The sequence below is a fragment of the Rhamphochromis longiceps genome, linkage group LG3, assembly GCF_057381845.1.
Source record: "Rhamphochromis longiceps isolate RC_006_pf linkage group LG3, R_longiceps_female_GT1.1, whole genome shotgun sequence".
NCBI classification, from domain to species: Eukaryota; Metazoa; Chordata; class Actinopteri; order Cichliformes; family Cichlidae; genus Rhamphochromis; species Rhamphochromis longiceps.
This window is the reverse complement of record NC_140559.1, coordinates 27,198,926-27,330,757: the sequence shown is the minus strand read 5'-3', so window position 1 is coordinate 27,330,757 and position 131,832 is coordinate 27,198,926. Positions and strand designations below refer to the sequence as shown.

Below are 131,832 nucleotides of genomic sequence, written 5' to 3'. Positions count from 1 at the left end.
TGTTCCCTCATACCTCTGAACACACTCCCACCATCCTGTGATAGCTCATTCTTGTGAACCTAGAAGAATAGCCCAGATCCTATAGTAATGTTGTTACACTAGACAAAAAAAAACAAAACAGCTGACCCTACTGTTATCTGATACACATACAGTATGTATTCGCTCTCTTACACATATAATTCATCAGCCTTTCAGGGCTTGGTGGGTCCCTGCTGCATGCAGCCATAAGGAGGGCTGGGGGTGAGATTCCCCAGCTTAAACCAACATCTCTGCTGCCAGCATAGCAAGAGCCACTAGTGCGTTCTTCTCTGGCCACAGCAGGCACCTGGTCGGCTTCTCAAGATCATAAGTCACATGTTTAGCGCTCACCCAGAGTCACTGCGTCCAGCTGTGGTACCTCTGGTGTTTTGTCTGCGGGTCGCGGGTTTACATGCTAAGTTGAACCTCACTGTGGTCTGACGCTGTCAGGCCACTGAGAGATTCTCCTGGTATTTGAAATGTGCCGCCTCCCACAGAAATGTGGCACACCTTCCTCTTCACCCACTACACCACAGATTTCAACCACTGCACAGAGACCTGCCATCTTCAGAAGTTTTCTGATGACACTGCAGTGGTTGGATGCATCGGTGAGGGTGATGAGACTGGGCCATGGTGGACTCTTGTTTCATGTGGAGCAGCAGAATAATCTGCACCTCAGTGTGACAAAGACAGAAGAATTGACTGCTACCAGGAAAGCTGTGACCCCTGTTTAAATCCAGGGGGTTGACGTGGACGTAGTGGAGGACTAAACCTTGGAGTACACTCAGAGAATAAACTGGACTGGGTTAAAACACCACTCTAGAGTAGTGTTTAACTGAAACAATCTTGGGTGGAGGAGTAAACATGATCATGTAAACAATGCTGATAGGGTAAGGGCAAACAATGTAAAAATACTGGTCACAAGTGGACACCAGTCATTTCTTAATATTTTCATAACACAAATAATGGTATAGTAATAATAAATAGTTTGAATCCCACTTTTAATTACTTTACAAAACAAACATTGATTTCCTGTCATTTAGAGGATTTGGAAAATTGGAAAACCTGTAAATGTATTTAGACTATTTATACTTTTATAAAGTTAAATTTGTCACACAAGAACCACACAACCTTTAGCCTATTTCTGTAAAATATGTGGATTATTGTATTTACATGTGTTTTCCCTTATTCACAGCTTCTTCTGTGACTACCAACTCCTGGCCTCTTATTCCTTCTTTCTTTCTGGTCAGACTCTAATGCCATCTAGCGGTCATATCTGCATACTGCATTGCCACTGATCTTGTGGTTTCCATTTACTGCTGCAGGAAGATAGATTTGTAATTCTTGTTTTAAGCATAACTATAAATACATAAATTCCCTGCTGCCCCCTTTTCCTTATATATACTAGTTTTGATAATTAATGAGTTACCCATCGTTGTTTGCAGCCAAGTCATTTGTGGAAAATGTCCACAAATTTACACAATAACACAATTATTTTAACAGCAATTCACTGGTCTGATAACTTTCAGAGCTGGGAACCATCAAAAAATTGTACGTACCATATATGTTTGAAATCAATGTATATAAACTAATATAAACTACTATTAAGATGAATGAAGGTGAATTATACAATATGTGTTATATGCAGGGCAACTGACTACTCAAATCCAGTAAAAAACAATACACCATTCCTTTTTAAGTTACAAACTATGTTACAGTTTCCTAATTCCACTGCAGTAAGACCAGCAGCTGTCACCATGGAGATGGTGCAACACGCTGAAGATGAGTGGGTTTCAAATGACTGTTTGAATTTTTGTAAAAAAGTTAATTGTATGCATTTTTTTATCAGTTTTAACCAATAGCAGATGTTATACTTTTTAATCACATTGCGGTATGTGTAATAGACTGGACTGGACAGATTTGTATAAAACACAGACATGACAGAACCAGATTGTTAAGATATTTTGTCACTGTCTGCTGTATCACATCGGCAGTGTTTTATAACCCTGGTTTCAGTTCTTGTTTGTTGGTGCTTGAGTGTGTTATCATTGTGTCACCATCATTGACTCTGTACTTCTGCTTGTGCTCAAGTTCTCTCTGTATGTATCCAGGTGACTTGAGTGAACTTGTTAAATGCAGGTATCTCAAAATATCTGCATATTGTAAATGTATGAACAATGTATGAGTATTTTCAAAGGAATACAAGGGAAAGAACAAACGTACATCAGATACAGTGCTGTGAAAAAGGATTATCCCCTTCCTGATTTATTAGGTTTTGCACATTTTACACACTTAGATGTCAGATTATCAATCAAATTGTAATTATAGACAAAGACAACATGAGTATGTAGAATATAGTTTTCTTAAGTTCTAATTTAATTTATTAATTAAAAAAAACAACTAAAAAAACTAACCAAACCTTCCTGTGTAACAAATTAAATCAATGGGCGTTGCCCCCTTTGTTCTCTCTTTTTTGCTGAATTATTTGAATGTAGCCACAATGGAAGGTTTTTGAGCATGAACAGAAACACAATGAACCAAAAATACAGTAGAAAAAGAGAGACGGGGCAGGGTTAAAGAAAGATAAAATGGGAGAAGATATCATTAGTGGAAAAAAAAACCCACTAAAGGTTAATGTTCATTCCAGACTTTGCAACAGCTGTTTTTCCCAAATAGTCCACAACCCTTCTCTTTGAAGCCAAAGTTCAAATTATATTCTTTTTTATGTTTGAAATTCAGTTACTTTCTGTTAATTTCCGGATTTAATCTACAGGAAAGACACCAGCTGTAACCATGGAGATGGCACAACATGTTGAAAGTTTTGAGAGTGCTGGTGTCGTCACAGTGCATAACTTCTAACAGCAAAGTTGCACAGAAAGGTACAACACATCGCATTATTTACAATATATTATCTGTAATGGCATATAATGGATTAAAAATGTTGCAAAATAAATGCATGACTGGATCGCATCTTCACACAACACCGGTACTGTTGTGTCCTGAGTCACTTCACAGCGTTGTTTTCTAGAAATCACAAAATACAATGTAATGCACAGAGGATAAAAAGAGAGAAAGACTAATTTACTTTTACAGAAGAACAATACCATTTGTATAACAATGTATACTTTATTGAGCCCCATGGGGAATTTCCTTCTCTGCATTTGTGGGCAGCCACCAATCTAGCGCCCGGGAGAAAGCGTGTCGGCTAGCTATTCAGGGCATTGAACCCCTGACCTTCCGAACATGAGAACACCAACCTAACTACTGAAAAATCCCTTCATCTGGGATGTCTTCTTGATCAGTCTGTTCTGTTTCTTTTGTCCCAGAGATACTGATGCCCCAGCACACCACAGCAGATTCATAGAAGGGCTTCAAAAGATCCTCATGCACTCCAAAATTTGCAAGTGTCCATTGCAGATGCAGCCTGCCCAGTTCTTTCCTGTAGATGGTATTTTTGTTGTTAATCCAGTCCAGTTAATTGGTCAAGTTAACAACCAGGTTCTTTTATTGTATGAGTCTACTGTCCCTTTTCACATTTCTTTATCTCAGCTCATAGAGTTTATGTGAATTGTGAAAAACTCCCCAGTAACTGATGTTAAAAACATCTATGCAAATTTTTGGCTTTGGCTAAATGTTTAAATCATCATCATCCTCATCATAGTTTATTTATATAGCACTTTAAAAACACACAAGGCTGACCAAAGTGCTGAACAATAAAATATAATAGATATCATAAAAATAATAAATACGATAAAATAATAAACATAGCAAAAACAACAAAATATAGGTAAATACAAGTCAGTTAACCACTGAGTCAAAAGCCAGCGAATAAAAATGTGTTTTCAATCTGGATTTAAAAATCAGCACTGATGTCGATTGCCTAATGTGAAGAGGAAGATTATTCCAAAGCTGAGGAGCCACGATAGAGAACGCCCGGTCTCCTCTCAGTTTCTTTTTCTTTTTTCTTTTTTTTTGCCTGTCCCATTTGGTTCTTTAGCCGTCAGAATTGTTGTCTGAAGACCAACAAGGATACCCAATGGATTTACTTTACCAAGTGGACCATCACGGCCTTGCCGTATTGGTCCATTTGATCGACCTTTGTTGTTATTATTTATTTTATTTTATTTTATTTTCAGTTGTTACAGACGGGACAGACATGACTGGGGGATAGGAAAGGGAGAAAGAAAGAGGAAGGAAAAGAAAAACAGAAGGGAAGAGGGACAGTGAGAAAGGGCACTTAAAAAGAGTAAGAAGAAAAAAAAATCTCCTGGATCACCTGTTGAGGTGAGAAGAAGAGAAAGCAAGGAAAAAAACAGAGCAACATACTAAACACAGCACCATCACGTTTATCTAGCTAAGTGTAAACAGCAGTAAATACTAAATATTGAATGTTTTTGTGCAGCACGCTGGACCGACAGCGCACAATGTGCTTTGAAGTAGCAGCCAATAAAGGTGTAGTTTATGTCTATGAACAGTGAACACCAATGTGCACACCTGTGTGGATCAGCGCACTTGTATTCAAAAGGTTTCCCCATGTAACGGTCTGCTAGAGGGTGTAGGGAGCCATAGCCCCGTCCCCCAGGGCATGAAGCAGGCATGGATAGCCCAAGGAAGACCACCGGAGGGGCATCCGTGCCACCCTCCTGGGAAGAGCTGAGAAGAGCCCCAGATGAGGGGTCACCCAGCAGCCACGGAGCATAAGCCAGACGGGGCTGCACTGGCGTGCCCGCTGGCTCTGCCGGCAGCCAGCTGTGCCGGCAGCCAGCTGTGCCAGAGTGAACCGAGCCGCAGGCCCAGAGGTCGGAGGCCCAAGGGCCCCCCCACACCCTGGAAGAGGCCTGACCGAGCAACAGGCGCCAGGCCCCGCCAAGTAGCCACCGGGAGTGAGCTTGTACATACCTGAGCGCCCAGCCCCGGACACCAAGAACCACCAACGCACCGACCCCCGAGGGCATCAGCCACTGGCAGGGAGTGTGGTGAGGGGAGATAGGTCTCCATACTTTGGAGAGCCTGAGATGTTCCCAGAGAGGTGGAGTCTAAGACCCGACCTGACATATAGGCACAGACAAACAGGCACACACAGACACAAACATGCATTCCCACCCTCATGCACACATATACAAATACTCAGCACTCACCCAACGTAAGGATAGACACAAATGGACATGTACACACAATCACACTCCCCAAACATACTCTGTACCCCGGTTCCAGTTACCCTCGCCCCAAAGGGGGAAACAGCACCTAGACCCAGGAAATGTTACCCTTTCCCCCCTGGGTGGAGGCAAGCACACCACCTGCAGCAGCAGGGAGGCCCCGCATCCCAGATCCCAATCAGATGGCCAACACCTCCTCCCAGACCCCCACCCCCCCACCCCCACCCCAATGGCCAGCAGAGAACGGTCTCCTCTCAGTTTCAGCCGTGATTTGGGGACTGAGAGCAACAGCTGCTCAGCTGACCGGAGCGAACGAGTGAGGACATAGGGCTTCAGCAAATCAGACAAATATGCAGGTGCCAGACCATTTAAGGATTTAAAAACCAATAAAAGAATTTTAAAATGAATCCTAAATACAATTGGAAGCCAGTGCAGGGAGGCCAGAACCGGAGTAATGTGCTCAAATTTCCTTCTACCAGATAAAAACCGTGCTGCAGCAGTAAATGCAGCTAACTGTAAAAGTGCAGACTAACAATAGAAAGACAACGTATTAATGTCAGCCCATTCGATAACTTTCTTAGCTTAAGCATATATAGGACATTCTTGCAACATGACAACAAGAAAAGGGAAAGATTTATCCTTTAAAGATTTTTTTGAACAGAAATTGTATGGAATTAGTTGCATATATGTAGCTAAAGAAACTGCTGGCAAAAAAATAACCTACAGCTGTATATATCACCTTATGCTCTAAATTAAAAACTGCTCACCATCTGGTGATGTGCGTCAGTCAAAGCACACCAGAGTCAGAGTCCTCTATGCTTCCTTGGCTCTAACCACAGGTCCAAATGCAAAACCTTTGAAACTTGGGTCAAGCAGTGTGCCCAAGTCAAACACCCGCAATGATTCATATGTCGCACATCTGATGTGCAGGAAATCCTTCAAGTGTGACCCTAATGTACAAAACAAGAACAAACAGTGAAATATTAATAAAATTAACAGACGCGGTCTGATTTTTATGGCCAATTATGCAGTAACTACACATAGTTATACTCTCACAGCAACTTATGTAACTGTATAGTGGGCTCTAGTCCTACAGGTTTCATTTTTGCAGACAGTTTGTTTGCATTCTCTCCTCCTCTGACAGCTCTGTTGTTGCAAGCTCAAATGATTGAAGGAGTGTCATACATCCATGAATAATGCCATAAAGCTTGTCAGTGGAATGATCACACAAGTTGGGACGTGCAGCTCCCACTGGCTCACATTGCTCATACAACTATTGCAACATGTCAAATGTGCTCTTCCATCTTGTCGTCATTTCTTGAATCAGTTTCAGTGGCGGTCTGCCCATTAAGCCCTGTATCTCCACTAGCTAACCCTTTTCTTTATTTTTATTACTTTCTACATTGTAGATACATATTGAAGAGATCAAATCTATGGAATTATGTAGCAAAGAAAACATTGGTAAATTACTCAAAATGCTTAATATTTTAGATTCCTCTGAGTAGCCACCCTTTGCTTTGTTGACTGCGCTACAAACCCTCGGCCTTTTTTCAGTGAGCTTCATGATGTAGTCACCTGAAATGTTTTTTTTTTTTATTTCACAGGTGTACCTTGTCAGGGTTCATTGTGGAATTTCTTCAAAGTTGAAGGCACACTGAACCAGCATAGCTACTACAGCACCCTGCAGGAACATGCCATCCCATTCGGTTTGCGTTTAGTTATTTAATTGTTGTGTTTAGTTTATTTTTCAACAGGAAATTGACCCCAAACACCTCCAGGCTGTGTAAGGGCTATTTGACCAAAAAGACAGTGATGGGGGGTTGTGCCACATGACCTGGCCTCCAAAGCCACCTGACCTAAACTCAATAGAAATGGTTTGCAGACGGAACGCAGAGAAGGCAAAAGAGTCAGCAGTGCTCAGCATCTCTGGGAACTCCTTCAAAACCATTTCAGATGACTACCTCATTGAGAGGATGCCAAGAGTGTACAAAGCACTAATCAAAGCAGAAAGTGGCTCTTATGAAGAATCTAAAATATAAAACAAGATTTGAGTTATTTTACAGTTTTTCGTTTACTATATAATTCTATATGTGTTCAAGTCATAGCTTTGATACCTTGAGTGAAAATCTACAATGTAAAAATTCATGAAAACAAACACAAACCAATGAATGAGAAAGTGTGCCCATTTTTTTACTGGTAGTGTATATGCCACTAACTTAAGTAGTCTATCACTCCAAAAATTACACTGTGATTCGTTATATATTGCACTGTTGACATCCGCATTAAAAACTAATACGCAGTCACACTAAACACACTTTTCTGCTGTCTTTTTTGCTTTAATTCAAGTTTTAAATGTATTTTTGTGAAGCACTTGCAGCAGTATTTATAAATGTTTCTCTAAAGTCTGCTCAACACCAGATATGACCCTGCACAGGAAGCGGAAAACCTCAGCTGCATATTAAACATTAATGTTGCTTCAGTGTCACAGTGAGCAAGACAGCATGGAGGTCATAGTGTTCTACAGTAAACTCTGTGACTACAGTATGTCTCTTGTCTCATGTACTTTACTTAAATATGCACTTATTTTTGTTTTCTTTATTGTGTAGCAAGGGCTTACTTCTTATTCTACCACAACGTGTTTTATTTAAAAAAAAAAAAAAAAAAAATTATATATATATATATATATATATATATATATATATATATATATATATATATATATATATATATATATATATATATAGTCAATATTATTATATTGTGTCTATAATACATATTAGTATGAAAATCATCTTTATAAAGAAAAATCTGTTTATTTCTACAGGGTTGATGGTGATGACGGCACATGTGCATACAAGTTATTCTACGATGTCTTGTAAGTAGCATGAATTGAAGTCATGTTTTTAGCCCTTCTGCCTAAATCCTTACTTTGTACTAAACTTGGATTTTGTGTTGGGATTGGTAAACCTCAATTTTTGGATCTTTGGGAACTCAGCAGATTACTGCATTTTCCTTCTTTCTCAGATTCGCCTTTTCATATCACTCCATCCAGACTGCAGCTCTTTGAATATGAGTCAGTCTATTTTACCTGTGAAGGGGTTAATATTTCAGCCGAATTGAAAGTGAGGAACATTCGGCAAGTCCTTTCGAAATGTTCAAATAGCACTGTGATGAAAAGGTGCGGGATCAAATATGCCCTTGCTTCAGATAGTGGAGAATACTGGTGTGAGAGTGGGGCAGAGAGGAGCAATGCTGTCAGTATAACTGTTTCAGGTATGTTATTATCAGAATTAACATGTAAAATTGAAAGTTCTGTGATTATCCATTGCAGATTTATGAATTTCTACATTTCTTCACATTTTCAGCTGGTGGTGTGATACTGGAGAGTCCTGTCCATCCTGTGGGGGAGGGAGATGCTGTTACTCTGCACTGTAGAAACAGGAAGACTTCCTCAAATTTCACAGCAGATTTCTACAAAGATAACTTCTTCATGGGCACCAGATATGAAGGAAAACTAGAAATCCAAAAGGTTTTGATGTCTCATGAAGGACTCTATAAATGCAAAATACATGGAGTTGGAGAATCACCAGAGAGCTGGGTGGCTATCAGAAGGAAATCGAATGCAGGGGAAGGTATGGTTTTTCTGTTTATTTACTTATTTGATAGCATATGAAAATTTATAATCACAGAACATCCGTGCTTTCAGTAAGCAGTTATAAGTGTCCTGCAGTACTTCAGAAATGTTATTCAAATGTACTTAATCCCAGCAATCCTGGCTACCTGTCATGATTCAGCTGCGTAACGGAGGCAGGTTAAAACTCACAAACTCACAGAGACACGAGGAATAACGTCAAAAGCACTACTTTATTGTAGGAATAAAGAGAAAACAGAGAACTAAACTAAACTGGGAAATGATTAACTGAAATGCGAGGAAACACAGGGAAACACAGCAAAGAGCGAGGACGTGACATGGAATGGAGGGAGACGCGGACATAAATACACAGAAGGATAACAAGGGACATGGGAACATGCAGAACACAGCTGACACAGATAATCATAACGAGACAGGGCAGGAGCAAACATTACGCATACTGACGGGAGACTGTCAAAGTAAAACAGGAAGTACACAGAGGCGCAGACAGGAGGGGAGGAGAGAACACGGGGAGAGCACAGACATAACGGGCTGGGGAAAACATGGAAAAAAACACAAGGAGGAGAAACGAGGCAAGGGGACTCATAGATACTGACTAAATCCTTATTTCCTACCGACCCTGAATTAGTCTTGGTTTTCTGTTGGGAATGCTAAACCTTACTTTTTGGATCTCTGGCAATTCAGTTGATATTTTTTTTACATTGTTCTTCTTTCTCAGATTCGTCTTTTCATATAACTGCATCCAGACTGCACCTTTTTGAAACTGAGTCAGTCTATTTTACCTGTAAAGGGTTTAATATTTCAACCGATTGGAAAGTGAGGAACGCCAGGGAAATCATTTCTCAATGTTCAAATGGCACTGCGACAAAGACCTGCAGGATTGATCATGCCTCTGCTTCAGATAGTGGAGAATACTGGTGTGAGAGTGGGGCAGAGAGGAGCAATGCTGTCAACATCACTGTCTCATGTATGTTATTATCAAAAATAAAATCTGAAATTTAAAAGTTGTAAGATTGAACACTGGCACATCGATGACATTTTAAAATTACTTCCCTTCAGCTGGTGGTGTGATATATACATTCAATGTATTTTTTTATTAGTAGCATGGATGAATTTGTAATCACAGAACATCCACGCTTTCAGTGAGCTTTAATCTGAGCCCTGTGGCGCTTCAAACATATAATTCACATTTACTGAATCCCAGCAATCCTGGCTACTATGATGGGTTTGCATTTAAAATAGTAAGTTGATCAAAATTTAAAATGAAGGAAGCAAAATGTACACTAAACATTCAAAGTTTAATGATATTGCTGTTCTGAAACAGAAGCTTTTACACTTACAGGATGACTTATCAACCCTAAAGGAGCTTTTTTTTTTCTTTTTGTGTTTTTATTCTTCCAGTATCTCATGAAGAAATTGCTTTTTCACACAATGTCTACATCTTCCGGTGCACAGCTGTGACGGTTGGGTTGGCTCTGCAGCTGCTGGTGTTGGGACTACTTCAGTGGAAGCAGCAACTGGGTATATAATGCTGTGCTTGACAGTAAACGTTACAGTCTGTAACATATTCCCTAATTGGTTTCTTTTACCCTCAAGTATTTTAATGACTAAAACTAATTTATTTATTTATTTTTAATTGTAATTTATCCACTTTTGTTTATAATATTACACTGTTCTAAGCAATATATAGCCAACATTTCTCCAACCATCTACAGCATGTAAACATATAATGCCCACTTTCTTTCTTCCTCCAGTGCTCAGTGTGCTCTTGCTTCTGACCTCACATTTTCAGTGAAATTGTGCCTTGAGAAGTGGTAAGTACTCATTGCTGCACTTACAATATATATATATAAATATATAAATATATATATATATATATATATATATATATATATATATATATATATATATATATATATATATATATATATATATATATATATGCAGTTTACAAATTACATTGTTCTCGACTTGGTAAATGTTAAGAGGTAAATTAATTTTCATCAACATCTATTGATATTGGTGAATTTTATCTCTTTCAGTTGATGCTGTGATCCAAGAGTCCTGCTCATAATGTGATAGAGGAATAAGCTGCAATAATAACACATTGTCCACCAGCCTCCTGCCAGTGTTCCATAAGAAGTGGTATAATATTCACGTGACCCTACAAGTGCATATGATAATTGGGCCAGACAATTCAGAGAAAGCTGGCTATCAGAGTTGAGACATAGACTTGCTTCCTTATGATTTATACTTATACAGACACAGTTAAAAATAAGATATGGGTTTAACCCTGTTGAATTACTTGCTGCACTTCTATTTAACTTTAAAATAACTTTAAAATGCTGACTTAGAAGACTGGCTTTTTCCTCCAAAGGGAAATAAGTGCACTGTGGGAAATTCATGTTGTCAATACGTGGCTACATGTACTTTCTGGTGCCTTTGCTTCACAGAGAGGCTCGTCTCCTTTTAAAGGTTGTTCTAACTATTGTAATGATGGCTCTGCTCTTGCAGCTGCTGGTGAAGGATGCCTTTACTGTCAGCCAGCAAGACAAGGATTAAATGTGTCTTTAAACATAGGTGTACTGAAAACTTTCACAAACAAGTAACCTGTGAGGTATTTGTCATCTATCATTATATTATTAAATGTATATTTATCTTTTTGCAGTCAGGTGAAAGTAGAATCATTCTAACTGTCAAACATCTAAAATATATTTTTCAATATGCTTTTTTCTCTTTTTATTTGAAACATGTAGTTGAGGTTTGGGGCTGTGGTTGTAGTTTCTCATGATGTCTTGACCCTTGAGGTTAAAACAAAACATAGGTGTGATAATGTATCGACATGCTGTGTCTCCACATTTATTTTTGCAAAGGCTGTTGCCAAAAATTAAAAACCACCATTTCTAGACACATGTATATTTTTAAGGGCCTGGACGGGGTTTTGTCAGCAGTCTTTTTACAGGTTCTACTACATGCAGTTCAGTAAGGCCCAAGTATCTGAAAGAAGGACACAGTTTAAGTGAATAAGAACATGCTTTCACAAAAAAGCTTTTTAAAATGTTTTTCTTTCTTTTTTTTTTGCACAAAAAGCTGGATTTAAACCTAAAAAAATAATTTTATGACTATACTATACTCTCCACAAAGGGAATGATCAACAGTAGGTGAAACCAATGAGACTCAGACAAATGAATTTGTAAAATCAATAGCAAAATAATCTCCAAAAAGTTGATTCTGTTCATCTAGACGTAGCGTTTTGTGGGAGAAACGTTTTGTCACTCATCCAAGTGACTTCTTCAGTCTCAGCTGACTGCAGGTTTCCCCAAATCTTATAAACAGTACATTTGCATAATGACTGAAACCAGCCCACTGAAGGAACAATGGGCTGGGAGGTCATGGTCATGAGAATTTGCATAATTAAGATTAAGGAACTGACCTCCCTTCAGTAAACGTAAACTCTCGACCGTCTCACACTTCTGTTTAATCAGTTTTCTGTTTGACGTTTATTCAGCTGTGTGAAAACCCCGGAGGAACCCTCCCGAGGGATTAATAAAGTTAAATTTAATTTAATCTAATCTAATAACTTTAATCTCAGCCAAACCGATTTACTCACGAACAAACAAAACACTGAAAAAGCCAAACAATAACATTTTTAAGTTATCAAAGTGACTTGTACATCATGTTTAACCTGAGTGGTGAAAGACCGCGGGGGTTTGAAGACGATGTGTCGGTCGGCTCAGATATTTGAAGTTTACACAGCTATTCTCACCTGAAAATATGTTAAAAGTTTTTTTGCGACCCAGAAAGAGAAAAAAGAGTAATATTAAAACTAAGTCGCTGCCGCCATTGTTGGAGACTGGAATTGGCTGGGCTGCTCTATGAATTCTGTGATATGGTTTTTCAACTTTGTTGTCCGGGTGGAAAATCTGGAGTAAGGTGGGATTCTCCCGGAAAAATCGGGAGGGTTGGCATGTTTGGTTGTGGCAACATCACTAACCTCGTCAAACACCTCAGAGTAAATCATATCACAGAATATGAGGCGTATGTTGAGGCGAACTGAAGAGGAGGCGAGGGACAGGTGCAGCTAGGGCGAGACAGACGTCTCTCACAGTCCTTTAGTGCTGCAGGCAGGCAAGGTGTTCAAATAGCACAACTTTAGTTTTTTTATTTCTATATAATGAACCCTGCATTATTAAGTGATAAGAACAAGTAATCTGATGTCCTGTAATTATTATGACGCTATAATTTGAGATACATTAAATAAAATCCGTTTTTGTACAAAGTATCGGTATCGGATCAGTATCGTCGATACCACCCTGAATATTACTTGGTATCGGATCGGAAAGGAAATCAGTGGTATCGCACATCACTACTGTGAAACGCTTGAGCCGCTCTGCCCGCCACAGTTTCAAACTGGTCATGTGACTGCATGGCCACATCTGATTGGTAAAAAAGTTACCGGAAACTCCACTGGTGGCATGTTATCTAATGTGTTAAACTAATTATTTTTTTAAAAAGTAACGAGTCGAATTTTGCGAATGTAGCAGAGTAAAAGTACCGTTTCTTCTTCACAAATGTACTCAAGTAAAAGTAAAAAGTATCGTGCAAAAAAGATACTTTAAAAGTAATTTTTTTTCAAAAACTTACTCAAGTAAATGTAATGGAGTAAATGTAACTCCTTACTACCCACCTCTGAGTCTCTGTGCCCTTAGGAGGCTATTCACGCTGGCATGAGCTAATAACAGGACTCAGCCAAAGTCAGAGACAGCATCCACCTCAAAAATCAGTCTAGAGTGTGCAGATGAGTCTTGTGGCTCACACTGCAACACCAATCATCTATTCAAGTGACAGCAGACACACTTAGTAAAGGCAAAAGACAAACTGGTCTGAGACAAGCTGCATCCAGAAATAGACGTTCCCTCACCTGAATGCCTCACTTTTCCCAATGGACCCAAGGCATGAACCGGATATTCTAACTTGGACCAACCCACTAAAAAACGACAAAACGGCCAGGGGGGTACAAACCACACCTGCTCAAGGAGGGACCTAACCAGAAACCAGCTAACCCCAGCCACCAAGGTCCCACATCTTAACCTGCCCAGAAGAGGCCATCCAGCCCACCAGGGAAAAGCATCTCATCCAAAAGATATGGATTTTCACTAAATTCATATGTTAGACAATTTAAAAGAATAGCAATGAAGTTATGCATTGTGTTTAGCAACTAATTTGTCATTTGCCATTTTAGTAGGAGCCCTGTACACAAATGAATCTAGTATGATTGTGTGTGCCGAACATGCCCTGTAGAGGTCACTGGCTCACTTTGTATATCTAAATATTTGTAACAGTGGCGGTCATTAGACTGCTTTGTTCTCATTGCTCCCCGTGTGTGTTGTTATTAAAATAAAATTCCTGATTTAACCTTTTTTTTTTCTTAGATTAAATGTTAGTCATTGTTCCTGACCAACAACCAAGTGACATGAGATAATATGCAACAACAGGTTTAATTTTGCACTGGGGAGCTCCAGAATCATCATGCTTTAGTTGGTTTTTAGTACTTAATCTAGGAGGTTCCCATGAGGTATCTTGTAAAGGTCTTTTTTGGGCAGATCAGTTGTCTGTATGGGGTCATAATACCAGACAAGACCTCATGCTACAGTAGAAAGTTGACACCTCTATACTTCAGCAGTGAGCCAAACAGGAAGAGGTTGTTAGTTATATTAAACTGCATATCGGTTTGGTGATCTGTCAGCAAGACAACATGGAGGTTACATGTTTCTGCATTAGACTGTGTGAGTACTGAGTTTGTTACACATCTGAGGTGTTGCTGCTGCTTTTTATCTAGCAGTTGTAATAATTTGTAGCTCAATGCATTAGTATTAAACTTTCGCCAGAAGAGTATCAGCACTATTGATTCTACAAATATCAGAATCTCCAACTGTGAGCGTAACTTCCATTTTTCTTTAAAACATATTCAGTATTTTGATGATTTTGGTGATGAGCCTTGTGCAATGCTGTTTTCTGGCCAAACACAAAGCATAGCAGGATTACATGCAAAGTCTAATAAGAAGAAATACAAATTCATTCAATGACCACATTAGGCTGTGAAGTTTTACAGACATGAATGCTGCTCAAACCCTTTGCAGAGTTTCCAAACCACACAGCGTCTCTATATTCATATTTATGTAACTCGCTTATTCTTTTTTAAATCTTAGTGTTTCAGCCTGACAAACTATCTGCAGTACAACCACAACACTTCTCGAACTGTGTGAAAAGAGGCTGTGAATTTGTTTTTGTGAGGTTTATTTAATGACTACTAAGGTCATGATTTTTTTTATCCAAGGGAGCATTGAACATATACTAATTTACATGAAAGAACAGGATTAAAAAAAGATTCAGTACAGGTTAGCAATCTAAGCAGAGATGACTACACCACTTTCTCTTCGACCATCTCCAGTTTCTAAGCCAGCTGAGAAACATGATCTCGCCGGCAAATTCTGGGTCTGCTTCTGTCTTCAGGACATGCCTGAAACACTTAATTTAGGAGGTTCCCATGAGGTGTCCTTTCAGATGTCCTGATATGTTCAGCTTAATATATATTGTTCTCTCTTAAATACCGTATACTTAAAGCAGAAATATATTTATTAAGTTGGAAGCTGATGGACAAGTCACAGTGATCCAGTCAAATCTGATATATTATTATAATATTATTTATTTTTTGGACATTTTGGGAAGGGTAGGTTTATAAACAAGTTCACTGACAACATATTACCATCAAGACTATGGTATATAATTCACATTATTTTGTCATAGCCTTTAATTTTGCATTCAGCAACATTCCCTCCAAAGTCTAACAAAGCCATAAGATCACCTGTGGGTCAAGTTGAGTTATATTTTATTTAAATGTGTCTTTTATTCACTTATCTTTTAAATTTTCACATGTTATTTGTTTCTTCGGTGATAAATACCTGGCTGCTGCTGGTGATACAAATTTGGGATAGTTGTGATGCTCAAACAAGTACGTGAAAGTTAATTTGATTCCTTTGCACAATTTAGTAACTTTCTGATTAATGTCAGTCAGGGTTCTATGTTTGATTTGTTAATTGTCACTTGACATATTTTAATGGTCCTGTCTTTCTCTTTGTCAATAGATTCAGCTTTTCCTCATGTTGTTCCAAACACTTCTCAGCACTATGAATACAGCACAGTGTCTTTTGACTGTAAGGAGTTTGATGTGTCTCTTGGATGGAAACTAATGAGGAAAGCAACAGATGTTGATACAGCGTGTGGGACTAGCTGGGGAGTTTTCAGTGGGTCCATTTGCATCTTCAGAAATGTTTATATCGAAGACAGCGGACAGTACTGGTGTGAGAGCGGAGATGGAAAGAAAAGCAACCCTGTAAACATCACCATTTCACGTAAGTTTATTGTATCTGTGTTCACTGACATTTATGTTTATGTTGGTAAAGAAATCTGTGGTGAATTGCATATTAAAATGTGTTTTATGAGCTAAAGTACACCACCATACTGAGGGCTTGTTGAGAAATCAGCTAAATATTCTGATAATTATATATCTGCTAAGTGTTGGCCTGTGCAAGTGAAAAAAAGAAAGAAAATTAGAGTTCAACAGGAGTGTCACAGAAAAAAAATGATAACATACTGGACATCAAAGTGCTCAAATCCTATGAGAAACAGGTTTCAAACACATGATTTTCATTTGTGCTGAGCTATAAACGTCTAATTATACCATATATTATAATTATAACAGCTGGTCCTGTGATCCTGGAAAGCCCTTTAATTCCTGCGGTGGAGGGAAACACTGTGAGTCTGCGCTGTAAAAACAGCACAGATTTCACCAAAACCTCCACTTCCATATCCTTCTATAAAAATGGTATCTTCATCAAGAGCATCTCCACCAGCACTTTGATCATCCGCAATATCAACAAGTCTCATGAAGGACTCTACAAGTGCAGCATCTCAGGAGCTGGAGAATCACCTGAGAGCTGGCTGGCTGTCAGAAGCAGAGACAGCACAGGTGAGAGCCCACATTACTGGTATACATAAGTGTGTGTGTGTGTGTGTGTGTGTGTGTGTGTGTGTGTGTGTGTGTGTGTGTGTGTGTGTGTGTGTGTGTGTGTGTGTGTGTGTGTGTGTGTGTGTGGTGGTGTAATGTATTTTGAGGCTGTCAGAGGCCTACACTTCATATAAAATATGGACATATATTAATCCCCCACTAAACGTTGGAACTCAGTTTGGTAGACAAAGAGACAAATAATTACTTCTTCAAAATGAGAGACAAAAGCTTCCAGCCAACATTGGAGGGTTTGTTTCTGTAAAGACACTGCAAAACTGCAAAAAACCAAGAACAGGCATTTTGGGAAAAAAATCTTAGTGCCTTATATTACATGACATACTCTAATGCTTTAGTAAATCAAACTGTACCTAATATATCCACTAGAAAAGACTAGACAATAGCTAGCATTTATTCAGAATAAATGCATTAATAATAAATATTATTAGAAATTCACTAAGAACTCATTGCATGTGCTAATGTAATTAGAATTGGCAGTGTGATCATATGATAGCATCGTATCATACCCAGTATAAACTGAAATGTTTTCACTCGCCTGGAATATTTGACCCTTTTATTGCTTTAACCCCTGGAGGGTCTTAGAAAAATGCATACACTATCGGTCTTAGAGCCACAAATCGACCCAAGACTCTCCAGGGGTTAATAAAGAAACTCATTGTCAGTATAACTGGGCTTGTATCACCTGCCTGTACAGTGGATGCATGTATTTGAAAGTATGACAGAGCATCATTTGTCCTCTGGACAGAGAGTTTTATATTGTCAAATCAAATCAAATCAAATCTTTTTGACAAGAACAAATAATAATTGGTTATTTAAACCCAAATTTTACTTTTTGTATATATTAAGTAAGGATGTTTTTTGTTGTGTTTTGTTTTTTTTACAGACAATGAGATGGTGACTCTCCTTTGTTATGATCAACTTCCTGTTTTTCTCTACTTCCTGCTAAGAACTGTTGGCACCATTTTATGGGTCACTCTGCTGCTGGTGGTGTTAAGAAAACGTCAGCCTTGGAATGACCATGCTATATAGAAAATGTGCACAATTGTAAGCAACAAAATTGTAAAAATGAATATATATATATGAATATATATGAATACATATATATTATAATATATATATATATATATTATCTCATTCACTGCCAGCCATTTTCAAATCAGGTAACTCCCCACTGCCAGGGTTTTTGAGCATTTTTACTCATTTTTGAAGAGCCACAGAAAACTGTGTGTTATGATCATATAAACGCTGAACCTACCAAAATGAAGAACAGACTCTCTTCTTTCATCCAAAAAAAAAGTTTGTTTCTACCATTTTCCATTCTTTAGTAATCAGCTGTAGAAGAGAGGTGGGTTCCACCAAAAATGCCTGTTTTGACCAAAAAAAGGGAGAAAACGAGCTTTTTGTGAAAAATACATTTCAAGCAGAAAAGTGCCTTTGACACTAATATTTCTTGCTTTGTGACACCTCTAACATATAAAATAGTTTTTCACTTCTATAAAACAGAAATAACACTGAGAAAGGTTATGTTTTATCAAAACAATTTATTTACAAATATATGAAAAAATAAAATGTACATAGTGAAACATTTATTCACAATGAATAATTCACTTTTGTGTGGTAATCATTATAACACTTTCCGGGATGCAAGGGCACACAACAAGACTTGCACCACATTTTTGTCTCACTGCGCAATCCCTTACGTGCGCAAACCCTGCACCTCCTTGCAGGTCTACTTTTACTGCTGGTGGGCTTCAGTTTTTCAAGTTGGTGCCTGCCTAGGTCACCGTCTAGCCTGCTATCAGGGTCGGTGTTGTAAGGTGCCCTTGGGGTTTTTCTGCCTTTCCAGTCACCTTCCCCTTCAAATCCCACACCTGCCCCCTCCCTCTCCTCCTCCTCAGCCGTAATTGACGTCTATAGACGTCAATGGCAGTGAATGAGTTTTAATAGAAGCCTTTGAAAATTATATCTATGGATAAGTGACAAATAAAAGCCAATCTCTAGTTTTGCAACAGAGACATGAGGCATTGTTATTACTACATGTTACTTTAATTCAAATTCAAATGCAATTTAGACAGACTGCTCTGTTTACCACAGAGCAGTCACCCGAGACTGCAAGACCATACTGACCAGCCTGTGCACCGCCTGGATTGACTGCAAGAAAGCCTATGACTCGATGCCCCACACTTGGATCCTAGATCAACAGGACTAAGAGCCATCAGGAACTCTGTGGGGATGTGGGGAACAACACTAGAGGCCATCTTCAAGCGAATAGCATGTTGCCATCAAGTGCAGGATCTACCAAGGAGATGCTCTGTCCTCACGCAAGGAGCAAGAGGAGGAGCATTCATGGAAGGGTAAAGACCGTCTGCAGGGGCGAGAGGGGCGAGAGGATAATTTTTTGAATAGATATGTAGATATAGACAGATATTTTTTTATCACCAGCTAACCTGTTTAGATATTTTGATATTTTGTCATGGACCTGTTTGAAACAAAACAAAACAAAGAAAACAAAAAACACACATTATCTGTCTAGTATAACTATGTATTTTGGGCATAGAAGTAGATCAGTCGTGTATATTAATTATTTTACGTGGCACAATCTCATGAGTTTAAATGTCTTTTAATCTTCTCAGTGTTTAAGTCTGTGATACAACCACAGTGTCTCCAAAGTTCTGCAAAGAGCTCAGTGTACCGGTACACTGAGCTCTTTGCAAGTTTGCAGAGAGCTCAGTGAAAGACTACTGTGGTCATGAAAGGAAGAACAAATAAATTATTCATTTACTTCTTTCTGACTTTTTTATTAAAATTTTTTTATCATGTATATTAAAGGCCATGTGTGATGTCATTTGGACTAGAAGCGGATGTAAGATGGACTCTGCTAAATCTATGTTTCTTAATTGTATTATTATATATTATATTATTAAAAACCCCATAAAAATTCTAGATCCAGTTTATGCGTCATATACCTTGAGCTGAATTTAATTTGAATGTCGTGTGTAGGTTTCAGAAATGCCCAATGGTTGATGGAATGTGTTAATGGGATTGCAGTGTATAAAAACAGTGTGTTATCATTTTGATAGTGACAGTAACACACATTATGAATCTGCACAGAAACAATATCCCCTGATTTATTGACTGATCTTTTTTTTAGATAGCTCTAAAAATGTAATTTACATTTTTTGAATGTAGTGTATTTTGTTAGATTATTGGTGTTTATCATTGGTATTTAACTAACGTTCCTCTCTAACACTGAAATTCTATTTAAGACTTCTTTAGACACAATATATTATTGTTTGAGCATGAGGAACTGAAAGTAAAGATTTGTAGGGTTTTTTTGTTTGTTTTTGTTTGATCCTGTTTGGTTTTAAGAACTGAAATTTCTTTGGCTCTCTAAGTGGTTTCTGTATTTAACGTACTTCCTGAAATCCTGGTTTTTGAGGCTTCATGTGCTGTGATACTCATCACTAAACAATAGCGGACATAAAGCCAGTATATATTTATTTTTATTGTTAATGAATCATTTTAATTTTATACCACTAACAAGAATTGCCAAATAAACAAATATTACAACTTGTATCTGGTGGGTCTTAGACATCTGGCACAAGACTCTTCTCGGCTCTTGTTAGCTAGCCTCTAGCAGGATTGGCTGTCCATTTCCTCTAGTTCTTTGGGGCTCTTGTCCATTGGCTTTGAGAGCTCTGTCTTCCTCCTTCCTCTTAGGTGGACACAGGTTTGTCATTGAGATGTGTGGCCTTGTGTCCTGGAGAGCAATGGAAGATCCTGGGTCTTCATCATTGCTGCATCTTCTTACCCTCAAATGTGTTTCGTGGAAAAGACATTTGTAACTTTATTCTACAGTGTATCTCTCTGTGTCTTTTTTTCTCTTTTCTCTCCCTTCAGGCCCCACTCAGTCACAGCAGATGTTTTTTCCTCCCTATTGCTGCCAAGTTCTTGAACATAATGAGTTTTCTGATTGTTGGGGTTTTCTGTGTATTAAAATACAGTCTTTTGCTTAAAATATAAAGCACCTCGAGGGGGCTATATATTTTCAAATTGACCTCACGTATGGCTGCAACAAAACAAGAAACACATATTAATAAGTTGATTAAAAGAATAAAAGCAAATGCTTATTATCTGCAAATGCTCACTGGAGCAGATATTTTTGGTGGTTTAGTATACAAGTATGTGTTTTTTATTTTCATTTCACACACCTCAGAGGAGATGAGAGATGAGATAGTGTGGTTTCAAATGAACTTTAATTACCGGTACTTTAAACATGCAATTGAGTTAAAAATGACCCAGTTTCTGTTTCTAGTAATGAAATGTGCCCCTTCTAAACATAGTGTCCTGCATAGACACACCAAAGATGATAGGCAGAGGTTTCACTGTTAGACTTAAATAAACTGCTTACTCTTAAATCAACAGTCATTACGTGACTTACCAGACAGACCACATCTGCTTTTATTAAGCTACACACACCTCTTGTACTTTTGTTTTGTTCCACTCAGCTGTTTTTTTAAGGTGTCATGATGACTTCTCACTAATAAGGTGCATAATCAGAACTTTAGAGATGCCAGTGGGTGACTGAAGATATCCAGTTACAAGGATATCATTTTTACAAAGTATGACTTTGTAAAAACAAAAACCAAAACAAAAAAAACTGTTTATCTTCCCTACCAATAGTAAGGACAACATTCTACAATATTCAATCAGACATCTACTGGATTGGAAGGAAGATTCCTTTTCACATTTTTTGTACTAAAACATTGAGTCATCTTTTCTTCAGTAATCTATAGAACACACAGGAAATAAACCTTCTTCACAGGGAGCAGGAAGTGAAATATAACAAGCACCTGAAAAAAGATCACACCGACCACTGCAGGGTTTGAATTAAATCGTGCAATTCACTGCAGCTTTTCTTTGAGTGTTGTTTTCACAAACCATATATGTTTTCAATTTGTACTGGGAGGCCGAGCCTTCAGCTTTCAGGTCCCTCTTATAGGGAACCAGCTCCTAGTTTGGATTTGGGTGACTCTCTACATTTAAGATTAGGCTAAAACCTTTTTATAAAGCTTACAGTTATGTCTGGATCACATGACCCTGGATTTTCTCTTAGTTATCCTGCCATGGTGCATCATGGGAAGCCCCCAGCACCCTAGAAATAGGAGTATTTCTACACGCTGCTCTTTTCATTGTTTATACACAATTCTGCATTTGTAGCAAGACTTCACACCTTTAAATGGTCATTTGAGATATGACCTATTGCAAGTTCCTGTTTTTATAAGTTTAGCAGGACTGCTACTTCTGCTTTTGTACGTCTTCGTTTGTTAACCACCTTGAAGCCACTTTAGTTGTGATTTGGTGCTATATACATAAAATTGAAATGAATCTTCCACTGTGATCTGACAACTATAGTAGGAGGTGATGCTATATTGGGCTGCATATATATTTGCACACTAACTTACATGCTTGTAGGTTTGATGTCTTGTGTCTTCAGAGCCGCTGTTTTGCATACTTTTGTTGCAACAAGTTGTTGACTTACTTTTGAGTTCCTATTATTTTGAAGCAATCTGGCTTCTCTCTTCTAACCTCTGACATAAACAAGGCATTCTCACCCACAGAACTGCCTCTTACTGGAATTTCCTCTTTTGGAATATTCTCTGTAATCTATATAGATGATTGTGTGGTAAAATCCCAGTAGATTTCAGTTTTTGATTGAGAAACATAATTATATTATTCGCAAGAACTTGTATGGATAAAGTCATTAATTTGACCACAAGACGGATTTGGACAAGTACATACAGGCATCCACATATGTTGCATGAGCAAACTTTACTTATGTAATGTATGTGATGCACTATTGACAAGCTGCCACTAATAGTCTGTATTTGTGTACTAGTCAGATGATACCTATCAACCCATTGACAAGACATGCAGCATGTGAGGAATTTATATTGGTTTGTTGAAATGTGAAAGTGCAGATAATCTGGTCTTAACCAACATTAAATGTGGAGACTTTGTTTCTAAGAAAATTATCAGCCAGCTTCCCTTATGAACATAAGACACACAATAAGTCCCTGTAGTGGCTGTAGGACTTATGACAAGTTTTTCCAGAACAATGGAAAAAGTCAGCTGATAGTATACTTGTGTGTGCGTGTGTAGAATAAAATGATAGTTTGCAGAAAGAGGAGAGTGGGTTGAATGGATTTATAAATTAAGTGTAATCAATGAAAAGTCACAGCATAACTTATATTCTTGGCACATGTTGGCAGGGACTTAATTTAATGCTATATCTTGTGATACTGATTTATGTGAAACCCCTCTTTTATATTCTGGGGTACCCCTGTGACATGATATTATCAAATGTACTCCTATTCTGCCCTTTGTTTTCATAAGTTACACACTGTCATCTGCACGTTAGGAGAGAAGGAAATCTACTGATGCCACTGAGAAGATGTTTGATATTTTTCCATATAGCAGAGTTAACTGTTTATCTGTTTTTAACTGTTTACAACAGAGTTATTAACTGATTTCATGACAAGCCATTAGATGCCATTAATGCTATTACAAATCTACAGAGTACCTTTTGAAAGAAACAGTGAATGTGTAAAACAGCTGCGACATGACTGTTCTGTTATCACTAAAAGTTGTAAAATGTTGTATCACTAAAATATCATTCTCAGTCAGTTGTTATTTATTATGTGTTTACAGCGCCCTCTGTGGTTGCTCCAAGTAATGTACTTTAGATACGGCTTTATTTTTGAAAAAACTTTATTGAACAGGAAGTCCGCTCAGTCAAGCAAATACCTGATCAAATAATTGATTGGTTGCTTAACTAGCTTAAAATAAGTTCGAGAAAATCTTTCAAAAAAGAAAATTAACTTAATAAATCAGACACAGCAGTGAATCATCAACATATTCCTAGTTGATAAGATTTATGCATTTTCTACTTCATTAAACAAAGACTAAACCAATTTTAGTATTTGGGAAATTTAGATGGATGAGAAGAGCTTTTGCTTCACTTAACTGAGTCTTGATTGAATAAAGTGTTACAAGTTGAACAACTGATTATTTAAACATGTTACATGTTGAGCAACTTCTGGGTTGGTTTTGGTCAGATCATCTCATAAGAAATGACAGAAATCCACGGCTGCTGTGGGAAACCTGTTGGCAGAGATCAGTTAGTGTTCTTCTTTTGTGCTAATAGAATTCATCAGAGCTATAAAATCTACAGTCAAAAAACCTGGAAGACAGATTTAAAGTTTTGGTCTCAACACCCTCAACAGCCATGTTATATTCGTTTGGTTTCTATAGAGCAAAATATATAGTTCAGTGATTATAAGATTAAATGTTTATCACAACTTCATCAGAATATGTTCAAGTGCATAGTGTGGAGGATGTCATAAGGCCTTGAGGCAATCAGATGTAAAACACAATATTTATAAGTGTTCATCCATCCATTCCGCTTATCCTTTTCAGGGTCGCGGGGGGCGCTGGAGCCTATCCCAGCTGTCCTAGGGCGAGAGGCGGGGTACACCCTGGACAGGTCGCCGGTCTGTCGCAGGGCTAACACACAGGGACAGACAACTGTTCGCACTCACATTCACACCTAGTGGCAATTTGGATTATCCAATTAACCTATCCCCACAAGCTGCATGTCTTTGGACATGCAAACTCCACACAGAAAGACCCCGGCCTGATGGTGGAATTGAACTCGGGACCTTCTTGCTGTGCGGCAACAGTGCTAACCACCGTGCCACCGTGCTATTTATACGTATTTTAAGTTGTAAATCAGTTAGATGAGACCCGAACACGACAGGAAGGTTATGTTCACTGTTAGTTTTACTGGTATATGCAAGATCACACGGGTAACTTATCATATGGCTGTATGGGGTGGCTGTAGCTCAGGTGGCAGAGCAGGTCATCCACTAATCAGAAGGTCGGTGGTTCGATCCCAGGCTGCATCCTGGCTGCATGGCAAATATCCTTGGGCAAGATACTAACCCCGTGTTTGCCTACTGGTGGTGGTCAGAGGGCCCGGTGGCGCCAGTGTCTGGCAGCCTCGCCTCTGTCAGTGCGCCCCAGGGCAGCTGTGGCTACAATGTAGCTTGCCATCGCCAGTGTGTGAATGTGTGTGTGAATGGGTGAATGACTGAATGTAGTGTGAAGCGCTTTGGGGTCCTTACGGACTAGAAAAGCGCTATACAAATGCAGGCCATTTACCATATGTATAACATGGGTAGATGCACAAGTAATCAGACTTCTAATCTGAAACATTTTTCCAGTTTGCTGATGAGAAAAGTGTGTAGTTTTACTTGTATTTTGACAGCTAGTGTAGTTGCCACACTGGTAATTTCCATTTGCATGAGGGTCTGATGTGGCTGACTCTCTTGTTTTCCTGGACGCGAAATCTGCATAAACCAAGTAGCAGTTGGTGAAGTGAAGGGTAAAATGGTAGGTCAAGGGCTGGAGACTGAGGGAGGCTGCAGGTCTGGTGATTGAAGGCAGTTGTGAAGTTTGTGATGGACTTTGTCATACTTTTACAGTAATTAATTTACTACAATGCATTTCTTACTTTGCTGGAGCCAACTGTGAGGTTAGTTTTAAAATGTAGACAATTAGCTGTTCAGTCTAGTTTTCATGTCAAAAATGTGATAAAATCAGACTAATCAAACACCTCAAAATTCATCTTGAATACTTTTAAAATTGTAACTGGTAATTTTAATTAGAAGTATGAGGTGACAATTAACCCCTCCTTTAAGAAAGGCCTGCTAATACTGCTGATGTTGCAGGGTGGGATAAAAAGGGCGCCCCTTGGTGGTTTGGAGGTTTGGTAATCTGGTGGTTCTACACTACACATTTCAATAAATTGCTCTGCTTATTTCCAATTTCCTTAGTAAAATATAAAGGAATGTGTGGTGGCTTAAGCACACCAGCTGTTGATGTAAACATAAATGTAAAATAATTCTTTAAAAATAAAAATCAAATCAGAAAGGACAGCACTGATTTTGGGGCTGTTCCTTGACTTCTTTCTAAGGCTCCTTCAGTCTCTTTTTCTTCTGCTTGTGAAAATGTGACTACAGGGATTTTCTTAAAACCCTGTGACAAATCACTTTTCTGTACTACAAATATGGAGTAAGCCTAATCGTTGATTCACTTCCGGTATTTCAGACAATCCCTTTCCGCCAAGAGCCACTTGTTAATTTGTTGCAGACTTGTTAAAGTGTTTTCTGAAATGTCATTTTGTAATTCTTCTATTGCCTGTGTAACTACCTATCCAGGTACAGGTATTGAAACTCTACAGGTAGCACAGATATGATCAGATAAATCTTGTGATCAACTATAAATGGATTTCACTGAACTAATACCATATGGAGGTAAAAGTATTGCTCCAGGTTATTGACATGTTCTCAGAGTGGGTAAAAGTTGTCCCTTGTAGCTTGGCTGCTTCTGGTGTTACCACAAACCTGGAAAGGTACTTAAAGGCAGTTAATGTAACAAACCAGGATTTATTCACAGGTTAAACCACAGGCACTATCCCCTCATGATAGGTTTAAATGTTCCAAGACATCTTTGAAGCTGACTCCAAAGTGTATATACATACCATGGGTCTTTCTCAAGGGGTCACTGATAAGTATAAAGCACACAATTGAATTGCCTCAGAATTGACATCATGGCTGTTCTTTGGGGATGTGATAGACAAGCAACAAATTACAGATTTTATAAGCAGAAAATTTCACTAGACATGCACTTAAAGCTGTATGAGAGCAAATTCTAGCAGCCGGTCTGATGATCAAACAGCTCCAAAGTCTGTGCGTGATGTGTGGTGATAGATATAGAAACTTTATTCCTAACAATGCTTCTGCTGATGATTGTTTTCCACATTAGAAACATTAGCTGATGGATTTACAGATGTCTGACACCGAATGTTTTCCTTACTTGAACAACAATCACTCATTTAAATCAAGTTTTAAGTCTTTCTTTACAGTTAAACCACTAATGGTCATTTATAATTCCAGTTTATGATGTGTTCACCTTAACTGCAGATCTGTAATCTGTCATTGTTAGGTTTTGTATTGTTGATTGTCATTTATGCTTAGAAATATTTAACCATTAACCATAACCATGCTTAGAGGTGTATAATCGATTGTGTAGTGATAGGATGTGTGATCTTTAACAGGCTGCAAAGGCTTGGTGTGTATTCCACACTGGAATGCACACCTACATCCTGGGAGCATGGGAAGAGGTCGTACCTTGTTTTATTGTTTTATGGTAGGATAAACGTGACTATATCTGTTTTAGGCTAAGTGCCCTTTGTTTAGATGAACTGTTGGACTTCCAGACCAGCAGGTTTAGGCAAGTCATTTATGGAGTCAAACTCTTTGTTTGTATGTAAGACGTCATATGTTAATGACCCTATGCATATTCATGTAACCACAATAAAAGGAGTGCTATGGGGAACCTGGCTGAGAGTCTGACAGAGGTCAAGTGGTGGAACGACACTTGGCTCCAGGCAGGTCTCCCTCATGCATGAGTAACACGAAGAACTTTGCCTACTTCGTGTCTTGCTTGCTGTGTAATTATATTGTCTTCAACGTTCCAGCGAATGGGTTCAAGCTACAAACCTATCATTAATGTTTTTGGAACTTTCTTTTTTTTAATATTTTAAAATATTATAATATTATTTTGCATACACATTTTATACTACACTGTAAACCCGAATCAGTTGACTGAACTTAAAACATTTGTGGAAACTGATTACCTCAAAAGTTTTAAGCACACAAACTCATCTTTTCTAAGTATGGGGGTACTCAAAATTTGTATTTATTGTTAACTTAAAAATTTTAAATTATATTTTTATTTTATTAATTGAGCTTTATATACTTTAATTTTAATATTTTTGTGTTTTTTGTAGTTTACTATTTTGATCCAACACAATGCAATTATATTACAAACTAAACGCAAATTATATGATTATTAATTAAAAGATATTTATTTTTAAATGTCTGAGTGTAGACTAGTAAAAAAAAAAATAGAGAAATTCATTTACTTTACATTTTGTTTATTTAATTTTTTTTATGGAAATGTAAAAACATCTCAAATGTTTTTATAAAACCACTAACATGGACACTGGCACCATAAAGTGAGCATTATAAATTCAATGTAGAACATCTATCTTTTTATAAAATCACAAAGGACAACATCAGTCCTAATTGCATCTTTCTCAAAATACATAAATTCAAAATAAAAAGTCAAATACTAATCACTTTCGTTTGAAAAAGAAATGAAAAGCCAATGCTTCCAAATGTTCATCATTAACATCCTCAAGGGCAAGCTCACCAGTGCTTTCCACAGGGCTGCTGTTTTCTGTTGACACAAGGTCATCACAAATGTCCAGACTACCTGTGTGTGCTCTACTTTTGTGTGTATTAAATCAAATCAAATCAAATCAAATCACTTTTATTGTCACATCACATGTGCAGGTACATTGGTACAGCACATGTGAGTGAAATTCTTGTGTGCGAGCTTCACAAGCAACAGAGTTGTGCAAAATACAATAATGTACACAAGCAAAATACAAGAATGGCTACATCTGAAACTAATAAATATATGTACAATATATAATAGTATATGCATTTCTGGATGCGCATACTAAATATTTTCCTACGTGTGTGTGTGTGTGTACACATTTTTTACAAATTAAATAGAGTAAACAATAATAAATATATAAAAATATACAGAGTTGAGACATGTGCAAAACTGGCATTACTGTACAGTATGTAGTGCATAATGTTGAAGTTCCAGTAGTGAAGCTGAGGTGTCTATGACGTGTTCAGCAGTCTGATGGCCTGATGGAAAAAGCTGTCTCTCAGTCTGCTGGTACGGGACCGGATGCTGCAGAACCTCCTTCCTGATGGAAGCAGTCTGAACAGTTTATGGCTGGGGTGACTGGAGTCCTTGATGATCCTCCCCGCTTTCCTCAGGCACCGCTTCCTGTAGATGTCTTGGAGGGAGGGAAGCTCACCTCCAATTATCCGTTCAGAGCACCGCACTACTCGCTGGAGAGCTTTGCAGTTGTGGGTGGTGCTGTTGCCATACCAGGTGGTGATGCATCCAGTGAGGATGCTCTCAATGGCACAGTGATAGAAGGTCCTGAGGATGCGGGGGCTCATGCCGAATCTTTTCAGTCTCCTGAGAAAGAAGAGGCGCTGCTGCGCCTTCTTCACTGTTTTGTTTATGTGTACTGACCACGTAAGATCCTCAGCCAGATGTACACCAAGGAACCGGAAGCTGCTCACTCTCTCCACAGCAGCGCCGTTGATGGTGATGGGGGTGTGTACTTCTCTGCTATTAAAGGATGAATACACATTTGTGAGGTAACTACAGTTTTTATAAGGGCAAGCAACATTCTCATGTTTTTTTAGGTGTTTTCGTAAATGACTGAATAATGCGGTCTCTGAGAAAGGCTGCTTTAATTTGCACAAGGGACATGTAAAAAACACAAGAGCTTCTTGTGCACCTTGACTTGCACCAGTTTTCAATGGCTCATTGTGAATCCGTGACAAATGGATTTTCCATGCATTAAATGATTTGAATGTACAAATGCAAGACTCATAGAGACAAGGCGAGGGACTAACCTTAGAATAAATGCTGTGGTTCAAATGGTAATGCTTAACTGTGCCCGGGTGTCTGAGGTGACTGCACACAATTTGCACTTCCAATCCATTGGCTTATTTGAAAAACTTCAGTGAACATCAGTATTCCAGTTCTTAAAGGAAAAAACAGATTACACAATTTCAAAGTAATTACAATTAATGCTCAAACTTCCAATCACTGCATGGTGACTGTAAAAGGTGAAATGTTGTCCAACATTCTCAATTGGATCCTAAAGATAAATGTAGAAAAAAAAATGAGCTCAGTTTTTAGTTTCAAATACTTGTAACTAGAGGGCACATCCTTAGTGTTTCCCCTTTCACGAACAATTTTAAAGTGCAAATCACACCTGCTTAGATGATCTATTACTTTACCATGCAAATAATTCTAGTTCTATATTTATATAATTGCCAGTTTCTTGACAAACATTCAAGGAGATCTACCGTTTTTTGCAACGTGAGCCTTATGGAATGCAAAATGTTCATTTACTCACTCACACAACTTAGGTGCTATTTTGAGTCCTTTGAGAAATATTTAGATCAATTCCTGACCAGCCTATATCCATATAATGAAAGTTGTTGGGGCACTAAACACTGCAGCTTTTACATAAAGCATAACCTGCCACAAAACGCCATTATTTTCCCACTGTTTTGCTATGAATTCCAAGCACTTGGTAGCATCTTGGTTGTGCTTTGTTGTCATCATCCGCGGACTTTTACAAACGTTTAGTCACACTAGTTGGAGCTCAACTAGATAGTTTGGAAACCAACACGTAATGACTGCACGCCATTGGTGCAGTCATTATGCCATCGGTCTTCAGCCTTGGAATAAAAAATAAAAATACTGAAAACCTTATCAGCACACTAAATATACAACACCTTGCTATATTTCAATCTGGGTATTACTTTTAATTGTTTAAGATAGAAGTTGCCACTGCTAGCTAAGTCACTTTTGAACGATGCTAATGAGAAGAGAAAAAAACCTGGCCGAACAATGAGGCTGCTGTTGTAAAAATGCCAACATTCTTGCGTTGGCAATGGGTCGTTAAAATATCACTAAGACACTTTCTTTATGTGCAATTCTTATTAAAACTGTGTTTTAATCGGTTAAAACTGTAAAACTGACGACATCATCGGTTTGAAAAAGAGCGCGAACAACAGCGAACAACAATTCACTACCTGGGTCTGTGCTGTTTAACACAGCGGCGCATTCGAAAACAAGTTAATGGCTGCAACATATTAATATACTTGCTTTTTTACGGAAAAAATACACATAACGAAGGTTCAGTTTTACTTACAAGGCAAGGCAAATTTATTTGTATAGCACAATTCAACAACAAGGTGATTCAAAGTGCTTTACAGAGACATTAGAAGCAAAAACAAATAAAAAGCATGATTTAAAAGTTTCTCCAAATGTGCTCTCCAGTCGCTCGAGAAGGGCAGCCATATTGAACAGAATTTTCTGTCAACTTCGTTCAGGTTAGAGAGAAAACGTCATGACGTACTTGACGTACAAATGCGGAGCTCGAAAAAAAAAACATTTACTCAAAAATCATAATTAAAAAAGCAGTATTTACTCTTAACTTCTAAGCCATGTACAATTATAACTGTTTGAATCATTAAGAGAACAGAAAAGTTTTAAGTTGTTTCAACTTTGTGACGCATTTCAATTGTATCCACAAACTTTATAAGTCTGGTAGACTGTTGGGGTTTGCAGTGTATTAAACATTCTTAATAATACTCAAAAGTGTAGAAATGTAATAGAAAATTTATGTTTTTGTATGTGGCTGTAACTTTCTTGAACTAATGATCAGTGACGATTTGAAAACACACTAATTGTAAACTGTGTTCAAGGTTATTACTCTGTGTAAATAAATGTCAGAAAATCATTTTGATTTATTTTTCCACAACACAATGTCAGTGTGGAGGACGATAAGACCCAAAGATCCAGCACAGTTTTTCCTCATAGTTTCCTAATAGTTATAATAATATATACTAATTATATAATTATATAGTTATAATAATTTTTATATTCTTAAATGAATATATCCTAGATTTTTTTTCTACACATCACAGTCTGGTATCATGCAGCCACTAAACAGGACAGGAGCAGACTGCAGCGGACTGTACGAGCAGCCGAAAGGATCATCGGCGACCCCCTGCCCTCCATCCATGACCTGTACCTCTCAAGAACCAGGGAACGGGCAGGGAAAATCATCACAGACCCCTCACACCGTGGACACAGACTTTTTGACCTGCTGCCCTCTGGCAGACGGTACAGAAGCCTGCAGACCAGGACCACCTGACATAGGAACAGTTTCTTTCGCCTCGCCATCTCCCTTCTAAACAGTTGACCTGTCTGTAGTATTCATTCCACCTCATTTCATTTCTGTCATCCTGTATTCTATGTATATAAGTTTAGATTGGTTATTTATACTTGGTTTACACAGCATTGTGTATGTTTGTGTATGTATATGTATGCATGTGTAATGTATATATAGACACATATGTGTGTGTGTGTGTGTGTGTGTGTGTGTGTGTGTGTGTGTGTGTGTGTGTGTGTGTGTGAGATTTACATTGCTGTGTTTGAGAGTCACCATCTACCAGAGCCAAATTCCTTGTATGTGTCTGCACATATACATGGCCAATGAAAACGATTCTGATTCTGATGTCCGACAATATTGTCATGGACCGGCCTTTAAGGTGTCGTGGATGAATACAACAAATAATAATAATAATAACTTTATTTATAAAGCGCTTTCAAACAAAGTGCTGTACAACTGTTTAAAACAAAAGAGATAAAAAAAAATAATAATAATAAAAAGCGATACATAGCAATACACGTAAAAGACACAATACAAGTTAAAAACAGTAAGAATTTAAAAACTAAAAGCCATAGAATTAAGACTTGTAAGATAAGGTGAACAAATGTGTCTTCAGCTTAGTTTTAAAAACCTCCACGGAGCATGCCTGCCTAACATCTTCTTCCACAGAAACGGGGCACGAAAAGGAAAAGCACGCTCTCCAATAGTCTTTTTTCTGGCTCTAGGAACCTTTAGAAGGCCAGAGTCCTGAGATCGGAGAGCACGGGATGGAACGTAAAGATGTAAAAGGTCGGAGAGGTATGAAGGTGCCAGTCCGTTTAAAGCCTTGTAGGTGAGCAGCAGGACCTTAAAATCTGCTCGAACCTGACAAGGTAGCCAATGCAGAGATCTCAGAACAGGGCTAATGTGCTCAAATTTCCCAGTTCTTGTTAAAATGCGAGCAGCTGCATTTTGCACCATCTGTAGACCTCTAAAACTTTTCTTTGGTAGCCCAGAAAGAAGAGCATTACAAGAATCAATACGTGAGGACACAAATGCATGGACAAGAACCTCTGCAGTGTCGCTTGACAAAACTTGTCTGATTCTGGCTATGTTCCTCAAATGATAAAAGGCGGTCTTTGTTATCTCTTTTACATGAGACTCGAAAGAGAGCACCACGTCAAACCACACGCCCAAGTTTTTTACCTTGTCCCTACAATTTATGACACTGTCATCAATTCTCAAGATTAAATAAACAAAATAAAACCAGATAATAAAAATGATAAAAGCCTCAACTCTCGCGGCCTGATACCAAACAGCCCGGGGGTTGGGGACTGCTGCTTTAGCATACAAGTGAAATCAGATATTTACATACACTTCAGAAAAAAAACAAATACATTTTTTTTTATTTACTGTCAAACATTAAATCATAGTGAACATTTTTGTTTTGTTTTAGATCAATAAATATTAAAATATTTTTTGTATTTGTGTAATGTCAGAATAAAGACAGAGTTATGTTTTTTTTTATTACTTTATAATAATACTAGTTTATTGTGTCTTTATCAAACAAGACATCAGGAAAAGAACTGTGGACTTCCATGTGTGCGGCTCATCTATTGGTGCAATTTCCAGATAACTGAAGGTCTCACATTCATCAGTTCAGACAATAATACACAAGTATAAAAAACATGGGAACGTACAACCATCAAACCGCTTGGGAAGGAGACAGATTCTGAGTGCCAAAGAGGAACATTTTTTGTTTGAAATATGTGAAACAACCCAGGACATGATGAAAAGTCCTTGTGAAGATGCTGGCTGACACTAGAAAGACAGCGTCACCACCCACAGTAAAACGAGTCCTGTACCACCAGGAGCTGAAAGGTTACTCTGGGAGGAGAAAGCCATTACTTCAAAACCACCATAAAAAAGTTAGACTACTGCTGCTGCTGCACATGGGGACAAAAAATTTCTGGAGACATGTCCTGAGATCTGACCAAACAAAACTGTTTGACTGTAACGATAAACAGTATCTTTAAGGAAAAAGGGACTGCAGAAGGGACTGGTGCATTTCACAAAATAGATGGCATGATGAGAAAAAACAATCATGTGTACATGTTTAAGCAACATCTGAAGACATCAGCCACAACGTTGGATCTTGGGTGTAAATTGTATATATTCTAGATTCTTTTTTTTATATTTCAGACCTTCAGATTTGGTGAGTCAATATTGATGTGCATTCCATTCATGAAGAGATTTGAGTCAGCAAATTCTGAATGTTTAGAACTGAAAGACAAACCTCATGCTTTTTTTTTCTCTACCTGATTCTTCAGTTTCTCTGTTGTTTGTTTCACCTGCTGGAGCTGATTGATGATTTCAGTTTTCTTCTCTGACTGCAGCTGAAATGTTACATGAAGAAAGAGCAGAAGGAAGAAATTCTCATGTTTAAGACACAATAATGAATCAAATACTGCAAGCAAGTGAAACTGTACAGCACTGTACAGTACCTTTCCAAGCTTGTGTCTTAAAAATATATTTATGTCCAAACTGTTTTTTAATTACTGCATGAATTGAAATGTTTTGCTACACAACACACAACCATATAACTTTGCTGCTGTCATAATTTAAATTTGTGCTGTCAATTTTTAATCTGATCAACAGGAGGAAAGATCATGGGGACAACAGAACTCCTCAGTCTGTGTGCAGACAGGAATAGGACCCAAGGTGCAGACTCCGGAGACAGAACTTAAACCAAAACAGCTTTAATGCTGAATGCAAACATAACATAACTGGAAAAAAACTCAAAATAAACTAACACCGGTGGATTGGCAAAACACACAGCAAAATAAACTGTAGATCACGACACGGACACAGAGAAACACAGGGCTTAAATACACAGAGGGAGCAATCAGGGAATGGGTAACAGGAGGGAAACACAGCTGGGACAAATCAGGCCTAACAAGACAAGGGGAAGCAAAACCAGACACATTAACATCAGACATGGACTTTCAAAGTAAAACAGGAAACATAACACAGACTCACGGGCAGGCACTATAACAAAGGAAACAGAGACGTGGGACCGGGGCAGACACAGACACTGACTGGATGTGGGGATACAGCAGAAAGGGAAGACAGCAACTATGGAACACAGACAGAAAACCAGAACACTAAAACTCTAACCAAACCCCACCCAGAGAACCTAAACTAAGAATGATCCTAAAACCCATAAGACAAAGCTAGAATATAATGAAATAACAAAATCAAAGAACCAAAAAACACAAAACACTGGGTCAACGACCCAGGGACCCTAACACCATCCCATGTACATAATCACACCTCGCCCTAGTTACACAAATGCGCAAGTCAATCAATTTTTCCAAAATTGTATTTATATCATTCACACAAACATTTATTATACTCAGCCCATGATTTTTAAGACACTGTTGTATTTGTGCCTTTGAAATTTAACTTAGAGCACATCACTGCAAAGACTGGACATGGCTCTAACTCAAAAATAACTACAATACTACTTCTAGGTGAAGACCTATCAATTAAGTACAAAGGGATTCATAATAGACAGGTCAAGTTTAGCATCTATCAGGTAAAATCATGTTATCTATGTAAGATTTGTCAAACCACTTTAGCTCCTCTCTTTTATGTTGTATCTGGGTTAATATCTGTTGTTTATGATGTTTTCTCTTTTGTCTTCTCAGTCAGTCAGCAACAACTCAACATGGAGGTTAGAGCTCTCTGCAGTACACTAGTATTAGTGTTTGCTGCACAAGTTCCTTTATTTATTTCTTCTTTTCATGTTTTAATTATTTCAAGTTAAAACTACACTTTTAGTCTAATATACTGTTATTATTTTTTCTGTTTTTTCTACCATTGTCTGTGCAGCCATGCTCATATTCATTCTGCTGAGTGCACATGTCCAGGACAGCAGTAAATAGTCCACAAATTTTTATACTATACAATTATTTTTATTGCTTTTGTCAATTGTATTGTATTGTTCTTGAGGTTTACAATAGAAATTAATGTTTTTGTTTGTATTTTCATTATATCACATTTTTTGCTTTCTTTGTGTTTCTGTTTAGATGCAGGTTTTCACATCACTCCAGACAGACAGCAGCTGTTTCAGTTTCTTTTTTTCACTGTGAAGGTCTTGATGGCTCCACTCATTTGCGAAGGATCAGGAATACTGACGGATTTCTCTAAGCCTGTGACATGAAACAGAAATCTGCAAAGTACTGGGGAGACACAATGCAGTAGTGACTCGAGACTTTAATGGGAATCTCGGCAGTATTGAGCATGGCGGGGTGCTACTGGTTACATTTTGCTCATTAGTTTTCTCAACCAGTTTATTTTTAGAGAGCCTATAAGGCAATAAAATATATTCTAGCTAAATTTTCCACTACCTTCAGCACTCTGCTGGGCAGTGGCGAAGATCTGGACAGTCTGCAACTTTATATTGAGGAGTGCTTCAAGCAACGTGTTATCAAGAAACCCAACAAAACATTAACTGAATTGGTACAACAGTATATTGCAGTATTCAAGTAACCTATCAAACAAACAGTGGAAAATGTTTACATGTGACAAAATTAGGAGAGACAGAAAAATCTCTGTCAACTTTACTGCCACTGGAAAGTTTCTGTAAAAAGTAATTTTATTCAATCTTTGAGAACATGACTGGAAATGAAAACATTTGTCTGTCAGTTGGCTCTGTGATCCTGCAGAGGCCTGTTTTTCCTGGGCTGGAGGGTAACTGCGTGAGTCTGAGCTGCAAAAACAAGAACACATCCTCCCACCTCCTCTCTGATTTTTATAAGGATGGACTTCTCATAGACAACAGAATAACAGGAGATATGGTGAGCCACAGTGTTTCCATATCTGATGAAGGATGGCACAAGTGCAGCATATCTGATGTTGGTGAACCACATCTTAAGACAGTGCTGCCTTCAAAGAGTGCTTTACTGAAATGCAATTATCCTGAGCACTGTTTTAACTGTTACTTTAGGATATTAGCTGTATGATGTTATGATGTTGGATGATGATATCAGGACTTGAAGTGCTCAGCCAGTCATCAGTCCAAAGTACAACAACCTGTTGTTTGTTCTACTTTGGATTCAGTGCTCTTGTCTTGATGATGTTAACGATGCTAATTACAAAACACCTCCTGTTCTATAATCTGTGCTAAAGAATGGAAAACAAAAAAATTAATGCAAATAGTCAACTAGGGAGTGGTTGCTGTGACTTATGTTTAAAAAAAAAATAATAATAATCACTTTTCAAAGTAAAACAGAAAAAAAGATCTTGAGATCTTGTAAGATTTTCTCTTTGTGAAGTTCTCACTCATGTACCTTCAGCTTTAAAACACACAGCGAAGTCTCACCATTGCCCACATCATTGCAGTTAAACTATATTTGTGATGCACCTCTAAATAATAAAGACTCCTTTTTAAAGATATTTTTATTTACATATTTTTAATTCAATAAAAACACAAAATTTTTAACTGACTTAAAATGATATGAAATATATAAAATGTAATAATGCTCTTATTTAATTTATCCCTCAGAAAAGTAACTCTGATTATTTTACATGATCTTGTTTTTAAACAGCATCTGCTCTTCTCCAGTGTTGCTGATGAGGTCGATCTTCACGTCGTCTCCGATGCTCCACTTGACCATGTTCATCCACAGCTGGTCAGCATCAGTTTTAATTGGCTTGGAGACAGCATCTTCCCGTAACTGTAAATGTAACCAATAAAAAGGTCACAGATGTCCAAGTTAAAAGTAACAAAAGAGAGACTGAAAGAGAAAATCTAGTAACACAGAGACTCACAAGGAGTGTCTTTCCAGCTTTCAGTATAAAGTTTTCTTTAAATTCGTATGTGGCACTTTCTCTGTTGTTGATCTGTAGTTTTAACTTCCAACCTGACAAAAGTTTATTCTGTAAAAGGAAAACAAGAGAATAAAAAAGGGGGAAAATGAATGAGGCAATAATAAAGTTCAGTGTGTGTTAAATCCAAAGTGTTTATAAATGAGTGTGTTACGTCCACATAAGTGAAAAGGACCTTTTTAAAATATTTCTGAATACATGGAACACGTTGTTTGTGTTTAGGTAGTACTCATTGTTCATCAGCATGCAAGCAGCAGTACCTCACTGGAAGTGTTTTTCAGACAGATATAGCTGCCATTTGTCTCGACCTCGACCAACGTGATGTCACCTGTCTTTGAGCTGTGATTGGCTGAGCCGCTCTTATTCTGTTCCTCAAAACTGGTCTGAGATCTCTCAAGAGGTGGTTTGCTTGTGTCTGGCTGAGAGAGAGACGACATAAGCAGATTAGTGTGTGCGAGAGGGAGAGATGGACAAGATATTTGAGCCTATGAGAAACAGTGTTTGATTCGATCTCCAGTTTTTATTGCAGTTTTTATTTCCAGTCCAGAGGCCTCGTCTGCACTTTGTGAGAACTTTTTGAATTACTTTGTTGAACATGTCTCTGCTTTAAGGTCTCCACATTCACAGCCAGTTTAAGATGTAGATCCACCTTCCTAATGCAGTGAATATGAGAGCATGCTGAACACTTCTATTTCTGTGAATATCTTTATGGTAAAAGAAATATGCATGTGTTCTTGTACAGTGTATATAGAATATACAAATAATATCATTTAAAATCTGGTGTCAATGTTTTTGTAAACTTTATCAAAATTTGAGTTGATCTCAAAAGTACCTGGTAGCTGCTTGGTCGGGTTTGGCCCCCCTGGCTCTGATGGGCCACTGTTGGGGTGTGGGGGGCCCTTGGATCCTGGGTCTCTGGGCTCAGAGGTCGGTCTGCTGTGGTGCAGTCGGCTGCTGGCTGAGCCTGTGAGCTCGTAACCGCAGACTCCTGGGGCTTCTGCTCTGTGCCTGCTGGGTGTCTCCATCCAGCGCTCTCTTTTGCTCTTGTCTGATTTGTGGCCACAAATGTGTTTGTCCTTTTGGGGGTCTCATGCTCTGGGGTTTTCAAGGGCCTCTCCACTTCTGTGACTTCTGGTTGTTTTGCCTCCTGCTGCTGAAAATCCTGTTTTTTATCATCCTTCAACATCTTGTCAGCTTCCTGGTTTTCCTCCTGATCACAGACAGCAGAGACTGAAGTCAGAGGAAACTAGTCTGACCAAAACACTTTGTACAAAATCATCAAAGTATTTTTGTTTCCTTTCAGGAATTTGCACTTTGGTTTAAAAAGTATATATTTTTTTTCAGTGTGAACTGTAAGACGTAGAAATAAGAGTCCTGAAAGTCTCTGTAATGTTCGGTTGTTTGGCTTTAACTTCTGTTCTGTGTTTGCTGAATGATTTCAGAGGTTTTTGCAGGAAACCTTGAATTTCCGTCTCCGCTGTCTCTTATTGTGTGGATGTGAGTCTTTGTCTGAATTTGTAATACAAATCTGTTTTTACACACTCAGTTTGGGTCCTTGTTTCCTTTCCTCCCATTAAAAAGCCAATAGAATAAATAATAAATGTAAATGTGCTGCATGTTTGTTTGTTTATGGTTGAGGACAGAGCGAGGTCCCAATAAATGAATGTGTGTTTGTGCTGAAGTGTTCAAAACAACAGTCTGTGTGTGTTTACTTCTTTCTTCATGTTGCTGATCTCTGCATCTTTCTTCTCCAGTTGCCGATGAGCCTCTCTCAGTTTTACATCTGCCTCCTTCAGCTTCACTTTAGCTGCATGTTGGTTTTTCTCACACTAACAGACAAACAGATCATCACAACGATTTAGCCTTAACTTGACTATGGGTGTGGTCGAACAGTGAGTGCTGCTGTCATTAGGAACATGAATGTTTCCAGCTGTAGCACATTGTGTCTGTTGTTTGGCAGTGTGTTTGTTCATCACTCATTTCAATGGATAATAAATCTGCTTTTGCCCGACTGGAGTTTGGATTACTTTCTTTTGAGGACAAAATGGAAACTAATGCATACATGTAAATCTGTGCATTTGTTTGTTAGTGTTAGGATAAGGTTTCTGTTAATGAATATGAGTCAACATAATGGAAATGTGGATGTTTATCTGTGTGTTTACTTCTTTCTTCATGTTGCTGATCTCTGCATCTTTCTTCTCCAGTTCCTGATGAGCCTCTTTCAGCTTCTCCTCAGCTGCATGATGGTTTTTCTCACACTAACAGACAAACAGATCAACACAAATGTTCAGCCTGAAAAGCACACCAACATTTTTTGCATTTTTTAAATGTTTTACTCATGCTCATATTTTTTTTATAACATCTTTAAGGACTGTTAAACCATAGCAGTCTGAAAACCATTGAGGCACTTGTGTTTTGTTTTAAATCTCTCTTCCTGAAAAGAGCTCGCACAGAGAATCTGACCTCTAACTGACCCTAAACTAAGGTAACTGTATATGAGAGCAAGAATAAAATATTAAAAACAAACTGAAGACTGACTGAATTAATGTTATTATCTCTCATCTATAAAGTGTCAGTGCTTTTATCAAATGTTCTCTTTAGCTTATGACAATATATGCAAACTTTAACAGTTTTCATTTAAGAAATTAACAATATGAACCCAGGACTGTGTTGTTGCAACTATGCTAACCACCATCCTGCCTCTATAGCTTAAACATGTTAACATTATGTAAGGTTTTTAATTTAAAAGTGAATACATGTGATTTTAGTTGTATCTTTTGTGGATTTGTGGAAATATGGCTTTTTAGTTACAGAAGAACTCTGGACTCTTCTTCATGAGAAACTGTGGAGATTAAGAGTGATCAGTTGCTGAGTTTTGGGAAGTGCTCCAGACTTAAGAGAAAATAGAAAAAGTTCTGTTGTGAGATCCTGCATAACAAACTGCACAATGACACATGACAAAACAAAAGATGTGAATATCAGGACGGCAGAAAAATATCATCTATTCTTATAACAGAAGATGGTAACTATTTCTCTGTCATGTATAATTGCTCTAAAAGATTTATTTCACTGTTAGCTAACCCTGGACATGCTATTCATATATTCTTTTTATTTGTGCCATTTTCATTTTCTCTCTTTTCTTTCCACTCACACTCTTTCTTCCCCATATACATGTAATATCCTGCTTATTTTTCAAAATTTTCTGTCTGTTCATTTTCTTGTGTTTCGTTCATATCACTCACTGCAACGATGTCCTGTGACATGAGCTTATCTTGCTCTTGGTCTCTTTCAGTTTTGTCACTTTCAGGGCGGTTTGCTGTTTCTTGTTCTTTACATGCATCACAGTGAGCTCTCCTGACATCTGTTAAAAGCATAGACAAGATTACAATATGATGTTCTCTTGAGCTAAAATGATAACGCAGCATATAATCATCTCATTTTAAACTAAATGATGAAGTGCATATATCGTGCCTTATCTCATAACACACAATGATGTTTAGCTGCTTATAAAAAATAAGTGTAATTTACACTTTGCTTCAAAACCTGTTAGAATAACTTGAGATATTAATTTAGACAGCATGGTGAATCAATTTGTGTCTTACTTGTTTTGTTTTGTCTCCAGATGAAAAAGACTCCAATCAAAATCAAGATGATGCTTACAGCCAAACTAACAGCCAAACCAATAACAATGGGAGCAGCAGAACAGGATGTGAGCTCAAAGAATTCATCTGAAACAATAAACACAGAATTACATGTTATTTCAACAGATTTTGATTTAGGCTGAAATTAAGCATATCATACATTTTATAAACGATATTTACCTGGAACATGTTTGTGTGTCTCTCTGCTCTTGCTGATTTGCTTCTGTTGGACTCTGCAGGTGATGTTGTTGCTGTGTCTCTTCTCCACAGTCACTCTGCTGCTGACAGTATAGAGGTCATCAGGACCTCTGAGGGTCTCTGTAGGTCCAGCAGAGAGGAGGTTTCCCTCACCGTCCAACCACAGCAGCTCAGGCTCTGGGTGCCAACCTTCAGATTTACACTCTAACATCACTCCTGTCTTGTCTCTGTCAATCCCTTCTAAGCTGATGACAGGTGAGGAAACAGCACTCGATGCTGGTTGAAATGTACAATTTAAAATACTGATCAGTAATACAAATCAATAAAAATATATTTGCCCAAATGTAAAGATAATATTTGAATAATGGATATCTGATACAAACTTCATTCGCGCTGCCTCATTTTTTAATGATAATTCAGATTTTTTTTTATTTGGTCAATAATCATATTGTAAATATTTTCATATAATAATTATAATTCATTTCCCAGCTTTAGTAACAATCAATAACTCAAAACTGTGTTGATTCAACCTAATTTAACTGCACTTTGTACTCACAATGTATATAATTCGTTCACTTACCGACCACAAGATCAATAAAAGCTTCTTCATTCTTGTCTGGGATGTGACATCTGTATCTGCCCTCATCTGCAGGTTTTACTTTGGATAGTTTCAGTGAAATGTTTCCATGTTTCAGCTCATCAGTGAACAATGATGATCGACCTTTGTAGGAGGGGTTTTTCATATTTATGAGGTCCTGACCTGCACGCCACAGAAACACAAATCTGGGGTCCAGGTCAGGTCTTGTCCACTCCAAAGTCATCGCAGCAACATTTTCTCCAGGTACCAGGTGACATGGCAAAGTGATGTCTTCTCCAGCTGTTGCAGTAATTGGCTGATTTGGACCAATCAACCGAGACTGACCTGAGAAGAAAAGATCAGATAATTAATTTATTTATGCTGACATTTTAATTTTCAAAATACTTTAATACTTTACAACAAATATGTTAATTCTTTGGAAAAATTAACCTCTGCATATTTTTCATCATCATCAGTAATTTAATGATGTCACATTTAGTTACAATGTAGATACATTATTTAAATATAGTTACCAAAATTACACCTCTTAAGAAAAAAAAAGTAATGAAAAATGTATATGTGCCATTTAAACAAGACAATTTGAGCCACTAATTAAAGACGCACACACAAATAATAATTGTGATCTTATATTAGAGGTTACCTACAATAATGTACAAGAAGGACATGCAGAATGCAGTTACTGAGAGAATAAAAGGAGAGTCCAGCCATCTGATGAATTATTCAGCTCTGAAATGAAAAAAAAAAAAGAATAATTCAAAGAAATAGTCACTAATAAAACAATAACATATGGCCAAGTCAGTTTCATAATTTCACATTCAATTCGAATGCCTGGTACTCAGTACTAGAAGATGTATTAGATGTATTTTGTATTAGATGGTACTTTAGACAAGATATTTGGTAAGATATAAATTAGACATGAAATTTTTTTAAATAAAAATACAACATACCTGCTGCAGTGGCACTCATTTTAAAAGAACACACAATCTGACTTAGTAAATCATTGCTAAGTCACCCTGAAACATCCAGGGTATATATGTGTCTGTAAAATCTTACTCAAGAACCTAGAGCCTGTTGCGAGGTAACTGATTACTGTTATAAAACAAATAGAACTACATCAAGAATTCACATGAACAACAAGACAGTTTCTTTGCTGTCTTTCCACCTTATGAGCTCTCATGGAGTTGTTGTTAAGTCTGCTATAATAGTGCAGGGGTAAAACGGCAGGTGAATTAACTTGAGGGGCTGAAATTGAAAATTTGAAATAAGAGAACTCTCTGTTGTACAGTTGCTGTTCATTTCTTGTCTTTATTGTAGTGGTGGAAGGTAACATCAACATGATGTAGGTGGAGTACATAGTTTAATTTTATTTGAATTCAGAGCTAAATAAGTGACCTTTAGTTGACTGGTGTGCCAGTGAAAGCTACTTTTAGCAAAAAGCTGTCGGCTGGCCTTTACCTTAATTTGTTTTGCCTACAGTGTTTTTGATCTTGGTTAACTTTTCATTAAATTATTTGCAATAATAATATATTGCTGATAATGCTGCATTAAAGTTACAGTACAATCACAAAGTCTGTGCATCAGTTTTATAGTTCAGTGTTAGTATGTTTTTTCTTTTTGGCATAGTATGGTAACAATTCACGGATATGAATTTCTAAACACGGTTTGTTAGCATTAGATGACAGAATCCTGGCATTAGAAAGTGTGGCATTAGAGAGAAGTCACCATTTTGAACTTTCCATTTAAGCTTCTTATCCACAGCTCAAAAGCTAAACATGGGGGGCCCAAAATGAAAGAAACTAATTGGTCATGTCACAGTAGCTTACATTTGTCTTTTTGTCGGTACATCAATTATTGGAATAAAACTTTAACCTCATCATTTTCAAATCTTGACTCAAAGCCAGTTCTTGAGACGAATATATGGCACCTATGTTTGACCTGGTTCTGTCTCTTGCTCTGTCTATGTGATTGTTTATTTGAAAATGTTTAATCAGTATTGCTTTTACATTTATGTCCGGTGTCACATCGTTGCAGACATATAATTGCCATCCACTACGGGCGATCAAATTTGACATGGATCGTTTCCCGACTCAGCAAAAGGGTTTGTTTTTCCCCCGCCACCAGAGAACAGGATGGACCTCAGCATATCTCAGTTGCTGCCATTCAGGTACGTCTCTGAAATCTTGCCAGAGAAAGCGGAGCACGAATGCAAGTGCCACTCATCATACATTGTCAGATTGGCATACCATATATGTATCACAAGGTGACAGCTATATTTTTAGGATAACTATACATTGGAGACGAGCAGTATTCCTATCTTCTTATGTTAAAAACAACCTAATTCACTTAGCATTCCTATTGGGCTTGGTTAGCTTGTGCACTTCGGAGCCAGCTGATAGGCAGGCTGAAGCAAAAACTCGGGTGTGGGAGGAGTTCATAGAGGCCATTGAAAAAGACTTTTGAAAAAGAGATTCTGGCATACCCTCAGACCACTAGGGAGGCCATGAATTGGCCATGAAGATCAGTGTGTGGGGGGGGGGGGGGGGGGCACTGTGTGTCCACTGACAATGTTGAAAAGGAAAGTTTAGCGGTGCAGCAGAAGAGGACGTAAGCCAAAACTCACAGGTGGCTTGGCAGGTGGCCGGCATGCAGGACCACACAACGTGCTCACCCCTGGCAGAAACGAAGCAGTTCTCCCTTCTGGTGAGCACGCCGTTGGATGGGGTGGAATGGTGACTCCAACATGGGCTAGGCAAGCCCCTCTGGCATGCTGCCCTCCAGCTCGGGCAAATCAGGTCCCTCTGCATGCTGTCTACGGGCTTGAGCAGAGACGGTTCCTCCCGTGCACAACAGCAATAGTAATAAAGTAACTAATTACTTTTGAAAATAATTAATCAGTAAAGTAACCAGATTACTTTCTTTAAGAAGTAATTGATAATTAGTAACTAATTACTATTTTCAAATAACTTGAACAACACTGCTCATGGGTGCCTTTGATACAGTCAATTATAATACTTTACTTAATAGGCTTAAGGTTTTGACTGGTGTTTCTGGTTCAGCCCTTGAATGGCGTTTCTCCTATTTATCTGGAAGGACATTCTCTATTAGGGTGAACAGCTTCTCCTCCTACCCTGCTTGTTTGACCTGTGAGGTCCCTCAGAGTTCAATCCTAGGTCCATTATTATTCTCATTTGACATGCTTCATGAAACCGGCATCATTTAATCCTTCTCTTTTCTCTGTTTGACCATTTTATGGTAATGACATTTAATTGTACATGTCTTTTAAACCTCACCAGTGGGGTTGTCCAGCTAGGACAGGCTAGGATAGGCAGTTCAACCTACTTCATTGTTTGGATTAGGGTTAGGGTTGTTGCTGGATTAGTGACCAGCTACCAAAAAATTCCCTTGTTTTAAACTCTGACAACACCGAAACCATGATTATAGCTCTACCCGATATACACTCAAGGATCAGTCAAGTGATTGCTTCTTTTTGCTTATCTGCAAAGACAAGTGGTAATAATCTTGGTATAGCATCTGATTACTCCTTGACCTAGGACTCACATATAAAATCGATCTTCCTGTCTCTTTCATTTAAGGAACATTTCTAAATTTCTTTAGTCTTCTCCTCTGAAGTAGAAGACATTATTCATGCATTTACACTTAAGACATTATAGCATTATTTTAGTGCCTCTATTCTGAGCGCACGTAAAAAAAACAAAAGATTTAAAAGCACAAATGTTGCATGTTGAGCAAAAAATTATTTTGAGCAAAAAGTTTAATTTGAGAGAACAAAATTCAATTCTGCATGCCAGAAATGTATTTGAGTATTTGTGATTATCCATATTCACACACAATAACAGCCCCTCTCGCTCAGTTGTTGGCATTTGCAAATGTCTGCTCAATTTATCAAGACATCACATACTTGCAGAAGGGCTCTAATGTTTTTGGAGATGCCTGTTAACCAACAGCTGACTGCACAGCTGATGGCTGTGCAAGACAGTGTATATCAGCAAATGATAAGCTATTTTCTCTTGTTTGTTTATTGTCCACTTTGTGCTAGAAAGAGGAACCCAGTGGATGTTGCGCTAAACAACAGCAGCACGTTTAAGCTGGTGGGTAACAGGCATCTCCCGAAACATTAGAGCACTTTTGCAAATATGTGATGTCTTGAAAAATCGAGCAGATATTTGAAGTTTGCACAGCAACGTTCTCACCTGAAAATATCTTAAAAGTATTTTGTGATCAAGAAATAGTAATATTTCAAACTCTGCCACTCTGCGTTCTTCCGCCACTGCCCCGTTTGAGTTTTGGACAAAATGCAACCTCACATGTCTGAATTTATGTTTTCATTTTGACATACTGTATTAACACAATTGATCTAAAATCAGACAAAAACCATAAAATCCGAGTAGAAAAAGTTATATTTTTTACTGTAACAACCACAAACATGTTTAATGAATAATATTTCATAACTTTAAATGCAAATATAAATTATCAATTTTAAAATCCTATGCACAAGTTTTGCAAACAACAAAGTTATTTGCATCCATTTACCTTTTTTAAATAACCATTTCAAACTATTTACAGAACAATCAGGTGTACACACAAATTATTTGTGCCACTCCAAAAACACAATTTCTGTCCACTATAAAGGAGAACATCTCAGCCTGATACCTGCAGGCCTGACAGCAGCAGGTGTATCACTCCTTTTTCTACCTGGAGACAGCAGTTGCCTCATTGTTCTGACACACAACACAAAACTATCCACAACACCACACATTAACTACACACCCCAAACATGCTAAACCTCACAAATCTCTCACATCTCAAAACTCTCTCACGCTGTCACTCCTAAAACTTCCCTTGTTTTTGTTTTGTTTTGGGTCATAAGCAGAGAGTGCTTGCTAGCTCTGTCCTTAGACAGTAAACGTGACAAAACTATTGAGGAAAAAACGCCGTTTATATTATATTGTTTATCATGACTCTGGTTTTACGTGGCCTATCAACACAATTTATAAACTGGTATATATCACCTTGTTGCTTTGTCTTTAAGTGGTCATGTGATTGGCTTATCACGGCTACTTCATTCTTCCTCAGTCAAACAGCAGCAATCATGCGATTGTTTTTCCCCCTCAGCTCCAGGTGGTGTGCTAGACAGTGATCGGGATTACCGTCCGCGGGAGTGTGCGCAGCTGCTTAAAGCTGTAGCGTCCAGACCACTTACATAATCAGCTACTTCCGTGCAACTGATATAAGATGCGATAAACTGATCACAGCTTCAACCGTCTGTTTGTTGAGAAATAGTAACGGACCACATTTTCTTGTTAGTAACTGTAACAGCGTTGTAACGATAGGAAATTAGTTAGATTACTCGTTACTGAAAAAAATAACGCCGTTACTTGTAATGCCGTTATTCCCATCACTGTTTACAATAATATAAAATTATGCACTAGGTAAAAAAAAGCTCAACACTGCGCCTAGCATCCGGGAGCACTTCTGTTGTGTTTTGTAGGTGTTTTGGAGTTTTTACGTGCTTCAGGGTTTGTACATGTTTTGGAGTTTGTACGTGTTTTGTCTCTAGGGGCCACCGTAAATATGCTTTTATTTATTCACTCCACATAAAATGTAATAAATAAATCATATACAGTGGAACCCCGACTTACAAATACCGTACTTGCGCTTTGCTGTTCCACTTGAACGACGTAATGTTGTTCTAGTTAGCAATTAGCTTATAGCCTATTGTTCAGCATCCCCTCACTCAAAACCCGCAATGGGTGCTTCGACTTATGAAAATTTTCGACTTACAAAAGACCCTCGGTAACGGATTAATTTCGTAAGTCGGGGTTCCACTGTAATACAAAAACCAACTATTCACAGTTCAACTTTTAATTTAAAGTGAAACAACACAAAACCACAACACAATTAAATATAAATTAAAATATGAAAACATAAAGAAGATGCACATTCTCTATCATATGGACCTGCGCAAAGCACAAGGCTCGCGTGTGGAGTGAACCGTAAAAAGTGCGAGAGAGAGGGTGAGAGAAAGAAGAAAAAAAAAAACACAGCTCATGATAATTAGCCAGGTCGCGTCATTCACGTCAAAGATCCGGCTCTAAGAGCCATTTCGTTTGTGACACATCACTACATTACAATAATCTGTCACGCCTCTAAGCAATACAGAATGCTTCAACCAGATTCCTGACATACTTTGGGAAGCAAGCTCACATTGCCTGTATTTTATTTTCTTTAAATTGGCTCCCAATTGATTTTAGAAATAGTTATAAAATTTTCACACTTCCATACAGAGCACTAAAGGAACAATTCCATATTATTTATCTCAACTTCTTGTCCAACACACTGCTGCTTGCAGTCTTCCCTTACAAGCTCATAATCTATTAGCCTCGTACAAGACTGAAGACTAAGGGGGACATAGCTTTTCAATCTGTGGCACCAAGGCTCTGGAACAGTTTACCGCTCCAACTCCGATTAGCTGACACTGCTAAAACAATAAACAGTTACAAACTTTTTTGTTTAATCAGGCCTTCTGCTAACATTCTTTTGTTATTTGTATTCACCTTAAATTTTGTTTTTAATATGTTTCTTTGTTTATATTGTGTTGTGATTGTTGTTCAGCACATTGTGATTGTTATGTCTGTGATATGCACTATGAATAAACTCTTACTACTACTTAAGTAGAGTAAGTATTTAAAGGGAAAGGACGGCATAAACCCCAGCAGTGGTTGTTTATAGACTGAGGCCACAATGAGTGTGTCTCTAACTCTGCACAGGAAGAGGAAGGCCTCAAATACTTCAAATGTATTTCAGTCTAACACTGAGTCAAGTAGGCAACATGGCAGTCACAAGTCTGTGCTTCAGGATAAGTAAGTACTAAGTCTCATTTTTTTGTATGAGTTTATATATTAGTTATAGATTATTTGTAAGGAAAAACATTAAGGACTTATTTTTTCTTTGTTTTTCAAGTGATGGTTGAATTTATTCTGCTGGGAACACAAGTTCAGAAAAGCTGCACTTGGGATGAGGGTGAGTTTATTTTTTGTGTAATAATTTATTTAGAACTCATTCATTCTTGTTTTATAAACAACAAACTAGCTAAAACGTGTTCTGTATGTGCCTAAAATATCAGGCTCTTCCATTTTGCATTTCTTATTGATAAATTTAACTGTTGACTTTAAGGTGAAGTGATTTCTTAATGTTGAATTACTAAATTATCTTAGAAGGCATTTTAGTTTTAAAAAAAGAAAGAAAAAAGCATTTACACAGTTTCTGTTTTAACAAGTCAATAGGTAACAAATAAATTCTTAATTTCAGATGCAGCTATCCCTCGTGTTACACCAAACAGACTGCAGCACTTTGAGTATGAATCTGTGTCTTTGCATTGTGATGGCTCCACTCAGCTGAGAGGGTTTAGAAATAATGAAACATTTAATCCAGCATGTATAACAAAGAAGACATCATCAGGGTCCTCCTGTGTGTTTGATAAAGTCTATCAAGGAGACAGTGGAGAGTACTGGTGTGGGGCCAAAGGAGGAAAGAGAAGTAATACTATCAACATCACAGTCACCGGTATGTGTATTAAATCTGATTTATACTGCAAATCAATTTGCTTTTTACTTATTCATGTATTTATATATTTATATATGTGTGTTTATTTATGAAAAGAGCACGCAGTTACTTGCATCATGTGTGCCTTCTGCCAGTTAAGAGTATTATCTGGATGTTTTTGAACCCTGTATTGTGCATATTAGTAAAGTGTATTTTTCTCTTTATCAAACTAGAATTTTACATAATCTTTCCAGAGCCGTAATCGGCTCTTGACGGAGGCGGTCGCACTTTTCTCCTTCTCTCCCCCTTATCTTTCCTGCTTGGCTTCTCATGTCTTTTGTATAGTCTCGCTTATTCACTAACCCTCAAAGAGTTTCTCAGTCTTGTTCTCTAAAAGCTAAAGAATTATGGATTTGATCAACTGGTCGCGTAATGGAATTGACACCTTCCTGGGCTTGAGAGAGCCCAACTGTCCCGTGGAGACGTTTGCTGCCAGATACTCGATGGTCAGTTGCGTTGTGTGTCTGGCGACACTGTCAATGGAGGACATTGAACGACATCTACAATAACAGGGTTCTGGCTTATCGAAGTACAGCTTCAGCTGTTCAAAATCCCACAAGGCTGGCCGACATGATAGACGATTGGCAGGGCTGTGAGTATTCATATTACTCAGCAATATGGATAAGATCTTGGAGAAGAACAATGGGAATTGAGAGAATTGGTGACCAGTGATGGACATTAGCCCAATTGCACTAAACCCAAACATTCACCATCTTCACTCTATCCCACTGGCACCAGCTGAAGGCCTACCAAGGTCGAAGCTGACTGGAACAACAAATATTCTTCCATGATAACAGGATTGTTGTCATACGCATGCACACTGACACAGACCTGCACTCACACCCCCCCCCCCCCCCCCCCCCCCATGCCCTCTAAATGCCTTCGAAGCTTATGTCTTCTATGTTGTGAGATGTGATGATTCATGTGCTGAGGTGTTTTTTCTGTTCTCAAACTGATCTCCCTGTTGGAGCTCAGTCTGGGGGGGAGTTTTTTTTCTCCTCATCTTTCGTCATGTTGTGCATTTTCCATTGTTATAACTCTCTGACCTGTCAACGCCATGTGATGTTTGTGTAATGTATGTCTGGTCGGAAGGGTAAGATGGCACTGGCACGGTTGGCAGCCTTAACCCAATTTCCCGTGGGATGAATAAAGTATTATCTATCAATCAATCAATCAATCAATCAATCAATCAATCAATATATTAACACCAGGAATCCACATAACAAACATGTTTCTGTAATTTTTTAAACAAGTGATTCTTTGTTTTAAACATGTTGCTCAGGTGGTTCTGTGATCCTGGACAGTCTGACTCTTGCTATACCTGAAGGCAGCAGTGTTACTCTTCTCTGCAGAAATAAGACATCTTCTACTAACTTTGCATTTTTCTACAAAGATGACATCAAGTTAGAACAAGTAGCTGTAGAAAACATAAAAATTAACAATTTTTCCAAGCTCAATGAAGGCCTTTACAAGTGCAGCATCCCTCATGTTGGATATTCACTGGGAAGTTGGCTGGCCATGAAAGGTGAGTCATAATATCAACACATCCTTCAATCAAAATACCTCATTATTAAGGTTTAAGCAAAGTAATATAAATGTATAGGCACATGATCAGATCCAGTAATTTGAAACTTGGAAGAAAAGTTCAGCTTTCTTTTTTTCACTACAGAAGGAAAAAAAAAAGAAGGCGTGTGAAAACTGAGAGAATGCTTTATATTAATTGGCACAAATTTAATTTAAAAGTGCTCATTAAACAATAACTGTTGCATATTTTTTTATTCATTTATTATGATATGCATAATTTTCAACTACAAAAACATTCTATTTGTAGCGTTGCCTCATGAAGAGACTCACCGTCCTGGTTCTGACGACAAATATGTCATCGCCCTGCTTTGGACTGCCATCATCATTTTTATCATGATACTGGTGACTGCGCTGGGTCGATTTCTTCATACAGGGAAAGGCAGAGGTAAAAATGACTGCCACTTTTATCAACTGTAGGCAAAAGACTCTCAAAGAAACACAACGTATGAAACGTGTAGCAGTCTAGTACTGGATTTGAGTCTAAAATTCTGGAATAGATTACTTATTTGTAATTCACTGCTTTATTGACTTAACACTTAAAAAGGTTTTTTAACTTTTGTAGTTTTTCTGATAAACCGTGTTCTTTATGATTATGTTAATGATCGACCAAAACATTAACCAGGAAATGGCTTTCAGTTTTCTTTTTTATCTAATTTTGTATTAAAGAAGAAAGCTAAATTTGAATTCATCTTCTTTCCCTTTGTCTTTTATTCATGTCAGGATTTCTGCTTTTCTGTTCATGGCCTTTCCAAAGGATACTAACAAGGACATCACACTCTGCTGAAGCCAATCAAGCAGGTGAGTGATTTGCAGCATAATAGTGTCATTGTGTCAACTGATATATTTTTTTTTTCAATTGCTAGAAAGACATGGTTCTTTTTATTCTGTTATATATGTTGCCACAAAGCAGAGTATTTGATAGTTGATAGATCGAAGTTTACTTGATATTTTATTTAAATTGCTCTTTAGCTCAGTGTGATAATCACAAAATGTCTGAATTAACACTTTTTTTTAACAAGCGCCACTTCATTTGAGAGACTAAAATATTTTAAATATTTATAACAGGTTAACCTTCTAGAATCATTTGAGTCAAATTTGGAAGCTGAAGTGTCATCATGTAATGTTTGAGATGTGCTGCATACATATTTTTACCTCCTCTCGATGTGTTATATTCATGGTTTTGTTTTCCACCCATCTGGTGTTTGTGCTAATCTGAACATGTCTTATGTCAAACCACAGCATAAATCCACAGACAGAAAAAGCACAAGTTAAGTCGGTAATATCAGTATTTATAACTGGTTATGTTATATACAGCTGTTTTTTTTTTCTTCTTCAGATGATTCAGATGAACTTGTGTACTCCACTTTAACCATACGTGGGGCCCAACACAGTTGCCAGCTGGGTTAGTATTTTGAATGCATATAGAATTTTTTTCCAGTAATTACAATATTGTCATACCAGCCCACTGACTGCTCTTTAGAGCCACTGTAAGATAATAACTTTAACTTTATCCTGTCACTAAAGATGTTAAACTGAAATGCCAGTGAAATCAAAAGTTCCTAATGCAGTCCTAATCATTTTATGTTATTGAAATATTTTTATAGGAATGTTTTCAGATTGCTGTATCATTTCTCCACTAAAGTAAACCATGTAATCTTCTTGTTTTTTAGCAGAATCAGACTTTGCAGTAAATTCTAGAGGAGGTGAAGGCCCAGACTTCACAGTCAAGGAAGATATTTATTCCGCCATCCATTGTAAGACTACTGGTCTTTGGCCTTTCCTACTAACTGTAAACAATTGTTATAGTATAACATCCCTGTATATCAATCCCAGGGGTTAGTTGTCATCACTAATGAAACACCTAAAAATTCATCTTGAATACCTTTAACTTTATAATTACTCATTTGAATTAGAAGTACAAAGTGAAAATTAACCACTCCTTCAAGAAAGGACTGCTAATACTGCTGATGTGGCTCCCCCAGGTGCTTGTCAGTGGTTTGGAATTCTTGTGGTTCTACACTACATATTTCAAGAAATTGCTGCACTTATTTCTAATGTCCCAAGTAAAATATAAAGAAATTAGTTGTGGCTTAAGACTTTTAAACATTATGTATCCTCCTTATATTGAAAGTTAGCCTCTTTCATTCTGAGAAATGCATTTAATTTACAGTGGCTGCCATGCATAGTACATTCAGGCCTAAAACAGATATTGTATTAGTCTGTAGTGGATAAAAACTAGTACTGTTGTAAGGGTGCGAGTGAAGTTATGTACATGTCTATTAACTCTTGAGTAAATCTTGCTTACTAACGAAAGCCTGGGTTTTAAGCTATGTGAAAAATATGTGCCTGTTTATTTTAGAATATTTTATTCTGTCTTACAGGCCACAGAGGGCAGTGACACCTGACTGCAAAAGTGAGGCATTCTCAATATAAAGCTGTTCTGAAAATCTGAAAAAGAACAAGAAAAATGTTTGTTTTAAAACGTGTAAATATAATTTTGTCAGTATTTTTTTTTTTTGGTTACCTTTTTGGCACCTGCAGCCTCCACCTGATATTCTCCCCTTTTCAATAATTATTGTAAATTATTATTCAAAATGTGTTTTTAGACTTTTTGAAGTCAGCCCTGAAATCAGTTTTACAATGCAAGCAAATAGTTGTTTAATCTCTTTCATAATGAGAGCTGTTTCTATATCACCATTTTTTGGATGCTATAATTTGTGTAATATGTAATTTGTGCAGTACTTTATGATTTGTTGAAACAATGTGAGAAAATATTTGTCACAATATTATTTTTGTCAAATAAGAGGGGTCACGTTCATAAATTAAAAGTCCACTTGTGTTTTAAGCATTCTTAAGGATATAACTCACTGATTATTATGTATACATCACAATGGTTATCATCAGGATAATCGTTTTTGTAGTTGTTGCTGGGTTTTTTTTCAGGGTGAACCATGAGTCTTTGGGCTAGTGCACCCTCTCTTCCAGCTGTGATAGTATTTTCCTTTAAAAGTAGAAAAGTGAGCTCTCTAGGTTTGATTGACAGAGTGCAGAACAAACCTGATGACTCTAAAGCTTAAAATCAACCAAACGCCCACTTTTTTTTTCTGAGGAGGAAACGGACTCTGCCCCAAACAGCTGCAAAGTTGTGTTAACTGATGATTGTCACAGTTCAACAAAGACAGGTACATACGTTTATTTTACGTAACCTTAGTAAAAGTGCTTCATTTTCAGTCATTTCAGACAGCTGGCTCCTGAGTTTGTATCAAGCAGTCATTTTCAAAGAAGAAACTGAAACAATTCATGTGAGTTGACTCCACCCACTCTGTAAACAGCAGATGAATAACCAGCAGCCTGTGGTTATGTAGCTATCTTAAGACAATCTGAGAAACCTGCTGCTGAGGTCAGCTCTGTGTTTTATCTCTATTTGGCAAATACATTAAAGAAAAGCACAAAGGCTCAGCCAAGACTGGAGGTGACCCATCAAACACTCACCAGGAACACAGATCAGCTTAGACTATGACCTGCTCCATAGCAGTGTAACTTATAGGCACATAAGTACCTACAACTGAAAGCTCAGAGTTTCTTTTAAGTCACCTCGATGGGACAAAGTCTTGTTCTTGGAGCCTCCAAGAACAGTTCTTTATAAACATAAATACAGCTTTTCACACACTTTGCTGCTACATTTGGAGCTTTGTGTAAGGTTTTAACAACTGACAGACATTTGTTATCTTGTATGTGCTCACAGTTTGACAGAGAAAAACAGTGACTTTATTCAGAGTTTGTTCAGTAGCATCTAGAAATAAAATCCTTTTGTTTTTCACAACAAATTTTTGTGTTTTGTTATAACATTCATGTTTGTTTGTTCTCTGACTCAAAAACCAAACAAACAAATAAACACAAAGACTTACCACAGATAAAGACCCCAGACTTCGACACAGTGATCCAAACTGCCGCTGTTAAAGTGAAGTGGCTTACTGGAGCTGAGCAGGAAACAAAAACTGAGACAATGATTAACGAGTCACTGCGAACCTGTCTGATCAGTTTCTAACGTTCATTGCTGCACATTCCTTGGTGTATTTATCAGATAAACACGGAGCACAACGAACACAGGGTCGGTTGACCTTGATTGCATATTGCATCAGGTCCGAGTGTCAGGTGAACTGAACTTCATGTAAGAAGTTATGACCTGCAGTCTATCTGGGTCAGATATAAACCAAGTTTAGGTGTAGTTTATTTTCGTTATGCTGACTTTTTCTAGAGAATACCATTGCTGAGCCTGTTATAAAACACTCAAACTGAAACTATATCTCTCTTTCCAGTGTTCAAAAAGCGTTCACATGGTAGGTGTTACCTAAAATATCAGTGGCAGTTCAGGACTGAATGCACACTGATAAGAGACTCAGGGTTATCAGTGACCAAATTAATCTTTCTGAAAGTTGTTTTGAAAAACAATTCATACTCAAAGCTTGTTGGTGATATCTGGTGGCCACAAATATGAAGAGCATCTTGCATCTACAGCTTGAAATGAACTGCTTCATTATGATTACTATTAGATTATTCTGTTATTATATGTTACCTTATATATGTAATCAAAGTAGTTGAATTAGAATACTGCTGTAGATCACATTATACCCTTTAATATAGAGTGTGTGAGCTGTATGTAGTTTAGTTCTCATTATACTTTTGAGTTAACAGAACATATTCACATATTAGTTCATTAGATAAATGTGCATCACTCTGTATCCTTGATCTGCTGGGAATGTGTTACACTGTTTTCTTGACATGCTTAATTGTTGAATCATGAAGAGAAGGTTGTAAGCAGGAGACTCTGTGTCTAAAGACAGGGGAGATAGATAGACCACATTCCACACCCCCACCTTACAGAAAGCAGAGAAACAACTGCCGAGGTCATAACTTAGGCGCTGTAACAGAGAAAAAATGTGATGTTTTGGCTTTTACGACTAGCTGGGGGCCACTAGAGACTATAAAAAGCTGAGCAACCCGTCACCATTTTGAGACATGTGCCTGACCCTCTGGTAGCATCTCTCCCGTCCGGACGTTGTAATGCTCTGACTGTTGAATTGTATGGAAATAAATGATTGTTGATTGAGCATTTATACACCGAGTATTGTCCCTCCTTCAGCCCAAAGATTCAAAGAATTGGGAGAATTCAACAACTTGGTGCCGTGTGACCCGGATCTTTGGTGTGCTGAGGAGGTGTAGATTTGACCTTTGGTGAGATCGTGAGGCGAGGTGAACAGAGGACCGGTCCAAAAATAAAAAGGTAAGCACAGCCTGTTGTATTATAAATACCAAATGTGCATATTGGGTTTTCCAAATTAATCTGTTCACTGAGTCACATGTATTTTCACAGTAAATTTGTCGGTGTCTGGTTTTTGGCGCAAGATACTAACAACATAAGTTGAGGCTGAATTCCAGTGTGTTAAATAAACTGCTTCTACCGAGAAACTAATAAGACACTACGTTGAGCTAGTTGCAGTAAACTGCTTCTACCGAGAAACTAATAAGATACTACGTTGAGCTAGTTGCAGCCACTTTACCTTCCACATTTAATTTTGTCTAATACTGGCTTCTGTAGCAATAATACATTAGAATTTATTCTGAAGACGCGGCCATTAGTCCAGTACATTGAAGTCGAGGTTTGTTTATTTTGTTTATGGTGTCAGTGACGTCCTGGCTTTTGCCGGCTATGAAATAGAAGTTGATTTAAGGACAAGCAGATGCTGGCTTCACGGTGCAGTTGAACGCTGGCAACGCGAGAGCGAAACACGTCCGTAGGTTTGGTTTATGATACGGCGTGTTCCGGTGGTGCGGCCGTGAAGTGCAGTAGTGGTTGGTGCTAGTTTTAGTACATTGGATAGAGGTTTTGACGGTGGTTTGTGGCGTCAGTCGAGTATAAAGGGCTGCGGTCATAATACAAAGTAAAAATTTAGTACATAGCAACACCTGGTTTATGATGTCAGGTATAACTTCGGGGATGCAAGCATCACTTTTATGATGCGACTTTGCCCCGTGGTGGCGGTCATAAGCGCAGAGAAAGGGGTATTTTGGTCTATGGTGCAGTGTGCTTTAAGAAGATCTAATAGTTGAGCTCAGAGGTTTCTGTGTAAAATTCCCGCTGAGGAAAAGTGTTGTGTGTGAGTGTGAAGGCGCGCTCTGGGTGAGAGTGTGTGTGAAGCTGCGAGGCGCGCTCTGGGTGCTGTCTTGTGGGTAAAGCGCGCACTGAGTGAGAGTGTGAGTGAGGCGCGCTCTGAGTGTGTTTTTTGTGTGAAGTGTGAAGCGTGAACACAGTGACAGTGACGGTTGATGTGTTTGATTAGGAGGACATTAGAGCAAATACACATTTTAGAATCAAAGGTTGATGCCTAGTGTACCTGTGGAACTTTGCCCTAGGAGTGGCGACCCTCCTGTCCGTGGACGCGTGGCCAGGACCGGCGTCGTCCGGGTGCCGAGGTGGTGACTTGGGGAGGTGAGGGCCCCCGCATAGCTACGGAAATAACACTGGAACGGCCGTGTAATCACGGGTTCACATTTATTCCGGACTAGAACAAGACACATTTTGCGAACAAACGTTGAGTCTAGATTAGTAAAGAAATATAAAAAGGTTGAATTCCTCGTTTCAGTGGTTGAAATTGTTGTGTGCCTGTCCCCTGACGAGTGTGAAATTAGAATAAAGAGGGAATTTGGAGCCACATAGAGATAGACGGGCATAATTGGGTGTATTACTCTGTGGTGTAATAAAAATAAAAAGGAGAGATAGTAAGAGGTGTGCAGTGGAGAATTATGGAGGAGTACAGAGAGGAATGTGTTGGGAGACTGGCGTACAGTTTACGCTGTCAAGGTAGGCGTGTTGCCTGCTTATCTGTTTAACATGTGATGAAAATGAAATTAAATAAATCTCTTAGTGTGTTAATACAGGAAGCTGCGGACCTGGACCAACTGCCCCCACAAGCACAGCGGCCGAAGCAAAATTATAGGTAATGGGAACCACACCCAGCACGAATCAGCAGCTGTGAAAAAGACAGCAGCGAGGAGAGAATTAGAGGAGAAATTAAGAGAAGTTTTAACACATAAAATTGGGGCCAACGGACTTGTGGAGGTTGGGAAGGCGTCCGGAGCATCACAACAAAAAGGTGAAACAAAAACACACACAAGCAGAGAAATCTGAGAGAAAGGCTCCTTTTAAGGTAACGCCTAGTTTGAGAAAAGATAAAATTAACCTGCTTTTATACAAATGCACATACACGCAATGAAGAAACAGCTTACACTCATGAACACGTGAAGATTTTCCAGCAAGGTTAAAGAAAAATTAACATACTTAAATGATGAAGTCTATACATTACTGACAAAGAAACCCTCTGGGTTGCAGGACAACAATTTAACTAAAAAAAAAAAAAAGGAACACTGGTCTAACCAACCAGGCAAGACACAACAAATTTAGTGGTTAAAAGATTCAAATTGTGACATGTTTTCTGTTGATTGATTAATAAAAGTGATTACTGAATGAAAGAAAGTTCCTTTTTTGGGCTTTTAAACATGATCTTAAGAATTTTAACATATACCGGTGTTGTCCTGTCAACTTGGTGGGTTAGGAGTTGATTATATCGGGAGACAAAAAACAAAAAAGGGGGAGAGAAGGCTGACACAGGGCCTGGCCCCATTGCCTCCCCTCTGAATAACACAGCCAACACAACAACATTTTCCTGTTCGTTTGTTTTTGTTTTGTTTTGTTTTTGTTTTTTCTATACATATTTAATTACAGGCTGCTTTGCCGGCCCTGAAAGCCGAGGCTGACTGGACTCCTGCTCTCCCCCATACGTGACACTGACCAAATGCTGCAACAGCTGGACCCACAACAACGACCTGAGAATGTCAACAGACCTGCAGGAATGTGATCTCATGCAGCCGAGACGGAGAGCACTAAACCTAAGGCCCGTTTCACTACACGGGGGAAAATTCCCAGACTGCGTCAGCTGACAGAGCTGTGACGAGACGCCCGCCAAGCCCGAATGAAAAGTAAGGCCGAGCGAAAGAATGCTGACCTTGATAACTTTGCATTCACACTGTGCAGGACAGTGATGGACCAACACGGATGATCGGGTGGCGAAAAAGGGCGTGACCGAGACAAGAGGAGTAACTGAGGACAGAAGGCACCTCAGAATGGACAAAAACACAGAAGAAGATGCAGGTTTCACCTGCGGTGAACATCGACACTGGAGAAAGGACTGCCCCAATTGGGGTCAGAACCAGGACGGACTGAATTTTGAGCAGCAGCAGCAGCAATGGTCGCAAACAAACTGAAAAAGGAGGGGGGCAGGACCCCAGGGCATGCTTCAGGCCGTGGTTTACCCAGAACACCAGAACAGGAAAGTGATGAACACAAACACCCACACAAACACACACATCTACATGCACTGACTCAGAATGAAGAGAAACAAACACACACACACACACACACACACACACACACACACACACACACACACACACACACACACACACGTCTCCAAACACACAGATTCAGAATGAAGTGAAATACACACATGAACACGTGCACTCGTTGAGTGAGTGAGAAATGACACACACACACACATATACACACACACACACACACACATACACACACACACATTGGAATGCTGATTCACTGAGAAGTGATCCACATACACACACACACACACACACACGCTGATGCAATGAAGAATGCTTTGCTTATGCTGATATGCAAAATGCTGCACACAAACATCCCAATGCATAATTTTTATGAGGAGCCATTGATTACTTAGAATGTGTTATATGTCACCTAGAAGGCATTTATGTAGATTTTAGGAATAAGCTCTAAAACGGTTTGGTTATGAAAACAATGTCTGTGCGTGATGTCTGTTTATGGCTCAAGGCCTTGACTGAATTCTTTGCTGTGCTTCACACAGCCCTGATGAGGAACAGTGGCACAGAGTGAAAATGATGAATTAATAGTGTAAGTTTAGGTTGGAGTAAGGCATTTTCTGTGATTGAGTTTTAATTCAAGGAGGAACAAAAGGTGTTACGGCACCTGAGGTTCTCATTCCCACACAATATTGTCCCGGCAGGAAGCAAAATGTTCCTGTGAATTTCTGGTTGATTGTTTGGTTTTGTTTAGCGCTAGCTTGATTTTATCAGTGAGCTTTGGCTTGTGTTCTTTCTCGTAAGCGAGAGAGGGATAGTTTTATGCTTGGACATGTCTGCAACGGGCCCTAGTTTGTGTTATTGTTGTTAGTGTTTTGTTGGTTATGTCTGTTTTCGTTTTGTTACAGTGCACTGAGATAAGAAAATCTGAGAGGTGTGATCCACCGGTGGTGATATGTTGATATTTTGTGAGTTTATGATTTAACAATCAGCTCTTTAAACCAGGCCTGAAAGATTGAAATTTAAAGCGCTATGAAATATTCTTACAAAAACAGTTGCAAAGTGTGCTTCTCCATGATTGTAATTGGCTTGGGAGAAATTCACTTATAGGGAACACTGAGAAGTTCTGAGTCTAAAAGGATTGCACCGAGTCAATCCGGCCCAAAAAACAACAAGGAATTGTTTTCCTTTAAAATGATGACGTCATCTTGCTGGTGATGGAGGCTCGAATAGGTTGCGCGTGAGACTCCATTATCAGCAACATCTGGTATGAATGTGTATGGAGGTATGCATGTGAATGGACTGTGATGGACTGACGACTAAAAGTTTTGACTGACTTGATACTGAGACAATGACTGCACCCACTTTAGGATTAGTAAATGCCAATAAACAATTCACCCAGCGGACAAGAGAAGGGTGGATGCTTCGTTTTGTTTGTTTTGTTTTTGCAGGAGCAGGAGGATAAGAGAGACTGGAGGAGGAGACTGTAGCTTCAGATGAGTATGAACTGCAGACTTAACACTTTGGTTGCTGATTTTGAGTTACTGATGTTTGCATTAAGAAAACTGTGCTATATTAGCTGTGTTTTGATTAAGGTATCATGTTATATTATTGGGAATGCCAAATGCTACAGTGGAGAAGACTTTTGATATCACTCATGACTGGAATATGTTATTATTAACCATAGCAGGCCACTGTAAAAAGTCAATTAAATTTTATAGAGGAAAATCGCCAAAATTTAACAATACCTATGAATGACTGGCCACATTCAGAATAGAGATATGCAATAATAAACATTGGTCCACATGTGTTAGGTTCTCACTTGAAATAGTAAGTTATTAAATGTAGAATATAATCGACAGGGACATTTGATAGGATGTGGTACTGAAAAAGAACAAGAGCAAAGTAAATAAAGAAAATATTGTGTTTAGTTTGGATAAATTAAAATTAAAATGTACCATTACACTCAGAGGATCAATATGAAATAAAACATATGCAAAATTTGTAGGAAGTACATGACTGATAACTGTTCTGTCCTGAGCGTTTGTTTCTAGAGCACCCACTTGACCACACCAACAGTTTCTCGCCACCGAGGAGGGGTACTTGCAAAAAGAATAAAATAAAAATCTGAGTTTAACAAAACATTTTAAATGTAAATATCAAGCTTACCTTTCTTTTTCCATGAAATGTGCTTGTGGGCACGCCAGCCATTTTGAAAAGGTGGGCAAAACAATTGGCAAGGCCACACCCCCACACATGTGATATAATTTTAAAGGTACTGTTGCCCTCTCTAAGAAACATCAGGAATTAGAGGAGTGGCAAGTAGAGTATGCGAGCTACAAGCAAAAACTAAAATGTGTACTACAGTGTGCAAAAATGAAATACTGGGTCATCAGGGGGACATGAGGGACATTTATAAAACTAAAAGTCCCACTAACCTTAAAGTGCACTTGAAAAGCTCACACAAGAAGGCTAACCTAGCTTACCTAGAAGACCTCATCAGGGGGAGCACACTCCCCCTCCTTGAAGAGCTCACCCACTCAACCCGCATCCCCAGAAAACAGCTAACCCCAGATAAGGCAGCGTGATGTATCCCGAGACAACAGGACTGGGACATCTAAATAAAGGTGTGAAACAATCGCCTTCAAAAGGTTATCAATTCACTTGAACCAAAATTAGGACCACTCGGTGCGGCAAGAGTTAATAGTTATTAGTCTCAACACCCAAGGATAACCAGAAGAGCTTGACTGATATGATGGAACTGAGATTTTGTTACACTTAATTTTTGCAAAACACAAATAAAACTAAATTGAAACTAAGGATTTTCAGAAAATAAAAACTACACTAAACTAGCAAAGAATTGGTAAAAACTAATTACAACTGGTAAAAATTGAAAATCTGGAGTCGAAACTAAATAAAAATAACAACTAATGGAAATGGCGAAAAGTTTAAAACCCTGGTGCAGAGATTGGCAAATCTGACCAGGAAACGTTATAAAATGGATTGTCAGGATAGTCAGCGTTAAAGCCACTTTTGACAGTCCATACTAGGATGGCATTGGACATCTTCGGGGCGGAAGAGGGTTGGTGTGACCAAGGTGTGGTTTGGCTTGTTGTATGTACATTTCAAAATGTTACAGCTCTGGATGGACCAGTTACCAGGGCATGGAAGGATGACAGACTTTATTACATGAGGAGAAGGGACATTTTCGGGATCGAAGATCCTCAGGGATGACAAGGCTGGAGCAACGGTACTCGAGAGAAGAATTTCTGATACTTTCTGAGATATGATGTCACCAACCTTCTCTTTTAATTGTCTAGCTCCAATGAATTGACACATGGGAGTGTGTCAAAAAAGGGGGAAGTTGAGTCCGAACATCAAACAATGGTTTTATGAACATTTTATGACTTTATTTGTGTGTTTAATAAATTAGCTATGGTAAAACTTAAGCTTATAATGTGGTAGACTTAGAAAGGGTTCACTAATTTTTGATTTCTTTTACACACACATAGATTATGATTAGAATAAGTCCTGAACATAATATTTTAAACCAAATTTGAATCATTAGAAGAACAATGGATAACAATATTAGATTATCAAGCCTAGGGAGAGAGGTGTTTTGGTTTTCTGTCTCTTGCAGAGAAAGGAACAGACACCAGACGGGGACACGGAGATGTGAGGACCCTTCACAGCAGAGACAGATGTAGGGACTGCCGAGACAGCAACTGGGGTCAAGTGTCATGACGTTTGGGCTCCTGGAGAAGATGGATCCCACAAACACAGCAATAACCATGAAGGGGTTGGCGAAAACCAGGAACACCAGACCAACGAGGTTCAAGAGGCTCTTGGCAAAAAGGGGGACACGCCGGTGACCCCAAAATACACAGATCTTTGTTTGAAATCGGGGCAGAATAATCCCCAGAACTGTGCAATGACTAAAGGGTGGTCTAACCCCGGAGGTCGAAGAAAGAAGCTGAGAATCACCCAACTGGAAGACACTGGTAGCTGCAGCAATAAAAATAAAGGTTAAAAGCTCCTTAGACAGAGGTTCTAGTCTAAGTACATTTGAAAGGTATAAGGTGGCATTAAAATGGGAGTGGAAAACTGGAGCACCAAAATAAAGCTGTGGGAGAATTGGGGAGTGATGGGAGAGTCATCTGTAACTGCTGTTATGGTTGTAAATCTAACTTTGCTTGCATCTGAACTGCGTGAACACAGAGGTCATCCCACATATGGTCCACCCGTTAAAGGGGGACAGAGGGCCTCAGGATCAAGAAAACTTGGACCTTGCGACCCTGGAGTGCATGTTGTAAGTGATCTCTTTCAGAGATCAAAAGGGGGAATTATTAGATTATTCTGTTATTATATGTTACCTTATATATGTAATCAAAGTAGTTGAATTAGAATACTGCTGTAGATCACATTATACCCTTTAATATAGAGTGTGTGAGCTGTATGTAGTTTAGTTCTCATTATACTTTTGAGTTAACAGAACATATTCACATATTAGTTCATTAGATAAATGTGCATCACTCTGTATCCTTGATCTGCTGGGAATGTGTTACACTGTTTTCTTGACATGCTTAATTGTTGAATCATGAAGAGAAGGTTGTAAGCAGGAGACTCTGTGTCTAAAGACAGGGGAGATAGATAGACCACATTCCACACCCCCACCTTACAGAAAGCAGAGAAACAACTGCCGAGGTCATAACTTAGGCGCTGTAACAGAGAAAAAATGTGATGTTTTGGCTTTTACGACTAGCTGGGGGCCACTAGAGACTATAAAAAGCTGAGCAACCCGTCACCATTTTGAGACATGTGCCTGACCCTCTGGTAGCATCTCTCCCGTCCGGACGTTGTAATGCTCTTATGTTGAATTGTATGGAAATAAATGATTGTTGATTGAGCATTTATACACCGAGTATTGTTCCTCCTTCAGCCCAAAGATTCAAAGAATTGGGAGAATTCAACATTACCCACTCTACAGAGCCGAGTTATCAACTTCTGTTTGATACCATGTGACATGTCTGTGAACTATCAGGGTGCTGTTGTGGTGCTTTGAACATGTATTTTTGGGGGGTGAAAAAATACATGTTGTGTTTATTTAATTAATAATATTATTTTGATGAATAAATATCGCCACATGTGCCTCGCTGTGATCTTATTTTGTTTCTTTTTTTGTCATTAGATATTAAAACAACATACATTATATATAATAATATACAAAACAATCTTATAATAGGTTAGGAGTATGCTTGTGCTGTGAGTTCCCTGCCTCCACATCATTATGTAATTAATCAGGCTTAACAGGTTTGTTTATACATAGCATAACTTATATGTTCCCTCCAATGATATTAAACAAATATGCTACTTGTAGTGAACTCTTTTCCTACTTGTAAACCTCATTTCAGTTGGGTATGTACTATGTAACCTTCAAAAGCAACTTAAATATTTGAATGAGCTATTGCAGTGTCTAAGTGTAATTCAGAATCACAGATTTTAATATAATACATCAGGGTCTAGGTGCCGTTTCCCCCTCTGGGGGCGAGGGTACCTGGACCCGGGGTATAGAGTATATTTGGGGAGTGTGATTGTGTGTACATGTCCATTTATGTCTATCCTTACGTTGGGTGAGTGCTGAGTGTTTGTATATGTGTGCATGAGGGTGGGAATGCATGTTTGTGTCTGTATGTGCCTGTTTTCTGTGTTTATATGTCAGGTCGGGTCTTAGACTCCACCTCTCTGGGAACTCCCAGGCCCTCCAAAGCCTATCTCCCCTCACCACACTCCCTGCTGGTGACTGATGCCCTCAGGGGTCGGTGCATTGGTGGTTCTTGGTGTCCGGGGCTGGGCACTCAGGTATGTATCGGCTCATTCCCGGTGGCTACTTGGCGGGGTCTGGCGCCTATTGCTCTGTCAGGCCTCTTCCGGGGTGCGGGGGACCCTCGGGCCTCTGGGCCTGCGGCTTGGTTCACTCTGGCACAGCTGGCTGCCGGCAGAGCTGGCGGGCACGCTGATGCAGCCCCCTCTGGCTTCTGCTCCGTGGCTACTGGGTGACCTCTCGTCTGGGGATCCTCAGCCCTTCCCAGGAGGGTGGCACGGATGCCCCTCCAGTGGTCCTCCTTGGGCTCTCGCACTCTGGGGCCTCTGGATGTCTGGGGTCTGGATCTCCTCCATGCCTGCTTCATGCCCTGGGGGACGGGGCTATGGCTCTCTACACCCTCTAGCAGACCATTACATGGGGAAACCTTTTGAATACAAGCGCGCTGATCCACACAGGTGTGCACACGGGTGTTCACTGTTGGCTGCTACTTCAAAGCACATTGTGCGCTGTCGGTCCTGCGTCCTGCACAACAACATTCAGTATTTAGTATTTACTGCTGTTTACACTTAGCTAGATTAATGCGATGGTGTTGTGTTTAGTTTATTGCTTTGTTTTTTTTCATTGTTTTCTCTTCTTTTTCTCTCAACAGGTGATCCAGGAGATTTTTTTCTTTCTCTTTTTAAGTGCCCTTTCTCACTGTCCCTCTTCCCTTCTGTTTTTCTTTTCCTTCCTCTCTTTCTTTCTCCCTTTCCTATCCCCCAGTCATGTCTGTCCCATCTGTAACAACTGAAATTAACCCTCCTCTTGTGTTAGGGTCGGCACCGACCCATTTTAAATTTCAAATGCATAAAAAAATCACATACATTTGTTTATTGTATCAAGGCTTTTTGACTTTGTCAGGAACCTCTATTTCTACAAAATAAAACAAAAAAAAAATATTTTCATTAAATTATAAAATGCCCTAGCTGAAATTATGACCTTTGTGTTGTTAGGGTCGGTTTCGACCCAGGTATAATATTATGAGTATAAAGCAATAATTAAAGCCAAAACTGAAATCATAAGTGCACTGTCAGCTAAAACACTTACAGCAAGCGCCTTTCCTAATCATATGAGCTTTAGGGGATTCTTATTTTGCATGTTTTTTTGCAGTATACCTGCACAAAAACAAAACAAAATAAACACGGGCATGTGAGGTGAATTCACTATTTGAGTGGCCATTTGACTTCCAGAGTGCACATTTACAATTTGCAGCATACAAAAAATGAGAAGAAGATTCACAGTGAGCTAAGTTCAGGATCATATTTTTGGTGAAAATGAAGGAGAGGACACAGAGCAGCATAGCGATTCAGATGGGCAGGTTTCTACGGAGGAAGGCAATGTGGACTATCATCCAGAAGACACAGACACATCTGATCAGAGGTGGAGGTCGCTGGTGCTGAAGCTACTCCTGCTGAAAGATTCAAGTCCAAAAATGGTAAGATCTTTTGGAGCTCAGTACCTCATGCTGTACATGGCAGGGCAGCTGCTGCAAATGTCATCAAAATGACCCCTGGAATCACAAGGTTTGCTCTGACCAAAGTCAGTGACATCAAGAGATGTTTTAAGATATTTATGCCATTGTCACTAGAAAGAATCATCATTACTATGATAAACCTTGAAGGGAAAAAAAATCCATGGCGACATGATGAGGAATACCTGGATGCTTTCATTGGTGTTCTTCTTGCTGGAGTGTACAGATGCTGCAATGAGGCCACTGATCGTCTATGGGATGCATCGACAGGCAGAAACATTTTCTGGGCAACGATGTCACTTCACACATTTGATATCATTTTGATTCAAGAGTCCTTAGATTTGACAACAGAGAGACCAGACCGAGGTCTGACAAGCTCGCTCCCATCAGGGATGTCTGGGAGAGATGAGTGCAGCTTCTTCCACTGATGTTCATCCCAGGGCCAGTGACAGTGGATGAACGTCTTGTCCACTTTTTGAGGAAAATGCCCCTTCCGGCAATATATACCCAGTAAGCCAGGGAAAAACGGCAGAAAAATCTGGGAAGCCTGTGATGCAAAAACCAACTATGCCTGGAATGTACAGATTTTCACAGTCAAAGCTGTGAGTGGCACCCCTGAGAAGAAACAATGAAAATGTGTGGTCCTCCATATGACCACTGGACTGCAGGATCACAATATCAGCTGTGATATTTTATTTTATTTTTTACCAGATATGACCTCGGACAAGAACTTCACAAAGGAAACTGAGGTGAAGCTGTATCATTGGGAAGTGATAAAAAGCCCACAATTACCCACGGCTATAACCAAAACAAAGGAGGAATGGACTTTTTCTTTTTTTCAGTTTATATTAAAGGTCTACTGCTGAAAAAAACAAACTTTTTTTGTTCTCATTCCCTGATTGCTCCCTCTGTGTATTTAAGCCCTGTGTTTCTCTGTGTCCGTGTCGCGACCTACCGTTTATTTTGCTGTGTGTTTTGTCAGTCTGCCGGTGTTAGTTTATTTTGACTTTTTTCCAGTTATGTTATGTTTGAGTTCAATATTAAAGCTGTTTCGGTTTAAGTTTGTCTCTGGAGTCTGCATCTTGGGTCCTATTCCTGTTTGCACACAGCCGTCACCTAACAACATCAGTTTAAGGGTGGAGTCTTCAGTTATCAAATCTGAGGCAAAGGCTCAATGATCTTGACCAAATTTTTCAAAATAAGTCAAATAACAATTTGGGAGGAAGAAGAAGAAACATGCACAACCAATGTTCCCTCTAATTTTTCACGTGTCTGAGCGAACACACAAACTCCCTGAGCGATCCCTTGGACCACTGTGAGCAACATCAGACGTGTGCACTGTGGTCACGCCAGCATCAAATCCATCCAAGTTACATGGTTTATTAAATAATCAAATTACAGCATTTACGTTTATGTTTGACTACTTTTAATTAAGTGCTTAAGCCCACTTACAATGAAAATTACAACAACAAAAAAAATCTTGTTCATGACCTGTGTAGTATGTTAACACTATTGGAAGGAAAAATAATTTGAACTCAACTTTCTTTTTTATAAAGCTCTGACTTGTATTATGAGTCTGAGTCTGTGGTCTGGGAGAGAGTCCTGGTGTCTCTGTCTGCAAAATATAGTATATAATGACCAATGTTGGGCAATTAATTATATTATTCAAAAAAGTTACTGAGTTTTGGCAAACAACAAAGTTTTTTGCAGCTGTTTACCTGAAAATGCAGCCAAGGCGGTTTTTAAATACACATTTCAAACTATTTACAGAACAATCAGGTGTTTGCATCAAATTTGATGCCACTCCAAAAAATAATTTCTGTCCACTATGGGATAAAGGAGAACAACAGCCTGATACCTGCAGGCCTGACAACAGGAGATGAATCATTCCTGTAACATTCAGCAGTCGCCTCATTGTTCTGACACACACAAAACTATTGGCTAGACTACACACTAACTACACAAGATTTGCGCTAAATGTCAGAGATTTCTCACATCTCAAAACACCGCCGTCACTCCCAAAACGTCCCCCCTTCCTAAACAACTAAATGCCATTTTGTCATATAATTTTTTGATTGGTCGAAATTATACATTTTTCCACCAATAGGAAAGGGGGGTTGCTCAGAGGGGGAGAGTAGTTTCAAGCGCATTCCTTACAAAACGCTGTTTTTAAGTTGTTCTTTTGGTTTTTCGTGGCCTATCAACACAATTTAAAAACTGGTATAAAGTCCACACTTTTTCCGTCAATTGTTTCGTCTGTCCTGCTCACATCTCCAATGGTTGTACACGTTGTCATTAACGTGGCTTCACTCCACATCGGCCACGCTGCTTTGCTAGCTAAAACATCAGCACATAAAGACGCTGTCATAGCCGGTCAACGGCGTTGATTAGCTGCGCATACATGAATGTGAATCGCATTTTTTGCTGGACTATGGGATAACGTGGCATTGTTCTAATCCCATACAGTGTGGTGGATTTTTGTGTGATATGCATCACTATGTAACTATATACACTATATATCTATGTGCACTGAACATATATATTTTAACTTTCATGTAGAGTCTTAAGCACAAGACATTTTGCTTCACCATGGTTTATTAAGGTTTTACAGTAACAGGGCAGTTGTTGAGCTGTTGAGAGTTTGCCTGAATAAGTCACTCTCCAGCTCCGGTAACTAACCTTCCCTAATACACACTCAACGTCTTGCAGCACAACTAAAGCAGTAACATTGTAACAGAGATACGATATAATCACACACACACACCCGCGCACATACTTTGAACTACACTGAAGTGTTTTAAGAACCTATGTAGTTAGAAGATTATAATAATTAGGATTAATGTGTGACCTTTGACCATGTTGTGACCTACTGTCAGAAGGCAAAGCAAAGGGCTAACCTGAGGGTGTCCCTTTGGGCAGGGCCCTCAGCCAGAGCCCTGCCCGTACCCTGGCCTGTACCTGACCCCTGCAGCTCTGTTTGGGCGTGTGGGAAAGTTACCCCCAGCACTTTTTCCCCTCTGCTGCTACTCTCTGTCCGTCTCTGTGTTGCTCTACTCTCTGTGCTTAAGGCTGTACACCCCGGGGTTTTGCTTTTCTTGCTTTCTGCTATGTAACTATCTTGCTAAATGTCTGTATGTATTTTTCCTGCTGTTCATATGATTCAGTGTATTAAACTCTGTTCCAAGAATTTATCTCCTTTAATTAAAGGATCTTTTAGACTCTTTTAACAATGCAATTAGAGATGCGAGGGCTGCTTATTTTTCTCATCTGGTTGCAAAGTGCAGAGGTAATCCTAAGGTATTATTTGACACTATTACTGATATTATTACTTCTGCTCCACCTGCTGCCATTATTTCTTCTAATGAAGACTGTGAAACATTTCTTTTGTTCTTTCTAGAAAAAAATAATAATGTAAGGAAAAAATTGTCCCCACCAGCATCTGCATCGTCAGTTCCTGCGCCAGCTCGGCCTGTCATTTTAGAAAGCTTTTTACCCGTCTCACTATCAGAGATGGAAAAAATAGTTAATGCAACAAAAGCATCCTCCTGTTCACTTGACATTTTACCCACATCGTTATTCAAAAATGTCTTCCACTTTATTGGTCCCTGTGTGCTCACCATAGTTAACATCTGGTAAAGTCCCTGCTTATTTTAAAACTGCTGTTATACACCCCATGTTAAAAAAGCCTATGCTGGACCCATCTCTCACTAGCAATTACAGACCAATCTCAAAAATACCGTTAATTGCTAAGATATTAGAGAAGGTTGTGGCTAAGCAGCTTACAGCAGTTTTAGACAAACATAATGTCTTTGTTTTTTTCAGTCTGGCTTTTGTAGAGCTCATTCTACTGAAACAGCCCATCTTAGAGTTTCCAATGACATTCTGATGCAAAATGATGCAGAAAAGTGTTCTGTACTCCTGATGTTGGACCTCACATCAGCCTTTGACACCGTTGACCATTACATTTTGCTTAAAAGGCTGAAATACTGGGTTGGTGTATCTGGGTCTGCCTTAGAGTGGTTCTCCTCATAGCTCTATGAACTATACTTTTCTGTGGCGGTCTCTAAGTACAGGTCATCTTCCACGTCCCTGTCCTATGGTGTGCCACAAGGTTCTGTATTGGGGCCCTTATTGTTTTTAATATATCTACTTCCTCTCCAGCATATTTTGAGCCCCTTTGAGGACATTCGCTACCACTGCTACGCAGACGACATCCAGCTATACAGGGAGTGCAGAATTATTAGGCAAATGAGTATTTTGTCCACATCATCCTCTTCATGCATGTTGTCTTACTCCAAGCTGTATAGGCTCGAAAGCCTACTACCAATTAAGCATATTAGGTGATGTGCATCTCTGTAATGAGAAGGGGTGTGGTCTAATGACATCAACACCCTATATCAGGTGTGCATAATTATTAGGCAACGTCCTTTCCTTTGGCAAAATGGGTCAAAAGAAGGACTTGACAGGCTCAGAAAAGTCAAAAATAGTGAGATATCTTGCAGAGGGATGCAGCAGTCTCAAAATTGCAAAGCTTCTGAAGCGTGATCATCGAACAATCAAGCGTTTCATTCAAAATAGTCAACAGGGTCACAAGAAGCGTGTGGAAAAACCAAGGCGCAAACTAACTGCCCATGAACTGAGAAAAGTCAAGCGTGCAGCTGCCAAGATGCCACTTGTCACCAGTTTGGCCATATTTCAGAGCTGCAACATCACTGGAGTGCCCAAAAGCACAAGGTGTGCAATACTCAGAGACATGGCCAAGGTAAGAAAGGCTGAAAGACGACCACCACTGAACAAGACACACAAGCTGAAACGTCAAGACTGGGCCAAGAAATATCTCAAGACTGATTTTTCTAAGGTTTTATGGACTGATGAAATGAGAGTGAGTCTTGATGGGCCAGATGGATGGGCCCGTGGCTGGATTGGTAAAGGGCAGAGAGCTCCAGTCCGACTCAGACGCCAGCAAGGTGGAGGTGGAGTACTGGTTTGAGCTGGTATCATCAAAGATGAGCTTGTGTGGCTTTTTCGGGTTGAGGATGGAGTCAAGCTCAACTCCCAGTCCTACTGCCAGTTTCTGGAAGACACCTTCTTCAAGCAGTGGTACAGGAAGAAGTCTGCATCCTTCAAGAAAAACATGATTTTCATGCAGGACAATGCTCCATCACACGCGTCCAAGTACTCCACAGCGTGGCTGGCAAGAAAGGGTATAAAAGAAGAAAAACTAATGACATGGCCTCCTTGTTCACCTGATCTGAACCCCATTGAGAACCTGTGGTCCATCATCAAATGTGAGATTTACAAGGAGGGAAAACAGTACACCTCTCTGAACAGTGTCTGGGAGGCTGTGGTTGCTGCTGCTGCAATGTTGATGGTGAACAGATCAAAACACTGACAGAATCCATGGATGGCAGGCTTTTGAGTGTCCTTGCAAAGAAAGGTGGCTATATTGGCCGCTGATTTGTTTTTGTTTTGTTTTTGAATGTCAGAAATGTATATTTGTGAATGTGGAGATGTTATATTGGTTTCACTGGTAAAAATAAATAATTGAAATGGGTATATATTTGTTTTTTGTTAAGTTGCCTAATAATTATGCACAGTAATAGTCACCTGCACACACAGATATCCCCCTAAAATAGCTAAAACTAAAAACAAACTAAAAACTACTTCCAAAAACATTCAGCTTTGATATTAATGAGTTTTTTGGGTTCATTGAGAACATGGTTGTTGTTCAATAATAAAATTATTCCTCAAAAATACAACTTGCCTAATAATTCTGCACTCCCTGTATATATCTTTTAAACCTGAAGATGTTTCTAAGCTGCAGATTCTAAATGAAACCTTAGAACCTTAGAAACCATCAAAGGTTGGATGGCTGACAACTTCCTCCAACTTAATGAAGAAAAGACTGAAGTCCTTGTATGTGGTCACTAAAGCTCATAAAAACATTTGACAATACCTTTTCTTGCCCATATACAGAAGGAGGAGTCCAACAGAGATGGGGGGAAGAGGTGGTTGTTGCAGATTGGGATCAGAGCAGAAGCAGAGATTGAATTGAAGTGACACTGGAATTGATACCATATTTTTAGAGAGGCAATTACAACAATGTTATCTGTAAATTGTAACAGGGAAACAGGAAGGGATGAAACCAAGGCACCAAGTTGCTTGAGCATCATTCAGCCAATATGTATTGTTTTGAATGTTGGCTGCCCAATAGTAAAACATCAAGTTGGGCAGAGCGAGACCCCCATTGAGCTTACCCTGTTGTAGTGAGGTCATACTAATACTGGGGGTCTTATTTGACCATATAAATGATGAAATCTGGGTCAGATATAAACCAGTGAAATAGGTAAAAACAGTGGCATACACTGAAAAGGATAGCGAAATTAGTACAATATTCATTTTTATAATATTTCTTTTTTTAATATTAATTTTGCCAAGAAGTGATACAGGAAGGTTTGCCCACCTTTGAAAAGCCAACCTTACATAGGTCAGAAAGGGTTAAAATTTAGTTTGCAAAGCTTTAAATGAACTGCTAAGATGCACTCCTAGATATCTAAAGCCTGAAGAAACTAGGTGAAAGTCAAAATTGGTTTGCCTAAGCTCCTGTGCAGCTGGGTTTATAGGAAAAAATCCACTTTTTTTTTATATTAATCTTGTACCCAGAGAAAGAGCCAATATATTTTAAAGTATTTTCATTATAGAAGTACACCTATGTTCTATACCACCACAAATAACCCCTTGAAACAGAGGTGAGGTTCTGAGAGTCACAGAGAGAAGTTCTATTGCTAAAGTGAAAAGTAAAGGTGAGAGTGGGAAAGCTTGACGTGTACCACGTAATAGAGTAAAATTGTTACCAAAACCAAATTTCCTCAAGACTGCAAAAAAATACCCCCATTCCACTCGATCAAATGCTTTATCAGCATCCAATGAGATTACCACTTCAGGAAGGGTGCTATTATTTTTGGAATATATTATATTAAGAAGGTACCGTATATATAAAAAAAGGAGTGTTTTACTTTAATAAAGCCTGTCTGTTCGTCTGATATAATAGATGGGAGAACTCTTTCCAAACGGGTTGCTAGCAGTTTGAATAAGATTTTAAAGTCTACATTAAGAAGACTTATTGATCGATAGGAGCTACAACAGGTGGGGTCCTTTTGATCTTTATGCAGTAATGAGATAGAAGTGTGTTTTAGTGTCTGAGGGAGAGAGCCTTGTTTCAATGAATCTGCAAAAACTTGAATTTTGGCAAAGTTCATTTTGCTTAGCTTTCTTTGATTTAGATAGGTGAGATGAATAGGAAATAATTTGGCCTCTAAGGTAAGCTTTAAGTGTCTCTCAAAGTAGAGAATTTGAAACATCCTCCGGTCATTTGTAGTTAAAAAAAATTATCAATTGCAGACGAGATATAGTAACAGAAAGCTGAATCAGACAAGAGTAGAGAATTCAACATCTATGGATGCTGAGGTTTATAGCCAGGGGACAAAGCCATATCCAGGACTAATGGAGCATGATCAGATATAACAATTGGAAGATATTCAGAGTTGCAAACTTTAGAAGCCATGGAGCCATTTATAAAAAAAACTAATGGATGTAAGAATATATGAATATTTGAAAAAAATTAATATTTTCTGGCTTGGGGATAAACTCCCCCCCCCAAGGATCAATGTATCCATTTTGGGTCATAAAGGCTACGTCCACACGTACACGGGTATTTTTGAAAACGGAGAATTTCCGTTTTCGTTTTAAAAAATAATCAACACGTAAACGCAGAAATGAAGGAAAACACTGCTACGAACATGCCAAAGCAACTGGTGGCGATATATTCCTAACTGTGTAGAAATGTTGGCCGATCAGAAGTCTAGAAGCCTCGGTGGGAAATAGTAAACAAGGATGGGGCATAGAAGCAGAACCGAGTCATATGTGTGGAGGGACAGTAACTGTGTGTGTATATATAACCATTTAAACACTGCAGAGAGTACAATTAACAGTAACAGTATTGTAGAAATTCATTTCACCGAACAGTGGCGCACAGTGTGACGTCAAAAAAGGCGCACACCTTTGATGCTGCGTTTTCTGAGTTTTCTCCGTTTTTCTCGTCCACACGTAAATGCAAAAACGGAGTTTTCAAAAATATCCACCCTGGCCAGAGTTTTTAAAAATCTCCGTTTTCAGTGACCAAAAACACCTAGGCTCTAGTATCAGTCTCCTGGAGAAAAGCTACATCTGCGTTGAGATGTTTTAAGTGACTGAGAACCCGAAATCTCTTTACCGGACCATTCAAGCCTTTCACATTCCAAGACAAAAATCTAACAGTACTATTGTTAGTGCTATAACCAGCCATATATATGTTTTACTGAAAACTGGTCTATGACAAGATGACCGTAACTAGGAGGGGAGAAAAAAAACGCAAACAAAACAACAAAAAGAGAAAAAAGAAGAAAAGAAAAAAACAAAAAGCCCACATAAAAGCAAAGCAAACAAACACAGGAACAATAACACAAGGTGTAACAACCACATTTGTGGGCCATAGTTTCCACCCACCCCATCCACTTGGTCCCATTTCTGAACTAAGGTGACCGCAGTATATCCCCACCAACTTCAACCTCCTAGCCCAAACTCGTGCTACATAGACACGCCATACAACCTTAACTTTGGAGAACTAAGTATATATTCCAGTAGTAGTAATATAGCTGTGGCAGTCGTACTGCAACAGTAAGACTTGATGATTAAACATAGGGGGTTACAAGTGGCCGCCCAACAGTCAGCAAAACAAGTCATAAAAAACAACACAGGTTGTTTCCTTAACAAGAGCATCCGAGGACACACACCCTAATGTTCACATAGAAAGGTGCACACTGCACCTCTATAGTTTCCACTTTTCTTTACAACCTGCTCTTTATCTCTGCATGTCAGAGGTCAACTGAAACAAAGTCCACCTATATAAAAACACCCCATCAGACACACAGTATTTTCCTCGTCACTTCACAACTGCTGCAGGGCATATCGTTTTAACGTTTTTCGGACCCTAGACAAGGCGGTGTGAGGTAGTTAGCACACAATGTGGTCATGTAGAAAGCATTTTTTGTTTGGAACACATCAGCAGAGAGGTAGAATTCATTGCTGTTCAAAAGAGTTTAATTTAATCAAACCTAATTTTACTTTTTTTAATTTTTTTTCCAGTGTCCCTGCACTCCCCGTCCTCACTGCTCCTTCTCGTCCCACATTCCTCCTGAGGGAAAACAATAGAGGGCCATTACACACTTTATCCCAGCAGGCATACACTCACACTTTATGACTATGCTAGAAGACTGACGTGAAGTCAAACGCAATAATCCAGCGTCGGTGGAAGCTCCATCGCTCATCTAAATAGCTCCCCCGACGAGCCCAGATGAGGAGCAGATGGGTGGCAAAAAAATTGGAATTAATTTTATGTGACTGTTCATATTAAATCCAACAAAGAGTGAAAATCCAAAACCTGCTGCAATCTTTTGTATTAATGATCTCTCACTCTCTGCGCGTGTGTGTGTGTGTGTGCCTTAGAAGTCAAAGTATACATTAGCCATGCTTAAAAAAACATCTGAACTTCATTTAGAGCTGAGATTCTAAGCTGTATGTAGAAATCTTATGCTCAGCCAGAAGCATGTTTCCCCACTTTCACAATGGTAAGGTGTCAAATCCACAACCCCCAACAGATGGTTTGTCACACGCTCGGTTCAAACACTCAAAAAGCAGCACAACAGCAGGTTCAAGAAGGGCAAGTCCCTTTTTATTTGCACAGCCTCACACACTATAGATTTTTAAAGTTGTGGTGCACAGTGGTTTAGCAACAGATGTAACTTCTACTTTTGATAAAGACCACTCCACCTGCATATTTCTTAAGAAATGAAGCGCCTTTATTAAGCTCTTATTTTTTTAAATGTCTACACAATAATAGACACCGTGTGCTCTGTGACATTATAGTCTTCTACTTCTGCTTCCATTGGTTTGCATTTTAAACTTCCAGCCTTACAGGTTGTTATGCACGGCTTTTATTTCTAACATTTTGTGATGTAAAAATGAACAACGCAGCTTTTTTTATTTTCACTTAAGACACGTGTTATTAAAACAATTCTAAATGACAGTGTGACGGCCATAGTACTTTATAAGGGGGTCAAATATGTTAAGGATTTTATTTATTTATCATTATTTTTTATTTATTTTGTTTATCAATGTAAAATTGCAAAGAACTTTTGAATAGGATACAACATCTTGTAAACAGTTACCTCAGAACCTGTACTGTCAGATGTATGTATGTAAGGTAAAACTTTCCACAGTCCACTTAAGTAACTAAACACATAAAATCACCCTTACCAATAATCGACTGCTCCTTGAAAAAGTAGCACAAACAGACAACTGAATCAGCAATGATAAGTAGAGCTACCCGAGGCCGATACATAAGCAGAAGAAAATTAAAAGTTGTTGTTTTTGTGGCTCATAAATTAAAGGGAAATATGTTTAATAATTCAATGAGAGCCGCACCTTCAACACACTTACATTCAAATTTTGGTACAGGCTCATCATTGCTGTTGTTCAATAGTTTTTATCCACTCTCAAAAGTCATTTTATGGCTTTAATATTTCCAGCTGATAAGGAGACTTACGCCATTTCAAATGCGCGTCCAAAGGCTTTAAACATCTGCTTTGTCTGTAACAACAGTATGAAACTACAAAGCATTGTTTTTACTAAAATTCAACATTTTCAGATGAAAATTTCGCTGTTTTGTTTTCACTGTAACACCTCCCTCAATGCCATGTTTAGGATATTCTTGGAGATTACATTTTTCATATTTTTGCTTTTGGCACGGAGGGTATCTAATACGCATGTTGTCACTGTGTTTTGTACTACCAGCTGTGAGGGCTCTGCTTTTGCTTTGAGCAGTCTGTTTTTATTTCAAACGAGATCCTCGTCAGTTTGATTTTGTTACCACAAACTTTGTGTAAAGTTCACAACAGAGGTAAAGAGATTTAAACACCGCAGTTTAAGGAGGCAGGCAGGCAGGGGTTGGAACAGCTGCACATGACAGGTGAAGAAGAGAGTATCAGGGGAGATGTGCAACAGAAGCAGAGAGAACTTATCACAAGATGATAAATGGCAGCTTTGTTGACAAGATTAAAAGACACGTCGATCAGAGTTCAGCAACATTGCAGTTTGATTAAATAAAAAGTTTTTAAACTACACAAGGTTTATTTTCTCCTCTGATAGTAAGCATATTTAACATATCAGTGATGGAAGAAAGAAAGAGTATAAAGAAAAATAGTAAATGTGTGTCTAATAAAACTGTTCCTGTGAACCTTAAATCATCCTTAAATATGTTCAGTGTTACAAACTTGAAGAAGCACAGAAAAGATCATCAGATATTAATCTAATCAGTTTTCAGCCTTCATTCATATTGAAATGTTGAAATCTTCCCTGCTAGACTGAAGTGCAGCGTTTGATACCATTGGCCATAACATTTTATTACTGCTATTATTAAATGGAGAGTCCTCTTCACACACTGAGGTTAATTATGAAGCTCCATGGACTTCTGTGCAAAGACCAGTTGTTTACATCATACATGCTTTAGAAGCCATAGCATACATTTTCACTGCTATGCAGATTATACCCACTTTTATTGGTTAAACTGAGGTTATTGTAACGGAGTGTAAAACTCTTAGAAACACTGTGGCTAACAAGCTCCTTACTCTGGACGGCATCGTCTTGAGCCGTCTGTTGTAGTGATTTGGCAAATTATAAGTAAAATTAAGGCACACAACCCCATCGCACAACATCAACATATATTTATATACAAAATAAAAATGCTTTTTTATGGAAAAGAATTGTAACTTCACATTTCATCACCAATTAGTTGGGTACGGGGTAAGGCCTCATCCTTATCCCGAAGTTATTCGTTTAATTTCTCAGGACCTTGGAAGAGTGTTAACTATACTAACTACAAAACACCTCCTGTTCTATAATCTGTGCTAAAGGATGAAAAACCAAAAATTACATCTGTAATGCAAATAGTCTAAACTAGGAAGTGGTCGCTGTGACTTATGTTAAAAAATAATAATAATCACTTTTCCAAGTAAAATATAAAGAGAGATCTTGTTTTCAAGTTATCACTCATGCAGCCTTTAAAACACACAGCAAAGTCTAATGTTTGTCCACATCGTTGCAGTTAAACTATATTTGTGATGCACCTCTAAATAATAAAGACTCCTTTTTGAACATCTTTTTATTTACATATTTTTAATTCAATAAAACCACAAAATTTTTAACTGACATAAAATAATATGAAATATATAAAATGTAATAATGCTCTTATTTAATTTATCCCTCAGAAAAGTTACTCTGATTATTTTACATGATCTTGTTTTTAAACACTGGAGAAGAGCATCTGCTCTTCTCCAGTGTTGCTGATTAGGTCGATCTTCACGTCGTCTCCGATGCTCCACTTGACCATGTTCATCCACAGCAGGTCAGCATCAGTTTTCATTGGCTTAGAGACATCTTGCCGTAACTGTAAATGTAACCAATAAAAAGGTCACAGATGTCCAAGTTAAAAGTAACAATAAGAGAGACTGAACGAAAAATCTAGTAACACAGAGACTCACAAGGAGTGTCTTTCCAGCTTTCAGTATAAAGTTTTCTTTAAATTCGTATGTGGCACTTTCTCTGTTGTTGATCTGTAGTTTTAACTTCCAACCTGACAAAAGTTTATTCTGTAAAAGGAAAACAAGAGAATAAAAAAGGGGGGAAATGAATGAGGCAATAACAAAGTTCAGTGTGTGTTAAATCCAAAGTGTTTATAAATGAGTGTGTTACGTCCACATAAGTGAAAAGGACCTTTTTAAAATATTTCTGAATACATGGAACATGTGGTTTGTGTTTAGGTAGTACTCATTGTTCATGAGCATGCAAGCAGCAGTACCTTACTGGAAGTGTTTTTCAGACAGATATAGTCGCCATTTGTCTCGACCTCGACCACAGTGATTTTTTTGTTTTTGTTACCACAAATTGTAGTGTTTTGTTATAAGCTTATTTTTTTTTTGTTCTCTGACTCAAAAACAACCCCCAAAACAAACAAATAGAAGAAGACTTACCACAGATAGACCCCAGACTACACAGTAATCCAAACTGTCAAAGTGAAACAAGTCACTGGAGCCGAGCAGGAAACAAAAACTCAATATTAATGAGTCACTGCAAACCAGACATTCCTGTCAGATCAGTTTCTAACGTTCATTGCTGCACATTCCTTGGTCTGTCTATGAAATTTCCCACTCGTGGGACTAATAAAGGTATCTTATCTTATCAGATAAACACTGAGCATGACAAACACAGGGGCGGGTGACCTTGACTGCATATGGCATCAGATCAGTTCAGATCATGTGTAAACCAAAGAGGTCCTCAAAATGGTTTCCGCAGTTTCTTCTTACCTTAAACAAGGAGCTCATGTTTTTGGTAGCATTTCATTCTGTCTGTAAACACAACAGCTCTAAAAGTTTTGAATGTATTCTGATTTGATTTTTAGTTATTTCAACAGCAAACTGAAGAAAAGCCTTGACTCCGTTGCTCCACTCACCACCAAAAAGATTAACGTAAACCATGCATCACCCTGGAGAAACGAAGAAGTCAAAAAACTCAAAAGAAATTGCAGGGCAGCAGAAAGGAGATGGAGGAAAAATAAAAATACTATCAACCATCAAATATTTTGCGAGCAACTTAAAATGTACAATAATACATTAAGGAACTCAAGAAATTCATACTTCGCCAAAATAATCAGTAATAACAAAAATAATCCCAAGGTCCTCTTTTCCACCATAGATCATTTATTTAACCCTGATTTTAACAGCTCCCAAAGAACCCCCACAGACTCGCTCTGTGAGCAGTTTGCAGACCACTTCAGGGGAAAGATCAGCGCCATCAGATCTGATATTTTATCTAATTGCGATATGTTTGTAAACACATCTGAGGGCTTGATTGTACCTGAGGAGACACTGGACAGCTTTGTCCTGGTTAATGCTGAGAACCTTCAGAAAGTTTTCTCCACAGTGAGACCCACCACATGTCTTTTAGATCCAATCCCTTCTTCACTCTTTAAAACACTTTATGGATTTTTTGAGGCTGAGCTTTTATACATGATGATTTGCTCTCTTCAGTTGGGTGTCTTCCCTGCTGCCTTTAAAACGGCGGTGGTGAGGCCCCTTCTGAAGAAGAGCAATTTGGATTGTAATGATTTTAATAACTACAGACCTGTATCCAACTTACCATTTTTAAGTAAAATCTTAGAAAAACTTGTTTTTACTCAGATTACTGATTTTCTCAATGATAGACAGATCCTGGAGATATTCCAGTCTGGATTTAGGGTGAACCACAGCACAGAGACTGCTCTCCTAAAGGTTTTAAATGATCTTAGATGTAACTGGGACTCCCAAAAGCTCTCAGTCCTGGTGCTACTGGATCTAAGCGCAGCCTTTGATACAGTAGACCACGCTATTCTTTTAAACAGACTGAAACACATGGTGGGCCTCTCTGGTGCTGTACATAACTGGTTCACTTCCTATCTCTCTGACAGATCTTTTATGGTGAGTATGGATACATGCTCCTCTAAGATCCATAAAATGACATGTGGTGTGCCTCAAGGGTCGGTTCTAGGCCCTGTACTTTTTAATTTGTATATGCTGCCTCTCGGCAGTGTCATCAGGAGGCATGGAGTGAACTTCCACAGTTACGCTGATGACACGCAGCTGTACATCTCCGTGTCTCCTGATGACACCAGACCAATGGATGCCCTTTTTAACTGTATCTTGGATATAAGATCTTGGATGGCAGAAAACTTTTTACAGCTTAACCAGGACAAGACTGAAGTTTTAATTGTCGGTCCTGAGGCTCAGAGAGAGAAACTCTTGTCTAAATTAGAGGCATTTTCACTATGTCCTTCGCTACAAGTGAAAAACCTGGGTGTTATTTTTGACTCTGAGCTTGGTTTTATCCCACATGTTAAACATGTAACCAAAATTGGATTTTATCATCTAAAAAATATAGCCAGAGTCCGCCCTATTCTCTCTCGGGCCAACACGGAGATGCTGATGCATGCTTTTATTACCAGTCGCATTGATTACTGTAATGCCCTGCTCTCTGGTCTTCCTAAGAAGAATATTTCAACTTTACAACTCTTGCAAAACTCGGCAGCTCGTGTGCTGACGAAGACCAGAGGGCGGGCCCACATTACACCGGTTTTAGAATCGCTGCACTGGCTCCCCGTGTGTTTCAGGATCGATTTTAAAGTTCTTTTATTGGTTTTTAAATGTCTTAATGGTCTTGGGCCTTCTTATCTCTCAGATCTGCTTTTACCATACGAACCCTCGCGGACCATGAGGTCCTCTGGTACTGGCCTTTTGATTGTCCCTAAAGTCAGGACACATACTCACGGAGAGGCAGCTTTTCAGTGGTATGGTCCTCGTCTGTGGAACAGCCTGCCGGAGGAGCTCAGGGCCGCATGATTCTTAAAAGTGTGCTGGGTAATGTCAACATTTTCATAGCATAAAGATTTAAAATATCATATCAGATTTGACCTCTGACCTCTCCCTAAATCCAACAGCTCAACCAGAAGGTCAGAGTAATGATAATGCTATACCCGATTATATAAACCTCTGTCATCATTGGTACTGACAGCATATATGGAATGATACATGTGGATTGTAAATATCAGGTTGCTTTGGACCTCTGACCTCTTTAGGGTCAAATATGGTCAAACTTTCATAAAATGATTTTCATCTATACTTCAAATTCTGCTCCATTTATATTGGTGACATGTTTCATGACTGTTTTGTGCATTACAGCAACAGGTTACTGTAATGCACTAAACAATACATGTGCAATATTCCTGAATGGTTTTTTGAAAAAAAAAAAAAAGTTTTTTATCAAAACATTTTTTCAATTGATGTTTGTTATTAAAAACTTATATGAATTTCACTAAAAATCAAATCAGTGCTGCACATATACTATATCCACATAAGTAGAAAATTATACTCAAAATTATGTCACGTATGTAAGATTAATTTTAAAACACTTAAAAATTCACTGCATCCATCTTTTCCAAACAGTTTGTTTGGCGCCCTCTGCAGGCCTGGAGAACATTTACAGTAAGAACTTTTATTTTTGACAGAGGTCTCCCGTAGAAAAGGACAAGGTAGGAAGTGGGGTGTGGATGAAAGTTTGATTCGAACGCCAATTTGGAAACTGGCGATAGGAGAAATTAGTTCAAATTAAATAATGTATATTGAAAGTATATGTAAAAAAGGGCAAAATAAAACAAGGGGAGTAATATAAGGGATTCCAGTGGATGAGGATCTTGAAAAACTAAAACGGAGCATTCAAGGTTTGGAACTGAGTCGAGTTAAAAGACTATTAAGATCAGTCAGTCAGAGGCAGATGTTGTCCAAGATAAAGACAATCATGGATAATACCTCCCACCCACTCCATGACATGACGGCTAGTCACAGGAGCAAGGGCGTAGATTTAGCATGGACAGAAGGGATATGTCCCCACCAATATCCAGCGATTATTGAATTGTCCCCACCAATAATTTGATCTCTTCGAGTAAAGAAAAACAACAATGATAGAAAGAAAAAACGATCTGTCAACGTCTCATTCACCCAGCGGTGCAGAAAGAGTTAAATTACGTCCTCTACTGGAGTCCTGCCTCATGTGACAAATATGGTCAATCTGATTGGCTGTGCCTTTCAGGGAGCTCTGTTTAGTTTTAGCTAGTGATGGGATTTCCGGCTCTTTTTAGACACCCGGCTCTTTCAGTTCGGCTCACTAAAAAGAGCTGGCTCTTTCGGCTCCGAACCGGCTCTTCAGGTTGTTTTGTTGCTATAATTAATTTATATTAACAATAATATAAAATTATGCACAAAAGGAATTACTAGCGTAAAAAAAGTGGTTTTATTTATATACAGTGGGGCAAAAAAGTATTTAGTCAGCCACCGATTGTGCAAGTTCCCCCACTTAAAATGATGACAGAGGTCAGTAATTTGCACCAGAGGTACACTTCAACTGTGAGAGACAGAATGTGAAAAAAAAAATCCATGAATTCACATGGTAGGATTTGTAAAGAATTTATTCATAAATTAGGGTGGAAAATAAATATTTGGTCAATAACAAAAATACAACTCAATACAAAATCACACAAAGAATTTGGAAGGGCCAGGCTGCTGTCAACTGGTTCACTCTCGCTCACTTATCTCTCTCCCTGCAGCTGTCAGAGCGGCTTTTTGAACCCAGTCACATGATCCATGATCCAATCAGCAGCCCACTGCTCTTCATTAGAGGAAGGACCTGCAGAGATTCTTAAAACACAGCAAAGAAACACAGCACAGCAGCTAACACAGATTTCCTATGGCCACAGGCCGTAACAAGAACCTAAAAATAAACAATTTGAAAGAGACGAAACTGTGGAAAGTTGTGTGAGACTACAAGGTGTCTGAAAATCCTTAACCTGATGGCGTTAACTTACGTTGGCTTATCAACTCCAGATCCATCATATATGCTCAGCTTTATGGAAAAAACAGGCCCTTAAAATTCAAAGTTCTTGTTAATCAAAGTATAATGCTGGAAAAATATTAATTTATCAGGTTAACACTCATTGTTGAATCTGGTTAGATCAGGTATACAGTGTGTCAAATGCTGAACTTTGAGCCTGTTATAATATAATAGAGCTGAAACCATATCTGTCTTTATGGTGTTCAAAAAGGGGGAAACATTCACATGTGATGTGTTATCTCAGCTATCATACTGAAGGTGGCAGCACAGGACTGATTTGTTACACACTGATTCTCAGGATTGTTTTATATCATCTGTTATCCATTTCAGTGTTGCAGGGGTGCCACCGGTGATTTGGGGTCCTGTGAAAAAAGATTTCACTTTCGGCCCCACGGTATTAATTTTGCAAACCAGGCCAGCCCTAAAAATATAAGACTCTGCAGACATGGATCAATATTCTGCTAAGAGAAATAGATTTATTGATTTTGTGTATGACTGATGAAATATGTGCAAGACACTACATTTTAATCATTGTAATTATAACTTTATCAGATTTTTTTTTTAAAAATAATATCAAGTACTGGCAATTATAACTAAAACAATTGTTTGTATATCAGATTTCAAACAAAGTATAGGCAACAAAAATATGTCTCTGTCCTGAGACCTAGTGGAGCTCAAAGACAGAGATCTAAAAATTATTTTTATTCATTTGTTGACATAAAACAACTCATCAACTTCTTCAGGTATCAGTGGTTCAGTGTACAGAGTATGCAGATGGGAGTTGAACAGCTGAGCCTGAAGAAGAGGTTTGATCTGTTTGACCTGGCAGCAGGTCGGCAGATCAGTGATTTCGTAGACTTGCAGTATACGTACAAAGGGTCTGCCTGCACCAATTACATGTTTGCTAAAATAACACAAACACATTCTTTTCTGTTAGAAGTGAAGTGAACTATCAAAGTCAAGCAGTTTCTTTTATGTGGACCTCACTACGAGTTTCATTTCCACCCGTCTCCCTTTCTTTTTAAACTTAGGCTCCTATTATCACTATTAACAGAAGCATCCTACCATCTTACTGCTCAGCATCAGCTAGCAGCACCTGGACCAAACCAAATCATGAAATAAGGAGGGGGAGGCGGGGTCAGAGTGACTGGATTTATTGTTTGCTGCAAAAAAACAAAACAAAACTAATGCTAGGAAACAAAACTCTTTCTAAGTACCCCGTGAAGCAATAATAAAAAAGACTAATTGAATGTTCACCTGTGTTCTAGATTCCAGTCAGTCACAGGCCCTTAGAATCATCATCACTCAGTGTTTGAATACAAACAAGGCTGAAAAACGGTTATGTTTGATTTGTCATATAGGAAACAGCTAATCACATGTAATAAAAACAATAGAGTATGTGGTTTAAAGAGACTTCACATGTGAGACATTTATAAATAAAGTTTATACTTTGAATAAATATAGATGATGCATTCTCAGTCTTTCTTACTCTGACTGAGGGCTCATAGCTGTTTTTACTACAAGCCTCATTGATACAATCACACAGACGTTCATAGAGCATTTGGTGTTTAAGCAGTTTAATATTCACTCACACTCTGGTGGATGCATTTGGGCAACATGGCGTTTAATATCTTTCTTAAGGACACTTTCACGTGCAGACTGCAGTAGAGGTCGATATTAATCTTAAACTGCTGTTTGATCTGCAGATTGAATTTAAAGGAAGCGATAAATACTCAAAACCTAAAACAAAGACACAAATATATTGTAACTCATCTGTATGTAAAGAATAGTTTCAGCTGGACTTGTTTTTGCAGCTCGTGGTCAGTATCAAACTCCTAACTGCTCTCTTTGTCCTTTACCTGCTCTCTGGTAGAACCACAGTGAGTCAGGCTTCATGTTATTGAAGTCAAACTGCAGGAAGAGGAAGTTTTTATCTGCAGTACAGAGCAGCTGTATTTCAGGCTCAGACATTCAGCTGCAGGACAACATGAAGATTACAGCTGTCGGCTTCACAATGTGTGAGTTCTCTGGTTTTACATATTTCTGTGTACTTGAATAAAACTTCCACAAATTGTTTTAACAGCATTAACACTGGAAACTTATTCAATTACAGTGTTTCTGTCAATCTGGTCGTTGTCATGTTTGTCAGTATGTTCACAGTTTGCATTAAATAAAACTCACTGAAGGTCTGACAGATTAAAATGTCATCATTTATAAATATTTCAGCAGGAGGTCGTGTGCAGAAGTTCATTTGTAACTTAGTTTATATTTGCAGTAACAAACTCTTTGGCTGATAATTTCTTTAATTTTTCAGTGTTACTTGTATTTATTCTGCTGGCCGTACATGTTGAAAACAGGGGTAAGCAGCTGAGCAAGTTTCTCTCTTAATAATAAAAATTAACATTAAAATGAGTGACTATCAATGAGTCCAAAATTTCGTTGCCATGGCAGCTGTTAACTTAAAAAATTGTTCCACTTATTATTTCAGTGTTTTGCTTGCTTGGTTTGAAATGTTACAGATTTCTGTATCAGATAAAAAGTCTTGTTTTTCAGCTGGTTCTGTCGTCCTAGAGAGTCCTGTTGTCCCTGTCGAGGAGGGAAACAATGTGACTCTGCGCTGCAGGAACAAGACAAAGACTTCAAACCTCACAGCTGATTTCTATAAAGATGGCTTCCTCATCGGGAACAGCTACACAGGAGAGATGAGCATCCACAAAGTTTCCAGGTCTGATGAAGGACTCTACAAGTGTAAGATGTTTGATACTGGAGAATCACCAGAGAGCTTGTTGACTGTCACAGGTACAAATTCAGACATTTTAAATCAGAAATTAAGAGCTAGAATAAATGATAATTTTAGAGTGTAGCTAAATATAATTAAGTGGAGACAATCAGTTTTCCCATTCTGTCATTTAAAGGTGAACCTTATTTGTTTTACAGCAGATGTATTTTTATCATTGCAGCACTTCACAGAGAGACCTGCTCATCTTCTTGTTCTGCCGTCCAGGTATTCCTAATGTTGAGGACTATTTTCACCATTGTGATGGTGATTCTGCTGCTGTTATTAATAATAATGGATTGGATTTATATAGCGCTTTTCAAGGCACCCAAAGCGCTTTACAATCAGAATCAGAATACTTTATTGATCCCTGGGGGAAATTATTTTTTATTACAGTGCTCCATTTTAAACCAACATTAAGACAAGACAGACAATACACTAACTAAGAATAGTACAATATATACATATATATACATACATACATACATAAGTCACTCATAGATAAATAGTTGGAAAAGAAACATGTGTAGTTGTAGCAGCAAACAGTGTGTTAAGTGGATGCGTTGTACAGGGAGATGGCCACAGGCAGGAATGATCTCCTGTGTCGTTCAGTGGTGCTTTTCAGTAATCTCAGTCTCTCACTGAACGTGCTCCTGTGACTGACCAGCATGTCATGGAGTGGGTGGGAGGTGTTATCCAACATTGTCTTTATCTTGGACAGCATCCGCCTCTCCGACACCACCTTGAGGGAGTCCAGCTCCATCCCCACAACATTGCTGGCCTTACGGATCAGTTTATTAAGTCTGTTGGCATCTGCGACCCTCCGCCTGCTCCCCCAGCATGCAACAGCATAGAGGATCGCACTGGCCACAACAGACTCATAGAAAATCCTCAGCATTTTCTGGCAGATGTTGAAGGACCTCAGTCGCCTCAAAAAATAGAGACGACTCTGGCCCTTCCTGTAAAGTGCTGTGGTGTTTTTAGCCCAGTCCAGTTTATTGTCAATGTGTACTCCAAGGTATTTATAGTCCTCCACAATGTCAACACTGACCCCCTGGATTGAAACAGGGGTCAAGTGTTTCCTGGTCTTCCTGAAGTCCACGATCAGTTCCTTGGTCTTTGCCACGTTGAGCTGCAGATGATTCTGCTCACACCACGTGACAAAGGAGTCGACCACAGCCCGGTACTCTGTCTCATCATCCCTGCTGATGCATCCAACCACCGCAATGCCACTATTCATTCACTCTCACATTCACACACTGGTGGAGGAAAGCTAGGGTTGTAGCCACAGCTGCCCTGGGGCAGACTGACAGAAGCGAGGCTGCCATATCGCACCAACACCAGTAGGCGGTGGGGTAAAGTGTCTTGGCCAAGGACACAATGACCAGGACAGAGAGCCTGGGGATCGAACCGGCAACCTTCCGGTTACAGATACGCTTCCCAACCACGGTCGCCCCAGTTAGTGGGATTACTTCACTTTAGAAAACTCAGTGTTACACAGACATATCTGTAAAATGGTATCTGTATTAGTGATGTTCGATTCGTGAACGAATCGTTCAATACTCGAGAATCACTTTACTGACTCGTGAATCATGATTCACAAGCCCAACTGACTCACTGACTCATCCCTGTGCTGTTAGCAAACTAATTCCATTAGTAGAAATATATCTAGCTTATAATTAAAATCGTGGGGGGGGGGGGGGGGAAACAACAGCCAGTTTCGTAACAAAAGCATTTCTGCTCTGAACTGGAAGAAAAAACCCTGAGTAGAAGCTCACATCAAGGAAATAGCTCCTCGGTTCACAGTAGCATCGCGCTGCTAACATGCTAACAGCACATTTGAGCTACTCACCCCCTCCCTCCTGTGCTGAATCAAAGAGCGAACGAATCACTCACCCCCTCCCTCCTGTGCTGAATCATAGAGCGAGCGAGCGAATCACTCACTCACCCCCTACTGTCACTACCCGATCCGTACCGGAAACCCGATCGGTACCCCGCATGCGCAACTCTTACGTCACTTCCTCTCTTTGCCAACATTGCGACATTCAATATATTTGAATGATACGGTTAGCGCCCAGTTAGCTCCTAGCATTTCTCAGCAGCTCTGCCTCCTTTTCGACTACCGTGACATTTAAACAATGAATAATCCGTATCCGCAACAAATTTTTGCTTTTCTCCTCAACAGAAAGCGTTCCCCGATTGAACAACAGCGCCGTAAAATAAGAAGAATGGTGCCTAATGACAGAGTTAATAATACAGACTTTATAATATGTCACGTGAAGATTCAGCAGCCAGATGAAGTGTTTACTGGCAATTGACAGTGATAGCGGACATTATCATCACTTTTCCAACAATCCTCTCCTCACAGACAAGCATAAACCCACTCGATTATCACTAAATCAAATTTAACACACGCATGTAATGACGCTAATTCAGTTTACAATAGGGTTCATTCGCTCAGTCAGCAGGTGGCGGTATCCTCGTACACTGGGGAGTACACTGCCATTAAATGAACAGAAGAAGAAGAAAACCCCTGCACATGCGCGGTACGGATCGGGTAGACCCGATTTGTACGGTCTGACTTTGCACATGCGCAGTAAGGATCGGGAGTCCCGATCCGTCACTATCTTTTAATTTTTTTATTTTTGTCTACATTATATTAAATGTTTCATTATCGGAAACATGTTAAGAGATACTTGTTATTCTTAACATCTTAACAGATACTCTGACCTGTAACTATCGTAAAATGCTTCGACCGGAAGTAGACACCTTTCGCGCATGCGGGGTACCGATCGGGTTTCCGGTATGGATCGGGTAGTGACACCTCCCTCCTGGCTCACACCTTCTTCTTCTTCTTGGTTGGCAACCAATGTTAAGGCGCATTACCGCCCCCTGGCTCACAGCGCAGTGGACATTTAGATAAGAAAATATATAGTTTACACACTTAAGGAAAATACTAATAAAATACAAATAAACGAAATAAATGTTTATTAAGCAATTTGGATAGGAAATTGCTTAATTTTAGAAATGTTTTTGCTCTTTTTTTCTCTATAAAATAGTTGTTTTGGGGTTCATTCATCTTTGCAGTGGGATTTACATGAAAAGGGAAACAAATTAAGTTTGAGTGAAAAAGTTAAATTTTTGCACTCTCTGGTCAACTGACTCAGTGAATCAAATAACTCAAAACACCCGATTCACTTTGGTGAGTGACTCATTAACACTCGATTCAGTAAAAAGAATCAAATGTACCATCACTAATCTGTATATAAAGATGACTGATTGATGACTAATGGAGAATGTTCTGGAAGTTTTAACATTTAGATAATAGAACAGTGCAGTAAACTGGACAATTATAAGAGCTACACTATGACGGGTGATTGCAAATATTGTAAAAAATACTTCGACTTCAGTTTTTTTTTTACTATATACTTTTTTTCCTGCAGTATTCTGTTGACTTTGTTGGTTGCTGTTAAACTTGTCATGCACAGAAGAGTTTAAAACCACAGGCCTGCTGAGCATGTTTAAAGACCTCTCAGTATCTCATTTTACTCAGCGTGTAGTGATTTTAGATGCTGCAGACACTCGAGTAATTTTAGCTTCTTAGAGATAAACCGCACGAGAAAACGTTTGTTCACAGTAGAGTTAAAATACTTCAGTGTGATCATTTCAGTCTCAGCTTGTGGTTTAAGATGTGAATAATACACGTATGTATATATATTGTCACGGACCCGGTTCTGGGGACTCGGGGTCTGTGGGCAGTGGGGACTATGACTGTTGTTATTATTATTATTGTCATTATTATTATCATTTGGTGTGTTGTCTGCACTGCCTCTTATCTCTGTCCACATCCGTATGTAGGCAGTTGTGTGTGTGTTGCTGTTTTCTGTGGCCATGTTACAGGCACCTTCAGGCCTGAGGGGCGTGGCCTAGCTTGAGGACTGCCCACACCTTAAGTCCTTGCCACACACCTGCTTCTCGTCTGGGCTCGTCTGGGGAGCTATTTAGAAGAGCGATGGAGCTTCCACCAGCGCGGGATTATTGCAGTTGACTTCACGTCAGTCTTCAAGCACAGTCAGAAAGTGTGAGTGTATGCCTGCTGGGATACGTGTGTAACGGCTGCCTCTATTGTTTTCCCTCAGGAGGGATATATATATATATATATATATATACACATATATACATACATATATATATATATATATGTATGTGCCGAGTATAACCTAGAAGTCCCGAGGTGAAAATGGGAGATGCCCCCAAGGGTGGTGGAGAATGACCGAGCTAAGATCCTGTGGGACTTCCAGATACAGACGGACAAAATGGTGGTGGCTAACCAACCGGACATAGTGGTGGTAGACAAACAGAAGAAGACGGCCGTAGTGATCGATGTAGCGGTTCCCAATGACAGCAATATCAGGAAGAAGGAACACGAGAAGCTGGAGAAATACCAAGGGCTCAGAGAAGAGCTCGAGAGGATGTGGAGGGTGAAGGTAACGGTGGTCCCCGTGGTAATCGGAGCACTAGGTGCGGTGACTCCCAAGCTAGGCGAGTGGCTCCAGCAGATCCCGGGAAAAACATCGGAGATCTCTGTCCAGAAGAGCGCAGTCCTGGGAACAGCTAAGATACTGCGCAGGACCCTCAAGCTCCCAGGCCTCTGGTAGAGGACCCGAGCTTGAAGGATAAACCGCCCGCAGGGGCGTGCTGGGTGTTTTTTATATATATACATACGTGTGTGTGTGTGTGTTATGCACTCGGGCTTGGCTATTGTTCGCCTGACACCCAGTGAAAATGTAATGTATGAGAAAAGAAAGAAACAAAATATGTTTATATATAGCACAGGAAAAACTAGAACTATATTTATTTTAGTAATAAGTTTGAAATTTAGCGTTAAAAATCCAACATAGTTTCTTCCATTTCTCACTTTAATTAACATTTGAACTCAGACGTATATAAACATGGTTTTGAAACACAATAACACAGGTACAGCAACATTACAATTCTATTTGTCTGACACAGAAAAATGAACAAAATATTAACCCTATTAAACACATAGACACAAAAATGTTCCCAGAATAGTGCTTTGGCTCAGGAGTTGTTACCTGATCAAATTTTTATTGATCAGTTGGTTTACTAACTTAAAACAAGTTTAAAATCTTTCAAAAAACAAAATTAAGTTAATAAATCAGCAGTGCATTTTCAGCATATTTTTAGTTGATAAGGTTTATTAGTTTTTCTGTACAACTGAACAAGGACTGAAAAACTTTAGTATTTGGGAATTTTAGATGGATGATAAGAGGTTTTGCTTACTTCACTTAAAGTGTTACAAGTTGAACAACTGATTATTTAAACATGAATCAGTGACATAACAAACAACAAGTTTCTCCATGATGAAGCTCTTTGACTTTTTGACTCCTCAGTTACATGTTGAGCAACTTCTGGATTAGTTTTGATTGGATCATCTCCCAAAGCCAAAGTTAAATCGGCTGCTGCGGGAAACCTGTTGGCAGAGATCAGTTAGTGTTCTTCTTTTGTGTAAATACAATTCATCACATCTGTAAAAACTACAGTCAGTAAACTTGGAAGACAGATTTAAAGTGTTTGTCCCAACACCCTCAGCTGCCCTGTAATATTAGTTTTGTTTCTATAGAGCAAAGTATAAAGTTCAGTGACTATGAGAGTAAAGGTTTATTTTAGGACTTCTGCTCAGAAGTTTATTCTGACAAAAAAAAAAAGAACCAAGTCTGTGTGAACCTCGAGCCACTTTTTAAAACAGAAAATTGATAAATGAGGAAGTAACAACAGTAAATATGGAGATAAGAAACAAACCAAACAGAGCAGAATTCTTAAAATAATGTCCAACCATCCTTCTGATTATCTGGGGCCACGGGATAAACAAGGATTTAAAAATCTAAGTAGATGGCTAAGACGCTATGGCTAAAGAAAAGAAATTAATGGATGTTGAAAAGAAAATTAATCTTTAGCAAACAAACCAAAGGACATCTAAGGTGAGTGTAAGATGATGAATGTAAGGACTCCCAATCATGCTTCAGTAAGAAATGTAAGAAATGTACCCATGATGCACATGTAGGAACCTGTTACATAAAACATGTAGAAAAGAGAGATGATAGCAGGTGTTTCATTTGACAAAGATTTACCTCAGTTTTCTCCTCCTCGAGCTGCTTTACCAACTGGAAGACAGAAGAGAGATAAAAACAAAGCTCGGATTTGAACTATATTCACCACAGTTCACTAAAGCTCCAGTTACAGCTTCACTTATACTTAAATATAACTGGCCTGATGTAAAAAAACAAAAACTCCAGAGAAACATTTAAATTTCCATTTAACTCGTCCCAACAACAGTTTAAACTCTTGTCTGTTTATAATTTCTGTTTTATTACAGCAGAGTTGATGGTTTAGTTTCTCACGATTGTTTTCATGCATGCTTCAAGTTGTAATTTCAGTATCAGTATCTGGACCTGTACCATATAAAAAGAGATGATGGGGAAACATCACAGTAACCTGTTATGTTGGAAACCTTTTGGTTGAGTTTGGAAAAAGATATTTAACCCAGAGGGTTACTGGGGGTTATATTACACCTGAATATAGCATAAATAGTGCTGCTTACAGCTTGTGAACATCTGCTCTGCCACCTCCTAGCAGATCTCAGTCTGTACACCTGACCCCACGAAGAAAAATGAAACAGGTGACAGTGTCAAACTTTAGCTATTTGTCAGGTGAGGCACCTTTGCACCTGACTAACAAGTGCTCTGCAAACCTTAAAGCTAACAGGTGGATTTTCCTGTTTTATAATTGAAGAACCACTGACTGCTTCAGAGATGGACAGCGAAAGTGGACAGTAGAGCCTTGTTTTTTTTAATATAAATCTCATTGCTGCAGCTATGGGCAGTACAAAAGTGCCGTCTTAGTCTGATTAGTAGTTAGGTTTTTTCACTAGTTAACTAACACAAACTAATGTCTATTAGCACCAACCAACCAAACAAACCGGTAATATTGTAATATTGTACTCGTACAAGATGGATCTACACATGGTCTAACAAACTATACGTGAGAACACCTATTCCTTAACTCCAGCATCACAAACTGAGTTAAATCTGCTTAAACACTGTCTGCAGTTTTTGAGAGGATGGCTCCATAGTTTAATATTTCATGTTTACATTAAAGTCAGAGTTTTCTGTGTCACCGAAGTTTCTCTCTTTTTACCTGGTTAATCACTATGGTAACCTGTGCTGATCACATAAACAGCAGCAGGTTATGATCTGAGATTTGGTTTGAAATCAGTTGAAAACCTCTGATTGTTTAATTTACAGTATCTTGTAAGTTTCCTTACAATCTCTTCTTGCCAAATACATTTTAAATGTGTGAGCTGTTAAACCGTACCTTACTAAAACTACTGAATGATCAGTGTGCATCCATTAATTGTGTGATGCAAAAAAACATAAATACTGCTGAGTCTCTTCTACACTGCAGCAATTACAAGTCACACAGCAAGAATATCTGTTCAGTCAAATTAAATTCACTTTGATGTGTGAGCAACTTTATCAGACTGTGGGGCCTTTATTGTTTACATCGATCCAGTTTAAAGATTCATAAACCTAATGTGCAGTCGTCACCTTAGACAAGAACACTGAGAGTGCGCTCAGAGATAAAATAATGAACTGGAATTAAAATGTTTATTTTCTGTGTGCTAAATATCCAAGTTAATGACTTTCAGCATTTGTCTTTTTTTGAAACATTTTTGCATTTTTTATGTTTAGAAGAAAATTCAGCAGGATTATAACAGAGAGATAAAATCCCTGATTTCTGGACTTTAGTTTTTTCTCCTGCTAGAGCTGATTGTTTAAGTCTGAATACTTTTTCTCCAACAGCAGGTGAGAGGACACATGACTGGAGATGTGCTCTTTTATAAGAGATGATATAACAATACAATCACAAACTTCACTAAAGAAAAAAAATCTGTTTAAAATAAATTAAAACGTGTTATGTAAATATAAAGTGGTTGATGATGTTTTTAAGTTTCAAGTTTGAAAACAGTGAGAACAAACTTGAGCTTCACTAACAGTTATTTGGTGTCTGAGGTTTGTTCTCATGTGTGATTGTAACCTGAACATGTAGAAAACAGAGATAATAGCAGGTGATTGATTTGGGTGACAAAGATTTACCTCATTGAGATTTTTCTCAGTTTTCTTCTTCTTCTCCTCGAGCTGCTTTACCAACTAAAGAGAGATGAAGAAAAAGATCACAGCTATGAACTGAAATATGTTTTTGTGCTGAAAAATTAGTGTTTGTGAAGAAATTCCAAATTTGGATTGTATACAAAGAGATAAAAGAGAGACGACAGCAGCGAACTGCTTTGGGTAAAAAGATTTACCTCTTTGAGTTTTCTGTCACTTTCATCATTCCTCGTCTTCTCAGCCTGAAGCATCTTTTCCAAATAGCAGAGAGAAATGAAAACATCAGTATATTTTTAATGGAAATATTCTTCTAATTACTTTTGCAATATCCTAATTTATTTAGATTAGTTTATTTCTTAATGTAGTAAAACAGCTGTCATTCTTATGTAGATCACCAGTCAAAGGTTTTAGAACACATCTTATTTTTAAGTGTTTAACTGGTCCCTCAAATCCTACATTTTCCTCTCAGCATCTCGTCTTCTCTTTCTCCTGATGAAGCTGATGCTAATTATAGAATCATTTCTCTGACTGCACATTAAAAGACATGAAAAAAGTCTCATGCGTTGACATTTTGTGAGTGCTTTCTGTCATTTTTCAGGCCTGCTTATAGAAAAATATGACTAAAACAACTCGTGTATTTGAATTTCAATAAATGTCATTTAATTAAAAACTTCCCATCTATCAATTTCCTTACACTAATCCAATTTACATAAATCAATTCATCAATCAATAACTAAAAGTATTGGGGCTAACACTACGGTGCTATGGGGTATTTTTTAACTTGTGTTTCTTGTTTCTCAATAAAAAGTAAAAAATTAGCAGGTTGGTCACATCAAACAAATCATATCAGCATCATAATTTCATAAAGTCCATGTTTATCTGTCTTCTGAGCAACACTTTCATATTGAGTCTTCACTATTGGGGTTGGCACAACTCCGCTCTGTGTACTTTGAGTTCAGTTTATGAACTTGAACCACAACAAATAATGGTCCCATTTACTTTGACATCTGATAGCAAATTTCTTATTACTGTCAACATTTATAGAATAATTATGAATTTCAATATAACCACAACTTTTATAAGGATACTGTAGCATCTCTTAAATGAAATGAACATCTGCAATAGTCTTACTCTTGTGTTTATCTTTTCACACACAGTTAATCCAATCAAACGTAATAATAAAAGAATAAAAATAAACTTCCTCTTGAGTCTACTCGTTTCTGTCAACCTATGACAGCAGCACCATCACACAAAGCAAAGAAATCATGCATGTAAAGTGAAACAACAGTGCTTTTTGTCTGAATGAAAAGCTGGAACAGAGCTGATCCTCTACATCAGACATCAGGCAGAACGGGGACCAGATCTGGACCCAGTGTTGAGATTTCTCTGTAAAGTCGAGACTGTTTAGTCAGGATTTAAACCGAAAAGGGACAATTCAAGCGTTTTATCTCTTTAATGAATTATTCTGAAGTTAAGCACTTAATCTAAATGTGGGCAGTTTTCATATTTATATGGTGAGAATTTCAGCAGGCACACATACATATCTGTTCAGTTTTATCTTGTGTCACCAAAGCTGTTTTTGAATTATATGTTAAAAGGTTTTGAAATGAACAATCATATGAAAACATCTGGGAACCTCTCTCCCTGCATAAAAATTCACTCTTCATTCAACAAAAAGATAACAGTGGCATGTATTTCATTTCCTCCTCATTTCCTACATCTGAGTACTGGAGTGTTTCACAAACATCTATTGTTACTGAAGCAGTATTTAGACGTACAGAATGGAGTTAGTTGTAAAAGCTGGCTGTGCAACAATTTGGGTATCGTTGTAATTTTACTGACTGAATACTGATTACTTGCAACACTAAATCAGTTGGATTAGCTTGTTAATCCTTGAACTTCATAGGCAAGCATGTCCAATCATAAGAAAATGTATTTAAGGTGGAAACTTTCAAGTTGTGCTTCTCTTTGACACTGAACACTGACAGAACTGGATTCTCAAAGTAATTCTCAAAAGATCTGAAAACAAAGATTGTCAGTACTGTGGTTCAGGGGAAGGCTGCAAAAACATCTCTCAGAGGTTTAAACTCAGTTTCAACTGTAAGGACAGTAATCAGGAAATAGAAGAGCACAGGCACAGCTGTGGTTGAACTCAGGTCAGGCCAAGAAAATTACAGGAGCTGCATATGCAGCGGACTGTCAGAATGAATCACCTCCAAAACCCTGCAGAGCATCTTGCTGAAGATGTGTATTTGTACATATGTATGGGAGGGTATTGAAAAAAGGCCTTTCTGCACTCACACCACAAACAGAATCGCTTGTTGTATAAAAGCTCATTTAGATGAGACAGATTGAAACTGTGCTGTGGAAGAATAACACCACATTCCCCTGAATTGGATGTCATTGAAAATTTGTGGGATAATTTGAAGCAGGCTGTTGATGCTTTTTTGCTTTTTTGTATGGAAGAAGGATCAAACATGGCTTCATCTAAGATCCAGACACTCATCAAAGACTATCCGAGGTGTCTTGAAGTATATTTGCAAATAAAGCTCAATTAAGTGTTGATGTGCTTAAGTGTTAACAAAAATAATGAGACATTATGATCATCTGGATCTTTGCATCAAGAAGTTTTCTCTAACTGGACTCTCTACATTTCAGTTTAATAACAATAATAATAATAAATCAGTGTGTGGTGGGGTAATGTGTATTTATATTGTACAGTTTGATGTAAATACTGACACTAACTGTATATGTTCTGAATGACAATAATGTGGCTATTCTGTTCTATTCTGTATTACCAAAGAGAGTCGAGTCAGCAAATTCTCATTGAGTATAAAGGAAACACAAACCTCCCAATTTTTGGACTCCATCTGCTTCTTCAGATTCTCTGCTGTGTCTTTCACCTCCTGGAGCTGATCGATGATTTCACTGTCTGTCTCACCCTGGAGCTGAAATGTTACATGAGGAAAGAGCAGAAGAAAGAAACAATCATGTTTAAGACAATAATGATAACACAACCAGAGTCAAATAAAAGCTGTATTATGTAAACAGTGTTCATCAGTGCTGCTGATTTAATGAATTATGTAAAACGCTGCGTCCAGATGATTTAAATTTAATATTAATTTATTCATTTATATTGAAGAGTCTGACGGTGAGTAAATATTGATGTATGTAATTATTCAGTTCAGTAAAGTCAGTAAATTCAGAATGTTTATAACAGAAAGACAAACCTGAAGCTGCTTCAGCTTCTTTGCCGTTTCTTCGTCCTGCTGGAGCTGTTTGATGATTTCACTGTCTGTCTTACCCTGGAGCTGAAATGTTACATGAGGAAAGAGCAGAAGGAAGAAATGTTCATGTTTAAGACACAATCATGATAACACAACCAGAGTTAAATAAAATCTGTAAATAAAAGCTGTATTGTGAAAATATAAGTTGGAAAATATAAATAAATATTTGTAAATAACTGAAGATGGTAAGGAAATATCTTAGTTTCAATGTAGTGTCTCTGAAACTAAAACCAGGTTTTACTTTTTACTTACTAATACTTTGCACGCACAGCCCAATGTTCATTAGTGCTGCTGATTTAATGAATTGTGTAAAACGCTGCGTCCAGATGAACAGAATCAACTTTCTGGGAATATGCATGGACAATTTTTTTCCTATATACTTACATATATGTGTCCTGGATTTTTTTTTTTATTTAACTGAGACACGTAGATTTCAATTTAATATAAATTTATTCATTTATATTAAAGAGTCTGACAGTGAGTAAATATTGATGTGTGCAATTACTCTATTCATAAATAGAGTTGGGTCAGTAAATTCAGAATGTTTATAACAGAAAGACAAACCTGAAGCTGCTCCACCTTCTTTGCTGTTTCTTTGTCCTGCTGGAGCTGATTGATGATTTTAGTATTCTTCTTCCACTGCAGGAGAAATGTTACATGAAGAAAGAGAAGAAGGAATAAATGTTCATGTTTAAGACACAATATTAATAACACAATAGGATTTAAATAAAGCTAGAAATAAAATCTGTATTATGTAAATATAAGCTGGATAATATAAATTAATATTTGTAAATAAATATCTTTTGTTCAATTTAGTTTCTAAAACTAAAACCAGCTTTTACTTTTTCCTTACTAATTATATGCACAAAGGTGAAACATATTTTGCTTTATGCTTGCTTAGCAACTATTGATGCAGAAGGTGTTAAAGATAAGCATGCCATGAATAAGTCGACAGGAAACATCTGGAGGGTGAGACAGCCATATAGGGTAAAATGTTGTTGAACACGGAAACGTGTTTAACTGTCATTAATTATAACTTATATTCTTTATTGACGCGAAAAGGGGCGTGAACCCTGACATAATAAAACTATTTTAAAAGTATGCTTTGAGCAGAGATCTGTGTTGACAATGTAGTGCTGCGTATCTTCCCACACATGTGTTTAATAAATTGAATAAATGCTTAAATAAAAAGGATATCGAAGAATAAACATGATATAAAAATTATATAATTCCCACAACACATCAGTTCTGCTGATTTTTTTAATTGATTATATAAATCTACTGTTCATAAGGTCGGGGAAACCTGCAGTCAGCTGAAGCTGACGAAGAAGTTACTTGGATGAGTGACAAACGTTTCTCCCACTGAAAACGCTACGTCCAGATGAACAGAATCAACCTTTTGGGAATATGAATGCACACTGTTTTTTCTTACATTCTTACATGTATCAATCAGTCAATCTTTATTTATAAAGCACTTTTCATACAAAGTGCTTTACATGGTTAAAGGCAGCCCACCCCACCTCGCCCTCCAACTCACTCCCCACACTCTCATTAACATAAACGATCATGGATACATACATCTTTTATAAAAAGATAAAATAATTAAGAATGGGATACAATATAAATATAAGAAGAGTAAGAAGATAAAAAATGAATAAGAATAAAATCAATAAATATTAGGTAAAACCTAAATTAATAATATAAATAGAATAACAGGATAAATAAGCATAAAATAAATAAACGTTAAGTAAAAGCTAAATTAAAAAGCTTAATTTTTAATTTTTAAGCTAAATTAATTATATCTGGGATTTTTTTAAATAATTTAGATGCTAATATTTTGATTTATTGATTCATTTATAATGTACAGTCTGATGGTGAGTAAATATTGATGTGTGCAATTACTCTATTCATACAGAGAGTTGGCTCAGTAAATTCAAAATGTTTATAATGGAAACACAAACCTGCTGATTTTGCTTCTCCAGCTGCTTCAGTTTCTCTGCTGTTTCTTTCACCTCCTGGAGCTGATTGATGATTTCAGTATTCTCCTTCCACTGCAGGTGAAATGTTACATGAAGAAAGAGCAGAAGGAAGAAATGTTCATGTTTAAAACACAATCATGATAACACAACCAGTCACATTAAAGCTGTATGATGTAAATATAAGGGAGCTGATGTAGCATGATGTTAACAACATTAAGTGTTGTGGGATGACGTCAACAATCTTGCAGTGGTAAGATTTCAAAGTTGTGTTTGGTTAATGATACAGAAGCTGCTGCTGGACAAAACTGCAGGAATATAAGTGCACAGGTCTGTGATCATTGGGAGGATGACAGCATCACATGTGTCCATGTTTACCTCTGTGTGCTGAGAGATGCTTTCACTGACCTTTGAGTCCAGTGTAAGAAATGTCTGCATCCGCTTCTGAATGAATTTATCCAGCTCCATCTCAGATTTGATCATCTGTCAGAAATAAAGAAAAACAGATGTTGATGTTTCTGCAGTGCTTTGTTGATAAAAGTGACAAAATTATTGAAGCTTCACACTGTGAGCAACATGTTTTAACTATTGTGTCCTCTTACTCAATCCGATTGGTGCAGTTATTTTAATGATTAATTTAATTACGGTCACAAACTCACTAAACTAAAGTCAATTTATTTCATCAGCACTTTATTTAAATACAACAAATGAGGGTTGGTGCTACTCTGCTCCAGGTTATGACCTTGACAATAAATTGTAGACTCTGATGCCTGAAAAAAACCTTTATTATTTCTGTCAATGTGAATTTTATAGAATAATTAAGGATTTAAACAGAACCACAGCTTTTACAAGGATACTTTAATGCACAGGTGAAACCAGATATTTACAAACACTTCATAAAAAAACTTTTTTCTTTACCGTCAAACTTTTTTGTTTTGTTTTAGATCAATAAATGTTAACATATTTTTGTATTTGTGTAATGTCAGTATAAAGACAAAGAACATGTTTTTTCATTACTTTCATGCACTAAGTTTATTGTGTCTTTATCTAACAAGACTTCCGGAAAACAACTGTGGACTTCCACATGTGCGGCTCATCTATTGGTGCAATTTCCAGATAACTGAAGGTCCCACATTCATCAGTTCAGACAATAATACACAAGTATAAAAACATGGGAACGTACAACTGTCATACTGCTCGTGTAGGAGACAGATTCTGAGTCCAAAAGAGGAACATTTTTGTGTGAAATGTGCAAAACAAACCCAGGACATCAGGAAAAGACCTTGTGAAGATGCTGACTGACACTAGAAAAACAGCGTCACTGAGTGAGTCCTGTACCACGAGCTGAAAGGTCACTCTTGGAGGAAAAAGACATACTTGAAAACCATCATAAAAAAGTCAGACTACAGTTTGCAACATGGGGACAAAAATCTTAATCTTTGGGGACATGTCCTGAGGTCTGACCAAACAAAAACTGAACTGTAATGATAAACTTTATATTTGAGGAAAAAGGAGGAAGCTTTGAAGCCTCAGAACAACATCCCAACTGTGAAGTGTGGAGGCGACAGCATCATGTTGTGGAGCTGTTTTGCTGCAGAAGGGACTGATGCATTTCACAAAACAGATCACGTAAACAGTACACGCTTAGGCAACATCTGAAGACATCAGCCACAACGTTGAACCTTGGATGTAAACTGGTCTTCCGAATGGACAATGACCCCAAACATACCTCCAAATTAGTTACAAAGTGTTTTAAAGACAACAAAGTCAGGGTGTCGGAGTGGCCATCACAAAGCCCTGATCTCAGTCCCACAGAAGATTTGTGGGCAGCACTGAAAAGGTGAGTGACAGCAAGAAGGCCTACAAACCCGACCCAGTTACACCAGTTCTGTCTCTCAGTGAGCCCAGATTCCAGAAAACTATTGAGAAAGTTTGTGGAAGGAAATCTGAAACGTTTGGCTGAAGTGAAACAGTTTGACAGTAATTCTACTAAATACTAAGATGTGCATGTATGCTTCTGACTCTGATGAAAGTAATAAAAAACCCACAACAAATATCTTTCTCTATTCGGACATTTCACAAATACAAAAAATATGTTAACAAAAATGTTACTCTGATTTGATGTTTGACAGTAAAGCAAAATGTTTTTTTCTGAAGTGTCTGTAAATATCTGGTTCCAGCTGCATCTTTAATATAATGAACATGTGCAGGATTCTCACTCTTGTCTTTGTCTCTTCACTCACAGTTAATCACATCAAACGTAACAATAAACAGAAACGTTACATCTCACTTCCACTTAATGCTATTTGATCAGGTGTGTGATAAGGTCAATATTTAATAAGGAATAAGTTCAAATTTCAACAGCACAAAATGCCCTCAGTTTAAAAAAAAATTAAAAAAAAATCAAACTTTCTACTTTACTGTGAAGCAGGTTTTACAGTGTTTCATCCTCTTTTACCCTCATTGTGCTTTTGGTATGTGGCTAAAGTTTGTTAAACAAAGAATGAGTGAAGGTTCTACATCCTGCTTCCTACAACTGAACAGATAAAGACTGTATCCACACGATGGCCATAAAGGAGCAACATGTTCTTATCCCAAAGCGTAACATATCGACACTGTGACAAATCGTCGGTATGTTGTGCTTTCACCCACCCAACATGTCGGTGTGTTACACGTTTGGAAACATGAGAACCGTGTGGAATGAATCTACACATGTACATTTATGTTACTTTTTCATCGCTTTGAAAAACACTGTCTGACACGATTAAGGCTGTGGTTCGAGTTAGGCCTGGAATAAACAGCTGGATCGTGTCTTACCACCAGGAGCGTATCATGGGACACTGAAGGTTTGTTGTAGAACCTTTTGCCTCAGGATGTGCAAAACGCTGGCATGTTACACGTTGGGAAAGAGAGCGGTCTCAAAGGAGATGTTATTATTTTGCTTCTTTGTCACTGCTTGTAAGAACCCTGTTCATGCTGTATTGATCCCTTTGCAAAGGTTTCAACTTTCTTTTAAAAAATCTCAGAAAATCACTTTGATTTATTTTTTCCACAACATACAAAAAATCTCTGTGCAGAGAAATTTCTGCTGTGACTGATGCTTGGCTGTAGACTGCCTCAACATGCAGATCTTAAACTGAGTGGGGAGGGTTAGGACAATGAGACCCTGAGATCCAGCACATATTCTTACTTGGATACATCCTGGATTCTTTTTTATATTTCAGACCTTCAGATTTGGTGAGTAAATATTGATGTGCATTATATTCATGAAGAGAGTTGAGTCAGCACATTTTGAATGTTTACAACTGAAAGACAAACCTCGTGAGAATTCTTCTCCAACTGATTCTTCAGTTTCTCTACTCTGTCTTTCACCTGCTGGAGCTGCTGTTTGATGATTCCAGTTTTCTTCTCTGACTGCAGCTGAAATGTTACATGAAGAAAGAGCAGAAGGAAGAAATGTTCATGTTTAAGACACAATAATGAAACACAAACAGTCACATTAAAGCTGTATGATGTAAATATAAGGGAGCTGATGTAGCATGATGTTAACAACATTAGGTGTTGTGGGATAATGTCAACAATCTTGCAGTGGTAGGATTTCAAAGTTGTGTTTGGTTAATGATACAGAAACTGCTGCTGGACAAAACTGCAGGAATATAAGTGCACAGGTCTGTGATCATTGGGAGGATGACAGCATCACAGGTGTCCATGTTTACCTCTGTCTGCTGAGAGATGCTTTCACTGACCTTTGAGTCCAGTGTAGGAAATGTTTCCATCAGCTTCTGAATGATTTCCTCCTTCTCAGAGTTGATCATCTGTCAGAAAGAAAGACACAGATGTTGTTTCTGCAGCACTTTGTTGATAAAAGTGACAAAATTAATGAGGTTTCACACTGTGAGCAACATGTTTATGTATAGAAATACTTTAACAGACAACAAATAAACAAAATAATTTTCCTTCCTTACTCTGCAACTGCAACAATGGAAGGCAAAACACACGTGTGTGATTACACAATGCAATCACACATTCATTCATAAAAAGTTAATAAATTAAGTTTTATATAGAAATAAGAGAATTTGAATGAATTAGACATTTGGTGTCAAATAAACAAAATAATATCTAAAGTTTCCTTCATAACTCTTTACAATACAGAGATAAAGAGGATTTTGTCAGCATATTAAAAATGTTTACAGTGGAAGAACAAACCTCGTGACATTTGGACTTGAACTGATTCTTCAGTTTCTCTGCTGCTTGTTTCTCCTGCAGGAGCTGATTGATGGTTTCAGCATTCATGTGAAATGTTACATGAAGAAAGAGCAGAAGGAAGAAATGTTCATGTTTAAGACACAATAATGAAAACACAACCAGTCACATTAAAGCTTTAAATAACAGCTGAATATTGGAAATATAAGTTGGTTCATATAAATAAGTAACAATTTATTTATTTAAATGTTTTATTTGAATTATCTAAATAATTTAAATAAATGAAGGCCCAAAGGATACATTTGATTTTGAATGTAGTGTCTCCAAAAATAAAAGCAGATTTTACTTAAACACACTCACACACAAAATATAACATTTATAAAATCTGATTTATAAAACGAAACAACTGTTTTGTGTTTGTTGGTAAAATTTAACAGCATCAATGTCAGAATTAAATGTAAAAACATAAAAGTACCTTTTTGACTTTTTCCTTTGTTTCTTCATCCCTCTTTTCCTCATCCTTGAGTTTATTTTCCAGCTGCAGACAGGACGAAGAAACATCACCGTTTTTAACAGAGAAACAATGTTGTTTTAGTACTTTATGCTTTTCGCTTATGCACAAATGACATATAGGATTTATTTATTTATTTAGGAGAAAGACCTGATTGACTCTGGATAAAGATGCTACACTGGCAACACAAACGGAATTTGCAGTTCAACAAACTAAGTCCATGGAAAGAGCACTTCAGCGATACACCACTACAACCACCTGATCTTCAACTGGTTACATACACAAAGAAAAGAATTCCTGTGTTAGGCTGAACATCACCCTTTTAGGCAACACTGTTCTACCTGCTGCTCCTACTGCTTCTGTGATCTCTACAAACACATCACCTGCTTCCTGCATCCCTGCTGCCCAGATATTGACTGTGTGCATAAAGTGAAACAACTCTGAAAAACAACTCTCATGCCTCCGAACGAGGCAGAATTTTCTTGTAAAACAAAGGGGGGCCTACCAAAAACAAGTTTGGGAACCACTGCTGTAGACAAACACCAGGGTCCTCTCTGATGATGGCCGCCGCCCTCACATCTTATATACACACAGACACAAAGATGTTCCACAACTCTTACACGTTGCCTCGTCTCACCTTCCCTTCAAGGAGAGACATTTACGACTGTTTTTCACTGAGCTGTTGCCTCCCTTCTTCCACAGATGATCTATCTATCTATCTATCTATCTATCTATCTATCTATCTATCTATCTATCATCTAACCCCCCACAACCCTGAACGTCTCTGACTTACTGCCGCGGCCGCTGTGTGTGTCTGTGTAGAACACATGTGATAGAACATAAGACACGTTTGTGAAGCTAACCTAAGTGACAAAATGATACAACTGTTACTAAAGTGATATGGTTAAAAAATGTGAACAATACATAGAATAAAGAAATTTCCACCACATGGCACAGAGAAACCTGCGGCGTTTACTTCCTGCAAACTGTCTGCAACAGAACAAACGTTTTCTACTGTTGAAAAAGAAGCTCTTTCTTGTGTGTGGACTGCAGAGAAAAGGAGAACATATTTGTGAGGCTGATGTTTCACGAGGACAGACCACCAAGCTCTGACAATGCTGCTGAGCACCAAAGGAATTCATAGGGCGAGAATGAATATCACCTGCTGGTCTGCTGTTATTTACCGCCCAGGTTCTCTGAGTCATACAGCTGACTGTCTATCTCATCTGCTTCTGCCTGTTTCTTCACATCTCACTTCGGATGCAGATCTTGAAATGGTAGCTCAAATTTCTGCTGCCATGTCGTCACTTCCAGTTGCTGATTTTCATTCTGCCTGTTCGACTTGACCTGAACTGCTTGCTTTGCTCTCACAAATACAAAGTGTTTTGTCTGCCTCAATCAAATCACTTGCACCTTATTACAACATCTATAATGAACTCTCAACTCTAAGTAATTATGTTCTCAGAGGCTCATTGCACCATGTACAGTGAGACCTACATTGATTGCAGTAGCACATGAAAGTCACCAAAGGATTGTGAACACAAAACAAAGATTAAGAGCTCTCTGCTGGTGCATTGACTGACTACTACTCCAAATGGCCTCAGCTTGCCTTTTCACCTTCTGCTACTACTAATGATGTTGTTCAGCTCCTCTCGTCTGTCTTTAGTCGTCACAGCAACCCAGAGAACATTAATGTAACAGACAAAAGTACACAGTTTACCTCTGAAGCATTTGACTCATTCCTCCATAATACAGGCAACTCTCACAGCAGAACATCTGTCTACTGCCCAGCTGCAAATGGAGCAATTGAATGGAGCAATTGAATTTCTCTGTACATTTTCAACCAACAACAACACCCTGAAATAAAAGACAGTCTTCACCCAGATGAGAAAACACTGAATCTCAGAGTGACTGATGTCTGTAAAACTCTGAGGAGAGTGAGTGTATGAAAGGCAGCAGGACAACATTCAAGGACGAGTACTCAGAGAGTGTGCTGAGCAGCTAGCACACGTCCTTACAGAAATCTTTAACAACTCCCTTAATAATGAAGTCCTTGTAGAGTCCCTTCCACATCAGTCTTTGTATTGCTGCTGCTGGAGCAGCCAGTCACTGGTCACTTACTGACTCACATTGGAAAACAGAATGAATTATTAAAGTATTTATTTTAATTTCAATTCAGGTTAGATTTTTTTTGTGCGCAGAGATCGTGCCAGCAGTGTGTGATTGCACATGCGCGCAGCTTAGAGGGAACATTGGTTATAGCGCGTTTTCATGTGTTGAGTAAGGCATGTGTCGCCATAGTGTAGTAATTTTATTCAGCCACACGATGGCGCATTTAATGATGGTTAGAGACAGTGAATGTCTCTGCTTGTAGTATGACGTTACCACCGTGTTTAATCTGAGTTCTCTGTATGTTTGAACCCAGTAATTATTTATTTATTTAAATAATATAATAATAATATAATTAATTATTAATACTATTATTTATTTTATTATTTATTTATTCAAAATAAACACAAACACACATATGACAAATAAATAACAAATAACAAATCCAAACCTTTTCTTTAATGTCCTGCAGATTCTTTTCAGCTTCCTCCCTCCTCTTTTGTTCCTCCGGAAGTTTCGACGTCCAAGTTATTGGCCACTAAGAGATGGCAGACAAGCCAAGTACAAATACTTTGTTACTGTACTTCAGTATAATTTTTCAGTATCTTTACTTGAGTATTTTTCTGAGATCCTTTTAGTTGTACTCACATTTTTAAACAAATATCTGTACTTTTGACTAATTATATTTTCAGAACAGGCTTGTTACTTTTTTTTTTTACGCACTGCTGAGGAGTCATTATTTTACATCACTGTGAGCCTTCAAATATCAAACTGATTTGAGCCAGGAGATGTCGCATAAAAAGAGATGACATGTGCCAAAGTCAGAGGTTAAAGTGGACCCCTAGTGTGGCATCTCTTCATCTGAGCATCTGCTTTTTCCTTGCAACACATTGACCTACTTTGATGGGATTCAGTAAGAAACTTAGTTATATTTGTGCTGTGATTTGCATGTAGCGGCCGTTATGTTGTAAAACAGCGCTGATGGCAGCAGCTGGTTGCACAACTTGGTAGACTCGGCCAGAGGAGGAAAAATCAGTTTGTGTTGGTCCCGTGACTCAGAGTTGCTCTCCTCCACACAGTGCTCATTTGTAAAGTGCTTTAAAAACCCAAACGTTTGAGTGCAGCTAGACAAAAAACAAACAGCACAAATGTAGTCAAATAAACTGATTTTTAGTTTTACTGTAGTTATTTTCCTCTCAGTTCTCGATTCTCTCACTAGTTAGCTAATGTTAGAGAATTGTGGATCAATATGATTGTCATTGTGTAAGATGATTACATCTTTAGGATGAATACTGACTTCTGTTTCCTACACAGACACACACACACACACACCACTGATCACATCACATGCTCATAGAGACACACACATCAGATGTTCTCTGTTGCAGACACACATGACACATGTTCCTCCAGGATTTTCCTCCTTGAAGTTATTGGCAACTGAGAGATGGCAAACAAACAAAGTACAAATACTTGTTACTGTACTTCAGTAGAATTTTCAGGTATCTGTACTTTACTTGAGTATTTATTTTTCTGAGAACTTTTTAAGTTTACTTTAGTTATTGGATATTCATCACTTTGAGCCTCCAAACATCAAACCAATTTGAGCCAGGATGAGGATGTCGCATAAATATAGATGTCATGTGCCAAAGTCAGGGGTTAAAGTGTGTGTGTGTGCATAGCTGGACCGGCCATCGGGCATACCGGCGATTTTTTTTTTTTTTTTTTTTTTAGGAAGGGTATATATAATGAAAGGTGTTGGATTGCCCAATTGGTCATGATCGACTCTGGGCTGGACCAATTACAGCCAAGGAGGCCGGATGCACCCTCTCCCTTGTTTAGCAATCACGTGATTTTCGCGCATTGCATGCCGGGAACTCGTGGCAAAACAATCCAAGTACCGCATCGAATGCAAGCATTTGTAGCACCGCAAAACAAAGGTAAGTTTACCAGTCTCACAAATCGTCGTCATAAATACACATTCGTTAACCGTTTATTAATATATAACCTTTGAGCTCAACGGTAATTAATTAGTAATGGAAATAATTTCTGGCAGCATTACAGAAATGTAGCAGTGACAATAATATTGTATGTTGTAATCGTACTGGACAATTAGTGATACAAAACAACTGTTTTATCCTGTGAATAAAAGTATATGTTTTTGTCAATGTACCATAATAACAGAAGCGAAACGCAATATTGTGTCAGGACAATTCACTATTTATGCACAATAAACAAAGGAGCATAGCGCGACAATTTCTGTTCAGCGCCAGACTTGCTTGTAACCTATATCACCAATTATGTTAAGAAAAATGACGTATTAACTACTACAAAACTCTGACCTTTGTGGGAATGCTTGGAGCAGACTAACATGTGAGCTGGAGTGTTCTGAGACGTTATATTTGGTATATCCAGACCATCCGTCGGCTCTTACTTTGGAAACATGGCTTAAAAAAAATTCTCTTCAACGACATAATCCGATAAAAAAAACCGATCTCTTTACCCGTCGGCTTCCCGTGGCTGTCATGCGACCGGCTATTGCAGTTAATAATACAACAGCTTCTTGCCATTTTTTGGGTTACTTTTTATCGCTGTGTAACTGAGTTCAATTGAAAGCCTGCGTGCTGAAAAATGTGTATAAGGTGGATTTATAAGTGCTTTTGTGGTCAATGATACAGAAACTGCAACAATGGAAGGAAACACACATGTGTGTGATTGCACAATACAATCACACATTCATACATAAAAAATATTAAGTTCTATATAGAATTAACCCTCTGGGGTCGCCGGACGCGCCGGCGTGTCAAAATCACATGACCATTGGGGCTCGCTCGGGCCATTTCGGAGGTGGGGTGCCCCCGGCCTCTCGGCCTGGGGCTCGGTCACTCAGGCACAGCTGGCTGCCGGCGGAGCTCACGGGCGCGTCACTGCAACTCCCCCTGGCTTCTGCTCCGCGGCTGCTGAGTGAGCCCTCATCTGGGACTCTCCTCAGCTCTTACTAGAACAGTGGCGCGGCTGCCCCTCTGTTAGTCTTCCTTGGTCTCTTGTGCTCTGGGGGCCTCTGGATGTCTGGAGTTTTGATCTCCTCCATACCTGCTTCATACCATAGAGGACAGGGCTGTGGCTCGCCACACTCCCTAGTAGATCATTACATGGAGAAACCTTTGGAATGCAAGCATGCTGATCCACACAGGTGTACACACGGGTATTCACAGACGTGGACTACAGCTTTCTTGGCTGCTGCCTCAAAGCACACTGTGCGCTGTCTATCTTGCGTGCTGCACAATATCGTTTATTATTTAGTAATTATTGATATCTATTGCTAGCTAGTTTATTGTGATGGTGCTTTTTTTTTTCTTATTATGTTGCTCTTTGTTGTTTGCTTTCTCTTCTGTTTTTTTTTCTCTCCATACAGGTGATCCAGGTGTTTTGTTTTTTTTGTTTGTTTGTTTGTTTGTTTTTCTCTCTTCCCCCCCTTCTCACTGTCTCTTCTCCCCTTTGGTTTTCTTTCTCTCCCTCTCTTTCATTCTTTCCCCCTGTCCTATCCCCCAGTCATGTCTGTCCCGTTTGTAACAACTGAAAATAAAATAAACTCATAATTATAATAAAGGTCAATCAAATGGACCAATATGGCAAGGCCATGATGATCCACTTAATAAAATAAATCCGCTTGGCATCTTTCTTGGCCTTAAGACAACAATTCTGATGGCTATAGATCCAAACGGGACAAAAATAAAAAAAAATAAAATAAAAAATCACATGACCAATTTAAGACGACACAGCTACAAGATGCAGTAAGTCAGAGTCTCCATTTCACCTTGGGTCGAAAGTGCGGACTTCAAACTATATACCAGTTTTTGAATTGTGTCGATGGGCCACGTAAAACCAGAGTTATGATAAAAAATACACACGATGTTTTTTTCTGAACAAAACTGGTGTTTACAGCGGGAAGAACGGTAAAAACGGCATTTTCTACAGACAGCGCTAGCAAACACTCTCCGCTTGCGAGTGAAAAAAGAAAAAGAAAAACACCCCTTCCCTATTGGTGTTAGAGTTTACCATGTCAGCCAATCAAAAAAATGATATGGCAACATGTGATATTTAGTTGTTGAGGGAGAAGGGGAAGTTTTTAGGAGTGACACCCGCGACGGAAAGCAGGCGAGTGAAAGACACAGAGAGAGAGTTTTCATATGTGAGACATTAGTGACGTTTAGCGTGTTTGGACGCTATAATAAGTTTGTTTTGTAGTTATTGTCTTGTATTGTGTGTCAGTTATACTGCTGAATTTCACATTTGCTCTAAAAAAGCCATCAAAGGCAGATTCCAGTGTAAACGCTGTTCCCACATGGAAAACTGGACTGATGCACCTCCTGCTGTCAGACCTGCAGGGTTTAGGCCTGTGCTGTTCTCCTCTGTCTTATACTGAACACAAACTACATTTTTGGACTGGCACAAATAATTTGTGTGGCTTCTTATTTGATGCAGAACACCTGATTGTTCTGTAAATAGACTTAAATGGTTATATAAAAAACCCCTGAGGCCTTGGCTGCATTTTTAGGTAAATAGTATCATATAACTTTGTTGTTTGCAAAACTTGTGCGTAATTTTTAGAAATGTACAATTTCTATTTGCATTTCAAGTTATGAAAATGATTCGTTAAACATGTTTGTGGGTTTTACAGTAAAAAATAGAACTTTTTTCTACTCGGATTTTGAATTTTTTGTCTGAATTTAGATCAGCTGTGCTAATATAGTATACCAAAATGAAAAAATAACTCAAATTTCAGATATTTGAGGTTGTGCTGAAAATAATGATACCAAATAAGGCAAGAAAAACATATTTTAAAGGTGAAATATAGAGGTCAAATCAAAAGTAGTCAAAAACGGCCAATTATACCCTGGACCCCAGAGGGTTAAGAGCCTGCTATGATATAAATTACAAAAGGATGATCCCAAAGAAACACATTCATTTGCATTTCGTTATTAGTTCATAATTAATTGAGTATTTTAAATTAACAGTGTTGATATAAATGAAAAAAGGAAGATGATGAGTTTCTGCATGTCAGCACTTTCTTTGGATGTAAAAATGAATTATATTCTTGTTCAATATATAGAAACAGTTACTTTTATAGACTGTTGGTGTCAAATAAACAAACTAATATTTAAAGTTTTCTTCATAAATCTTTACAATACAGAGATAAAGAAAGTTGAGTCAGTAAATTCTGAATGTTTATAATGGAAACACAAACCTCACGATTTTTCTCCTCCAGGTCCTCTGCTGCTGTTTTCTCCTGCTGGAGCTGATTGATGATTTCAGTATTCATGTGAAATGTTACAGGAAGAAAGAGCAGAAGGAAGAAATGTTCATGTTTCAGACACAATAATGGAAACACAACCAGAGTCACATTAAAGCTCTGAATTAAAGCTGTATTATGTAAATATAAGTTGGCTGATACAAAAAAGCAAATAAATGAAGACTCTAAGGAAATATTTGAGTTTTAATGTCGTGTCTCCCAAAATAAAAGGGATTATTGGTTAAATAAATAAATGCACAAAATATAACATTTATCAAGTCTGATTTATAAAATAAAGAAAAGATTAAAATATTGAGATTTTTAAGCTTTTACTTGAGTGCAGCTGGATGTCAGTGTCACTAAAGGGTGTTTAGTGTATTGTGTTGGTCGATAAAGCATCAGTGTCAGAATTAAATGTAAAAACATAAAAGCATTTTTTGTCTTTTGCCTTTGTTTCATCGTCCCTACGCATGCTCAATCATCCAGGTAAGTTTTCAGTGGGAGAAACCTTTGGTCACTCATCCAAGTGACTCTTCAGTCTCAGCTGACTGCAGGTTTCCCCAAATCTTATAAACAGTACATTTGCATAATGACTAATATGAGCACCACTGAAGGAACAATGGGCTGTGAGGTCAGATCCTTGATCAACATCATCATGTTTAAGGAACACGTCTGCTCAGTGACAAATATTCCTAAATAAAAAATACACAAAGAACGAGGTTGCCACGTTCTTTGGTCATTTTGCTGTTCAGTTATGTCCTACAGCAACTACGACAACATTTGTAGATGAGTTCCTGAATTTATGTTTCAAATCTATGAGGCACCGCCTGGAAAATAAATGAAAATAAACACCTTCAAGCACGGAGAATACAACAGAATAAAGATTGCTGTCAATAAATGACAGTTAATCACAGCATCACTGCAAACAGCAGATAAATCAGTCTAAAAAAATATAATCAGTACAGCTCTGCTTATTTTCAATGAATTATATAAAATCAGAATTTCTGAATTTTTCTTCAGAGTGTTTCAATCACCAGAGAAAGAGATCTGATTAAACATGGCAGTCATGTAAATGCAGGAAGTTAGTGTATAAAAAATGAACCTGTTGTTTTGTGGAGTCGAGCTCATTTCTCAGTCTCTCCATTTCTCTCTCCATCTCCTGTTTCTCTTTCTGGGCTTGACTGATGTTTCCAGAAAGCTGCAATTAAAAAGAAACAAAAACAGAGAAGACAAAAGTACATTTTTATGTTTTTTGTTATAGCATGTGGGTGATTACACAGAGGCAACAAATTAATTTCTATATGGAATCAGAAGAATGGAGAAGCTAAAGAAAAAAACTGTATTTGAATTTCATTATACGTAAATTAATTAAGCTTTGTCTTAAATTAAGAGTTTTCATATAAGAAGAGAGTATGTGTGACAACAACACACACTGTCTCAATGAGGTCAACAAATTTGTCTGTACATTTTCAACCAACAACAACACCCTGAAATAAAAGACAGTCTTCACCCTGATGAGAAAACACTGAATCTCAGAGTGACTGATGTCTGTAAAACTTTGAGCCGGACAACATTCAAGGACGAGTACTCAGAGAGTGTGCTGAGCAGCTAGCACACGTCCTTACAGACATCTTTAACAACTCCCTTAATAATGAAGTCCTTGTAGAGTCCCTTCCACATCAGTCTTTGGCCAAACTGCTCCACAGAGCGATGTCCTCTGCTCGTTACCTGAGCTTTACGAGAACAGTCACGTATGAATGCTGTTTGTTGGTTGATCATCCCCCAGGAGGTGGTGAAAAAACTGACCCCTCCCACAGGTATCAGCACCCCCATTTGTATCTGGCTGCTGGTCTTCCTCACTGATAGAACTCACTCAGGCTACGTCCACACTAATGCTTTTTTGTTTGAAAAAGCATCTTTTTCTCTCCGTTTCGGCCTCCCATCCACACTGAGACGGCGTTATCTCAGGAAAAACGCAGCATTTTGAAAACCCTCTCGAAACCTTCCTCCATCATCTCCACTTTATCCCCCCCACCACCACCATTCTTCTGAGCGATGCTTTCACTGACCTTTGATTCCAGTGTAGGAAATGTTTGCATCAGCCTCTGAATGATTTCATCCAGCTCCGTCTCAGATTTGGACATCTGTCAGAAAGAAAGACAGACAGATGTTGATGTTTCAGCACTTTGTTGATAAAGTGACAAAATTGATGAAGCTTCACACTGTGAGCAACATGTTTAAACACACAAAAACTAAAATAACTTCATTTCTTAGACATTTTATTTAAATACGACTACTGCTCTTTGCGGCTCCTCTGTTCCAGCTTATGACCTTCAACCACACAAGTCTCGTATACTCTAAAGTCTGAAAGCACATTTATTTGTGTTACTGTCTGTTTAAGGTTTGCAGAATAATAATGAACGTAAACAAAATCACAGCTTTAACAAGGATACAGTATCTTTAATGAAATGAACCTGAGCAATATTCTCACTCTTGTCTTTGTCTCTTCACACACAGTTAATCACATCAAATGCAACAATAAACAGAAGTTTTAAATCTCACGTCACTTACTGCTATTTGATCAGGTGTGTGATAACGTCAATATTTAATATAGAAGCTCAAATTTCAACAACATAAAATGCTGTCAGTTTAGAAGATAAAATTAACATAAGAACATATAAATATTCAGCTCTGGCAGACTGCTACATATCAAATTTGATGACACATTGATTTTAGGACAGACTTTTTTCTTCTTTGATGTGGAGCATTTTTTACAGTGTGTCATCCTGTTTTTGCCATATCCACAAAATCTCGGTTAAAGGAAGATGACTGTGTTCATTTACTGAGATCCACAGTTTGTATATCATAAATTCTTTTTCTCATATTTTAGACATTTAAATTTAGATTAGTTTATTTATACAGTTGAGTGTGATAGTGAGTAAATACTGATGTTTACAATTATGTTCAATATGTATTTGTTGTGCCTGAAAATGAACAAATAAATGAATGAATGAATGAAATGAATGAATTATACTTTTCACAAAGAGAGTTGAATCAGCAAAATCACAATGTTTATAACTGAAAGACAAACCTCTGGATTTTTGTTCTCCAGATGATTCTTCAGTTTCTCTGATGCTTCTTTCACCTGCTTGAGCTGATCGATGATTTCAGTATTCTTCTCTAACTGCAGCTGAAATGTCACATGAAGAAAGAACTGAAGGAAAAAACGTTCATGCTTCAGACACAATAATGAAACACAACACAATGAGTCACATTAAAGCTGTATGATGTAAATATAAGGGAGCTGATGTAGCATGATGCTAACAACATTAAGTGTTGTGGGATGATGTCAACAATCTTGCAGTGGTAGGATTTCAAAGTTGTGTTTGGTTAATGATACAGAAGCTGCTGCTGGACAAAACTGCAGGAATATAAGTGCACAGGTCTGTGATCATTGGGAGGATGACAGCATCACAGGTGTCCATGTTTACCTCTGTGTGCTGAGAGATGCTTTCACTGACCTCTGAGTCCAGTGTAAGAAATGTCTGCATCCGCTTCTGAATGAATTCAGCCTTCTCTAACTTAGAGTTGATCATCTGTCAGAAAGAAAGACAGATGTTGATGTTTCTGCAGCGCTTTGTTGATAAAAGTGCCAAAATTACTGAAGCTTCACACTGTGAGCAACATGTTTCCAACAATTGTGTCCCCTTACACAGTCTGATTGGTGTGTTTTTTATTGTACTATTATTATTGTATTGTATTATTATTGTATTATTATTATTACATTGTAGCCACAGCCACCCTGGGGCGCACTGACAGAGTTTGATGTGCTGCGCTGCTGCTCCAGAGGGAGAGAAAGTACTTCCAGGTCAGTTTTTTGTTATTCCCTCATCCTGTAAGCTGTGTTCCTGTTTGCAATCCTTCACGGTGATGCTCCGAATGTTAAGTTAATGTCTGAACGTAAGTTACCTTTAATTTGTTGAGTTGCAAACTCAAGTTTTGCCGCGGCTTTGACTTTCTACCGAGTCATAGCGGCGCAATTTCACGTGGTGATTAAAGGCTTGTGCCACCAACTGCTGCCATAGTGTAGTACTTCCATTCAGCCACACGATGGCGCCATTAATGATGGTTATAGCCGGTGAATGTCTATGTTTGTAGTATGACATCACCACTGTGTTTAATCTGAGTTCTCTGTATATTTGAACCAAGTAATGTAATATTTACATAATTTGAGTTTTTATATATTATGTCATGGACATTATATGCATAGATGGATGTGTAACTTTATATTTTGAGTTTATATTAGTTGAACCACTGTTGCTGTAATATATTTGGTCTAACAATAACTTATTATTTACTACAGACTATTGGCTACACTGAGCTTTGAGGTGACAATAAACCAGCTGACTGTGACAGTTCAGCAATGTGGAAGCCCCGTGTCCTCTTTCCTGTGTTCTGACCAACACACCCTCTTGTTAGCTGCTGAACCTAAAATAACTAGCCCTGACCTATTACTCCTCAATAAAGACAGAGACAGACAACCATCACATCTATGAGCAATTTAGAATCATCTGCTAACCTAACACCACTAACATGTCTTTGGACTGTGGTGGGAATCTGGAGAGAACCCGTGCAGACACGGGGAGAACACGCAAATCCAGTCAAGATGGGGGATTTGAACCCAAGACCTGCTTGCTTCTTGGAAATGGTGTTAACCACCATGCCACAGTACAATGTTTCAGTGTAGGCCTTAGATAACGGACAGTCTGGACTAGTCATTAAACAGCACTGGTTGAACAGTCTCAGCAGTGTCGGAGCTTTGCATTTTGGATGAGGAGAGCACAACTTTCTCCTCCAGCATCTCCACTTTCTACTGAGGCAGCATCAAAGTGTGCTGAGCAGCTGTGTCTGCATCTGGTTTTACAGCTTCAGGGCCTCAGAGAGGAGATCACTGCAGAGAAGATCACCAGGACTTCTCCTCCATCCATCCAGGAAGTCGAGCACAGATGCTGTCTCAGCAGAGTCCATAACATCATCAGAGACTCCGCCCACCCCCATCATGCACTGTGCTACCTGCTGCCCTCTGGAAAGAGGTTTAGCAGCATCAGGACCAGGACAGCCAGATGTTACAATAGTTTCAGTCTCCAACCATCAGCACACCAACCACCCACCCTAACTGCCTCCCCCATCCCCTCTGTCCCCCATGACTCTATATTTACAGCAGTGTCATTTCATGGCTGAACGATGATTGTACACTTTTCTGCTGCTTTTGTTGATGTTCAATATATTTAAGATCCTGCGCAGCTTTTCCTTATTCATTTCCTTACTAATAAACTAAAATATTTCTTATTTTTTATTCTCACATGGATCTTTCTTGCATTTTATGCCTTTAGACATTAATTTTATTTATTTATTTTTATATTTGATGATGAGTAAATGCACTGGAATTTCATTCTGATGTGCACTAACTGTTCCGAATGACAATAAACTGGCGATTTCATTTAATTCTGACACATTTCTGCAAGCCAGTCCTTTCTTTGAATTTCAACGTGGATTATAAGTCTGTTTAATATATAGAAACAGTTACTTTTTTAGACATTTGTTACAAAATAAGCAAAATAATCTCCTTCATAACTTTACAATACAGAGATAAAGAGACATTTAATAGGGACACACTCACACACATGACAAATATATACCAAATAACAAATACAAACCTCTTCTTTAATGTCCTGCAGATTCTTTTCAGCTTCCTCCCTCCTCTTTTGTTCCTCCGGAAGTTTCGACGTCCAAGTTATTGGCCACTAAGAGATGGCAGACAAGCCAAGTACAAATACCTTGTTACTGTACTTCAGTATAATTTTTCAGTATCTTTACTTGAGTATTTTTCTGAGATCCTTTTAGTTGTACTCACATTTTTAAACAAATATCTGTACTTTTGACTAATTATATTTTCAGAACAGGCTTGTTACTTTTTTTTTTACGCACTGCTGAGGAGTCATTATTTTACATCACTGTGAGCCTTCAAATATCAAACTGATTTGAGCCAGGAGATGTCGCATAAAAAGAGATGACATGTGCCAAAGTCAGAGGTTAAAGTGGACCCCTAGTGTGGCATCTCTTCATCTGAGCATCTGCTTTTTCCTTGCCACACATTGACCTACTTTGATGGGATTCAGTAAGAAACTTAGTTATATTTGTGCTGTGATTTGCTTGTAGCGGCCGTTATGTTGTAAAACAGCGCTGATGGCAGCAGCTGGTTGCACAACTTGGTACACTCGGCCAGAGGAGGAAAAATCAGTTTGTGTTGGTCCCGTGACTCAGAGTTGCTCTCCTCCACACAGTGCTCATTTGTAAAGTGCTTTAAAAACCCAAACGTTTGAGTGCAGCTAGACAAAAAACAAACAGCACAAATGTAGTCAAATAAACTGATTTTTAGTTTTACTGTAGTTATTTTCCTCTCAGTTCTCGATTCTCTCACTAGTTAGCTAATGTTAGAGAATTGTGGATCAATATGATTGTCATTGTGTAAGATGATTACATCTTTAGGATGAATACTGACTTCTGTTTCCTACACAGACACACACACACCACTGATCACATCACATGCTCATAGAGACACACACATCAGATGTTCTCTGTTGCAGACACACATGACACATGTTCACATGTGAGTGTTTTATCTGTTGCATGATTAATGAGATGTTTGTGTGACCACAGAGTTAATAAAAGGCTGTAGGGGAGGCTGGCTCTTGGGAGTTGTCTGGGATCAGGTGAGGAGCTTGCAGCTCCAAGACCCTGGTCCAATCAGCTCCCCTTGCAAGTTAAAATGGATCGAGCTCTGTCTTGCTTTGTTCACAGGAATAAGTCTAAACCAGCAAAGCGCAGACCTAACAGCTAACAACATAAACTAATGTAAGTCTATCAGCCGCAAACAACCAACCACATGACGTCATGTACCAAATTGACAGAAGATGGCGCTAAACATGTTTTTAAAACTTTAAGCCCTTGTTTCTTAAATCCAGCTTCACAGTTACATCTATGTCAGTGTTTGAGGGCTCTGTGTGTAAATTAGCCTTTATATGTGCAGCTGTCAAGTCATCTTAAAGGTCCAGCTGCTGTTTTTCACAGGGAGAGAAAAGAAAGAGATGACTTCACTCAGAGATGGAGAAATCCCACTTTAACCTCTTCTATTCTCATCTTCTGTTTAGAGGAAAAGTCAAACCCTCTACAATGGAGACAACAGAAAATAGAGTTTTAAATTTTTCTTTTTTTTGTCTGCTCAATCTCTTCTTAAGTAATTCAAGCTAATTAAATATATTAGAATTAAAATTTATACTCAACTTATATTTGTATTCCCATTTACTGATATTATTTCATTATTACGTAGCTTTGAACAAAATAACTGGTAACAATGTCCTCCAAGGAGCTGCTTTTACTTTCTTACTTTGAGTAAATTTCAGTCTGTATTTTTTACATTTACCCGTTTAAATAGCCTGAATCAGTAATTTAACTTTTACTGAGTATTTTTCTAACACAGATCTCTGTACATCTACTTAAGTACAGAATATCTCTACTTTTGTCACCTCTGGTGCCATTATTAGGATGAAGATTTGTGTCAGTGTGTGGGATTGTCCTCCTAAGGTTTTTCTTGTTAAATGGTGATTATGGGTAAGTGCATGTCACGGACTGCCGGGGCAGACCGTGTGGAGTGAGTAGAGGACCCAAGAGCAGACAGAGGTGAGGACACAAAACTGGATTTCGAACGAAAAGCGAGCCTTTATTGTGGCTGAGGACAAGGAGTGCAAACAAGGCAAAAGCGTAGTGACAAAACTAAACTATAACTAAACTGGGAAAGTGATACCAGGATAAACTATGAAGACACAGGAAACCATAACTATGACTACAAGGACTGGCTGTGACAACATGGAGGGTGGGAACACAGACGACGCGACACAGACTGTATGAAACACAGAGACTAAATACACATGAGGGATGATCAGGGGAAGTGGCCACACATGGGAACACAGCTGACACACATGAACCTAACGACAGGACAGGAGAAGTGAAACTGAATACACTGACAATGAATACAGACTTACAAAGTAAAACAGGAAACATGGAGATTAGACATGACAAGAACTAAACATAACCACGCAGACATGACACATGAACCAGGCGGACTTAGTACAGGGGGAGATGACATAAACAACTAAGGAACAAAACTAAACTGCAATCTGGAAATTAACTAGGTGAACTAAGCTAGGTGCAAATGAATACAAAAGATACATGAAACTCAAATACTGGGTCGCTCGACCCAGGACCATGACACCGCATTTTGGGGTTTGTTATGGAGTAATACAAAACTAATATAACACATAGTGTAATGGATTACTTACTGCGGGTAATAAATAATGTAACACATTAGTTTAAAGTGTAATGTGAATTACAAAATGAGCGCAACACTGATTAAAGCTACAGTTAATAAATATGAGATAAAACGCAATCATGAGGTAGTGTCAATGGAAAATTGTACTGAGTAGTCAGTATAAGCTTTTAGTGATATAAGTTTATTGATGATAGAATACTGCATGATGGCCTTTTCCTTGTTTAGAACTGATTGTTCTTTTGATTGCTCAGAACTGATTGTTCTTTATGAAACGTGTTCTGATATTTGTATCTGAATCTTTCCACAGCGATAGTAAGAAGTTGAACAAGCAGTTCTGACCTCGCACACACACACACACACATGCTCATGTCACTGAACGAATGTATTCATTTCGCTTGTATAAATAAAGAACGCAGACGGTGACAGAGCGCAAGTCTGTGAGTGTCTCTTACGTGTAGGAGTGCTCTGTCACTTGTCCTCGCGAGTAAAGACAACTGCAGTGTTTGTGTTTTCTAACTCAAGTGTCTCAGCTGAAGAACTGCGGGGTGACTTTAAGAAATCCCCTGTGAGGTAGAAAAACTTGTTTTTCATTGCTGGGTTGTATTTTTAAATCAATATGTTTCTTTTATGTATGAGCACACCTACTGTCTCTGTTGGTGATGTGTGAAGTCCAGGAAAAGCTTGATTATATAAAATAATTTCATCAGTAGCAACATTTTTACCAAAACAGAGACTGGTGTGACATTACTGAAGTAGTAATCTAATAATGATGAATGAAATCACACTGATGTTTTCACATTGTTTCTGCTTCATTCCTTTAACATCAATAGAGAGTTCTTTCTACTAACACTTAGTAAATGCCCATAATGCACATGATGTCTGTGTGGTAACCGTGTGCAGTTTTTTTTCTTTTTTCTGTTAAGCATTATTTCAGATAGTTTTATTTTGAAATTAGGATTAATATTCCATTTCATTTCTGAAAAACAATGAACATCTTGATATTTAACTTGTTCGTGTTTATCCACTCACGCATGAAGTCTTATTCTTAGTTTTGGGAGAAGAGCCTCTCAGAGGAACTTCAGCACCTCCCACATCAGTCTGATCCTCTGGGCTTCTGTTGTTCTCTTTTTGAAATTAAAAATAAATGAGAAGGAATGAAAATGAAAACATTGATTTATAGTAGAGGTAGGAAAAATTTATCAGTGACTCACTGTGTTTCTTCATTCTACATAAAAGGACAGCAGCTGATGAAATTAACAGCATGATGCAAAGAGCCAAACAAACAGCCAAACCAATGATGACAGAGGGAGAACTGGATGGGACCTCAAAGAAATCCTCTGAAATGGTAAAAAAAACAAAAAACAAATAAACTAGAAATCTGGACTTCAGATGTTCAAAAAGTGTTTCTATCATGAATGCAATAATATAATTTGAACCTGGAACATGTATGTGTGTCTCTCTGTTCTGGCTGATTTTCTTCTGTTGGACTCTGCAGGTGATGTTGTTGCTGTGTCTCTTCTCCACAGTCACTCTGCTGCTGACAGTATAGAGGTCATCAGGACCTCTGAGGGTCTCTGTAGGTCCAGCAGAGAGGAGGTTTCCCTCCCCGTCCAACCACAGCAGCTCAGGCTCTGGATACCAGCCTGCAGACTCACACTGTAACACCACTCCTCCTCTGTTTTTGTCAATCCCTGATAAACTGATGACAGGTGAGGTGGCAGCATCTGATGCTGAGCAAAGAGTTTACAAAAGATGTTAGTGGGTGAAAAAACTCCTAATATGGACAGTAATTCACAATCATTAAATTATTAATATTACAAAATTCTGATGCATTTAGCGTGTTCTCTTTTCTGAAGTCTACTTACCAACCACAAGCTTAACAAAAGATTTTTTCTCCATTAAAGGAATGCTGCATTCATATGTTCCTTCATCAGAGAGTTTTACTCTGGAGAGTTTCAGTGAAATGTTTCCATGCTTCAGTTCATTGATGAACAGTGATGATCTTCCCCTGTATGAAGGATTTCTTGTATTCACCAGATCCTGACCGGATCGCCACACATGGACAAATCTTGGGTTCAAGTCAGATCGTGTCCACTCCAATATCTCAGCTGTCACATCCTCTGCAGGCTCCACGTGACACGGTAAAATAACATCATCATCAACTAATGCAACTACTGGTTGATGTGGACCAACCACCTTAGACTCCACTATAGACAGGAGGAAAAGACAAAGAACGAAAGAAAAAAAGAAAGATAGATGTGTTTTTTCATTTTTGCAGCAGGTGTGAATGTATATATATATAGTTAAAGATGACACTCAGAGCATTATTTTTCTTTCTCGTTTTAAAAATTTTGATGAAGAAACCTGTTTCACTAAATAATTAAATAAACACTTGCGGGCAGGCAACAAATCATAAAAATCAAACTATTAACTACTGTTTGTACCAAATGTAACATATTTACTATTTTATTTATATGCACTGTAATAAAAAATATTACGCATGTAACATCAAACTTACCTCGATTTAAGTGTATTAGAAGATGGAAAATGAAAATACTGAAGACTTTGGCTGGAGAAAGGGAGAGTGCATCTTTCTGTGGAAGCATCCTCCTCTGAAAATACATCAAAATAAATACAAGTGTGGCCACAAGAGGTCATTAAAATCAACTTATTCAAGACTAAAAACATATTTTACATGTTACATGTTTTAATATGTCAAGTACTGTCATGAGGCCTTCAACATGCACTTAGCACTATAACTTTCCATTAACTCCAGAGTTAAGGCACCAGACATTTTGTTACTGATTAAAGTGAACACATTACTTCACATTACTTCACATTAGTGCTAAATTGCAGCCTAGAGAATAACTTTTGGTCAGTGTCATCTTTAGCTTTGAGATGAACTCTGTCTGCTGCTGATTGTTTTGATTGTGTAATGGGCCTCAAAGAAAGCTTAGCTATCAGATAATAAGGTTTCATAAATAGGTACTGTATTGATCCACAAGGGAAATTGGTTTGTTACAGCAGCAGGGTAAAGAATAAAAATAGTGCAATATGCAATAAACAACAAATAAATACAAAGTGATCGGATCAAAATCTGTGTTTATAGATTACAAGTTCAGAGTTGGATAACCATATCTGATGTTTGCACATGTTCTCCTTTATTTCAAAAGATATCCATAATAAAAGTATTTTAAATTTTATTATTTATTGTTTTCCATCTCATAATTTTCTGCACATGGACAAAAGCTGGCCTCACCATAAAATCCATAAAATGGCCGTTTATGAAAAGTTGGAATCACAACTGGTAAACTTCAGCCAACAGAGACAGTTTGCTGTGAGTGTAGACTGCAAATTGACTTTTTAGCTGCTTGACTGTGCACAGCTGCTGTAAATCAGTCAAATATAAAATATTTACAATGTTTTAATGCCTTCAGTTTTCTTTACACAAACAGAAGAAAAAATACTTGGAAGAATGACTCTGCACAGACCTCTACAGTATACTTTCACTTTCAAAACTTTCTTTTCTGCTTTCAAATGAAATATTTTAAACCTGTGTCATTCGTTTGTAAAATGTTTAATTACATTTACACGGATTTATTTATGTCAGTGAAATAAATTATACTATAATCAGACTTCATAACTAGACATCAGAAAAGCACGTAGAACTTAAAAATAGACAATTTGAAAGAGACTTACTCGTGGAAAGTTGTGTGAGCCTACAAGGGTGACGTTTGAAAATCATTAACCTGCTGGCCTTAACTTTATTAACTCCAGATCCCTCATATATGCTCAGAGTTATGCAAAAAATAAACCGTGTTAATCAAAGTGTAATGCTCGAAAAATCCATTTAACATCTATTGTTGATTCTGGTTAGTTGTACAGTGTGTCAAATGCTGAACTTTGAGCCTGTATAAAATAATCAAGATGAAACCATATCCGTCTTTGCAGTGTTCAAAAAGGGGAAAGCATTCACATGGTAGGTGTTATCTCAGCTATCATAATGAAGGTGGCAGTAGAGGACTAAATGCACACTGATCAGATACTCAGGTTTACCAATGACCAAATGAATCTTTCTGAAGCTTGTATTGAAAAACGGTTCATTACTGAAAGCTTTTCTAAACAGTCCTCTTTGGTGACATCTGTTGACCAAAAATATGAAGAGCAGCTTGCGTCTACAACTTGAAATAACTGCTTCTTTGTGATTGCCCACTCTACAGAGCTGAGTTGCCAGCTTCTGTTTAATTCCATGTGACATTTTTGTGAACTATCAGGGTACTGTTGTGGTGTTTTGAACATGTATTTTTAGGGGTGAAAAAATACATGCTGTGTTTATTTGATTAATAAATGATTTTGATAAATAAATATGTTTAAACATGTGCCGTGCTGTGTTCCCACTTTGCTTGTGACTTTTTTTTTCTTTTTTGTTAATCGATATTAAAATAAAATACATTGTATTGTATATTATTATATATAGTCTTATAATAGGACTATTATAATATAATAGTCAACAATCTTGCAGTGGTAGGATTTCAAAGTTGTGTTTGGTTGAAGTGAGAACAGAAACTGCTGCTGAACAAAACTGCAGGAATATAAGTGCACAGGTCTGTGATCATTGGGAGGATGACAGCATCACATGTGTCCATGTTTACCTTTGTCTGCTGAGAGATGCTTTCACTGAGCTTTGAGTCCAGTGTAAGAAATGTTTCCATCAGCTTCTGAATGAATTCATCCGTCTCAGGTTTGATCGTCTGTCAGAAATAAAGACAGACAGATTTTGATGTTTCAGCACTTTGTTGATAAAAGTGACAAAATGATTGAAGCTCCACACTGTGAGCAACATGTTTCCAACCATCGTGTCCTCTTACTCAATCTGATTATTGTGTTTTTAATGACACAGACTTTATACAATAACATACAAAGAAAATAAATTATTTTGATTGCAGTCACAAATCCATAAAAGCTAAAGTCACTTTATGTCTTCAGCACTTTATTTAAACACACCTACCTACGGTTGGTGCTACTCTGCTCCACCTTATGACCTTCAACCACACAAACCCCGCCCCACAAAACATGGAGGTCTCAAATACTCTGAAGTCTGACAGCACATTTATTTTTAATGTAATGAACATGTCAATATTCTCACTCTTGTCTTTGTCTCTTCACACACAGTTAATCACATCAAACATAACAATAAACAGAAGCTTTAAATCTCACTTCACTCAGTGCTGTTTGATCAGCTGTGTGATAACATCAGTACTTAATAAGGAATAAACTCAAACAACAACAACATTAAATGCTGCCAGTTAAAAAATAAATAAACAAACATCCTTTTTTACCAACATCCAGAAAATCTCTGTAAAGGAGGCGACTCTGTTCATTTAATGAGATCAACATGTTTGCATATCAGAAATTCTTTTTCTCATATTTTAGACCTTTAGATTCATGTATGTACAGTGGGGCAAAAAAGTATTTAGTCAGCCACCGATTGTGCAAGTTCCCCCACCTAAAATGATGACAGAGGTCAGTAATTTGCACCAGAGGTACACTTCAACTGTGAGAGACAGAATGTGAAAAAAAAAAAAATCCATGAATCCACATGGTAGGATTTGTAAAGAATTTATTCGGAAATTAGGGTGGAAAATAAGTATTTGGTCAATAACAAAAATACAACTCAATACTTTGTAACATAACCTTTGTTGGCAATAACAGAGGTCAAACGTTTACTATAGGTCTTTACCAGGTTTGCACACACAGTAGCTGGTATTTTGGCCCATTCCTCCATGCAGATCTTCTCGAGAGCAGTGATGTTTTGGGGCTGTCGCCGAGCAACACGGACTTTCAACTTTCAACCCTAATTTACGACAACGCACCTGTTGACTGTGCTCTCTCTCTCTCTGCAACTTACTGAATGACTGTTAAAGAAAAACAAGTACAAATGATCAGTGATAGTTTCACTTACAGCATGAACTTTGAGCCTGCTACTAAGTAACACTTAAGTTTCATAAACACTGCGGCAACAATAAAAAAACACTGTTAGTGAGGACTGTTTCTTTGTTATCTTATCAATTTTATTGAGAGTTTACAGCTTTTTGGTGTATTTTGGCTGCAAGGGGAAAATTTGCTGCTATATTTCTTACAACCTTATAGAAATGTGAAAGTAAGAGTTAAACAGTAAAAACCAAAATAAAGGAAAGAAAGCTGAGGCAGTTTTGCCCATTTAGTTTACCCCAGTACAGATCGCTCAGAGAAAATCCTGTTTGTTCTCCCTGTGGGTTAGTCCATGTACCCGCAGTAGTTTTGCCCCTCAGCACTTTTATTATAGTAAGTGTGCCCACACAGACACACCTATTTGGGTCCTGCTTGATATAATTGCAAGTTTGGCCTCCTCACACAGCTCCACAGTTCCCAGTGGTATATGGAGCAATGTTCTACTCCATGTTTGATATGAGTTAGTGGCAGTAATGTACTGAGGAGGTGTGGCCCCAGGCTCAGCTGCAGGGGAGGAGTGGGTCACGTTAATAAACTCTTCCCAGTAATAAAAACATATCAGTGTGTCAGGTCAATTTTTCTTTGTACCATGGTTCACTGTGGAGCACTGGTGGGCAGCTGACGTGACTTGTGAGACAGTGGGACCCTGCGCAGTGGAATCTCAGTAGGGCAGTCCACACCCAGAGCATTTGCATACTGTTTGTGTACGCTGTGGACAAATACACCCTACATTTCATGCCAGTACATGGGGGCTACAGTGGGCTGCCCACAGTGTCCATGTCTCCATGGGAGTATGTTTGCGAAGCAGTGACGGATGAACAGCGGGACCACTGTGTGCTGTTTATTATTAAACAATAAAATATATTCCTAAATGACAACATGCATAAAAGCAGAACGGTATTTGTACGTCAGTGGGAAAATAGCGGTGCTTGCTAGCTTTTCTGCGGCTTCCCCAGGTCAGCGAAAACTTAAGAGACATGAATGAACTTACCAGGTTGCCCGATCTCTTCACATATCTTCCTCCAAGCTCGGTCCTTTTTATTCCTGTCTCGGTACAGAAAGCAGCTGGTGTCGTACAGCTCCGGGTTGTTTGCTACGGCATTGATTAGCCTTCCCATCATTGAAGTATGAAAGGCTTTGGCTGGATCTGCCCCTTTGACCTAGGTCACAGCCACGTCACCAGGCTCCTGATTGGTTGTTGCGGCGCGATTTGACGCTGGAGTTCAGATTTTTCCAACTCGAGCGTTAGACGCGTAACACGCGTATGCACAAAATGCAACACAAAAACTCACGCGCGTTTTTTTTTTCGCGAGTCAAGCGCTCCAAGCGCGCTAGACTGACGCACGTTTCAAGCGTTTTCGTGTTTTCGCGACGCAAATCTGCTTCCGAATTTTGGCGGGAGCCGCAATCGCGGGTCATCGCGCTTTTCCATTGACTTTACATGTAAACCTGACGCTCTATTCGCGTCCATCGCGTTCGGTGTGAACACACCGTAACACTTGTAACATTCACCAGTCGCCTCATTGTTCTGACACACACACACAACAAAACCATTGATTATACTACACACTACTTTTAATTCTCACATCTCAAAACACCGCTGTCACTCCAAAACTTCCCCCCTTCCTAAACAACTAAATGCCATGTTGTCATATAATTTTTTGATTGGTCGACATAGTATATTTTTAGACCAATAGGAAAGGGTAGGGGTTTTTTTGGTTTTGTTTTTGCTCACAGGTGGAGAGCGCTTTTGAGTGTTTTCCTTATAAAATGCTGTTTTTACCATTTCTTCCCGCAGTAAATATAAACAACGACAGTATTCAGGAAGAAAACCAAACATTGCAGATATTTTTATCATAACTCTGGTTTTACGTGGCCGATCAACACAATTTAAAAACTGGTATAAAGTCCACACTTTTTCCGTCAGTTGTTCCGTCTGTCCTGCTCACATCTCCAATGGTTGTACACGTTGTCATTAACGTGGCTTCAGTCCACATCAGCCACGCCGCTTTGCTCGCTAAAACACCAGTGTCGGCACATAAGGAAGCTGTCATAGCCTGTCAATGACGTTGATTAGCTGCATATATATGAATGTGAATCACATTATTGGCTGGACTATGGGATGAGGTGGCATCGTTCTAATCCCACAATACTGGAGCAGCCAGTCACTGACTAACACTGCAAAACAGAATTGTTAAAGTTTTAATTTTAATTTCAATTCAGGTTAATTTTTTTTTTGTGCGCAACGTAGATTTTCTGTGCGCAGAGACCGTGCCAGCAGTGTGCAATTGCGCACGCGCGCAGCTTAGAGTGAACATTGGTCACCATGGCAAGGAAAATAACTTACACATATATATAAACATATTTTAAAACAAAGTTACCCAACAGAAGCAGTGTGGATGTCAGTTACTACTTTCATTTAATTTGTTCATCTTTAAATTTGTTAATTGTTTCAAAATAATCAACAAAAAAATCTAAAAACAATCCCAGTGTCATGCACTCGGGTGTTGGCAATCGGGGCTCAGCTATACTTCCCTGCTGAAGAATGGCCCGCCTCTAGTCGGCTGATCCAAGGCTCACCTGGTTTCCTCCTATGCTGTCACCCACCTGTAAGCACTCACCTGCCTGCCCACGATCCACAGCTCTCCTGCACCCCCCCACATCGTGTCTGCTTTTGGGTGACACCCAGCGAAAATAGGATGTATGAGGAAAAAAATGTATATATATTTAAATGTATATATTTGTATATGTATATGTATATATATATATGTTTACATACAGAATAAGACACAAGAGAAGCATGTTTTGGAATTTAATTTATTTTCGTAATAAGTTTGAAATTTAGTATTAAAAGTATTAAAACAATTGTTTTTTTCCATTTCTTACTTCAGTTAATATTAAAACAAAGACTTTTATATACAAATGTTTCTGAAACACCATAACACAGGTACAGCAACATTACTGTTGTGTTTGTCTGACACAGAAAAGTGAAAAAAATATTAACCCTATTAAACATGCAGACACACAAATGTTCCCAGAATAGTTCTTTAGCTCGTGAGTTGTTACCTGATCAATTAATTGATCGGTTGGTTTAATAACTTAAAGTAAGTTTAAGAAAATTGTTTAACCCTTTAAAACCGGTCGGAGCGGGCACGCTCTGTTTTGTGTAACTATTTTTAAATCCCGGTAGCACTGCAACCACGTGAGGTAGCGCAATAATTTTTTTTGCATATGAAACCAGAGGAGTTGTACTTACATCTTATGCCGTCAGCTTGTCCTAGGTCACGGTTTCCTTCCACATATAGCTTTGCAAAAACTGCATAAAAAGCACTTGCAGCAACAAAAACATAATATTCCAGAAACAGGCTTTGCCGATCCAATCAGCTGTTCATAACACTTCCTACGTCCATTAGCACGATCTATCGCATGCCCACATGACCTGCCCGAAACCGGAAGTGACGTCATTTTCGCGGAAATGTAGTTTTTTTTTTACCATCAAGGCCTCATGAGTTTATACTGGTGTTTTTAAAAGTTATGTTTGACTTTATGACTTTCTGAGTCATTTCTGGGATGCTTAGGACTCATGTTGCACTGCTGGAAATATTTTATTTTGATGCATATGCTGCTTTTTTGCAAATTTTCATTATAATATTTATTTTCGTTTTTCCTGCAGTGTATAGAAATTGGTGTATTTCAAAAATAAAACTATGAAGACACTCAAAATAAATTTCCTGTGGTGGGAAACTATTTTGTGCAACTTTTTTGTATTTACAGTTTTGAGGGATAAGCCTCTTAAATTATTTTGAGAACTAGAACTAGAAATATATGTTAAAAAAACAAAAACAATTTTCAATTATTTTGTAGTTTTTGCAATTTATGTAATTACTATGCACTTAATGCATGCATATTATTAAAATTTAGGCTGTAATGGTTGTATTGATGTATAGCAACTTGAAATGCTCCCAAAAATGGCACCACAGCATGTAAAAATATAATATAAGTTCTGGCGGACTTGGTTCTATGGTAGGTCTTAAAGGGTTAAAAAATAAAATGAAGTTAATAAATCAGACACAGCAGTGCTTTTTCAACATGTTTTAGTTAATAAGGTTTATTTATTTTTAATAAAATTGAACAAAAACTAAACCAACTTTAGTATTTGTGAAATCTGGATGGATAACAAGAGCTTTCCCTCACTTCACTTAACTGAGTCTTGATTGAATAAAGTGTTACAAGTTGAACAACTGACTGAATCAGTGACATAACAGACATCAAGTTTCTCCATCATTAAGTGCTTTGACCTCAAGCACTCTTCAGTATTAAAAGTGACTTTAATAATATATACTCCGCGTATATGATGGTGCAGCTGTTGCTTGACGGCTGCTGTGGATCTCCTGTT

At 38.3% G+C, this 131,832-nt stretch overlaps 3 protein-coding genes and 1 long non-coding RNA gene across 7 annotated transcripts; 2 read left to right on the top strand and 2 right to left on the bottom strand.

The window, feature by feature from the left end:
* Positions 1-37,193: 37,193 nt before the first annotated feature.
* LOC146673748 (butyrophilin subfamily 3 member A2-like) lies at positions 37,194-55,401 on the bottom strand. 4 transcript variants are annotated; one of them, XM_085391269.1, is made up of 12 exons: positions 55,313-55,352; positions 51,675-51,767; positions 42,842-42,923; positions 42,180-42,521; positions 41,582-41,875; positions 41,363-41,488; positions 41,003-41,121; positions 39,923-40,018; positions 39,473-39,589; positions 38,021-38,179; positions 37,704-37,811; positions 37,194-37,609 (listed from the first exon to the last, which is right to left on the bottom strand). In XM_085391269.1, the coding sequence occupies exons 3-12, from the start codon at positions 42,903-42,905 to the stop codon at positions 37,457-37,459; spliced, it is 1,578 nt and encodes a 525-aa protein (XP_085247395.1). In that variant the 5' UTR covers positions 42,906-42,923; positions 51,675-51,767; positions 55,313-55,352; the 3' UTR covers positions 37,194-37,456. The 4 variants fall into 4 exon arrangements, with proteins under 4 accessions (XP_085247395.1, XP_085247380.1, XP_085247387.1 ...); XM_085391254.1 differs by lacking the exon at positions 51,675-51,767 and having other exon boundaries at positions 55,313-55,400; XM_085391261.1 differs by lacking the exons at positions 51,675-51,767; positions 55,313-55,352 and adding an exon at positions 44,866-45,827.
* On the top strand, positions 49,048-87,693 carry LOC146673746 (low affinity immunoglobulin gamma Fc region receptor II-like). The gene is made up of 4 exons (XM_085401010.1): positions 49,048-49,078; positions 49,179-49,238; positions 49,527-49,781; positions 87,266-87,693. Exons 1-4 carry the CDS (start codon positions 49,048-49,050, stop codon positions 87,574-87,576), a joined length of 657 nt encoding a protein of 218 aa, XP_085257136.1. The 3' UTR covers positions 87,577-87,693.
* On the top strand, positions 55,962-60,985 carry LOC146673747 (uncharacterized). Its single transcript, XR_014908790.1, has 2 exons — positions 55,962-56,688; positions 59,188-60,985. It is a non-coding gene; the product is annotated as an uncharacterized LOC146673747 (long non-coding RNA).
* A 4,705-nt stretch (positions 87,694-92,398) lies between the features above and the next one.
* LOC146673745 (uncharacterized) lies at positions 92,399-124,056 on the bottom strand. Its single transcript, XM_085391220.1, has 24 exons — positions 123,964-124,056; positions 123,311-123,652; positions 122,882-123,175; positions 122,657-122,782; positions 122,475-122,569; positions 118,774-118,860; positions 116,578-116,652; positions 116,148-116,246; positions 115,126-115,200; positions 114,159-114,254; positions 113,012-113,062; positions 105,619-105,681; positions 105,147-105,209; positions 104,687-104,755; positions 104,259-104,360; positions 101,319-101,423; positions 100,926-101,015; positions 99,529-99,603; positions 98,908-98,988; positions 98,527-98,625; positions 95,875-95,928; positions 95,666-95,719; positions 93,641-93,673; positions 92,399-92,982 (listed from the first exon to the last, which is right to left on the bottom strand). The coding sequence occupies exons 1-24, from the start codon at positions 124,049-124,051 to the stop codon at positions 92,941-92,943; spliced, it is 2,358 nt and encodes a 785-aa protein (XP_085247346.1). The 5' UTR covers positions 124,052-124,056; the 3' UTR covers positions 92,399-92,940.
* Positions 124,057-131,832: the final 7,776 nt, after the last annotated feature.

Coding starts and splice junctions, on each gene's coding strand:
- LOC146673746 (XM_085401010.1), top strand. CDS start 49,048: ATGGCAGTCACAAGTCTGTGCTTCAGGATAA. Junction 49,239..49,526: donor AAGCTGCACTTGGGATGAGG/GTGAGTTTATTT, acceptor TCTTAATTTCAG/ATGCAGCTATCCCTCGTGTT. Junction 49,782..87,265: donor TATCAACATCACAGTCACCG/GTATGTGTATTA, acceptor CTTGTTTTTCAG/CTGGTTCTGTCGTCCTAGAG.
- LOC146673745 (XM_085391220.1), bottom strand. CDS start 124,051: ATGCTTCCACAGAAAGATGCACTCTCCCTTTCTCCAGCCAAAGTCTTC. Junction 105,682..113,011: donor TGGAGGAGAAAAATCGTGAG/GTTTGTGTTTCC, acceptor TCCTGTCTGCAG/CTGGAAAATAAACTCAAGGA. Junction 101,016..101,318: donor GCATCTCTCAGCACACAGAG/GTAAACATGGAC, acceptor TTTCACCTGCAG/TGGAAGGAGAATACTGAAAT.
- LOC146673748 (XM_085391254.1), bottom strand. CDS start 42,905: ATGGCTGGACTCTCCTTTTATTCTCTCAGTAACTGCATTCTGCATGTC. Junction 41,122..41,362: donor CTGGAGACAAAACAAAACAA/GTAAGACACAAA, acceptor TGCTTTTAACAG/ATGTCAGGAGAGCTCACTGT. Junction 37,812..38,020: donor TGAAAAACACTTCCAGTGAG/GTACTGCTGCTT, acceptor TTCCTTTTACAG/AATAAACTTTTGTCAGGTTG.